Source organism: Notamacropus eugenii, chromosome X (assembly GCF_028372415.1).
Source record: "Notamacropus eugenii isolate mMacEug1 chromosome X, mMacEug1.pri_v2, whole genome shotgun sequence".
Taxonomy (NCBI): Eukaryota; Metazoa; Chordata; class Mammalia; order Diprotodontia; family Macropodidae; genus Notamacropus; species Notamacropus eugenii.
Window position 1 is genome coordinate 65,561,298 of NC_092879.1, and position 144,179 is coordinate 65,705,476.

At 41.1% G+C, this 144,179-nt stretch overlaps 1 pseudogene; it reads left to right on the top strand.

The window, feature by feature from the left end:
- The first annotated feature begins 92,941 nt into the window (after positions 1-92,941).
- Positions 92,942-93,710, top strand: LOC140516197 (ferritin heavy chain-like; annotated as a pseudogene).
- The last annotated feature ends 50,469 nt before the right edge of the window (positions 93,711-144,179 follow it).

Genomic DNA, 144,179 nt, shown 5'->3' on the forward strand with positions numbered 1-144,179 from the left:
TTGGAAAGCCTTGATATTTGTAATCCTAAGACATGGCTAGTGACCTTCAACTTGGCTCTCAGCATTCTTGGACTCAGTTTCCTTTCAGTCACATAAAGGGTTTGGATTCTGAGGAATCTAAGAGACTTATAACTTCTTGTGCTTGGACATTTGTGGGTTCTCATACAGTGGTCACTCAGCACCCCTAGGCCTCAGTTTCAGGCACAGTGCATGGAGGGGCCTTTAGTGTAACATACCCTTAAGGTTCTCTTTTTCTCTAGGCTTACAGACTTCTAGGGGATCACAGTCAGGGCCCTCAAGCTCCCTTTTCTCCATTTTACCTTACGTTCACAGCAGGGGGTACCTGAAAAGCTTTGGAAAGCCTTGACATTTTTAATCTTAGGACATTGCTTGTGATCTACATCTTGGCTATCCAACATTCTAAGAAACAGTTTCCTTTCAGTCACGTAATGGGTTTGGATTCTGAGGACACCAAAATACTTGTCACTCTTTGCCCTTGGACACTTGTGGGTATACACACAATGGGCATTCAGCTCCATAAGCCTCAGTTTCAGGCAGAATGCATGGAGGAGCTTCTAGTGTAAATGCCCTTCGGGTCCTCTTTCCTCTAGGCCTACCAACGTCTAGGTGGTCACTCAGGTCCCTCAAGATCTCTTTTCTACATTTTACCCTGAATTCAAAGCGTGGGGCTGACTCGATAGCTTTGGAAAGCTTTGAAGTATTTAATCCTAGGATCTCATTAGTGATCTTACACTTGTTTATGCAGCCCTCTAGACCTTAGTTTCATTTAGAGGCACATGAATCGCTCAGACTCAAATGCCTCTGAAGGACTAGTCCTGTCTGTTCCTTGGACTCTTCTGACCGCTCTTACAACGGTCATTTGGTTCTCTAGGCCTCACTTTGAGGTAGACACCTGAGAGTGCTTTTAGTGTAAGTGGTCTTAGGCCATTCTGACGTCGTCTAGGTTCTAGAAAATTGTCAGTGATCACAAACAGGTCCCTGAAGCTCCCTGGGCCTCTGTTTCCTGGATGCACAGCAGGGGGCTGGTTCAACTTCTTTGGAAAGCCTTGACATTTTTAAACCTAGGATCTCCTTAGTGATCTTGTACTGGGTTGTCAAGATTTCCAGGACTCTGTTTTCTTTAGAGATCATAGAAAGGTTTTGGATTCTGAAAATTCCAAAAGCCTTGCCGGGTTTTGTCCTTGGACACTTGTGGGTGAAACGTAATGGTCATTCAGCTCTCTAAGACTCAGTTTCAGGCAGAATGCATGGAGGGACTTCTCCTGTAACTACCCTTAAGGTCCTCTTTTCTCTAGGCCTAAAAACCTCTAAGTGATGACAGGTTGATCCTTCAACCTCTCTTTTCTACCTTTTAACTCTAATTTCACAGCAGGGGGCTGGCTCAAAAGCTTTGAAAAGCATTAACATTTTAAAATTTATGATATGGTTAGTGATCTTAAACTTGGCTATCCGGTATTCTAGGACTCAGTTTCCTTTCAGTCACATAAAGTGTTTGGATTCTGAGGACTCTAATACACTTGCAACTTTTTGTCCTTGGACACTTATGGCTTCTAATACAATGGTCATTCAGCACACTAGGCCTCAGTTTCAGGCAGAATGCATGGAGGGGCCTCTAGCGTAAATACCCTTAAAGTCATCTTTTCTCTATGCCTTCAGATTTCTAGGTGATCACAGTCAGATCCCCCAAGCTCCCTTTTCTGCATTTTACTCTACTTTTACAGCAGGGAACTGGCTCAAAATCTTTGGAAAGCCTTGATATTTGTAATCCTAAGACATGGCTAGTGACCTTCAACTTGGCTCTTCAGCATTCTTGGACTCAGTTTCCTTTCAGTCACATAAAGGGTTTGGATTCTGAGGAATCTAAGAGACTTATAACTTCTTGTGCTTGGACATTTGTGGGTTCTCATACAGTGGTCACTCAGCACCCTAGGCCTCAGTTTCAGGCACAGTGCATGGAGGGGCCTTTAGTGTAAATACCCTTAAGGTTCTCTTTTTCTCTAGGCTTACAGACTTCTAGGGGATCACAGTCAGGGCCCTCAAGCTCCCTTTTCTCCATTTTACCTTACGTTCACAGCAGGGGGTACCTGAAAAGCTTTGGAAAGCCTTGACATTTTTAATCTTAGGACATTGCTTGTGATCTACATCTTGGCTATCCAACATTCTAAGAAACAGTTTCCTTTCAGTCACGTAATGGGTTTGGATTCTGAGGACACCAAAATACTTGTCACTCTTTGCCCTTGGACACTTGTGGGTATACACACAATGGGCATTCAGCTCCATAAGCCTCAGTTTCAGGCAGAATGCATGGAGGAGCTTCTAGTGTAAATGCCCTTCGGGTCCTCTTTCCTCTAGGCCTACCAACGTCTAGGTGGTCACTCAGGTCCCTCAAGATCTCTTTTCTACATTTTACCCTGAATTCAAAGCGTGGGGCTGACTCGATAGCTTTGGAAAGCTTTGAAGTATTTAATCCTAGGATCTCATTAGTGATCTTACACTTGTTTATGCAGCCCTCTAGACCTTAGTTTCATTTAGAGGCACATGAATCGCTCAGACTCAAATGCCTCTGAAGGACTAGTCCTGTCTGTTCCTTGGACTCTTCTGACCGCTCTTACAACGGTCATTTGGTTCTCTAGGCCTCACTTTGAGGTAGACACCTGAGAGTGCTTTTAGTGTAAGTGGTCTTAGGCCATTCTGACGTCGTCTAGGTTCTAGAAAATTGTCAGTGATCACAAACAGGTCCCTGAAGCTCCCTGGGCCTCTGTTTCCTGGATGCACAGCAGGGGGCTGGTTCAACTTCTTTGGAAAGCCTTGACATTTTTAAACCTAGGATCTCCTTAGTGATCTTGTACTGGGTTGTCAAGATTTCCAGGACTCTGTTTTCTTTAGAGATCATAGAAAGGTTTTGGATTCTGAAAATTCCAAAAGCCTTGCCGGGTTTTGTCCTTGGACACTTGTGGGTGAAACGTAATGGTCATTCAGCTCTCTAAGACTCAGTTTCAGGCAGAATGCATGGAGGGACTTCTCCTGTAACTACCCTTAAGGTCCTCTTTTCTCTAGGCCTAAAAACCTCTAAGTGATGACAGGTTGATCCTTCAACCTCTCTTTTCTACCTTTTAACTCTAATTTCACAGCAGGGGGCTGGCTCAAAAGCTTTGAAAAGCATTAACATTTTAAAATTTATGATATGGTTAGTGATCTTAAACTTGGCTATCCGGTATTCTAGGACTCAGTTTCCTTTCAGTCACATAAAGTGTTTGGATTCTGAGGACTCTAATACACTTGCAACTTTTTGTCCTTGGACACTTATGGCTTCTAATACAATGGTCATTCCAGCACACTAGGCCTCAGTTTCAGGCAGAATGCATGGAGGGGCCTCTAGCGTAAATACCCTTAAAGTCATCTTTTCTCTATGCCTTCAGATTTCTAGGTGATCACAGTCAGATCCCCCAAGCTCCCTTTTCTGCATTTTACTCTACTTTTACAGCAGGGAACTGGCTCAAAATCTTTGGAAAGCCTTGATATTTGTAATCCTAAGACATGGCTAGTGACCTTCAACTTGGCTCTTCAGCATTCTTGGACTCAGTTTCCTTTCAGTCACATAAAGGGTTTGGATTCTGAGGAATCTAAGAGACTTATAACTTCTTGTGCTTGGACATTTGTGGGTTCTCATACAGTGGTCACTCAGCACCCTAGGCCTCAGTTTCAGGCACAGTGCATGGAGGGGCCTTTAGTGTAAATACCCTTAAGGTTCTCTTTTTCTCTAGGCTTACAGACTTCTAGGGGATCACAGTCAGGGCCCTCAAGCTCCCTTTTCTCCATTTTACCTTACGTTCACAGCAGGGGGTACCTGAAAAGCTTTGGAAAGCCTTGACATTTTTAATCTTAGGACATTGCTTGTGATCTACATCTTGGCTATCCAACATTCTAAGAAACAGTTTCCTTTCAGTCACATAATGGGTTTGGATTCTGAGGACACCAAAATACTTGTCACTCTTTGCCCTTGGACACTTGTGGGTATACACACAATGGGCATTCAGCTCCATAAGCCTCAGTTTCAGGCAGAATGCATGGAGGAGCTTCTAGTGTAAATGCCCTTCGGGTCCTCTTTCCTCTAGGCCTACCAACGTCTAGGTGGTCACTCAGGTCCCTCAAGATCTCTTTTCTACATTTTACCCTGAATTCAAAGCGTGGGGCTGACTCGATAGCTTTGGAAAGCTTTGACGTATTTAATCCTAGGATCTCATTAGTGATCTTACACTTGTTTATGCAGCCCTCTAGACCTTAGTTTCATTTAGAGGCACATGAATCGCTCAGACTCAAATGCCTCTGAAGGACTAGTCCTGTCTGTTCCTTGGACTCTTCTGACCGCTCTTACAACGGTCATTTGGTTCTCTAGGCCTCACTTTGAGGTAGACACCTGAGAGTGCTTTTAGTGTAAGTGGTCTTAGGCCATTCTGACGTCGTCTAGGTTCTAGAAAATTGTCAGTGATCACAAACAGGTCCCTGAAGCTCCCTGGGCCTCTGTTTCCTGGATGCACAGCAGGGGGCTGGTTCAACTTCTTTGGAAAGCCTTGACATTTTTAAACCTAGGATCTCCTTAGTGATCTTGTACTGGGTTGTCAAGATTTCCAGGACTCTGTTTTCTTTAGAGATCATAGAAAGGTTTTGGATTCTGAAAATTCCAAAAGCCTTGCCGGGTTTTGTCCTTGGACACTTGTGGGTGAAACGTAATGGTCATTCAGCTCTCTAAGACTCAGTTTCAGGCAGAATGCATGGAGGGACTTCTCCTGTAACTACCCTTAAGGTCCTCTTTTCTCTAGGCCTACAAACCTCTAAGTGATGACAGGTTGATCCTTCAACCTCTCTTTTCTACCTTTTAACTCTAATTTCACAGCAGGGGGCTGGTTCAAAAGCTTTGAAAAGCATTAACATTTTAAAATTTATGATATGGTTAGTGATCTTAAACTTGGCTATCCGGTATTCTAGGACTCAGTTTCCTTTCAGTCACATAAAGTGTTTGGATTCTGAGGACTCTAATACACTTGCAACTTTTTGTCCTTGGACACTTATGGCTTCTAATACAATGGTCATTCAGCACACTAGGCCTCAGTTTCAGGCAGAATGCATGGAGGGGCCTCTAGCGTAAATACCCTTAAAGTCATCTTTTCTCTATGCCTTCAGATTTCTAGGTGATCACAGTCAGATCCCCCAAGCTCCCTTTTCTGCATTTTACTCTACTTTTACAGCAGGGAACTGGCTCAAAATCTTTGGAAAGCCTTGATATTTGTAATCCTAAGACATGGCTAGTGACCTTCAACTTGGCTCTTCAGCATTCTTGGACTCAGTTTCCTTTCAGTCACATAAAGGGTTTGGATTCTGAGGAATCTAAGAGACTTATAACTTCTTGTGCTTGGACATTTGTGGGTTCTCATACAGTGGTCACTCAGCACCCTAGGCCTCAGTTTCAGGCACAGTGCATGGAGGGGCCTTTAGTGTAAATACCCTTAAGGTTCTCTTTTTCTCTAGGCTTACAGACTTCTAGGGGATCACAGTCAGGGCCCTCAAGCTCCCTTTTCTCCATTTTACCTTACGTTCACAGCAGGGGGTACCTGAAAAGCTTTGGAAAGCCTTGACATTTTTAATCTTAGGACATTGCTTGTGATCTACATCTTGGCTATCCAACATTCTAAGAAACAGTTTCCTTTCAGTCACGTAATGGGTTTGGATTCTGAGGACACCAAAATACTTGTCACTCTTTGCCCTTGGACACTTGTGGGTATACACACAATGGGCATTCAGCTCCATAAGCCTCAGTTTCAGGCAGAATGCATGGAGGAGCTTCTAGTGTAAATGCCCTTCGGGTCCTCTTTCCTCTAGGCCTACCAACGTCTAGGTGGTCACTCAGGTCCCTCAAGATCTCTTTTCTACATTTTACCCTGAATTCAAAGCGTGGGGCTGACTCGATAGCTTTGGAAAGCTTTGAAGTATTTAATCCTAGGATCTCATTAGTGATCTTACACTTGTTTATGCAGCCCTCTAGACCTTAGTTTCATTTAGAGGCACATGAATCGCTCAGACTCAAATGCCTCTGAAGGACTAGTCCTGTCTGTTCCTTGGACTCTTCTGACCGCTCTTACAACGGTCATTTGGTTCTCTAGGCCTCACTTTGAGGTAGACACCTGAGAGTGCTTTTAGTGTAAGTGGTCTTAGGCCATTCTGACGTCGTCTAGGTTCTAGAAAATTGTCGGTGATCACAAACAGGTCCCTGAAGCTCCCTGGGCCTCTGTTTCCTGGATGCACAGCAGGGGGCTGGTTCAACTTCTTTGGAAAGCCTTGACATTTTTAAACCTAGGATCTCCTTAGTGATCTTGTACTGGGTTGTCAAGATTTCCAGGACTCTGTTTTCTTTAGAGATCATAGAAAGGTTTTGGATTCTGAAAATTCCAAAAGCCTTGCCGGGTTTTGTCCTTGGACACTTGTGGGTGAAACGTAATGGTCATTCAGCTCTCTAAGACTCAGTTTCAGGCAGAATGCATGGAGGGACTTCTCCTGTAACTACCCTTAAGGTCCTCTTTTCTCTAGGCCTAAAAACCTCTAAGTGATGACAGGTTGATCCTTCAACCTCTCTTTTCTACCTTTTAACTCTAATTTCACAGCAGGGGGCTGGCTCAAAAGCTTTGAAAAGCATTAACATTTTAAAATTTATGATATGGTTAGTGATCTTAAACTTGGCTATCCGGTATTCTAGGACTCAGTTTCCTTTCAGTCACATAAAGTGTTTGGATTCTGAGGACTCTAATACACTTGCAACTTTTTGTCCTTGGACACTTATGGCTTCTAATACAATGGTCATTCAGCACACTAGGCCTCAGTTTCAGGCAGAATGCATGGAGGGGCCTCTAGCGTAAATACCCTTAAAGTCATCTTTTCTCTATGCCTTCAGATTTCTAGGTGATCACAGTCAGATCCCCCAAGCTCCCTTTTCTGCATTTTACTCTACTTTTACAGCAGGGAACTGGCTCAAAATCTTTGGAAAGCCTTGATATTTGTAATCCTAAGACATGGCTAGTGACCTTCAACTTGGCTCTTCAGCATTCTTGGACTCAGTTTCCTTTCAGTCACATAAAGGGTTTGGATTCTGAGGAATCTAAGAGACTTATAACTTCTTGTGCTTGGACATTTGTGGGTTCTCATACAGTGGTCACTCAGCACCCTAGGCCTCAGTTTCAGGCACAGTGCATGGAGGGGCCTTTAGTGTAAATACCCTTAAGGTTCTCTTTTTCTCTAGGCTTACAGACTTCTAGGGGATCACAGTCAGGGCCCTCAAGCTCCCTTTTCTCCATTTTACCTTACGTTCACAGCAGGGGGTACCTGAAAAGCTTTGGAAAGCCTTGACATTTTTAATCTTAGGACATTGCTTGTGATCTACATCTTGGCTATCCAACATTCTAAGAAACAGTTTCCTTTCAGTCACGTAATGGGTTTGGATTCTGAGGACACCAAAATACTTGTCACTCTTTGCCCTTGGACACTTGTGGGTATACACACAATGGGCATTCAGCTCCATAAGCCTCAGTTTCAGGCAGAATGCATGGAGGAGCTTCTAGTGTAAATGCCCTTCGGGTCCTCTTTCCTCTAGGCCTACCAACGTCTAGGTGGTCACTCAGGTCCCTCAAGATCTCTTTTCTACATTTTACCCTGAATTCAAAGCGTGGGGCTGACTCGATAGCTTTGGAAAGCTTTGACGTATTTAATCCTAGGATCTCATTAGTGATCTTACACTTGTTTATGCAGCCCTCTAGACCTTAGTTTCATTTAGAGGCACATGAATCGCTCAGACTCAAATGCCTCTGAAGGACTAGTCCTGTCTGTTCCTTGGACTCTTCTGACCGCTCTTACAACGGTCATTTGGTTCTCTAGGCCTCACTTTGAGGTAGACACCTGAGAGTGCTTTTAGTGTAAGTGGTCTTAGGCCATTCTGACGTCGTCTAGGTTCTAGAAAATTGTCAGTGATCACAAACAGGTCCCTGAAGCTCCCTGGGCCTCTGTTTCCTGGATGCACAGCAGGGGGCTGGTTCAACTTCTTTGGAAAGCCTTGACATTTTTAAACCTAGGATCTCCTTAGTGATCTTGTACTGGGTTGTCAAGATTTCCAGGACTCTGTTTTCTTTAGAGATCATAGAAAGGTTTTGGATTCTGAAAATTCCAAAAGCCTTGCCGGGTTTTGTCCTTGGACACTTGTGGGTGAAACGTAATGGTCATTCAGCTCTCTAAGACTCAGTTTCAGGCAGAATGCATGGAGGGACTTCTCCTGTAACTACCCTTAAGGTCCTCTTTTCTCTAGGCCTACAAACCTCTAAGTGATGACAGGTTGATCCTTCAACCTCTCTTTTCTACCTTTTAACTCTAATTTCACAGCAGGGGGCTGGTTCAAAAGCTTTGAAAAGCATTAACATTTTAAAATTTATGATATGGTTAGTGATCTTAAACTTGGCTATCCGGTATTCTAGGACTCAGTTTCCTTTCAGTCACATAAAGTGTTTGGATTCTGAGGACTCTAATACACTTGCAACTTTTTGTCCTTGGACACTTATGGCTTCTAATACAATGGTCATTCAGCACACTAGGCCTCAGTTTCAGGCAGAATGCATGGAGGGGCCTCTAGCGTAAATACCCTTAAAGTCATCTTTTCTCTATGCCTTCAGATTTCTAGGTGATCACAGTCAGATCCCCCAAGCTCCCTTTTCTGCATTTTACTCTACTTTTACAGCAGGGAACTGGCTCAAAATCTTTGGAAAGCCTTGATATTTGTAATCCTAAGACATGGCTAGTGACCTTCAACTTGGCTCTTCAGCATTCTTGGACTCAGTTTCCTTTCAGTCACATAAAGGGTTTGGATTCTGAGGAATCTAAGAGACTTATAACTTCTTGTGCTTGGACATTTGTGGGTTCTCATACAGTGGTCACTCAGCACCCTAGGCCTCAGTTTCAGGCACAGTGCATGGAGGGGCCTTTAGTGTAAATACCCTTAAGGTTCTCTTTTTCTCTAGGCTTACAGACTTCTAGGGGATCACAGTCAGGGCCCTCAAGCTCCCTTTTCTCCATTTTACCTTACGTTCACAGCAGGGGGTACCTGAAAAGCTTTGGAAAGCCTTGACATTTTTAATCTTAGGACATTGCTTGTGATCTACATCTTGGCTATCCAACATTCTAAGAAACAGTTTCCTTTCAGTCACGTAATGGGTTTGGATTCTGAGGACACCAAAATACTTGTCACTCTTTGCCCTTGGACACTTGTGGGTATACACACAATGGGCATTCAGCTCCATAAGCCTCAGTTTCAGGCAGAATGCATGGAGGAGCTTCTAGTGTAAATGCCCTTCGGGTCCTCTTTCCTCTAGGCCTACCAACGTCTAGGTGGTCACTCAGGTCCCTCAAGATCTCTTTTCTACATTTTACCCTGAATTCAAAGCGTGGGGCTGACTCGATAGCTTTGGAAAGCTTTGAAGTATTTAATCCTAGGATCTCATTAGTGATCTTACACTTGTTTATGCAGCCCTCTAGACCTTAGTTTCATTTAGAGGCACATGAATCGCTCAGACTCAAATGCCTCTGAAGGACTAGTCCTGTCTGTTCCTTGGACTCTTCTGACCGCTCTTACAACGGTCATTTGGTTCTCTAGGCCTCACTTTGAGGTAGACACCTGAGAGTGCTTTTAGTGTAAGTGGTCTTAGGCCATTCTGACGTCGTCTAGGTTCTAGAAAATTGTCGGTGATCACAAACAGGTCCCTGAAGCTCCCTGGGCCTCTGTTTCCTGGATGCACAGCAGGGGGCTGGTTCAACTTCTTTGGAAAGCCTTGACATTTTTAAACCTAGGATCTCCTTAGTGATCTTGTACTGGGTTGTCAAGATTTCCAGGACTCTGTTTTCTTTAGAGATCATAGAAAGGTTTTGGATTCTGAAAATTCCAAAAGCCTTGGCGGGTTTTGTCCTTGGACACTTGTGGGTGAAAGGTAATGGTCATTCAGCTCTCTAAGACTCAGTTTCAGGCAGAATGCATGGAGGGACTTCTCCTGTAACTACCCTTAAGGTCCTCTTTTCTCTAGGCCTAAAACCCTCTAAGTGATGACAGGTTGATCCTTCAACCTCTCTTTTCTACCTTTTAACTCTAATTTCACAGCAGGGGGCTGGCTCAAAAGCTTTGAAAAGCATTAACATTTTAAAATTTATGATATGGTTAGTGATCTTAAACTTGGCTATCCGGTATTCTAGGACTCAGTTTCCTTTCAGTCACATAAAGTGTTTGGATTCTGAGGACTCTAATACACTTGCAACTTTTTGTCCTTGGACACTTATGGCTTCTAATACAATGGTCATTCCAGCACACTAGGCCTCAGTTTCAGGCAGAATGCATGGAGGGGCCTCTAGCGTAAATACCCTTAAAGTCATCTTTTCTCTATGCCTTCAGATTTCTAGGTGATCACAGTCAGATCCCCCAAGCTCCCTTTTCTGCATTTTACTCTACTTTTACAGCAGGGAACTGGCTCAAAATCTTTGGAAAGCCTTGATATTTGTAATCCTAAGACATGGCTAGTGACCTTCAACTTGGCTCTTCAGCATTCTTGGACTCAGTTTCCTTTCAGTCACATAAAGGGTTTGGATTCTGAGGAATCTAAGAGACTTATAACTTCTTGTGCTTGGACATTTGTGGGTTCTCATACAGTGGTCACTCAGCACCCTAGGCCTCAGTTTCAGGCACAGTGCATGGAGGGGCCTTTAGTGTAAATACCCTTAAGGTTCTCTTTTTCTCTAGGCTTACAGACTTCTAGGGGATCACAGTCAGGGCCCTCAAGCTCCCTTTTCTCCATTTTACCTTACGTTCACAGCAGGGGGTACCTGAAAAGCTTTGGAAAGCCTTGACATTTTTAATCTTAGGACATTGCTTGTGATCTACATCTTGGCTATCCAACATTCTAAGAAACAGTTTCCTTTCAGTCACGTAATGGGTTTGGATTCTGAGGACACCAAAATACTTGTCACTCTTTGCCCTTGGACACTTGTGGGTATACACACAATGGGCATTCAGCTCCATAAGCTTCAGTTTCAGGCAGAATGCATGGAGGAGCTTCTAGTGTAAATGCCCTTCGGGTCCTCTTTCCTCTAGGCCTACCAACGTCTAGGTGGTCACTCAGGTCCCTCAAGATCTCTTTTCTACATTTTACCCTGAATTCAAAGCGTGGGGCTGACTCGATAGCTTTGGAAAGCTTTGAAGTATTTAATCCTAGGATCTCATTAGTGATCTTACACTTGTTTATGCAGCCCTCTAGACCTTAGTTTCATTTAGAGGCACATGAATCGCTCAGACTCAAATGCCTCTGAAGGACTAGTCCTGTCTGTTCCTTGGACTCTTCTGACCGCTCTTACAACGGTCATTTGGTTCTCTAGGCCTCACTTTGAGGTAGACACCTGAGAGTGCTTTTAGTGTAAGTGGTCTTAGGCCATTCTGACGTCGTCTAGGTTCTAGAAAATTGTCAGTGATCACAAACAGGTCCCTGAAGCTCCCTGGGCCTCTGTTTCCTGGATGCACAGCACGGGGCTGGTTCAACTTCTTTGGAAAGCCTTGACATTTTTAAACCTAGGATCTCCTTAGTGATCTTGTACTGGGTTGTCAAGATTTCCAGGACTCTGTTTTCTTTAGAGATCATAGAAAGGTTTTGGATTCTGAAAATTCCAAAAGCCTTGCCGGGTTTTGTCCTTGGACACTTGTGGGTGAAACGTAATGGTCATTCAGCTCTCTAAGACTCAGTTTCAGGCAGAATGCATGGAGGGACTTCTCCTGTAACTACCCTTAAGGTCCTCTTTTCTCTAGGCCTAAAAACCTCTAAGTGATGACAGGTTGATCCTTCAACCTCTCTTTTCTACCTTTTAACTCTAATTTCACAGCAGGGGGCTGGCTCAAAAGCTTTGAAAAGCATTAACATTTTAAAATTTATGATATGGTTAGTGATCTTAAACTTGGCTATCCGGTATTCTAGGACTCAGTTTCCTTTCAGTCACATAAAGTGTTTGGATTCTGAGGACTCTAATACACTTGCAACTTTTTGTCCTTGGACACTTATGGCTTCTAATACAATGGTCATTCAGCACACTAGGCCTCAGTTTCAGGCAGAATGCATGGAGGGGCCTCTAGCGTAAATACCCTTAAAGTCATCTTTTCTCTATGCCTTCAGATTTCTAGGTGATCACAGTCAGATCCCCCAAGCTCCCTTTTCTGCATTTTACTCTACTTTTACAGCAGGGAACTGGCTCAAAATCTTTGGAAAGCCTTGATATTTGTAATCCTAAGACATGGCTAGTGACCTTCAACTTGGCTCTTCAGCATTCTTGGACTCAGTTTCCTTTCAGTCACATAAAGGGTTTGGATTCTGAGGAATCTAAGAGACTTATAACTTCTTGTGCTTGGACATTTGTGGGTTCTCATACAGTGGTCACTCAGCACCCTAGGCCTCAGTTTCAGGCACAGTGCATGGAGGGGCCTTTAGTGTAAATACCCTTAAGGTTCTCTTTTTCTCTAGGCTTACAGACTTCTAGGGGATCACAGTCAGGGCCCTCAAGCTCCCTTTTCTCCATTTTACCTTACGTTCACAGCAGGGGGTACCTGAAAAGCTTTGGAAAGCCTTGACATTTTTAATTTTAGGACATTGCTTGTGATCTACATCTTGGCTATCCAACATTCTAAGAAACAGTTTCCTTTCAGTCACGTAATGGGTTTGGATTCTGAGGACACCAAAATACTTGTCACTCTTTGCCCTTGGACACTTGTGGGTATACACACAATGGGCATTCAGCTCCATAAGCCTCAGTTTCAGGCAGAATGCATGGAGGAGCTTCTAGTGTAAATGCCCTTCGGGTCCTCTTTCCTCTAGGCCTACCAACGTCTAGGTGGTCACTCAGGTCCCTCAAGATCTCTTTTCTACATTTTACCCTGAATTCAAAGCGTGGGGCTGACTCGATAGCTTTGGAAAGCTTTGAAGTATTTAATCCTAGGATCTCATTAGTGATCTTACACTTGTTTATGCAGCCCTCTAGACCTTAGTTTCATTTAGAGGCACATGAATCGCTCAGACTCAAATGCCTCTGAAGGACTAGTCCTGTCTGTTCCTTGGACTCTTCTGACCGCTCTTACAACGGTCATTTGGTTCTCTAGGCCTCACTTTGAGGTAGACACCTGAGAGTGCTTTTAGTGTAAGTGGTCTTAGGCCATTCTGACGTCGTCTAGGTTCTAGAAAATTGTCAGTGATCACAAACAGGTCCCTGAAGCTCCCTGGGCCTCTGTTTCCTGGATGCACAGCAGGGGGCTGGTTCAACTTCTTTGGAAAGCCTTGACATTTTTAAACCTAGGATCTCCTTAGTGATCTTGTACTGGGTTGTCAAGATTTCCAGGACTCTGTTTTCTTTAGAGATCATAGAAAGGTTTTGGATTCTGAAAATTCCAAAAGCCTTGCCGGGTTTTGTCCTTGGACACTTGTGGGTGAAACGTAATGGTCATTCAGCTCTCTAAGACTCAGTTTCAGGCAGAATGCATGGAGGGACTTCTCCTGTAACTACCCTTAAGGTCCTCTTTTCTCTAGGCCTAAAAACCTCTAAGTGATGACAGGTTGATCCTTCAACCTCTCTTTTCTACCTTTTAACTCTAATTTCACAGCAGGGGGCTGGCTCAAAAGCTTTGAAAAGCATTAACATTTTAAAATTTATGATATGGTTAGTGATCTTAAACTTGGCTATCCGGTATTCTAGGACTCAGTTTCCTTTCAGTCACATAAAGTGTTTGGATTCTGAGGACTCTAATACACTTGCAACTTTTTGTCCTTGGACACTTATGGCTTCTAATACAATGGTCATTCCAGCACACTAGGCCTCAGTTTCAGGCAGAATGCATGGAGGGGCCTCTAGCGTAAATACCCTTAAAGTCATCTTTTCTCTATGCCTTCAGATTTCTAGGTGATCACAGTCAGATCCCCCAAGCTCCCTTTTCTGCATTTTACTCTACTTTTACAGCAGGGAACTGGCTCAAAATCTTTGGAAAGCCTTGATATTTGTAATCCTAAGACATGGCTAGTGACCTTCAACTTGGCTCTTCAGCATTCTTGGACTCAGTTTCCTTTCAGTCACATAAAGGGTTTGGATTCTGAGGAATCTAAGAGACTTATAACTTCTTGTGCTTGGACATTTGTGGGTTCTCATACAGTGGTCACTCAGCACCCTAGGCCTCAGTTTCAGGCACAGTGCATGGAGGGGCCTTTAGTGTAAATACCCTTAAGGTTCTCTTTTTCTCTAGGCTTACAGACTTCTAGGGGATCACAGTCAGGGCCCTCAAGCTCCCTTTTCTCCATTTTACCTTACGTTCACAGCAGGGGGTACCTGAAAAGCTTTGGAAAGCCTTGACATTTTTAATCTTAGGACATTGCTTGTGATCTACATCTTGGCTATCCAACATTCTAAGAAACAGTTTCCTTTCAGTCACATAATGGGTTTGGATTCTGAGGACACCAAAATACTTGTCACTCTTTGCCCTTGGACACTTGTGGGTATACACACAATGGGCATTCAGCTCCATAAGCCTCAGTTTCAGGCAGAATGCATGGAGGAGCTTCTAGTGTAAATGCCCTTCGGGTCCTCTTTCCTCTAGGCCTACCAACGTCTAGGTGGTCACTCAGGTCCCTCAAGATCTCTTTTCTACATTTTACCCTGAATTCAAAGCGTGGGGCTGACTCGATAGCTTTGGAAAGCTTTGACGTATTTAATCCTAGGATCTCATTAGTGATCTTACACTTGTTTATGCAGCCCTCTAGACCTTAGTTTCATTTAGAGGCACATGAATCGCTCAGACTCAAATGCCTCTGAAGGACTAGTCCTGTCTGTTCCTTGGACTCTTCTGACCGCTCTTACAACGGTCATTTGGTTCTCTAGGCCTCACTTTGAGGTAGACACCTGAGAGTGCTTTTAGTGTAAGTGGTCTTAGGCCATTCTGACGTCGTCTAGGTTCTAGAAAATTGTCAGTGATCACAAACAGGTCCCTGAAGCTCCCTGGGCCTCTGTTTCCTGGATGCACAGCAGGGGGCTGGTTCAACTTCTTTGGAAAGCCTTGACATTTTTAAACCTAGGATCTCCTTAGTGATCTTGTACTGGGTTGTCAAGATTTCCAGGACTCTGTTTTCTTTAGAGATCATAGAAAGGTTTTGGATTCTGAAAATTCCAAAAGCCTTGCCGGGTTTTGTCCTTGGACACTTGTGGGTGAAACGTAATGGTCATTCAGCTCTCTAAGACTCAGTTTCAGGCAGAATGCATGGAGGGACTTCTCCTGTAACTACCCTTAAGGTCCTCTTTTCTCTAGGCCTACAAACCTCTAAGTGATGACAGGTTGATCCTTCAACCTCTCTTTTCTACCTTTTAACTCTAATTTCACAGCAGGGGGCTGGTTCAAAAGCTTTGAAAAGCATTAACATTTTAAAATTTATGATATGGTTAGTGATCTTAAACTTGGCTATCCGGTATTCTAGGACTCAGTTTCCTTTCAGTCACATAAAGTGTTTGGATTCTGAGGACTCTAATACACTTGCAACTTTTTGTCCTTGGACACTTATGGCTTCTAATACAATGGTCATTCAGCACACTAGGCCTCAGTTTCAGGCAGAATGCATGGAGGGGCCTCTAGCGTAAATACCCTTAAAGTCATCTTTTCTCTATGCCTTCAGATTTCTAGGTGATCACAGTCAGATCCCCCAAGCTCCCTTTTCTGCATTTTACTCTACTTTTACAGCAGGGAACTGGCTCAAAATCTTTGGAAAGCCTTGATATTTGTAATCCTAAGACATGGCTAGTGACCTTCAACTTGGCTCTTCAGCATTCTTGGACTCAGTTTCCTTTCAGTCACATAAAGGGTTTGGATTCTGAGGAATCTAAGAGACTTATAACTTCTTGTGCTTGGACATTTGTGGGTTCTCATACAGTGGTCACTCAGCACCCTAGGCCTCAGTTTCAGGCACAGTGCATGGAGGGGCCTTTAGTGTAAATACCCTTAAGGTTCTCTTTTTCTCTAGGCTTACAGACTTCTAGGGGATCACAGTCAGGGCCCTCAAGCTCCCTTTTCTCCATTTTACCTTACGTTCACAGCAGGGGGTACCTGAAAAGCTTTGGAAAGCCTTGACATTTTTAATCTTAGGACATTGCTTGTGATCTACATCTTGGCTATCCAACATTCTAAGAAACAGTTTCCTTTCAGTCACGTAATGGGTTTGGATTCTGAGGACACCAAAATACTTGTCACTCTTTGCCCTTGGACACTTGTGGGTATACACACAATGGGCATTCAGCTCCATAAGCCTCAGTTTCAGGCAGAATGCATGGAGGAGCTTCTAGTGTAAATGCCCTTCGGGTCCTCTTTCCTCTAGGCCTACCAACGTCTAGGTGGTCACTCAGGTCCCTCAAGATCTCTTTTCTACATTTTACCCTGAATTCAAAGCGTGGGGCTGACTCGATAGCTTTGGAAAGCTTTGAAGTATTTAATCCTAGGATCTCATTAGTGATCTTACACTTGTTTATGCAGCCCTCTAGACCTTAGTTTCATTTAGAGGCACATGAATCGCTCAGACTCAAATGCCTCTGAAGGACTAGTCCTGTCTGTTCCTTGGACTCTTCTGACCGCTCTTACAACGGTCATTTGGTTCTCTAGGCCTCACTTTGAGGTAGACACCTGAGAGTGCTTTTAGTGTAAGTGGTCTTAGGCCATTCTGACGTCGTCTAGGTTCTAGAAAATTGTCAGTGATCACAAACAGGTCCCTGAAGCTCCCTGGGCCTCTGTTTCCTGGATGCACAGCACGGGGCTGGTTCAACTTCTTTGGAAAGCCTTGACATTTTTAAACCTAGGATCTCCTTAGTGATCTTGTACTGGGTTGTCAAGATTTCCAGGACTCTGTTTTCTTTAGAGATCATAGAAAGGTTTTGGATTCTGAAAATTCCAAAAGCCTTGCCGGGTTTTGTCCTTGGACACTTGTGGGTGAAACGTAATGGTCATTCAGCTCTCTAAGACTCAGTTTCAGGCAGAATGCATGGAGGGACTTCTCCTGTAACTACCCTTAAGGTCCTCTTTTCTCTAGGCCTAAAAACCTCTAAGTGATGACAGGTTGATCCTTCAACCTCTCTTTTCTACCTTTTAACTCTAATTTCACAGCAGGGGGCTGGCTCAAAAGCTTTGAAAAGCATTAACATTTTAAAATTTATGATATGGTTAGTGATCTTAAACTTGGCTATCCGGTATTCTAGGACTCAGTTTCCTTTCAGTCACATAAAGTGTTTGGATTCTGAGGACTCTAATACACTTGCAACTTTTTGTCCTTGGACACTTATGGCTTCTAATACAATGGTCATTCAGCACACTAGGCCTCAGTTTCAGGCAGAATGCATGGAGGGGCCTCTAGCGTAAATACCCTTAAAGTCATCTTTTCTCTATGCCTTCAGATTTCTAGGTGATCACAGTCAGATCCCCCAAGCTCCCTTTTCTGCATTTTACTCTACTTTTACAGCAGGGAACTGGCTCAAAATCTTTGGAAAGCCTTGATATTTGTAATCCTAAGACATGGCTAGTGACCTTCAACTTGGCTCTTCAGCATTCTTGGACTCAGTTTCCTTTCAGTCACATAAAGGGTTTGGATTCTGAGGAATCTAAGAGACTTATAACTTCTTGTGCTTGGACATTTGTGGGTTCTCATACAGTGGTCACTCAGCACCCTAGGCCTCAGTTTCAGGCACAGTGCATGGAGGGGCCTTTAGTGTAAATACCCTTAAGGTTCTCTTTTTCTCTAGGCTTACAGACTTCTAGGGGATCACAGTCAGGGCCCTCAAGCTCCCTTTTCTCCATTTTACCTTACGTTCACAGCAGGGGGTACCTGAAAAGCTTTGGAAAGCCTTGACATTTTTAATCTTAGGACATTGCTTGTGATCTACATCTTGGCTATCCAACATTCTAAGAAACAGTTTCCTTTCAGTCACGTAATGGGTTTGGATTCTGAGGACACCAAAATACTTGTCACTCTTTGCCCTTGGACACTTGTGGGTATACACACAATGGGCATTCAGCTCCATAAGCCTCAGTTTCAGGCAGAATGCATGGAGGAGCTTCTAGTGTAAATGCCCTTCGGGTCCTCTTTCCTCTAGGCCTACCAACGTCTAGGTGGTCACTCAGGTCCCTCAAGATCTCTTTTCTACATTTTACCCTGAATTCAAAGCGTGGGGCTGACTCGATAGCTTTGGAAAGCTTTGACGTATTTAATCCTAGGATCTCATTAGTGATCTTACACTTGTTTATGCAGCCCTCTAGACCTTAGTTTCATTTAGAGGCACATGAATCGCTCAGACTCAAATGCCTCTGAAGGACTAGTCCTGTCTGTTCCTTGGACTCTTCTGACCGCTCTTACAACGGTCATTTGGTTCTCTAGGCCTCACTTTGAGGTAGACACCTGAGAGTGCTTTTAGTGTAAGTGGTCTTAGGCCATTCTGACGTCGTCTAGGTTCTAGAAAATTGTCAGTGATCACAAACAGGTCCCTGAAGCTCCCTGGGCCTCTGTTTCCTGGATGCACAGCAGGGGGCTGGTTCAACTTCTTTGGAAAGCCTTGACATTTTTAAACCTAGGATCTCCTTAGTGATCTTGTACTGGGTTGTCAAGATTTCCAGGACTCTGTTTTCTTTAGAGATCATAGAAAGGTTTTGGATTCTGAAAATTCCAAAAGCCTTGCCGGGTTTTGTCCTTGGACACTTGTGGGTGAAACGTAATGGTCATTCAGCTCTCTAAGACTCAGTTTCAGGCAGAATGCATGGAGGGACTTCTCCTGTAACTACCCTTAAGGTCCTCTTTTCTCTAGGCCTACAAACCTCTAAGTGATGACAGGTTGATCCTTCAACCTCTCTTTTCTACCTTTTAACTCTAATTTCACAGCAGGGGGCTGGCTCAAAAGCTTTGAAAAGCATTAACATTTTAAAATTTATGATATGGTTAGTGATCTTAAACTTGGCTATCCGGTATTCTAGGACTCAGTTTCCTTTCAGTCACATAAAGTGTTTGGATTCTGAGGACTCTAATACACTTGCAACTTTTTGTCCTTGGACACTTATGGCTTCTAATACAATGGTCATTCCAGCACACTAGGCCTCAGTTTCAGGCAGAATGCATGGAGGGGCCTCTAGCGTAAATACCCTTAAAGTCATCTTTTCTCTATGCCTTCAGATTTCTAGGTGATCACAGTCAGATCCCCCAAGCTCCCTTTTCTGCATTTTACTCTACTTTTACAGCAGGGAACTGGCTCAAAATCTTTGGAAAGCCTTGATATTTGTAATCCTAAGACATGGCTAGTGACCTTCAACTTGGCTCTTCAGCCTTCTTGGACTCAGTTTCCTTTCAGTCACATAAAGGGTTTGGATTCTGAGGAATCTAAGAGACTTATAACTTCTTGTGCTTGGACATTTGTGGGTTCTCATACAGTGGTCACTCAGCACCCTAGGCCTCAGTTTCAGGCACAGTGCATGGAGGGGCCTTTAGTGTAAATACCCTTAAGGTTCTCTTTTTCTCTAGGCTTACAGACTTCTAGGGGATCACAGTCAGGGCCCTCAAGCTCCCTTTTCTCCATTTTACCTTACGTTCACAGCAGGGGGTACCTGAAAAGCTTTGGAAAGCCTTGACATTTTTAATCTTAGGACATTGCTTGTGATCTACATCTTGGCTATCCAACATTCTAAGAAACAGTTTCCTTTCAGTCACGTAATGGGTTTGGATTCTGAGGACACCAAAATACTTGTCACTCTTTGCCCTTGGACACTTGTGGGTATACACACAATGGGCATTCAGCTCCATAAGCCTCAGTTTCAGGCAGAATGCATGGAGGAGCTTCTAGTGTAAATGCCCTTCGGGTCCTCTTTCCTCTAGGCCTACCAACGTCTAGGTGGTCACTCAGGTCCCTCAAGATCTCTTTTCTACATTTTACCCTGAATTCAAAGCGTGGGGCTGACTCGATAGCTTTGGAAAGCTTTGACGTATTTAATCCTAGGATCTCATTAGTGATCTTACACTTGTTTATGCAGCCCTCTAGACCTTAGTTTCATTTAGAGGCACATGAATCCCTCAGACTCAAATGCCTCTGAAGGACTAGTCCTGTCTGTTCCTTGGACTCTTCTGACCGCTCTTACAACGGTCATTTGGTTCTCTAGGCCTCACTTTGAGGTAGACACCTGAGAGTGCTTTTAGTGTAAGTGGTCTTAGGCCATTCTGACGTCGTCTAGGTTCTAGAAAATTGTCAGTGATCACAAACAGGTCCCTGAAGCTCCCTGGGCCTCTGTTTCCTGGATGCACAGCAGGGGGCTGGTTCAACTTCTTTGGAAAGCCTTGACATTTTTAAACCTAGGATCTCCTTAGTGATCTTGTACTGGGTTGTCAAGATTTCCAGGACTCTGTTTTCTTTAGAGATCATAGAAAGGTTTTGGATTCTGAAAATTCCAAAAGCCTTGCCGGGTTTTGTCCTTGGACACTTGTGGGTGAAACGTAATGGTCATTCAGCTCTCTAAGACTCAGTTTCAGGCAGAATGCATGGAGGGACTTCTCCTGTAACTACCCTTAAGGTCCTCTTTTCTCTAGGCCTACAAACCTCTAAGTGATGACAGGTTGATCCTTCAACCTCTCTTTTCTACCTTTTAACTCTAATTTCACAGCAGGGGGCTGGTTCAAAAGCTTTGAAAAGCATTAACATTTTAAAATTTATGATATGGTTAGTGATCTTAAACTTGGCTATCCGGTATTCTAGGACTCAGTTTCCTTTCAGTCACATAAAGTGTTTGGATTCTGAGGACTCTAATACACTTGCAACTTTTTGTCCTTGGACACTTATGGCTTCTAATACAATGGTCATTCAGCACACTAGGCCTCAGTTTCAGGCAGAATGCATGGAGGGGCCTCTAGCGTAAATACCCTTAAAGTCATCTTTTCTCTATGCCTTCAGATTTCTAGGTGATCACAGTCAGATCCCCCAAGCTCCCTTTTCTGCATTTTACTCTACTTTTACAGCAGGGAACTGGCTCAAAATCTTTGGAAAGCCTTGATATTTGTAATCCTAAGACATGGCTAGTGACCTTCAACTTGGCTCTTCAGCATTCTTGGACTCAGTTTCCTTTCAGTCGCATAAAGGGTTTGGATTCTGAGGAATCTAAGAGACTTATAACTTCTTGTGCTTGGACATTTGTGGGTTCTCATACAGTGGTCACTCAGCACCCTAGGCCTCAGTTTCAGGCACAGTGCATGGAGGGGCCTTTAGTGTAAATACCCTTAAGGTTCTCTTTTTCTCTAGGCTTACAGACTTCTAGGGGATCACAGTCAGGGCCCTCAAGCTCCCTTTTCTCCATTTTACCTTACGTTCACAGCAGGGGGTACCTGAAAAGCTTTGGAAAGCCTTGACATTTTTAATCTTAGGACATTGCTTGTGATCTACATCTTGGCTATCCAACATTCTAAGAAACAGTTTCCTTTCAGTCACGTAATGGGTTTGGATTCTGAGGACACCAAAATACTTGTCACTCTTTGCCCTTGGACACTTGTGGGTATACACACAATGGGCATTCAGCTCCATAAGCCTCAGTTTCAGGCAGAATGCATGGAGGAGCTTCTAGTGTAAATGCCCTTCGGGTCCTCTTTCCTCTAGGCCTACCAACGTCTAGGTGGTCACTCAGGTCCCTCAAGATCTCTTTTCTACATTTTACCCTGAATTCAAAGCGTGGGGCTGACTCGATAGCTTTGGAAAGCTTTGACGTATTTAATCCTAGGATCTCATTAGTGATCTTACACTTGTTTATGCAGCCCTCTAGACCTTAGTTTCATTTAGAGGCACATGAATCGCTCAGACTCAAATGCCTCTGAAGGACTAGTCCTGTCTGTTCCTTGGACTCTTCTGACCGCTCTTACAACGGTCATTTGGTTCTCTAGGCCTCACTTTGAGGTAGACACCTGAGAGTGCTTTTAGTGTAAGTGGTCTTAGGCCATTCTGACGTCGTCTAGGTTCTAGAAAATTGTCAGTGATCACAAACAGGTCCCTGAAGCTCCCTGGGCCTCTGTTTCCTGGATGCACAGCAGGGGGCTGGTTCAACTTCTTTGGAAAGCCTTGACATTTTTAAACCTAGGATCTCCTTAGTGATCTTGTACTGGGTTGTCAAGATTTCCAGGACTCTGTTTTCTTTAGAGATCATAGAAAGGTTTTGGATTCTGAAAATTCCAAAAGCCTTGCCGGGTTTTGTCCTTGGACACTTGTGGGTGAAACGTAATGGTCATTCAGCTCTCTAAGACTCAGTTTCAGGCAGAATGCATGGAGGGACTTCTCCTGTAACTACCCTTAAGGTCCTCTTTTCTCTAGGCCTACAAACCTCTAAGTGATGACAGGTTGATCCTTCAACCTCTCTTTTCTACCTTTTAACTCTAATTTCACAGCAGGGGGCTGGCTCAAAAGCTTTGAAAAGCATTAACATTTTAAAATTTATGATATGGTTAGTGATCTTAAACTTGGCTATCCGGTATTCTAGGACTCAGTTTCCTTTCAGTCACATAAAGTGTTTGGATTCTGAGGACTCTAATACACTTGCAACTTTTTGTCCTTGGACACTTATGGCTTCTAATACAATGGTCATTCAGCACACTAGGCCTCAGTTTCAGGCAGAATGCATGGAGGGGCCTCTAGCGTAAATACCCTTAAAGTCATCTTTTCTCTATGCCTTCAGATTTCTAGGTGATCACAGTCAGATCCCCCAAGCTCCCTTTTCTGCATTTTACTCTACTTTTACAGCAGGGAACTGGCTCAAAATCTTTGGAAAGCCTTGATATTTGTAATCCTAAGACATGGCTAGTGACCTTCAACTTGGCTCTTCAGCATTCTTGGACTCAGTTTCCTTTCAGTCACATAAAGGGTTTGGATTCTGAGGAATCTAAGAGACTTATAACTTCTTGTGCTTGGACATTTGTGGGTTCTCATACAGTGGTCACTCAGCACCCTAGGCCTCAGTTTCAGGCACAGTGCATGGAGGGGCCTTTAGTGTAAATACCCTTAAGGTTCTCTTTTTCTCTAGGCTTACAGACTTCTAGGGGATCACAGTCAGGGCCCTCAAGCTCCCTTTTCTCCATTTTACCTTACGTTCACAGCAGGGGGTACCTGAAAAGCTTTGGAAAGCCTTGACATTTTTAATCTTAGGACATTGCTTGTGATCTACATCTTGGCTATCCAACATTCTAAGAAACAGTTTCCTTTCAGTCACGTAATGGGTTTGGATTCTGAGGACACCAAAATACTTGTCACTCTTTGCCCTTGGACACTTGTGGGTATACACACAATGGGCATTCAGCTCCATAAGCCTCAGTTTCAGGCAGAATGCATGGAGGAGCTTCTAGTGTAAATGCCCTTCGGGTCCTCTTTCCTCTAGGCCTACCAACGTCTAGGTGGTCACTCAGGTCCCTCAAGATCTCTTTTCTACATTTTACCCTGAATTCAAAGCGTGGGGCTGACTCGATAGCTTTGGAAAGCTTTGAAGTATTTAATCCTAGGATCTCATTAGTGATCTTACACTTGTTTATGCAGCCCTCTAGACCTTAGTTTCATTTAGAGGCACATGAATCGCTCAGACTCAAATGCCTCTGAAGGACTAGTCCTGTCTGTTCCTTGGACTCTTCTGACCGCTCTTACAACGGTCATTTGGTTCTCTAGGCCTCACTTTGAGGTAGACACCTGAGAGTGCTTTTAGTGTAAGTGGTCTTAGGCCATTCTGACGTCGTCTAGGTTCTAGAAAATTGTCAGTGATCACAAACAGGTCCCTGAAGCTCCCTGGGCCTCTGTTTCCTGGATGCACAGCAGGGGGCTGGTTCAACTTCTTTGGAAAGCCTTGACATTTTTAAACCTAGGATCTCCTTAGTGATCTTGTACTGGGTTGTCAAGATTTCCAGGACTCTGTTTTCTTTAGAGATCATAGAAAGGTTTTGGATTCTGAAAATTCCAAAAGCCTTGCCGGGTTTTGTCCTTGGACACTTGTGGGTGAAACGTAATGGTCATTCAGCTCTCTAAGACTCAGTTTCAGGCAGAATGCATGGAGGGACTTCTCCTGTAACTACCCTTAAGGTCCTCTTTTCTCTAGGCCTACAAACCTCTAAGTGATGACAGGTTGATCCTTCAACCTCTCTTTTCTACCTTTTAACTCTAATTTCACAGCAGGGGGCTGGCTCAAAAGCTTTGAAAAGCATTAACATTTTAAAATTTATGATATGGTTAGTGATCTTAAACTTGGCTATCCGGTATTCTAGGACTCAGTTTCCTTTCAGTCACATAAAGTGTTTGGATTCTGAGGACTCTAATACACTTGCAACTTTTTGTCCTTGGACACTTATGGCTTCTAATACAATGGTCATTCCAGCACACTAGGCCTCAGTTTCAGGCAGAATGCATGGAGGGGCCTCTAGCGTAAATACCCTTAAAGTCATCTTTTCTCTATGCCTTCAGATTTCCAGGTGATCACAGTCAGATCCCCCAAGCTCCCTTTTCTGCATTTTACTCTACTTTTACAGCAGGGAACTGGCTCAAAATCTTTGGAAAGCCTTGATATTTGTAATCCTAAGACATGGCTAGTGACCTTCAACTTGGCTCTTCAGCATTCTTGGACTCAGTTTCCTTTCAGTCACATAAAGGGTTTGGATTCTGAGGAATCTAAGAGACTTATAACTTCTTGTGCTTGGACATTTGTGGGTTCTCATACAGTGGTCACTCAGCACCCTAGGCCTCAGTTTCAGGCACAGTGCATGGAGGGGCCTTTAGTGTAAATACCCTTAAGGTTCTCTTTTTCTCTAGGCTTACAGACTTCTAGGGGATCACAGTCAGGGCCCTCAAGCTCCCTTTTCTCCATTTTACCTTACGTTCACAGCAGGGGGTACCTGAAAAGCTTTGGAAAGCCTTGACATTTTTAATCTTAGGACATTGCTTGTGATCTACATCTTGGCTATCCAACATTCTAAGAAACAGTTTCCTTTCAGTCACGTAATGGGTTTGGATTCTGAGGACACCAAAATACTTGTCACTCTTTGCCCTTGGACACTTGTGGGTATACACACAATGGGCATTCAGCTCCATAAGCCTCAGTTTCAGGCAGAATGCATGGAGGAGCTTCTAGTGTAAATGCCCTTCGGGTCCTCTTTCCTCTAGGCCTACCAACGTCTAGGTGGTCACTCAGGTCCCTCAAGATCTCTTTTCTACATTTTACCCTGAATTCAAAGCGTGGGGCTGACTCGATAGCTTTGGAAAGCTTTGACGTATTTAATCCTAGGATCTCATTAGTGATCTTACACTTGTTTATGCAGCCCTCTAGACCTTAGTTTCATTTAGAGGCACATGAATCGCTCAGACTCAAATGCCTCTGAAGGACTAGTCCTGTCTGTTCCTTGGACTCTTCTGACCGCTCTTACAACGGTCATTTGGTTCTCTAGGCCTCACTTTGAGGTAGACACCTGAGAGTGCTTTTAGTGTAAGTGGTCTTAGGCCATTCTGACGTCGTCTAGGTTCTAGAAAATTGTCAGTGATCACAAACAGGTCCCTGAAGCTCCCTGGGCCTCTGTTTCCTGGATGCACAGCAGGGGGCTGGTTCAACTTCTTTGGAAAGCCTTGACATTTTTAAACCTAGGATCTCCTTAGTGATCTTGTACTGGGTTGTCAAGATTTCCAGGACTCTGTTTTCTTTAGAGATCATAGAAAGGTTTTGGATTCTGAAAATTCCAAAAGCCTTGCCGGGTTTTGTCCTTGGACACTTGTGGGTGAAACGTAATGGTCATTCAGCTCTCTAAGACTCAGTTTCAGGCAGAATGCATGGAGGGACTTCTCCTGTAACTACCCTTAAGGTCCTCTTTTCTCTAGGCCTACAAACCTCTAAGTGATGACAGGTTGATCCTTCAACCTCTCTTTTCTACCTTTTAACTCTAATTTCACAGCAGGGGGCTGGTTCAAAAGCTTTGAAAAGCATTAACATTTTAAAATTTATGATATGGTTAGTGATCTTAAACTTGGCTATCCGGTATTCTAGGACTCAGTTTCCTTTCAGTCACATAAAGTGTTTGGATTCTGAGGACTCTAATACACTTGCAACTTTTTGTCCTTGGACACTTATGGCTTCTAATACAATGGTCATTCAGCACACTAGGCCTCAGTTTCAGGCAGAATGCATGGAGGGGCCTCTAGCGTAAATACCCTTAAAGTCATCTTTTCTCTATGCCTTCAGATTTCTAGGTGATCACAGTCAGATCCCCCAAGCTCCCTTTTCTGCATTTTACTCTACTTTTACAGCAGGGAACTGGCTCAAAATCTTTGGAAAGCCTTGATATTTGTAATCCTAAGACATGGCTAGTGACCTTCAACTTGGCTCTTCAGCATTCTTGGACTCAGTTTCCTTTCAGTCGCATAAAGGGTTTGGATTCTGAGGAATCTAAGAGACTTATAACTTCTTGTGCTTGGACATTTGTGGGTTCTCATACAGTGGTCACTCAGCACCCTAGGCCTCAGTTTCAGGCACAGTGCATGGAGGGGCCTTTAGTGTAAATACCCTTAAGGTTCTCTTTTTCTCTAGGCTTACAGACTTCTAGGGGATCACAGTCAGGGCCCTCAAGCTCCCTTTTCTCCATTTTACCTTACGTTCACAGCAGGGGGTACCTGAAAAGCTTTGGAAAGCCTTGACATTTTTAATCTTAGGACATTGCTTGTGATCTACATCTTGGCTATCCAACATTCTAAGAAACAGTTTCCTTTCAGTCACGTAATGGGTTTGGATTCTGAGGACACCAAAATACTTGTCACTCTTTGCCCTTGGACACTTGTGGGTATACACACAATGGGCATTCAGCTCCATAAGCCTCAGTTTCAGGCAGAATGCATGGAGGAGCTTCTAGTGTAAATGCCCTTCGGGTCCTCTTTCCTCTAGGCCTACCAACGTCTAGGTGGTCACTCAGGTCCCTCAAGATCTCTTTTCTACATTTTACCCTGAATTCAAAGCGTGGGGCTGACTCGATAGCTTTGGAAAGCTTTGACGTATTTAATCCTAGGATCTCATTAGTGATCTTACACTTGTTTATGCAGCCCTCTAGACCTTAGTTTCATTTAGAGGCACATGAATCGCTCAGACTCAAATGCCTCTGAAGGACTAGTCCTGTCTGTTCCTTGGACTCTTCTGACCGCTCTTACAACGGTCATTTGGTTCTCTAGGCCTCACTTTGAGGTAGACACCTGAGAGTGCTTTTAGTGTAAGTGGTCTTAGGCCATTCTGACGTCGTCTAGGTTCTAGAAAATTGTCAGTGATCACAAACAGGTCCCTGAAGCTCCCTGGGCCTCTGTTTCCTGGATGCACAGCAGGGGGCTGGTTCAACTTCTTTGGAAAGCCTTGACATTTTTAAACCTAGGATCTCCTTAGTGATCTTGTACTGGGTTGTCAAGATTTCCAGGACTCTGTTTTCTTTAGAGATCATAGAAAGGTTTTGGATTCTGAAAATTCCAAAAGCCTTGCCGGGTTTTGTCCTTGGACACTTGTGGGTGAAACGTAATGGTCATTCAGCTCTCTAAGACTCAGTTTCAGGCAGAATGCATGGAGGGACTTCTCCTGTAACTACCCTTAAGGTCCTCTTTTCTCTAGGCCTACAAACCTCTAAGTGATGACAGGTTGATCCTTCAACCTCTCTTTTCTACCTTTTAACTCTAATTTCACAGCAGGGGGCTGGCTCAAAAGCTTTGAAAAGCATTAACATTTTAAAATTTATGATATGGTTAGTGATCTTAAACTTGGCTATCCGGTATTCTAGGACTCAGTTTCCTTTCAGTCACATAAAGTGTTTGGATTCTGAGGACTCCAATACACTTGCAACTTTTTGTCCTTGGACACTTATGGCTTCTAATACAATGGTCATTCAGCACACTAGGCCTCAGTTTCAGGCAGAATGCATGGAGGGGCCTCTAGCGTAAATACCCTTAAAGTCATCTTTTCTCTATGCCTTCAGATTTCTAGGTGATCACAGTCAGATCCCCCAAGCTCCCTTTTCTGCATTTTACTCTACTTTTACAGCAGGGAACTGGCTCAAAATCTTTGGAAAGCCTTGATATTTGTAATCCTAAGACATGGCTAGTGACCTTCAACTTGGCTCTTCAGCATTCTTGGACTCAGTTTCCTTTCAGTCGCATAAAGGGTTTGGATTCTGAGGAATCTAAGAGACTTATAACTTCTTGTGCTTGGACATTTGTGGGTTCTCATACAGTGGTCACTCAGCACCCTAGGCCTCAGTTTCAGGCACAGTGCATGGAGGGGCCTTTAGTGTAAATACCCTTAAGGTTCTCTTTTTCTCTAGGCTTACAGACTTCTAGGGGATCACAGTCAGGGCCCTCAAGCTCCCTTTTCTCCATTTTACCTTACGTTCACAGCAGGGGGTACCTGAAAAGCTTTGGAAAGCCTTGACATTTTTAATCTTAGGACATTGCTTGTGATCTACATCTTGGCTATCCAACATTCTAAGAAACAGTTTCCTTTCAGTCACGTAATGGGTTTGGATTCTGAGGACACCAAAATACTTATCACTCTTTGCCCTTGGACACTTGTGGGTATACACACAATGGGCATTCAGCTCCATAAGCCTCAGTTTCAGGCAGAATGCATGGAGGAGCTTCTAGTGTAAATGCCCTTCGGGTCCTCTTTCCTCTAGGCCTACCAACGTCTAGGTGGTCACTCAGGTCCCTCAAGATCTCTTTTCTACATTTTACCCTGAATTCAAAGCGTGGGGCTGACTCGATAGCTTTGGAAAGCTTTGACGTATTTAATCCTAGGATCTCATTAGTGATCTTACACTTGTTTATGCAGCCCTCTAGACCTTAGTTTCATTTAGAGGCACATGAATCGCTCAGACTCAAATGCCTCTGAAGGACTAGTCCTGTCTGTTCCTTGGACTCTTCTGACCGCTCTTACAACGGTCATTTGGTTCTCTAGGCCTCACTTTGAGGTAGACACCTGAGAGTGCTTTTAGTGTAAGTGGTCTTAGGCCATTCTGACGTCGTCTAGGTTCTAGAAAATTGTCAGTGATCACAAACAGGTCCCTGAAGCTCCCTGGGCCTCTGTTTCCTGGATGCACAGCAGGGGGCTGGTTCAACTTCTTTGGAAAGCCTTGACATTTTTAAACCTAGGATCTCCTTAGTGATCTTGTACTGGGTTGTCAAGATTTCCAGGACTCTGTTTTCTTTAGAGATCATAGAAAGGTTTTGGATTCTGAAAATTCCAAAAGCCTTGCCGGGTTTTGTCCTTGGACACTTGTGGGTGAAACGTAATGGTCATTCAGCTCTCTAAGACTCAGTTTCAGGCAGAATGCATGGAGGGACTTCTCCTGTAACTACCCTTAAGGTCCTCTTTTCTCTAGGCCTACAAACCTCTAAGTGATGACAGGTTGATCCTTCAACCTCTCTTTTCTACCTTTTAACTCTAATTTCACAGCAGGGGGCTGGCTCAAAAGCTTTGAAAAGCATTAACATTTTAAAATTTATGATATGGTTAGTGATCTTAAACTTGGCTATCCGGTATTCTAGGACTCAGTTTCCTTTCAGTCACATAAAGTGTTTGGATTCTGAGGACTCTAATACACTTGCAACTTTTTGTCCTTGGACACTTATGGCTTCTAATACAATGGTCATTCAGCACACTAGGCCTCAGTTTCAGGCAGAATGCATGGAGGGGCCTCTAGCGTAAATACCCTTAAAGTCATCTTTTCTCTATGCCTTCAGATTTCTAGGTGATCACAGTCAGATCCCCCAAGCTCCCTTTTCTGCATTTTACTCTACTTTTACAGCAGGGAACTGGCTCAAAATCTTTGGAAAGCCTTGATATTTGTAATCCTAAGACATGGCTAGTGACCTTCAACTTGGCTCTTCAGCATTCTTGGACTCAGTTTCCTTTCAGTCGCATAAAGGGTTTGGATTCTGAGGAATCTAAGAGACTTATAACTTCTTGTGCTTGGACATTTGTGGGTTCTCATACAGTGGTCACTCAGCACCCTAGGCCTCAGTTTCAGGCACAGTGCATGGAGGGGCCTTTAGTGTAAATACCCTCAAGGTTCTCTTTTTCTCTAGGCTTACAGACTTCTAGGGGATCACAGTCAGGGCCCTCAAGCTCCCTTTTCTCCATTTTACCTTACGTTCACAGCAGGGGGTACCTGAAAAGCTTTGGAAAGCCTTGACATTTTTAATCTTAGGACATTGCTTGTGATCTACATCTTGGCTATCCAACATTCTAAGAAACAGTTTCCTTTCAGTCACGTAATGGGTTTGGATTCTGAGGACACCAAAATACTTATCACTCTTTGCCCTTGGACACTTGTGGGTATACACACAATGGGCATTCAGCTCCATAAGCCTCAGTTTCAGGCAGAATGCATGGAGGAGCTTCTAGTGTAAATGCCCTTCGGGTCCTCTTTCCTCTAGGCCTACCAACGTCTAGGTGGTCACTCAGGTCCCTCAAGATCTCTTTTCTACATTTTACCCTGAATTCAAAGCGTGGGGCTGACTAGATAGCTTTGGAAAGCTTTGACGTATTTAATCCTAGGATCTCATTAGTGATCTTACACTTGTTTATGCAGCCCTCTAGACCTTAGTTTCATTTAGAGGCACATGAATCGCTCAGACTCAAATGCCTCTGAAGGACTAGTCCTGTCTGTTCCTTGGACTCTTCTGACCGCTCTTACAACGGTCATTTGGTTCTCTAGGCCTCACTTTGAGGTAGACACCTGAGAGTGCTTTTAGTGTAAGTGGTCTTAGGCCATTCTGACGTCGTCTAGGTTCTAGAAAATTGTCAGTGATCACAAACAGGTCCCTGAAGCTCCCTGGGCCTCTGTTTCCTGGATGCACAGCACGGGGCTGGTTCAACTTCTTTGGAAAGCCTTGACATTTTTAAACCTAGGATCTCCTTAGTGATCTTGTACTGGGTTGTCAAGATTTCCAGGACTCTGTTTTCTTTAGAGATCATAGAAAGGTTTTGGATTCTGAAAATTCCAAAAGCCTTGCCGGGTTTTGTCCTTGGACACTTGTGGGTGAAACGTAATGGTCATTCAGCTCTCTAAGACTCAGTTTCAGGCAGAATGCATGGAGGGACTTCTCCTGTAACTACCCTTAAGGTCCTCTTTTCTCTAGGCCTACAAACCTCTAAGTGATGACAGGTTGATCCTTCAACCTCTCTTTTCTACCTTTTAACTCTAATTTCACAGCAGGGGGCTGGCTCAAAAGCTTTGAAAAGCATTAACATTTTAAAATTTATGATATGGTTAGTGATCTTAAACTTGGCTATCCGGTATTCTAGGACTCAGTTTCCTTTCAGTCACATAAAGTGTTTGGATTCTGAGGACTCTAATACACTTGCAACTTTTTGTCCTTGGACACTTATGGCTTCTAATACAATGGTCATTCAGCACACTAGGCCTCAGTTTCAGGCAGAATGCATGGAGGGGCCTCTAGCGTAAATACCCTTAAAGTCATCTTTTCTCTATGCCTTCAGATTTCTAGGTGATCACAGTCAGATCCCCCAAGCTCCCTTTTCTGCATTTTACTCTACTTTTACAGCAGGGAACTGGCTCAAAATCTTTGGAAAGCCTTGATATTTGTAATCCTAAGACATGGCTAGTGACCTTCAACTTGGCTCTTCAGCATTCTTGGACTCAGTTTCCTTTCAGTCGCATAAAGGGTTTGGATTCTGAGGAATCTAAGAGACTTATAACTTCTTGTGCTTGGACATTTGTGGGTTCTCATACAGTGGTCACTCAGCACCCTAGGCCTCAGTTTCAGGCACAGTGCATGGAGGGGCCTTTAGTGTAAATACCCTCAAGGTTCTCTTTTTCTCTAGGCTTACAGACTTCTAGGGGATCACAGTCAGGGCCCTCAAGCTCCCTTTTCTCCATTTTACCTTACGTTCACAGCAGGGGGTACCTGAAAAGCTTTGGAAAGCCTTGACATTTTTAATCTTAGGACATTGCTTGTGATCTACATCTTGGCTATCCAACATTCTAAGAAACAGTTTCCTTTCAGTCACGTAATGGGTTTGGATTCTGAGGACACCAAAATACTTATCACTCTTTGCCCTTGGACACTTGTGGGTATACACACAATGGGCATTCAGCTCCATAAGCCTCAGTTTCAGGCAGAATGCATGGAGGAGCTTCTAGTGTAAATGCCCTTCGGGTCCTCTTTCCTCTAGGCCTACCAACGTCTAGGTGGTCACTCAGGTCCCTCAAGATCTCTTTTCTACATTTTACCCTGAATTCAAAGCGTGGGGCTGACTCGATAGCTTTGGAAAGCTTTGACGTATTTAATCCTAGGATCTCATTAGTGATCTTACACTTGTTTATGCAGCCCTCTAGACCTTAGTTTCATTTAGAGGCACATGAATCGCTCAGACTCAAATGCCTCTGAAGGACTAGTCCTGTCTGTTCCTTGGACTCTTCTGACCGCTCTTACAACGGTCATTTGGTTCTCTAGGCCTCACTTTGAGGTAGACACCTGAGAGTGCTTTTAGTGTAAGTGGTCTTAGGCCATTCTGACGTCGTCTAGGTTCTAGAAAATTGTCAGTGATCACAAACAGGTCCCTGAAGCTCCCTGGGCCTCTGTTTCCTGGATGCACAGCACGGGGCTGGTTCAACTTCTTTGGAAAGCCTTGACATTTTTAAACCTAGGATCTCCTTAGTGATCTTGTACTGGGTTGTCAAGATTTCCAGGACTCTGTTTTCTTTAGAGATCATAGAAAGGTTTTGGATTCTGAAAATTCCAAAAGCCTTGCCGGGTTTTGTCCTTGGACACTTGTGGGTGAAACGTAATGGTCATTCAGCTCTCTAAGACTCAGTTTCAGGCAGAATGCATGGAGGGACTTCTCCTGTAACTACCCTTAAGGTCCTCTTTTCTCTAGGCCTACAAACCTCTAAGTGATGACAGGTTGATCCTTCAACCTCTCTTTTCTACCTTTTAACTCTAATTTCACAGCAGGGGGCTGGCTCAAAAGCTTTGAAAAGCATTAACATTTTAAAATTTATGATATGGTTAGTGATCTTAAACTTGGCTATCCGGTATTCTAGGACTCAGTTTCCTTTCAGTCACATAAAGTGTTTGGATTCTGAGGACTCTAATACACTTGCAACTTTTTGTCCTTGGACACTTATGGCTTCTAATACAATGGTCATTCAGCACACTAGGCCTCAGTTTCAGGCAGAATGCATGGAGGGGCCTCTAGCGTAAATACCCTTAAAGTCATCTTTTCTCTATGCCTTCAGATTTCTAGGTGATCACAGTCAGATCCCCCAAGCTCCCTTTTCTGCATTTTACTCTACTTTTACAGCAGGGAACTGGCTCAAAATCTTTGGAAAGCCTTGATATTTGTAATCCTAAGACATGGCTAGTGACCTTCAACTTGGCTCTTCAGCATTCTTGGACTCAGTTTCCTTTCAGTCGCATAAAGGGTTTGGATTCTGAGGAATCTAAGAGACTTATAACTTCTTGTGCTTGGACATTTGTGGGTTCTCATACAGTGGTCACTCAGCACCCTAGGCCTCAGTTTCAGGCACAGTGCATGGAGGGGCCTTTAGTGTAAATACCCTTAAGGTTCTCTTTTTCTCTAGGCTTACAGACTTCTAGGGGATCACAGTCAGGGCCCTCAAGCTCCCTTTTCTCCATTTTACCTTACGTTCACAGCAGGGGGTACCTGAAAAGCTTTGGAAAGCCTTGACATTTTTAATCTTAGGACATTGCTTGTGATCTACATCTTGGCTATCCAACATTCTAAGAAACAGTTTCCTTTCAGTCACGTAATGGGTTTGGATTCTGAGGACACCAAAATACTTATCACTCTTTGCCCTTGGACACTTGTGGGTATACACACAATGGGCATTCAGCTCCATAAGCCTCAGTTTCAGGCAGAATGCATGGAGGAGCTTCTAGTGTAAATGCCCTTCGGGTCCTCTTTCCTCTAGGCCTACCAACGTCTAGGTGGTCACTCAGGTCCCTCAAGATCTCTTTTCTACATTTTACCCTGAATTCAAAGCGTGGGGCTGACTCGATAGCTTTGGAAAGCTTTGACGTATTTAATCCTAGGATCTCATTAGTGATCTTACACTTGTTTATGCAGCCCTCTAGACCTTAGTTTCATTTAGAGGCACATGAATCGCTCAGACTCAAATGCCTCTGAAGGACTAGTCCTGTCTGTTCCTTGGACTCTTCTGACTGCTCTTACAACGGTCATTTGGTTCTCTAGGCCTCACTTTGAGGTAGACACCTGAGAGTGCTTTTAGTGTAAGTGGTCTTAGGCCATTCTGACGTCGTCTAGGTTCTAGAAAATTGTCAGTGATCACAAACAGGTCCCTGAAGCTCCCTGGGCCTCTGTTTCCTGGATGCACAGCAGGGGGCTGGTTCAACTTCTTTGGAAAGCCTTGACATTTTTAAACCTAGGATCTCCTTAGTGATCTTGTACTGGGTTGTCAAGATTTCCAGGACTCTGTTTTCTTTAGAGATCATAGAAAGGTTTTGGATTCTGAAAATTCCAAAAGCCTTGCCGGGTTTTGTCCTTGGACACTTGTGGGTGAAACGTAATGGTCATTCAGCTCTCTAAGACTCAGTTTCAGGCAGAATGCATGGAGGGACTTCTCCTGTAACTACCCTTAAGGTCCTCTTTTCTCTAGGCCTAAAAACCTCTAAGTGATGACAGGTTGATCCTTCAACCTCTCTTTTCTACCTTTTAACTCTAATTTCACAGCAGGGGGCTGGCTCAAAAGCTTTGAAAAGCATTAACATTTTAAAATTTATGATATGGTTAGTGATCTTAAACTTGGCTATCCGGTATTCTAGGACTCAGTTTCCTTTCAGTCACATAAAGTGTTTGGATTCTGAGGACTCCAATACACTTGCAACTTTTTGTCCTTGGACACTTATGGCTTCTAATACAATGGTCATTCAGCACACTAGGCCTCAGTTTCAGGCAGAATGCATGGAGGGGCCTCTAGCGTAAATACCCTTAAAGTCATCTTTTCTCTATGCCTTCAGATTTCTAGGTGATCACAGTCAGATCCCCCAAGCTCCCTTTTCTGCATTTTACTCTACTTTTACAGCAGGGAACTGGCTCAAAATCTTTGGAAAGCCTTGATATTTGTAATCCTAAGACATGGCTAGTGACCTTCAACTTGGCTCTTCAGCATTCTTGGACTCAGTTTCCTTTCAGTCACATAAAGGGTTTGGATTCTGAGGAATCTAAGAGACTTATAACTTCTTGTGCTTGGACATTTGTGGGTTCTCATACAGTGGTCACTCAGCACCCTAGGCCTCAGTTTCAGGCACAGTGCATGGAGGGGCCTTTAGTGTAAATACCCTTAAGGTTCTCTTTTTCTCTAGGCTTACAGACTTCTAGGGGATCACAGTCAGGGCCCTCAAGCTTTTCTCCATTTTACCTTACCTTCACAGCAGGGGGTACCTGAAAAGCTTTGGAAAGCCTTGACATTTTTAATCTTAGGACATTGCTTGTGATCTACATCTTGGCTATCCAACATTCTAAGAAACAGTTTCCTTTCAGTCACGTAATGGGTTTGGATTCTGAGGACACCAAAATACTTATCACTCTTTGCCCTTGGACACTTGTGGGTATACACACAATGGGCATTCAGCTCCATAAGCCTCAGTTTCAGGCAGAATGCATGGAGGAGCTTCTAGTGTAAATGCCCTTCGGGTCCTCTTTCCTCTAGGCCTACCAACGTCTAGGTGGTCACTCAGGTCCCTCAAGATCTCTTTTCTACATTTTACCCTGAATTCAAAGCGTGGGGCTGACTCGATAGCTTTGGAAAGCTTTGACGTATTTAATCCTAGGATCTCATTAGTGATCTTACACTTGTTTATGCAGCCCTCTAGACCTTAGTTTCATTTAGAGGCACATGAATCGCTCAGACTCAAATGCCTCTGAAGGACTAGTCCTGTCTGTTCCTTGGACTCTTCTGACCGCTCTTACAACGGTCATTTGGTTCTCTAGGCCTCACTTTGAGGTAGACACCTGAGAGTGCTTTTAGTGTAAGTGGTCTTAGGCCATTCTGACGTCGTCTAGGTTCTAGAAAATTGTCAGTGATCACAAACAGGTCCCTGAAGCTCCCTGGGCCTCTGTTTCCTGGATGCACAGCAGGGGGCTGGTTCAACTTCTTTGGAAAGCCTTGACATTTTTAAACCTAGGATCTCCTTAGTGATCTTGTACTGGGTTGTCAAGATTTCCAGGACTCTGTTTTCTTTAGAGATCATAGAAAGGTTTTGGATTCTGAAAATTCCAAAAGCCTTGCCGGGTTTTGTCCTTGGACACTTGTGGGTGAAACGTAATGGTCATTCAGCTCTCTAAGACTCAGTTTCAGGCAGAATGCATGGAGGGACTTCTCCTGTAACTACCCTTAAGGTCCTCTTTTCTCTAGGCCTAAAAACCTCTAAGTGATGACAGGTTGATCCTTCAACCTCTCTTTTCTACCTTTTAACTCTAATTTCACAGCAGGGGGCTGGCTCAAAAGCTTTGAAAAGCATTAACATTTTAAAATTTATGATATGGTTAGTGATCTTAAACTTGGCTATCCGGTATTCTAGGACTCAGTTTCCTTTCAGTCACATAAAGTGTTTGGATTCTGAGGACTCCAATACACTTGCAACTTTTTGTCCTTGGACACTTATGGCTTCTAATACAATGGTCATTCAGCACACTAGGCCTCAGTTTCAGGCAGAATGCATGGAGGGGCCTCTAGCGTAAATACCCTTAAAGTCATCTTTTCTCTATGCCTTCAGATTTCTAGGTGATCACAGTCAGATCCCCCAAGCTCCCTTTTCTGCATTTTACTCTACTTTTACAGCAGGGAACTGGCTCAAAATCTTTGGAAAGCCTTGATATTTGTAATCCTAAGACATGGCTAGTGACCTTCAACTTGGCTCTTCAGCATTCTTGGACTCAGTTTCCTTTCAGTCACATAAAGGGTTTGGATTCTGAGGAATCTAAGAGACTTATAACTTCTTGTGCTTGGACATTTGTGGGTTCTCATACAGTGGTCACTCAGCACCCTAGGCCTCAGTTTCAGGCACAGTGCATGGAGGGGCCTTTAGTGTAAATACCCTTAAGGTTCTCTTTTTCTCTAGGCTTACAGACTTCTAGGGGATCACAGTCAGGGCCCTCAAGCTTTTCTCCATTTTACCTTACCTTCACAGCAGGGGGTACCTGAAAAGCTTTGGAAAGCCTTGACATTTTTAATCTTAGGACATTGCTTGTGATCTACATCTTGGCTATCCAACATTCTAAGAAACAGTTTCCTTTCAGTCACGTAATGGGTTTGGATTCTGAGGACACCAAAATACTTATCACTCTTTGCCCTTGGACACTTGTGGGTATACACACAATGGGCATTCAGCTCCATAAGCCTCAGTTTCAGGCAGAATGCATGGAGGAGCTTCTAGTGTAAATGCCCTTCGGGTCCTCTTTCCTCTAGGCCTACCAACGTCTAGGTGGTCACTCAGGTCCCTCAAGATCTCTTTTCTACATTTTACCCTGAATTCAAAGCGTGGGGCTGACTCGATAGCTTTGGAAAGCTTTGACGTATTTAATCCTAGGATCTCATTAGTGATCTTACACTTGTTTATGCAGCCCTCTAGACCTTAGTTTCATTTAGAGGCACATGAATCGCTCAGACTCAAATGCCTCTGAAGGACTAGTCCTGTCTGTTCCTTGGACTCTTCTGACCGCTCTTACAACGGTCATTTGGTTCTCTAGGCCTCACTTTGAGGTAGACACCTGAGAGTGCTTTTAGTGTAAGTGGTCTTAGGCCATTCTGACGTCGTCTAGGTTCTAGAAAATTGTCAGTGATCACAAACAGGTCCCTGAAGCTCCCTGGGCCTCTGTTTCCTGGATGCACAGCAGGGGGCTGGTTCAACTTCTTTGGAAAGCCTTGACATTTTTAAACCTAGGATCTCCTTAGTGATCTTGTACTGGGTTGTCAAGATTTCCAGGACTCTGTTTTCTTTAGAGATCATAGAAAGGTTTTGGATTCTGAAAATTCCAAAAGCCTTGCCGGGTTTTGTCCTTGGACACTTGTGGGTGAAACGTAATGGTCATTCAGCTCTCTAAGACTCAGTTTCAGGCAGAATGCATGGAGGGACTTCTCCTGTAACTACCCTTAAGGTCCTCTTTTCTCTAGGCCTAAAAACCTCTAAGTGATGACAGGTTGATCCTTCAACCTCTCTTTTCTACCTTTTAACTCTAATTTCACAGCAGGGGGCTGGCTCAAAAGCTTTGAAAAGCATTAACATTTTAAAATTTATGATATGGTTAGTGATCTTAAACTTGGCTATCCGGTATTCTAGGACTCAGTTTCCTTTCAGTCACATAAAGTGTTTGGATTCTGAGGACTCTAATACACTTGCAACTTTTTGTCCTTGGACACTTATGGCTTCTAATACAATGGTCATTCAGCACACTAGGCCTCAGTTTCAGGCAGAATGCATGGAGGGGCCTCTAGCGTAAATACCCTTAAAGTCATCTTTTCTCTATGCCTTCAGATTTCTAGGTGATCACAGTCAGATCCCCCAAGCTCCCTTTTCTGCATTTTACTCTACTTTTACAGCAGGGAACTGGCTCAAAATCTTTGGAAAGCCTTGATATTTGTAATCCTAAGACATGGCTAGTGACCTTCAACTTGGCTCTTCAGCATTCTTGGACTCAGTTTCCTTTCAGTCGCATAAAGGGTTTGGATTCTGAGGAATCTAAGAGACTTATAACTTCTTGTGCTTGGACATTTGTGGGTTCTCATACAGTGGTCACTCAGCACCCTAGGCCTCAGTTTCAGGCACAGTGCATGGAGGGGCCTTTAGTGTAAATACCCTTAAGGTTCTCTTTTTCTCTAGGCTTACAGACTTCTAGGGGATCACAGTCAGGGCCCTCAAGCTCCCTTTTCTCCATTTTACCTTACGTTCACAGCAGGGGGTACCTGAAAAGCTTTGGAAAGCCTTGACATTTTTAATCTTAGGACATTGCTTGTGATCTACATCTTGGCTATCCAACATTCTAAGAAACAGTTTCCTTTCAGTCACGTAATGGGTTTGGATTCTGAGGACACCAAAATACTTGTCACTCTTTGCCCTTGGACACTTGTGGGTATACACACAATGGGCATTCAGCTCCATAAGCCTCAGTTTCAGGCAGAATGCATGGAGGAGCTTCTAGTGTAAATGCCCTTCGGGTCCTCTTTCCTCTAGGCCTACCAACGTCTAGGTGGTCACTCAGGTCCCTCAAGATCTCTTTTCTACATTTTACCCTGAATTCAAAGCGTGGGGCTGACTCGATAGCTTTGGAAAGCTTTGACGTGTTTAATCCTAGGATCTCATTAGTGATCTTACACTTGTTTATGCAGCCCTCTAGACCTTAGTTTCATTTAGAGGCACATGAATCGCTCAGACTCAAATGCCTCTGAAGGACTAGTCCTGTCTGTTCCTTGGACTCTTCTGACCGCTCTTACAACGGTCATTTGGTTCTCTAGGCCTCACTTTGAGGTAGACACCTGAGAGTGCTTTTAGTGTAAGTGGTCTTAGGCCATTCTGACGTCGTCTAGGTTCTAGAAAATTGTCAGTGATCACAAACAGGTCCCTGAAGCTCCCTGGGCCTCTGTTTCCTGGATGCACAGCACGGGGCTGGTTCAACTTCTTTGGAAAGCCTTGACATTTTTAAACCTAGGATCTCCTTAGTGATCTTGTACTGGGTTGTCAAGATTTCCAGGACTCTGTTTTCTTTAGAGATCATAGAAAGGTTTTGGATTCTGAAAATTCCAAAAGCCTTGCCGGGTTTTGTCCTTGGACACTTGTGGGTGAAACGTAATGGTCATTCAGCTCTCTAAGACTCAGTTTCAGGCAGAATGCATGGAGGGACTTCTCCTGTAACTACCCTTAAGGTCCTCTTTTCTCTAGGCCTACAAACCTCTAAGTGATGACAGGTTGATCCTTCAACCTCTCTTTTCTACCTTTTAACTCTAATTTCACAGCAGGGGGCTGGCTCAAAAGCTTTGAAAAGCATTAACATTTTAAAATTTATGATATGGTTAGTGATCTTAAACTTGGCTATCCGGTATTCTAGGACTCAGTTTCCTTTCAGTCACATAAAGTGTTTGGATTCTGAGGACTCTAATACACTTGCAACTTTTTGTCCTTGGACACTTATGGCTTCTAATACAATGGTCATTCAGCACACTAGGCCTCAGTTTCAGGCAGAATGCATGGAGGGGCCTCTAGCGTAAATACCCTTAAAGTCATCTTTTCTCTATGCCTTCAGATTTCTAGGTGATCACAGTCAGATCCCCCAAGCTCCCTTTTCTGCATTTTACTCTACTTTTACAGCAGGGAACTGGCTCAAAATCTTTGGAAAGCCTTGATATTTGTAATCCTAAGACATGGCTAGTGACCTTCAACTTGGCTCTTCAGCATTCTTGGACTCAGTTTCCTTTCAGTCGCATAAAGGGTTTGGATTCTGAGGAATCTAAGAGACTTATAACTTCTTGTGCTTGGACATTTGTGGGTTCTCATACAGTGGTCACTCAGCACCCTAGGCCTCAGTTTCAGGCACAGTGCATGGAGGGGCCTTTAGTGTAAATACCCTCAAGGTTCTCTTTTTCTCTAGGCTTACAGACTTCTAGGGGATCACAGTCAGGGCCCTCAAGCTCCCTTTTCTCCATTTTACCTTACGTTCACAGCAGGGGGTACCTGAAAAGCTTTGGAAAGCCTTGACATTTTTAATCTTAGGACATTGCTTGTGATCTACATCTTGGCTATCCAACATTCTAAGAAACAGTTTCCTTTCAGTCACATAATGGGTTTGGATTCTGAGGACACCAAAATACTTATCACTCTTTGCCCTTGGACACTTGTGGGTATACACACAATGGGCATTCAGCTCCATAAGCCTCAGTTTCAGGCAGAATGCATGGAGGAGCTTCTAGTGTAAATGCCCTTCGGGTCCTCTTTCCTCTAGGCCTACCAACGTCTAGGTGGTCACTCAGGTCCCTCAAGATCTCTTTTCTACATTTTACCCTGAATTCAAAGCGTGGGGCTGACTCGATAGCTTTGGAAAGCTTTGACGTATTTAATCCTAGGATCTCATTAGTGATCTTACACTTGTTTATGCAGCCCTCTAGACCTTAGTTTCATTTAGAGGCACATGAATCGCTCAGACTCAAATGCCTCTGAAGGACTAGTCCTGTCTGTTCCTTGGACTCTTCTGACCGCTCTTACAACGGTCATTTGGTTCTCTAGGCCTCACTTTGAGGTAGACACCTGAGAGTGCTTTTAGTGTAAGTGGTCTTAGGCCATTCTGACGTCGTCTAGGTTCTAGAAAATTGTCAGTGATCACAAACAGGTCCCTGAAGCTCCCTGGGCCTCTGTTTCCTGGATGCACAGCAGGGGGCTGGTTCAACTTCTTTGGAAAGCCTTGACATTTTTAAACCTAGGATCTCCTTAGTGATCTTGTACTGGGTTGTCAAGATTTCCAGGACTCTGTTTTCTTTAGAGATCATAGAAAGGTTTTGGATTCTGAAAATTCCAAAAGCCTTGCCGGGTTTTGTCCTTGGACACTTGTGGGTGAAACGTAATGGTCATTCAGCTCTCTAAGACTCAGTTTCAGGCAGAATGCATGGAGGGACTTCTCCTGTAACTACCCTTAAGGTCCTCTTTTCTCTAGGCCTACAAACCTCTAAGTGATGACAGGTTGATCCTTCAACCTCTCTTTTCTACCTTTTAACTCTAATTTCACAGCAGGGGGCTGGCTCAAAAGCTTTGAAAAGCATTAACATTTTAAAATTTATGATATGGTTAGTGATCTTAAACTTGGCTATCCGGTATTCTAGGACTCAGTTTCCTTTCAGTCACATAAAGTGTTTGGATTCTGAGGACTCTAATACACTTGCAACTTTTTGTCCTTGGACACTTATGGCTTCTAATACAATGGTCATTCAGCACACTAGGCCTCAGTTTCAGGCAGAATGCATGGAGGGGCCTCTAGCGTAAATACCCTTAAAGTCATCTTTTCTCTATGCCTTCAGATTTCTAGGTGATCACAGTCAGATCCCCCAAGCTCCCTTTTCTGCATTTTACTCTACTTTTACAGCAGGGAACTGGCTCAAAATCTTTGGAAAGCCTTGATATTTGTAATCCTAAGACATGGCTAGTGACCTTCAACTTGGCTCTTCAGCATTCTTGGACTCAGTTTCCTTTCAGTCGCATAAAGGGTTTGGATTCTGAGGAATCTAAGAGACTTATAACTTCTTGTGCTTGGACATTTGTGGGTTCTCATACAGTGGTCACTCAGCACCCTAGGCCTCAGTTTCAGGCACAGTGCATGGAGGGGCCTTTAGTGTAAATACCCTCAAGGTTCTCTTTTTCTCTAGGCTTACAGACTTCTAGGGGATCACAGTCAGGGCCCTCAAGCTCCCTTTTCTCCATTTTACCTTACGTTCACAGCAGGGGGTACCTGAAAAGCTTTGGAAAGCCTTGACATTTTTAATCTTAGGACATTGCTTGTGATCTACATCTTGGCTATCCAACATTCTAAGAAACAGTTTCCTTTCAGTCACGTAATGGGTTTGGATTCTGAGGACACCAAAATACTTGTCACTCTTTGCCCTTGGACACTTGTGGGTATACACACAATGGGCATTCAGCTCCATAAGCCTCAGTTTCAGGCAGAATGCATGGAGGAGCTTCTAGTGTAAATGCCCTTCGGGTCCTCTTTCCTCTAGGCCTACCAACGTCTAGGTGGTCACTCAGGTCCCTCAAGATCTCTTTTCTACATTTTACCCTGAATTCAAAGCGTGGGGCTGACTCGATAGCTTTGGAAAGCTTTGACGTATTTAATCCTAGGATCTCATTAGTGATCTTACACTTGTTTATGCAGCCCTCTAGACCTTAGTTTCATTTAGAGGCACATGAATCGCTCAGACTCAAATGCCTCTGAAGGACTAGTCCTGTCTGTTCCTTGGACTCTTCTGACCGCTCTTACAACGGTCATTTGGTTCTCTAGGCCTCACTTTGAGGTAGACACCTGAGAGTGCTTTTAGTGTAAGTGGTCTTAGGCCATTCTGACGTCGTCTAGGTTCTAGAAAATTGTCAGTGATCACAAACAGGTCCCTGAAGCTCCCTGGGCCTCTGTTTCCTGGATGCACAGCACGGGGCTGGTTCAACTTCTTTGGAAAGCCTTGACATTTTTAAACCTAGGATCTCCTTAGTGATCTTGTACTGGGTTGTCAAGATTTCCAGGACTCTGTTTTCTTTAGAGATCATAGAAAGGTTTTGGATTCTGAAAATTCCAAAAGCCTTGCCGGGTTTTGTCCTTGGACACTTGTGGGTGAAACGTAATGGTCATTCAGCTCTCTAAGACTCAGTTTCAGGCAGAATGCATGGAGGGACTTCTCCTGTAACTACCCTTAAGGTCCTCTTTTCTCTAGGCCTACAAACCTCTAAGTGATGACAGGTTGATCCTTCAACCTCTCTTTTCTACCTTTTAACTCTAATTTCACAGCAGGGGGCTGGCTCAAAAGCTTTGAAAAGCATTAACATTTTAAAATTTATGATATGGTTAGTGATCTTAAACTTGGCTATCCGGTATTCTAGGACTCAGTTTCCTTTCAGTCACATAAAGTGTTTGGATTCTGAGGACTCTAATACACTTGCAACTTTTTGTCCTTGGACACTTATGGCTTCTAATACAATGGTCATTCAGCACACTAGGCCTCAGTTTCAGGCAGAATGCATGGAGGGGCCTCTAGCGTAAATCCCCTTAAAGTCATCTTTTCTCTATGCCTTCAGATTTCTAGGTGATCACAGTCAGATCCCCCAAGCTCCCTTTTCTGCATTTTACTCTACTTTTACAGCAGGGAACTGGCTCAAAATCTTTGGAAAGCCTTGATATTTGTAATCCTAAGACATGGCTAGTGACCTTCAACTTGGCTCTTCAGCATTCTTGGACTCAGTTTCCTTTCAGTCACATAAAGGGTTTGGATTCTGAGGAATCTAAGAGACTTATAACTTCTTGTGCTTGGACATTTGTGGGTTCTCATACAGTGGTCACTCAGCACCCTAGGCCTCAGTTTCAGGCACAGTGCATGGAGGGGCCTTTAGTGTAAATACCCTCAAGGTTCTCTTTTTCTCTAGGCTTACAGACTTCTAGGGGATCACAGTCAGGGCCCTCAAGCTCCCTTTTCTCCATTTTACCTTACGTTCACAGCAGGGGGTACCTGAAAAGCTTTGGAAAGCCTTGACATTTTTAATCTTAGGACATTGCTTGTGATCTACATCTTGGCTATCCAACATTCTAAGAAACAGTTTCCTTTCAGTCACATAATGGGTTTGGATTCTGAGGACACCAAAATACTTATCACTCTTTGCCCTTGGACACTTGTGGGTATACACACAATGGGCATTCAGCTCCATAAGCCTCAGTTTCAGGCAGAATGCATGGAGGAGCTTCTAGTGTAAATGCCCTTCGGGTCCTCTTTCCTCTAGGCCTACCAACGTCTAGGTGGTCACTCAGGTCCCTCAAGATCTCTTTTCTACATTTTACCCTGAATTCAAAGCGTGGGGCTGACTCGATAGCTTTGGAAAGCTTTGACGTATTTAATCCTAGGATCTCATTAGTGATCTTACACTTGTTTATGCAGCCCTCTAGACCTTAGTTTCATTTAGAGGCACATGAATCGCTCAGACTCAAATGCCTCTGAAGGACTAGTCCTGTCTGTTCCTTGGACTCTTCTGACCGCTCTTACAACGGTCATTTGGTTCTCTAGGCCTCACTTTGAGGTAGACACCTGAGAGTGCTTTTAGTGTAAGTGGTCTTAGGCCATTCTGACGTCGTCTAGGTTCTAGAAAATTGTCAGTGATCACAAACAGGTCCCTGAAGCTCCCTGGGCCTCTGTTTCCTGGATGCACAGCAGGGGGCTGGTTCAACTTCTTTGGAAAGCCTTGACATTTTTAAACCTAGGATCTCCTTAGTGATCTTGTACTGGGTTGTCAAGATTTCCAGGACTCTGTTTTCTTTAGAGATCATAGAAAGGTTTTGGATTCTGAAAATTCCAAAAGCCTTGCCGGGTTTTGTCCTTGGACACTTGTGGGTGAAACGTAATGGTCATTCAGCTCTCTAAGACTCAGTTTCAGGCAGAATGCATGGAGGGACTTCTCCTGTAACTACCCTTAAGGTCCTCTTTTCTCTAGGCCTACAAACCTCTAAGTGATGACAGGTTGATCCTTCAACCTCTCTTTTCTACCTTTTAACTCTAATTTCACAGCAGGGGGCTGGCTCAAAAGCTTTGAAAAGCATTAACATTTTAAAATTTATGATATGGTTAGTGATCTTAAACTTGGCTATCCGGTATTCTAGGACTCAGTTTCCTTTCAGTCACATAAAGTGTTTGGATTCTGAGGACTCTAATACACTTGCAACTTTTTGTCCTTGGACACTTATGGCTTCTAATACAATGGTCATTCAGCACACTAGGCCTCAGTTTCAGGCAGAATGCATGGAGGGGCCTCTAGCGTAAATACCCTTAAAGTCATCTTTTCTCTATGCCTTCAGATTTCTAGGTGATCACAGTCAGATCCCCCAAGCTCCCTTTTCTGCATTTTACTCTACTTTTACAGCAGGGAACTGGCTCAAAATCTTTGGAAAGCCTTGATATTTGTAATCCTAAGACATGGCTAGTGACCTTCAACTTGGCTCTTCAGCATTCTTGGACTCAGTTTCCTTTCAGTCGCATAAAGGGTTTGGATTCTGAGGAATCTAAGAGACTTATAACTTCTTGTGCTTGGACATTTGTGGGTTCTCATACAGTGGTCACTCAGCACCCTAGGCCTCAGTTTCAGGCACAGTGCATGGAGGGGCCTTTAGTGTAAATACCCTTAAGGTTCTCTTTTTCTCTAGGCTTACAGACTTCTAGGGGATCACAGTCAGGGCCCTCAAGCTCCCTTTTCTCCATTTTACCTTACGTTCACAGCAGGGGGTACCTGAAAAGCTTTGGAAAGCCTTGACATTTTTAATCTTAGGACATTGCTTGTGATCTACATCTTGGCTATCCAACATTCTAAGAAACAGTTTCCTTTCAGTCACGTAATGGGTTTGGATTCTGAGGACACCAAAATACTTGTCACTCTTTGCCCTTGGACACTTGTGGGTATACACACAATGGGCATTCAGCTCCATAAGCCTCAGTTTCAGGCAGAATGCATGGAGGAGCTTCTAGTGTAAATGCCCTTCGGGTCCTCTTTCCTCTAGGCCTACCAACGTCTAGGTGGTCACTCAGGTCCCTCAAGATCTCTTTTCTACATTTTACCCTGAATTCAAAGCGTGGGGCTGACTCGATAGCTTTGGAAAGCTTTGACGTATTTAATCCTAGGATCTCATTAGTGATCTTACACTTGTTTATGCAGCCCTCTAGACCTTAGTTTCATTTAGAGGCACATGAATCGCTCAGACTCAAATGCCTCTGAAGGACTAGTCCTGTCTGTTCCTTGGACTCTTCTGACCGCTCTTACAACGGTCATTTGGTTCTCTAGGCCTCACTTTGAGGTAGACACCTGAGAGTGCTTTTAGTGTAAGTGGTCTTAGGCCATTCTGACGTCATCTAGGTTCTAGAAAATTGTCAGTGATCACAAACAGGTCCCTGAAGCTCCCTGGGCCTCTGTTTCCTGGATGCACAGCAGGGGGCTGGTTCAACTTCTTTGGAAAGCCTTGACATTTTTAAACCTAGGATCTCCTTAGTGATCTTGTACTGGGTTGTCAAGATTTCCAGGACTCTGTTTTCTTTAGAGATCATAGAAAGGTTTTGGATTCTGAAAATTCCAAAAGCCTTGCCGGGTTTTGTCCTTGGACACTTGTGGGTGAAACGTAATGGTCATTCAGCTCTCTAAGACTCAGTTTCAGGCAGAATGCATGGAGGGACTTCTCCTGTAACTACCCTTAAGGTCCTCTTTTCTCTAGGCCTACAAACCTCTAAGTGATGACAGGTTGATCCTTCAACCTCTCTTTTCTACCTTTTAACTCTAATTTCACAGCAGGGGGCTGGCTCAAAAGCTTTGAAAAGCATTAACATTTTAAAATTTATGATATGGTTAGTGATCTTAAACTTGGCTATCCGGTATTCTAGGACTCAGTTTCCTTTCAGTCACATAAAGTGTTTGGATTCTGAGGACTCCAATACACTTGCAACTTTTTGTCCTTGGACACTTATGGCTTCTAATACAATGGTCATTCAGCACACTAGGCCTCAGTTTCAGGCAGAATGCATGGAGGGGCCTCTAGCGTAAATACCCTTAAAGTCATCTTTTCTCTATGCCTTCAGATTTCTAGGTGATCACAGTCAGATCCCCCAAGCTCCCTTTTCTGCATTTTACTCTACTTTTACAGCAGGGAACTGGCTCAAAATCTTTGGAAATCCTTGATATTTGTAATCCTAAGACATGGCTAGTGACCTTCAACTTGGCTCTTCAGCATTCTTGGACTCAGTTTCCTTTCAGTCACATAAAGGGTTTGGATTCTGAGGAATCTAAGAGACTTATAACTTCTTGTGCTTGGACATTTGTGGGTTCTCATACAGTGGTCACTCAGCACCCTAGGCCTCAGTTTCAGGCACAGTGCATGGAGGGGCCTTTAGTGTAAATACCCTTAAGGTTCTCTTTTTCTCTAGGCTTACAGACTTCTAGGGGATCACAGTCAGGGCCCTCAAGCTCCCTTTTCTCCATTTTACCTTACGTTCACAGCAGGGGGTACCTGAAAAGCTTTGGAAAGCCTTGACATTTTTAATCTTAGGACATTGCTTGTGATCTACATCTTGGCTATCCAACATTCTAAGAAACAGTTTCCTTTCAGTCACGTAATGGGTTTGGATTCTGAGGACACCAAAATACTTATCACTCTTTGCCCTTGGACACTTGTGGGTATACACACAATGGGCATTCAGCTCCATAAGCCTCAGTTTCAGGCAGAATGCATGGAGGAGCTTCTAGTGTAAATGCCCTTCGGGTCCTCTTTCCTCTAGGCCTACCAACGTCTAGGTGGTCACTCAGGTCCCTCAAGATCTCTTTTCTACATTTTACCCTGAATTCAAAGCGTGGGGCTGACTCGATAGCTTTGGAAAGCTTTGACGTATTTAATCCTAGGATCTCATTAGTGATCTTACACTTGTTTATGCAGCCCTCTAGACCTTAGTTTCATTTAGAGGCACATGAATCGCTCAGACTCAAATGCCTCTGAAGGACTAGTCCTGTCTGTTCCTTGGACTCTTCTGACCGCTCTTACAACGGTCATTTGGTTCTCTAGGCCTCACTTTGAGGTAGACACCTGAGAGTGCTTTTAGTGTAAGTGGTCTTAGGCCATTCTGACGTCGTCTAGGTTCTAGAAAATTGTCAGTGATCACAAACAGGTCCCTGAAGCTCCCTGGGCCTCTGTTTCCTGGATGCACAGCACGGGGCTGGTTCAACTTCTTTGGAAAGCCTTGACATTTTTAAACCTAGGATCTCCTTAGTGATCTTGTACTGGGTTGTCAAGATTTCCAGGACTCTGTTTTCTTTAGAGATCATAGAAAGGTTTTGGATTCTGAAAATTCCAAAAGCCTTGCCGGGTTTTGTCCTTGGACACTTGTGGGTGAAACGTAATGGTCATTCAGCTCTCTAAGACTCAGTTTCAGGCAGAATGCATGGAGGGACTTCTCCTGTAACTACCCTTAAGGTCCTCTTTTCTCTAGGCCTACAAACCTCTAAGTGATGACAGGTTGATCCTTCAACCTCTCTTTTCTACCTTTTAACTCTAATTTCACAGCAGGGGGCTGGCTCAAAAGCTTTGAAAAGCATTAACATTTTAAAATTTATGATATGGTTAGTGATCTTAAACTTGGCTATCCGGTATTCTAGGACTCAGTTTCCTTTCAGTCACATAAAGTGTTTGGATTCTGAGGACTCTAATACACTTGCAACTTTTTGTCCTTGGACACTTATGGCTTCTAATACAATGGTCATTCAGCACACTAGGCCTCAGTTTCAGGCAGAATGCATGGAGGGGCCTCTAGCGTAAATACCCTTAAAGTCATCTTTTCTCTATGCCTTCAGATTTCTAGGTGATCACAGTCAGATCCCCCAAGCTCCCTTTTCTGCATTTTACTCTACTTTTACAGCAGGGAACTGGCTCAAAATCTTTGGAAAGCCTTGATATTTGTAATCCTAAGACATGGCTAGTGACCTTCAACTTGGCTCTTCAGCATTCTTGGACTCAGTTTCCTTTCAGTCACATAAAGGGTTTGGATTCTGAGGAATCTAAGAGACTTATAACTTCTTGTGCTTGGACATTTGTGGGTTCTCATACAGTGGTCACTCAGCACCCTAGGCCTCAGTTTCAGGCACAGTGCATGGAGGGGCCTTTAGTGTAAATACCCTTAAGGTTCTCTTTTTCTCTAGGCTTACAGACTTCTAGGGGATCACAGTCAGGGCCCTCAAGCTCCCTTTTCTCCATTTTACCTTACGTTCACAGCAGGGGGTACCTGAAAAGCTTTGGAAAGCCTTGACATTTTTAATCTTAGGACATTGCTTGTGATCTACATCTTGGCTATCCAACATTCTAAGAAACAGTTTCCTTTCAGTCACGTAATGGGTTTGGATTCTGAGGACACCAAAATACTTATCACTCTTTGCCCTTGGACACTTGTGGGTATACACACAATGGGCATTCAGCTCCATAAGCCTCAGTTTCAGGCAGAATGCATGGAGGAGCTTCTAGTGTAAATGCCCTTCGGGTCCTCTTTCCTCTAGGCCTACCAACGTCTAGGTGGTCACTCAGGTCCCTCAAGATCTCTTTTCTACATTTTACCCTGAATTCAAAGCGTGGGGCTGACTCGATAGCTTTGGAAAGCTTTGACGTATTTAATCCTAGGATCTCATTAGTGATCTTACACTTGTTTATGCAGCCCTCTAGACCTTAGTTTCATTTAGAGGCACATGAATCGCTCAGACTCAAATGCCTCTGAAGGACTAGTCCTGTCTGTTCCTTGGACTCTTCTGACCGCTCTTACAACGGTCATTTGGTTCTCTAGGCCTCACTTTGAGGTAGACACCTGAGAGTGCTTTTAGTGTAAGTGGTCTTAGGCCATTCTGACGTCGTCTAGGTTCTAGAAAATTGTCAGTGATCACAAACAGGTCCCTGAAGCTCCCTGGGCCTCTGTTTCCTGGATGCACAGCAGGGGGCTGGTTCAACTTCTTTGGAAAGCCTTGACATTTTTAAACCTAGGATCTCCTTAGTGATCTTGTACTGGGTTGTCAAGATTTCCAGGACTCTGTTTTCTTTAGAGATCATAGAAAGGTTTTGGATTCTGAAAATTCCAAAAGCCTTGCCGGGTTTTGTCCTTGGACACTTGTGGGTGAAACGTAATGGTCATTCAGCTCTCTAAGACTCAGTTTCAGGCAGAATGCATGGAGGGACTTCTCCTGTAACTACCCTTAAGGTCCTCTTTTCTCTAGGCCTACAAACCTCTAAGTGATGACAGGTTGATCCTTCAACCTCTCTTTTCTACCTTTTAACTCTAATTTCACAGCAGGGGGCTGGCTCAAAAGCTTTGAAAAGCATTAACATTTTAAAATTTATGATATGGTTAGTGATCTTAAACTTGGCTATCCGGTATTCTAGGACTCAGTTTCCTTTCAGTCACATAAAGTGTTTGGATTCTGAGGACTCCAATACACTTGCAACTTTTTGTCCTTGGACACTTATGGCTTCTAATACAATGGTCATTCAGCACACTAGGCCTCAGTTTCAGGCAGAATGCATGGAGGGGCCTCTAGCGTAAATACCCTTAAAGTCATCTTTTCTCTATGCCTTCAGATTTCTAGGTGATCACAGTCAGATCCCCCAAGCTCCCTTTTCTGCATTTTACTCTACTTTTACAGCAGGGAACTGGCTCAAAATCTTTGGAAAGCCTTGATATTTGTAATCCTAAGACATGGCTAGTGACCTTCAACTTGGCTCTTCAGCATTCTTGGACTCAGTTTCCTTTCAGTCGCATAAAGTGTTTGGATTCTGAGGAATCTAAGAGACTTATAACTTCTTGTGCTTGGACATTTGTGGGTTCTCATACAGTGGTCACTCAGCACCCTAGGCCTCAGTTTCAGGCACAGTGCATGGAGGGGCCTTTAGTGTAAATACCCTCAAGGTTCTCTTTTTCTCTAGGCTTACAGACTTCTAGGGGATCACAGTCAGGGCCCTCAAGCTCCCTTTTCTCCATTTTACCTTACGTTCACAGCAGGGGGTACCTGAAAAGCTTTGGAAAGCCTTGACATTTTTAATCTTAGGACATTGCTTGTGATCTACATCTTGGCTATCCAACATTCTAAGAAACAGTTTCCTTTCAGTCACGTAATGGGTTTGGATTCTGAGGACACCAAAATACTTATCACTCTTTGCCCTTGGACACTTGTGGGTATACACACAATGGGCATTCAGCTCCATAAGCCTCAGTTTCAGGCAGAATGCATGGAGGAGCTTCTAGTGTAAATGCCCTTCGGGTCCTCTTTCCTCTAGGCCTACCAACGTCTAGGTGGTCACTCAGGTCCCTCAAGATCTCTTTTCTACATTTTACCCTGAATTCAAAGCGTGGGGCTGACTCGATAGCTTTGGAAAGCTTTGACGTATTTAATCCTAGGATCTCATTAGTGATCTTACACTTGTTTATGCAGCCCTCTAGACCTTAGTTTCATTTAGAGGCACATGAATCGCTCAGACTCAAATGCCTCTGAAGGACTAGTCCTGTCTGTTCCTTGGACTCTTCTGACCGCTCTTACAACGGTCATTTGGTTCTCTAGGCCTCACTTTGAGGTAGACACCTGAGAGTGCTTTTAGTGTAAGTGGTCTTAGGCCATTCTGACGTCGTCTAGGTTCTAGAAAATTGTCAGTGATCACAAACAGGTCCCTGAAGCTCCCTGGGCCTCTGTTTCCTGGATGCACAGCACGGGGCTGGTTCAACTTCTTTGGAAAGCCTTGACATTTTTAAACCTAGGATCTCCTTAGTGATCTTGTACTGGGTTGTCAAGATTTCCAGGACTCTGTTTTCTTTAGAGATCATAGAAAGGTTTTGGATTCTGAAAATTCCAAAAGCCTTGCCGGGTTTTGTCCTTGGACACTTGTGGGTGAAACGTAATGGTCATTCAGCTCTCTAAGACTCAGTTTCAGGCAGAATGCATGGAGGGACTTCTCCTGTAACTACCCTTAAGGTCCTCTTTTCTCTAGGCCTACAAACCTCTAAGTGATGACAGGTTGATCCTTCAACCTCTCTTTTCTACCTTTTAACTCTAATTTCACAGCAGGGGGCTGGCTCAAAAGCTTTGAAAAGCATTAACATTTTAAAATTTATGATATGGTTAGTGATCTTAAACTTGGCTATCCGGTATTCTAGGACTCAGTTTCCTTTCAGTCACATAAAGTGTTTGGATTCTGAGGACTCCAATACACTTGCAACTTTTTGTCCTTGGACACTTATGGCTTCTAATACAATGGTCATTCAGCACACTAGGCCTCAGTTTCAGGCAGAATGCATGGAGGGGCCTCTAGCGTAAATACCCTTAAAGTCATCTTTTCTCTATGCCTTCAGATTTCTAGGTGATCACAGTCAGATCCCCCAAGCTCCCTTTTCTGCATTTTACTCTACTTTTACAGCAGGGAACTGGCTCAAAATCTTTGGAAAGCCTTGATATTTGTAATCCTAAGACATGGCTAGTGACCTTCAACTTGGCTCTTCAGCATTCTTGGACTCAGTTTCCTTTCAGTCGCATAAAGGGTTTGGATTCTGAGGAATCTAAGAGACTTATAACTTCTTGTGCTTGGACATTTGTGGGTTCTCATACAGTGGTCACTCAGCACCCTAGGCCTCAGTTTCAGGCACAGTGCATGGAGGGGCCTTTAGTGTAAATACCCTCAAGGTTCTCTTTTTCTCTAGGCTTACAGACTTCTAGGGGATCACAGTCAGGGCCCTCAAGCTCCCTTTTCTCCATTTTACCTTACGTTCACAGCAGGGGGTACCTGAAAAGCTTTGGAAAGCCTTGACATTTTTAATCTTAGGACATTGCTTGTGATCTACATCTTGGCTATCCAACATTCTAAGAAACAGTTTCCTTTCAGTCACATAATGGGTTTGGATTCTGAGGACACCAAAATACTTATCACTCTTTGCCCTTGGACACTTGTGGGTATACACACAATGGGCATTCAGCTCCATAAGCCTCAGTTTCAGGCAGAATGCATGGAGGAGCTTCTAGTGTAAATGCCCTTCGGGTCCTCTTTCCTCTAGGCCTACCAACGTCTAGGTGGTCACTCAGGTCCCTCAAGATCTCTTTTCTACATTTTACCCTGAATTCAAAGCGTGGGGCTGACTCGATAGCTTTGGAAAGCTTTGACGTATTTAATCCTAGGATCTCATTAGTGATCTTACACTTGTTTATGCAGCCCTCTAGACCTTAGTTTCATTTAGAGGCACATGAATCGCTCAGACTCAAATGCCTCTGAAGGACTAGTCCTGTCTGTTCCTTGGACTCTTCTGACCGCTCTTACAACGGTCATTTGGTTCTCTAGGCCTCACTTTGAGGTAGACACCTGAGAGTGCTTTTAGTGTAAGTGGTCTTAGGCCATTCTGACGTCGTCTAGGTTCTAGAAAATTGTCAGTGATCACAAACAGGTCCCTGAAGCTCCCTGGGCCTCTGTTTCCTGGATGCACAGCACGGGGCTGGTTCAACTTCTTTGGAAAGCCTTGACATTTTTAAACCTAGGATCTCCTTAGTGATCTTGTACTGGGTTGTCAAGATTTCCAGGACTCTGTTTTCTTTAGAGATCATAGAAAGGTTTTGGATTCTGAAAATTCCAAAAGCCTTGCCGGGTTTTGTCCTTGGACACTTGTGGGTGAAACGTAATGGTCATTCAGCTCTCTAAGACTCAGTTTCAGGCAGAATGCATGGAGGGACTTCTCCTGTAACTACCCTTAAGGTCCTCTTTTCTCTAGGCCTAAAAACCTCTAAGTGATGACAGGTTGATCCTTCAACCTCTCTTTTCTACCTTTTAACTCTAATTTCACAGCAGGGGGCTGGCTCAAAAGCTTTGAAAAGCATTAACATTTTAAAATTTATGATATGGTTAGTGATCTTAAACTTGGCTATCCGGTATTCTAGGACTCAGTTTCCTTTCAGTCACATAAAGTGTTTGGATTCTGAGGACTCTAATACACTTGCAACTTTTTGTCCTTGGACACTTATGGCTTCTAATACAATGGTCATTCAGCACACTAGGCCTCAGTTTCAGGCAGAATGCATGGAGGGGCCTCTAGCGTAAATACCCTTAAAGTCATCTTTTCTCTATGCCTTCAGATTTCTAGGTGATCACAGTCAGATCCCCCAAGCTCCCTTTTCTGCATTTTACTCTACTTTTACAGCAGGGAACTGGCTCAAAATCTTTGGAAAGCCTTGATATTTGTAATCCTAAGACATGGCTAGTGACCTTCAACTTGGCTCTTCAGCATTCTTGGACTCAGTTTCCTTTCAGTCACATAAAGGGTTTGGATTCTGAGGAATCTAAGAGACTTATAACTTCTTGTGCTTGGACATTTGTGGGTTCTCATACAGTGGTCACTCAGCACCCTAGGCCTCAGTTTCAGGCACAGTGCATGGAGGGGCCTTTAGTGTAAATACCCTTAAGGTTCTCTTTTTCTCTAGGCTTACAAACTTCTAGGGGATCACAGTCAGGGCCCTCAAGCTCCCTTTTCTCCATTTTACCTTACGTTCACAGCAGGGGGTACCTGAAAAGCTTTGGAAAGCCTTGACATTTTTAATCTTAGGACATTGCTTGTGATCTACATCTTGGCTATCCAACTTTCTAAGAAACAGTTTCCTTTCAGTCACGTAATGGGTTTGGATTCTGAGGACACCAAAATATTTCTCACTTTTTGTCCTTGGACCCTTGTCATTATACACACAATGGGCAATCAGCTTCATAGGCCTCAGTTTCAGGCAGAATGCCTGGATGGGCCTTTAGTGTAAATGCCCTCCAAATCAACTTTTCTTTATGCCTTTAAAGTTCAAGGCTATCATAGTCAGGTCCCTCAAGTTTCCTTGTCCTCATTTTCCCCTACATTCACAGTAGGGGATCTTGCTCTATAAGACATTGAATGCCATGCTCTTTTTCAACCTAAAAGCTAGGCAATGACCTTATGCTTGCTTATCCAGCAATCAAAGACTCAGTTTCCTTTGGAGGCACATGTACTCCTTGGACATGGAGGACTCTGAAGGAGCAGTGTCATTTATTGCTTGGGCATTCTGGGTGATCACGAAATGGTCATTTCGTTCACTAGGCCTCATTTTCAGATAGATAATACCTCCTAACCTGTTGTTCCAGAAAATTGTCAGTAATCACATACATCTACCTGAAGCTTTCTGGGCCTCTGATTCCCCTTCCCTTATAGCAGGGGTCTGGCTCAACCCTTTTGGAAAACTTTGACATTTTTAATCCTAGGATCTCATTCGTGATCTTGCGCTGGGCTATGTAGATTTCCAGGACTCTCTTTCCTTTACATTCATCAAAAGGTTTTGAATTCTGAAGACTAGAAGACTTGTCACTTTTTGTCCTTGGAGTATTGTGGGTGCACCAATAGTGGTCATTAAGCTTTCTAGGCCTCAGTTCCAGGTACAAGGTCTGGATGGTCCTCCCATGAAATTGCCCTTAAAGTCTTCTTTGCTCTAGGCCTACAAACTTCTAGGTGATCACAGTCAGATTCTTCATGGTCCCTGGGCCTCTGCTTCTCCTTCACTCCAAGCAGGGCGCTGGCTCAACTGCTTTGGAAAGCCTTGACATTTGTAATCATAGGATCTCATTTGTGATTTTGAACTGGCCTATCCAGCTTTCCATGAGTCTATTTCCTTTAGAGTCCTAGAAAGCTTTTGGATTATGAAGACTGTAGAAGACTTGCCACCTTTTGTCCTTGGACGCTGGTGGGTGCAAATACAATGGCTGTTCATCTCTCAACATCAAGTGCCCTTAAGGTCCTCTTTGCTCTAGGCCTAGTACAGTGTAGCTGATCATAGTCAGGTCCCTGAAGTTCCCTTTTCTACACTTTACCCTAAATTCACAGCAGAGGCCTGGCTCAGAAGCTATGAAAACCTAGACATTTTTAATCCTAGAATGTGACTAGTGATCTGAAACTTGGATATCCAGCATTCTAGGACTCAGTTTCCTTTCAGTCATAAAGTGTTTGAATTCTGAGGACTCTAAAAGACTTGTCACTTTTTATCCTTGGACATTTGTGGGCACACACACAGTGGTCATTCAGCTCCATAGGCCTCATTTTCTGGCAGAATTCATGGAGGAGCCTCTAGTGTAAATGCCCATAAGGATCTCTTTTTCTAGTTCTACAAATCTCTAGGTGATCAGACTCAGGTCGCTCAAGCAGCCTTGTCCTCTTTTTCCTTTGCCGTCACAGTAGGAAGTCTGGTTCCACAGCCATTGAATGCCTTGATATTTTTCTTCTCTTTTTTCTTTATTTATTTTTAATTTTCAACATTCATTTACACAAGATTTTGAGTTCCAAATTTTCTCCCCATCTCTCCCCTCCTCCTACCCCAAATCACTGTGCATTCTGATTGCCCCTTCCCCCAATCTGCCCTCCCTTCTATCACACCCCTCCCTTCCCTTATCCCCATCTCTCTTTTCTTATAGGGCAAGATGGATTTCTATATCCTATTAACTGTTTCTTATTTCCCACCTGCATGCAAAAACAATTCTGAACATTCGTTCCTCAAAGTTTAAGTTCCAACTTCTCTCCCTTCCTCCCTCCCTCCCTCCCCATTCCCACAGAGAAGGCAACTAATCCAATATAGGCTATATATGTGTAGTTTTGCAATAGACTTCCATAATAGTCATATTGTAAAACACTAACTATATCTCCCTCCATCCTATCCTGCCCCCCATTTCTTCTATTCTCTCTTTTGACCTTGTCCCTCCCCTAAAGTGTTTACTTCTCATTGATTCCTCCTCCCATTTGCCCTCCCTTCTGTCATTCCCCCCACTTATCCCCTTCTCCCCTACTTTCTTCTACTGTAAGATAGATTTTCATGCCAGACTGAGTGTGCATGTTTTTCCCTCCTTAAGCAGATGTGATGAGAGTAAGCTTCACTTTTCCCCTCTCACTTCACCTCTTGTCTCCTCTATTGAAAAAGGTTTTTCTTTCCTCTTTTATGACAGATAATTTGTACCATTTCATATCTCCCTTTCTCCTCCCAATATATTCCTGTCTCATTCTTTAATTATATATATATATTTGATATCATCCCTTCTTATTCCACACACCCTGTGCCCTCTGTCTATGTGTGTGTGTGTGTGTGTGTGTGTGTGTGTATAGAATCCTTCCAACTACCCAAATACTCAGAAAAGTTTCAAGAGTTATAAATATTATCTTTTCGTGTAGAAATATAAACAGTTCAACTTTAGTAAGTCCCTTAGGATTCCTCTTTCCTGTTTACCTTTTCATGCTTCTCTTGATTCTTGTGTTTGAAAGTCAAATTGTCCATTCACCTATGGTCTTTTCATCAACAATGCTTGGAAGTCCTCTATTTCATTGAATGACTATATTTTTCCCCTGAAGTATTAAACTCAGTTTTGCTGGGTAGGTGATTCTTGGTTGTAATCCTAGCTCCTTTGACTTCTGGAATATCATATTCCAAGCCCTTTGGCCCCTTAATGTAGGTGTTGCTGGATCTTGTGTTATCCTGATTGTATTTCCACAATACGAGAATCATTTCTTTCTGGCTGCAATATTTTCTCCTAGACCTCAGAACTCTGGAATTTTGCTACAAAATTCCTAGGAGTTTTTCTTTTTGGATCTCTTTCAGGAGGTGATCAGTGGATTCTTTCAATATTTATTTTACCCTTTTGTTCTAGAATATCAGGGCAGTTTTCCTTGATACTTTCATGAAAGATGATGTCTAGGCTCTTTTTTTTGATCAAGGCTTTCAGGTAGTCCCATAATTTTTGAATTATCTCTCCTGGATCTATTTTCCAGGTCAGTTGTTTTTCCAATGAGATATTTCACATTATCTTCTATTTTTTTAATTCTTTTGGTTTTGTTTTGTAATTTCTTGGTTTCTCATAAAGTCATTAGCTTCCATCTGCTCCATTCTAATTTTTAAAGAACTATTTTCATCAGGAGCTTTTGAACCTCCTCTTCCATTTGGCTGATTCTGCTCTTTAAAGCATTTTTCTCCTCATTGGCTTTTTAGACCTCTTTTGCCATTTAAGTTAGTCTTTTTGTAAAGGTGTTATTTTCTTCAACATTTTTTGGGTCTTCATTAGCAAGCTGCTGACTTCCTTTCATGATTTTCTTACATCTCTCTCATTTCTCTTCCCAATTTTTCCTCCATCTCTCTTACTTGATTTTCAAAATCCTTTTTGAGCTCTTCCACGGCCTGAGACCATTGCATATTTATTTTGGGGGTTCTAGATGCAGATGCTTTGATTTTTATGTCTTCCTTTAATGGAATGCATTTTTCTTCCTCGTTGGAAAGGATGGAAGAAAATACATGTTCACCAAGAAAGTAACCTTCTATAGTCTTAGTTTCTTCCTTTTTTGGGAATTTACCTGTCCAGCTACTTTACTTTTGAGTCCTTTGTCAAGTGGATGGTATACTCTAGGGACATGTGAGTTATCAGTTCCACCAAGGCAGCATAATCAAGGGAAAGGAGCTTACTCTTCTCCCAGCCTGCACTCTGGTCTGGGAGCCATCACAAGCTTTTCTCTCTAGGATCCTCTCCAAAGCCTCTACCAACTCCACCATGCCAGTGCTCCTCCTTACCCCAGGGATGCCACTCAGGGCTGAGACGCAGATCAGCTGCTAGTTTCCCCCAGGATCTTTAGGCTGAGGGCTTCAAAAACAGATGGTGCTATCACTGCTGCCCTGGGCCCAGGACTAGGACCAGACCCTTCTCTCTTCTCACCTAGGTGAAAAAGCTTTCTGGTTTACCTTTGAAGTTGTCTTTGGCATTTGTGGGGTGAGAAATCTTGGAACTGCAGCTGCTACCTGTGGTTCTGCCACTCTGAAGCCTACTCCAGTCCTTGCCATGCTTATAATGACATCACAAATGTGTAGATTCTTAAAATCTTGCCCACCCCAGCCAATGTTTCAATGAACCTCATCTCTAACTGAAAGAAGACTTGAGGGGGCAGAGCCAAGATGGTGGAGTAGAAGGATGGACCTGAAGAAACTCTCCCTCCACAGCCCATAAAATACCTGTAAAAAAAAAAACTCAACAAATTATTGAGCAACAGAAATCACAAAATGACAGGGTGAAAGAGATTTCCAGCCCAAGACATCCTGGAAGGCCAAGAGGAAAGGTCTATCACATCAGGCTCAGTGTGGAGTGCAGCCCACAGAGCCCAGTCCAGCTTTGGCCCTGCCTTGATATTTTTCATCCTAAAAGCTTGGGAGTGATCTTATGCTTCTTTATCCTCCTCTCTAGGACTCAGTTTCCTTTAGAGGCATATGTAATGCTTGGATACTATGGAGTCTGAAAGACTAGAATTGTTTATTCCTTGGACCCTTCTTGCTGATCATGCAATGGTGATTTGGCTCACTAGGTCTCACTTTCAGTTATATAACTGTGAGAGACTTTTACTGTAAATGGCCTTAAGGCCTCCTAACCCCTAGATCCAGAAAATTGTTGGTGATCACATACAGGTCCCTGAAGCTCCCTGGCTCTCTGTTTCTCCTTCACTTAAAACAGGGGCTGGCTCAACTGTTTTGGAAAGCCTTCACATTTTTAATCCTAGGATCTTGGTAGTGATCTTACACTGGGATATGCAGCTTTCCAGGATTCTGTTTCCTTTAGAGTCATAGAAAGGTTTTGAATTTTGAAGACTCTAAAAGACTTGTCAGTATTTGTCCTTGCACACTTGTGGGTGCACATATAGTGGTCATTCAGTTCTCTAGGACTCCGTTTCAGGCACAATGCATGGAGGGGCCTCAAGTATAAATGGCCTTAAGGTCCTCTTTGCTCTAGGTCTAGGTAACTGTTGGTGATCAGAGTCAAGTCCCTCAGGCTCCCTTTTCTACATTTTACCCTAAATTCACAGCAGGGGGCTGACTCAAACACTTTGAAAATCTTTGACATTTTAAAATGTAAGATATTGTTAGTGATCTTAAACTTGACTATCCAGCATTCTAGGACTCAGTTTCCTTTCAGTCACATACATTTTGGATTGAGAGGACTCTAAAAGACTTGTCACTTTTTGCCCTTGGACACTTATGGGTGCACAGACAACCATTGTTCAATTCTCTAGGTGTCAGTTTCAGGCACAATGCATGCAGGGGCCTCACATGCAAATGCCCTTATGGTCTTCTTTGGTTTAGGTCTGCAAACCTCTAGGTCATCACAATCAGATTCCTCAAGCTGCTTTGTCATCATTTTCCCCTACCTTCACAGTAGGAGGTCTGGTTCTACAGTCATTGAATGCTTGATATTTTTCATGCTAAGAGCTTGAGAGTGATCTTACACTTCTTTATCCAGCTCTCTAGGACTCAGTTTCCTTTAGAGGCACAGAAGTTCTTAGACTCTGAGGCCTCTGAAGGACTAGTCACGTTCATTCCTTGGACCCTTCTGACTGATGATACAGTGGTCATTTGATTCACTAGGCCTAATTTTCAGGTAGGTACCTCAGAGGGGCTTTTAATGTAAATGGTCTTCAGGCTGTCTGACCTCTAGGTGGAAATTGTTGGTGATCACGTCCAGGGCCCTGTAGCTCCTTAGCCCTCTGTTTCTCCTTCAGTCACAGCAGGGAGCTCCCTCTCAAGCTTTGGACAACCTGGAGACTTTTAATCCTAGGATCTTTTTAGTGATTTCACACTGGGATATCCAGTTTGCTAGGACTCTGTTTCCTTTAGAGTCACATAAATTGGATCCTGAAGACTGAAAAGCCCTTGTCACTCTCTTTTCCTGGACACTTGTTGGTCCTCACACAATGGTCATTCAGCCCTGTAGGCATCATTTTCAGACAAAAAGCATGGAGCGGCCTCAAGTGCAAATGCCCTTAAGGTCCTCTTTGCTCTGGTCCTCTAAACCTCTAGGTGATCACAGTCAGGTCCCTCAAGCTGCCTTGTCCTTATTTTCCTCCTACTTTCACAGTAGGGGTTATAGCTCTAAAGCTATGGAATGCTTTGGTATTTTTTATCCTCAGAGATTGGGAATGATCTTACACTTCCTTATCCAGAAATTTAGGTCTCAGTTTCCTTTAGAGGCACATGAAGTCCTTAGACACTAAGGCCTCTGAAGGACTAGTCACGTTTATTCCTTGGACTTTCTGGTTGATCATACAATGGTCATTCAGCTCTCTCCACCTTAGTTTCAGGCAGAATGTGTGGTAAATGCAGTGTAAGTCCCCTCAGGGTCCTCTTTGTTCTAGGTCCAGGAACCTGTTGGCTATCACAGTCAGGTCCCTCAAGATCTCTTTTCTTCATTTTACCCTACATTCACAGTAGATGGTCTGGCTCTAAAGCCATTGAATACCTTGATATTTTTCATCCAAAGGGCTTGAGGGTGATCTTAGACCTGTTTATCCAGCTCTCTAGGACTCAATTTACTTTAGAGGCATATGAAGTGCTTGGACTCTAAGGCTTCTGAAGGCCTAGTCCTATTTATTCCTTGGACCCTTCTGCCTTATCATACAATGGTCATTTGGCTCACTAGACCTCACTTTCAGGTAGATACCTGGGAGGGTCTTGTAGTGTAATGGTCTTAAAGCCTCCTCTAGGTCAAGGAAATTGTGGGTGATCACAAACAAGTGCCTGAAGTTCCCTAGGCCTCTGTTTCTCTTTCACTCACAGCAGGGGCCTGGATTTTTCTTTCTTTCCAAAAGATTTGGAAAGCCTTGCCATTTTTAATCCTAGGATCTAGTTAGTGATGTTAAACTTATCTGTTCAGCTTTCTAGGACTTAGTTTCCTTTAGAGTCTCATGAATGATTTGGATTCTGAGGACTATTAGAGCCTTGTCATGTTTTGTCCTTGGACGTATGTGGGTCCATGTACACTGGCCATTGAGTTCTCTAGGCCTCAATTTCAGGCAGAATGCATAGAGGGGCCTCTAGTGTAAATGCCCTTTGGGTCCTCTTTGCTCTTGGCCTAGGAACCTGTAGGTGATCACAGTCAGGTCCCTCCAGCTCCCTTGTCTTCATTTTACCCTATATTTGCTGTAGGGGGTCTGGCTCTAAAGCCATTGACTACCTTAATGTTTTTTCATTCAAGGAGTTTGGGAGTTATCTTACACCTGTGTATCCAGCTCTCTCAGACTTAGTTTGCTTTAGAGGCACATGAATTGTTTGGACTCTAAGTGCTCTAAAGAACTAGTCATATTTATTTCCTCTACCCTTCTTGCTGATCATACAATGGTCATTTTGCTCACTAGATCTCACTTTCAGGTAGATACCTGGGATGGGCTTTTATTGTAAAGGGTCTTAAGGCCTCCTAACCTATAAGTTAAGGAAATTGTGAGTGATCACATACAGGTCCCTGAAGGTCCACAGGCCTCTGTTTCTCCTTCCTTCCCACAGGGGGTCTGGCTTTATAGCCTTTGAAGGCCTTTCCATTTTCAAATCCTAGGACTTTCTTAGGGATCATGTTGTTTTAGAGTCACATGAAGTGCTTGGACTCCAAGTTCTCTCAAAGACTTCTCATTTTTAGTCCTTGGACCCTTGTGAGTGATCAAATAATGATCCCCACACCTCTCTAGGCCCCAGCTTCATGCAGTATCCAATGTGTGCCCTCAAGTATAAATACTTTTAAGAACTGGTTACCTCTAGACCTTGGTGAAGATGATCTCATAGAGGTGCCTGTATCTTCCTAGGCTTATGTTTCTCCTATACCCACAAAAGGTATCTGGCTCAAAGGCTTTTGAAAGCCTTTTAATCCTAGGATCTTGTTTAGTGATCTTATACTGGGCTATCCAGCTTTCTAGGACTTAGTTTCTTTTAGAGTCACATAAAGCGTTTGGATTTTGAAGCATCTGGAGGACTTTTCACTTTTTGTCCTTTGACACTTGTGGGTTCACATACAATGTTCATTACATACTCTAGGCCTCAGTTTCAGGCAGATTCCATGGAGTGCCCTATTGTGTAAATGAATTTCATTTTCAATGTCCAAGCTCCACTTAATGGCTGGTTTAGAGTGATTATCAATAGTAATAGTTTCTATTTCCCTCCCAGTGTCATTTAGTTTTTTTTTTCTTTTGCTTGTTAAAAGAACCATTCCCTGATTACTCCTTAAAGAGGCCTATTCACTCAATGGGTGTTACCTCCCTCTAAGTGAAGACCTGGAAATGTCACTGTCTCCCATTGCACCCTGGGTCATCTCCAGTCATCCTGATAAATATCTGGTCACTGGATGCAGATGGTTCAGGAGGAGAAGTGAGGCTGGTGACTTGCACAGCCCTCTGTCACTCAAAACAAAGTCAAGTGCAAGTCATGTCATCATTTCTCTGATGGCATGGTCTTCTTAGAAAATGAAGGATGAACACAACAACAACCTGATCAAGGTACTGTTTCCCCAGTTCCATGAATATCAAATGTATCACTTGGAGGAACTGAGAATATTTATCTTGGAGAAGAGAAGACTTAGTGAGGACACAATAGCTGTCTATTGTGAGAGGGGACCTGAGTTCAAATTCCAGTTCTGTAACTTGCTATCAGTATTTCCTTAGGCAAACAATTTAATTTCTTTCTCAATTTACTCATTTATAAAATTGGACTATGTGACCTCTAAAGTACCACTCACTTCTAAATCTGGGATAATTTTGTGATCTTAATGACATAAAGAACATGTTGTCAAGCCACTAAGGTACCAGTGAGCATAGATGTACTGTGTTGGTAGTGGCTATATAGCCCCATGGTGGGTTACATTAACACTGAAAAGGCAAATTGGAAGCCATTCCCCAATTGATAAATGCTCAAAGGACGTGAACAGGCAGTTTTCAAAAGAAGAAATCAAGCTATTAAATAACCATATGAAAAAATTCTCCAAATCACTAATAAATGAATGCAAATTAAAGTATCTCTGAGGTTATACCTCACACCTTCCAGACTGAAAAAGAAAAATCATAAACTTTGGAAAAGCCATGGGAAAATAGATATATTCATGCACTATTCATGTAGCTGTGAATTGGTGTCGACATTCTGGGAAACAATTTGGAATCATTTTTAAGGAGTTACCAAACTAGGCCTATACCCCAAAGATATAAAAGAAAGAAGAAAAGAACCCAAATGAACACAAATATTTATAGCCACTCTTTTTGTGGTAGCAAAGAACTGGAAACTAAGTGGATACCCATCAATTGGGAATGGCTGGACCAATTATGATAAATGATTTTAATGGAATACTATTGTGCTATAAGAAATGATTAAAGGGATGGTTTGAGAGAAACCTGAGTTGACTTGTATGAATTGATACAAAGTTAAGCAATAAAAATCATGAAGAACAATTTATAAAAAAAAATAACATTATAAAGAAAAATGACTTTGAAAGACTTAAGAACTCTGATAAATGACATGGCCAACCAGGATTCCAGAGGACCAGTGGTATACTGTGCTATCCAAATTCTAAAAGAGAGCTAAATGTACTTAAGATGTAGAATGACACACACATTTTTGGACATGACCAATACAGGAATTCATTTTCCTTGACTATAGAGATTAGTTATAAGCATTTTTTTTTCCTTTGGATGGAGAGAGGGTGAGAGAAAAATAAAATAAATATTAATTTGAAAATGAAAATAAAATACATTATAAATAAAATGCATTTTAAAAAGCATCTGTTACATCATAGGCTGTGTTCCCTCTGTTCAATTTGGTCATCTATCTGATGATGGAAATATAATCCATTCTTTCCAAAAATTCAATAGTAAATGAAGTCCTAAAACTGATTGTATTATTAGAAGGAACTTTCATCTCATTTAGCTCTGTTCATGAAACTAAGAACACAGAGGGAAATGGAAGTTTAACCAGAATAACTCTTGTCCAGCCTTGCTATTGACCTCTGACACCACTTTCTCAGCTCTCCCTCTCATGTGAATCATCATAACAGCTTCTTTCACAAAGACATTGGGATGTTTAGTTGAGGTGGTAGAATCAAAATGCTAAACATCTGAGCCATGAGGATAACACAGAGAGATGAGTGCTTTAGCAATCAAGGAGGCAAAACTCCCATCTTTCAATTTAGCATCTTCCCTCAAACTGAATTTCACTATTTTCATGACCTTTGAACTCACAGAAGAAAGTGAGCATCATCTTGTTTCCATTCGTCACATGGAAAGTTAAACCAGATTTGAATGAATTCAAAATTATGAAATAGAGCTATCATTAAATGTGTACCCTGGGGTCCTAGATGACATGAATCTCTCTGCAAGTGTTTACATACTGCATTTGACCTCATTTTCTGGTTTAAAGCTATGACTAACTGGGAAAAGGAGAATGCCAGAATAGGTTGTGGGCTGTGGGTCACTTGGGGGACCTCCCAGTTATTGTAAGGGGGTTTGTGAGCTTTTATGTGCCCTAACCAGTGGCATTTTTTACTAACAGAATACGAAGCATAACTCATAAAAATAAATACCCAAACATACCTTCTGTAAAAGGATAAATATGGATCTCCCCTGTTTGTGTTTCTATATCTGTTACCAGTTTCCAAATGGATAGAGATGCTAATATGATTAATAAAATATACATTTATTTGAAACTATTACTATTAGCTTTTTGTCATCATTTCTTTTCTCAGTAAAGGGTTAGCAGTAGTGGAGTTACTATCATATGGGAATCCGTGAAATTGTTTATATTAAAAAGAGGTCCTTACGCTTGAAAGATTAGAAACCAACTTAAATAGGGTTCTAAATAAACTCCTGAGGAGGGTGTGGTGTAAGGAGGAGGGAGGTTTGGTTTGGCCTCATGACATCATTGATATATGCAAATGAATGGCACCAGGACAAATGAATAATTCATTAATAATGCACAGTTATGCCTAAGGCACTGAGAAATTAAACTATTTGCTCCTGCTAATGTAGCAAGTATGAGTCAGAGGCAGGAAATAAACTCAAGCCTTCCTGTCTCTAAGACTGGCCCTCTCATCACTTCACCATGTTGCTTTTCCCACTAGATCTCTAATAAGTATATTCCATCTTTAAAATAATGTACATCACTGTTTCCACACGTTACTGCCCAGCCATTGTGCATCCTTTACCCCTCCACATCACACTTTTCTCCATATGTAATTTACCAGTATCAGAACCATCAAAAGAACATCTGCCATAGCTCAGAGTGAGTGGTAGGGGTGGTCTGGAACAAAGCTATGTTTCCGAAGGCAAATATCCAGGTCAAAAAGCTTGGGGATATTTTTGCGAGTAACCACAATGAATTGTGGCCTAGGATGCCAGGGCAGAGGCATCTCTCCTCCAAGTGGATATTCTCTAATACTATCTACTCTCTTAGAGAAATTCCTTATTGGGCCCGAAAACTGCAGTGATTATTTATTGATTTTTTTAAGTCCTCAGTATTTACCAGAAAGTAGTTGCAGTTACCTAGAAAACTTGTGAAGGGGAGTAGCAGGCATCCTTCTTTGAACACTGGATATAGAGTGGTTACTTTGATTAAGGGGATCTATTTGCCTTTTTACCTACTTACATCTCCCAGGAATGAATATAATCCCCTTTATACCATTCTGAGCTTGGAAGAAAATGGGGGCCACCTATATGAGTTTTTAGCTTCAAGGGTAAATGAAAGTTTCAGTTTCAATAGTCTTTCCAACAAATAGTTAAAGTGAAATAGGCAAGGCCTAGGGAAAAGGCTCAGTTCAGGTAGAATTTCAGTTTCTCAAACTGTCCATCAAACACTGATCCCAGGCACGGAAATTGACTTGGAAATTGGAAAATGGGACTCATAAGAGACTCCACAGTTATCCACTTGTTCTTTGGAAGAAAAAAATAGTATTTTCCAATGTGATCATCCTGTATTTGAAAGCCTCAAGAGACATATTGTCTAGAGAACTGTTAAGAATGGATTTCCAGGGCTAAACTAAGAAATAAGAGATGGGGGTGGGGAACATTCAAAATGCAGTTGAGGGTTTTTTTTGGAGTTCTCCAAACAAGTCACTGTAGGGACACCCCATCCTTTAACTAGAGTCACACTGAACATCTGGTCAGTCGTTGAAGGGCAGTGGTCTTACTTCAAAGGCAAGATTCTAAGGACAGAGCATCTTAATAACATCTCAAAGTGCCAATGGATGTCTGATTGGAATTCAAATAATTCACTTCACTCATCCTGCCCCCACACAACTCCCTTTTCTTGACTTGATTCCTTTTAACCTTTTTTCCTTTTAAAAGAGTTTCTTCTTCTAACTGCCTGAACTGATATTTGTATTATGCCTAAAAATTATTGTGGAAAATCACCTCTTAATGAACACATTTCCTAGAAGAATTATTTACATTATAACCAATTCCTAGATAGACGAAAATCTTCTAAGGTATATCATTAATCATCTAATTTATTATCATTCCTAGTAGAATACCTTAGCCCCTTGGGAAAATGTTGCTGTATTAAAGAATCAAAAGTAAATAATTTTAAGATAGATTCAATTTAGAGTCACCAGGGGCTAAATAGTAAAAAAAAAATGGTCAATTTTATCTGTGATCAAAGAATCCATGTCTACACTTAACACAATTTGAAATGCATAAATTTAGAGAAACATATTTCATTAATTCCTTTAACATTCATTCAAAACACATTTATTAAGCATCAACTGCATGTAGAACAAATATCCTAATTGGAATGGGTTATAAATAGGGATAAAAACCATTTCAGTCCAACTACATTCCCATAGATTTTATTATTACGTTCCAACTCTGGCATAAGCACAAATTCCATAAATGAAGATCTAATATGACTTTGGATTCGATTTTATATTATTTTCAGTTCCAGATTCTCTGTCTCTCCCTGCCCCCTCATCTACCCATTGAAAAGGGAAGAAATACAAAACCCATTACAATTACGAAGTCATGAAAAACAAATTTCCACATTAGCTTTATTTCATCAACAATAACAACAACCAAAAAATCCAGGAAAAACAGAGGAAAAAATGTTATATGATTTTAAAAAATCACAGCAAAATGGTACTCGGTGCAAATGAGCGATGTGTTGGCACTAAATTAGTTTGGTTTCCCCATTTTAATTTGAACTTCTTTCTTTCTTCTCCTATCCCAGAGTATAGAGTCACAGAATCTCGGAGGTGGGAGAGACCACCAAGTGATGTCAGATCAAAAACATCCTTAGTAAGTGATTGTCTTGATAGAATTCACATCTAGACCATCTTATGCAACTCCATCTTTTCCACAAAGGTAGTGGGAGAGAATTTGTTAAATATGTTGTCGACATCTAAGTGTATGGTAATTATATCATTCACTTGAGCTTAGGAACCCTTTCCAAAAGGAAAAAGAGCATAGTCTGGCATGATCTACTCTTCATCAAGACATGGTGACTTTGTGATCACTGTTCTGCTGTCAAAGAATTCTCAACCCTCCCTAAAAACATACATTAGAATTTTTCCGGGAATCAGTGTTAAGTTTACTGACTTACTCTTTGCACATACTTCCCTCTTCTTTCCTTCTTTCCTTCCTCCCTCCCTTCCTTCCTTCCTTCCTTCCTTTTTTCTTTATTTCCTGCAGCATCCTTCCTTTTCTGTGAGGATCATTGATAAACAGTGACAGTGTCTCCATATCTGCCAGTTTTTTCAGTACTTTGAGTTATTGTTCATCTAAGCCTGGTAATTTCAACTCATTGAAGGTAGCTACCAGGATCTACCATGTCCATACTTAACTTTGTTTTCTGTTCTTACTTTGCTCATCCAAAGATATTTCAACTTGGCAGGGAAAATAGATACAACATTAGATTTGGGCCTTAATACTAGTAGGCCTTACCTACCCTGAGCAGAGATCTTGTCCTTTTCTTGAGCCTCCTCTTATATCCAGTATAGTTAAAGAATTCCCTGGAGCAGCTAGGTGGCGCTGTAGTGGATAGAGTGCTGCGCAGGGAGTTAGGAGTCTTCCTGAGTTCAATTCTGACCTCAGACACTTACTATCTGGGTGACCCTGGGCAAGTCATTTCACCTGATTTTCCTCAGTTTTCTCATCTATAAAATGAGCTGGAGAAGGAAATGATGAACCACTTCACTATCTTTGTCAAGAAAACCCCAAATGGGATCACAAAAAGTCAGATGTGACTGAAATGATTGAATAACAACAACAAAGAGTCCATTTTAAGATGAATAGAAAAGTCTCTGTAGATTCACCCCATTCTTTCTCTCTCTGGAGGAGGTGCTGCACTTATTGGTCGAGAAGCATTTACAAAACACCAACTATGTGTGCCAGGCCCTATGCAAGGCTCTGGGGATACAAAGACAAAATGTGTGTGTGTGTGTGTGTGTGTGTGTGTGTGTGTGTGTGTGTGTGAAGGCTGTACTTGTGATTTCATTGCTAATAAGGAATGTGTGAGAAAAATTCAACCAATGCTGATTATCTAGAGCCCTGAGAGGTTAAGCAACTTATAAAATGTCACCCTGTCAATATGTGTTTGTGGCAGGATTTGAACTGAAATCTTCCTGTTTTTGAGGCTGGCTTTCTATCTACTATGTCATGCTGCCTCTTGTGTATGTATGTGTATATGTGTGTGTGTGTGAAAAGTGTACGTGTGTGTGTATAAATTACTTATATATGAATATACATACACCCAAAATAGAAGGTGAAAATTAGAGATAGGAATAAGATTGGGTGATATGCTGGAGGGGGAAAGAGGGAGGAATTAAGATGATGCCAAAGTTGCAAAAATGGATATCTAGAAGGATGGTGGAACCTTTAAGTGAAAAGGAAGTCTAGAATATGGATGTTGCAGGGGAAAGAAGAATGAGTGCTCTTTCAGATAAGTTGGTTTGGAGCTATCTATGGCATATTGAGTTAGAAATGTACATACAATAGGTGTATAATATAATTGGCGGTTGGTGCCATGTGGCTAAAGTTCAAGGGTGAGACTAGGGCTATTATTGATAAATGGAAATTTTAGTCATCTACAGAGATGAAAAGGAAACCCATTGAAGCTGCTATGTCTTCCTTTTCTATCTAAATTTGTATTGAAATTTGGAAGTGAAAAGAAAATAAAAATGATTTGTTTAAAAAATAAATTCATCTCTTTGAGGAAAAGTTTCCTGATTGTGTCTGTGAAAAGTCTTCAACTTATACCTGAAAGACCTTGGGCAAGTCACTTACTCCATCTAGGTTTCAGTTTACTCCTCTGTCTAATGAGGGAATTGGACTAGATATGTTTGAAGGTTCCTTCCAGATCTAAAATGCATGACACAGTATTTCTTTTGGCTTCAAAAAAATGTGCTCCTTTTGGTATTCAATAGAATGCAAGTTTCTTGACACAGTCAAATTTTCTATTTTGGCCTTTGTATCCCTATAACATAATACATTGAATGCTTTACACATAGTAATAATAAATACTTATTGCACTGGATAATTGAATTCATGTAGTTGGTTTGCACTGTGACCTTTTATTCATTTATACTTTGTTTTATCAGGTGTTCTGAGATAGATGGGTATGTTGTGTATATCCCTTCTAGGGGAGAGGCCACTTCTTTTGTGATAATATCTTTCAAAGAGCTATCCTCCTATCACGAAAATGTTGGCAAAGCTTTCCTCTAAGCCCTCATATACAAAGAGTAAGCATTCCTTCCTTGTCTGTGTGCCTCTGAATTTCTGGACTTCAATACCATGCATCAGCTGCAGTTTTCCTTTGGAACCTCCCTAAGAGCCCTGGGACTCTTCCCCTTGGAACATCCATTGGCTCTTATAACCTTTCTTCATTTCCACTTTTTTCATTATTTCCCTTATGGAATTCTTGACATTTGTTCCTCCAGATAAATTGTTTCATTGTTTTTTTTTTTTCTTGTTCTCTAAAATAATCCAGTGGTATTGTAGAAGTAAATTAATTTAGGTAGTATTTACACTTTATTATATTGGCATGACCCATCCCAAGAGCAGTTGATGTTTCCACTTATATAGGTCTGCTTTTATTATTGAAAGAATTGTGGCTATACATTCTTGTATGAGCCTTGCTGGGTAGGCTCTTCAATACTGTATAGATTCTGTAGTTATTTAAATTTAATTTCTCTTAGAAAGGCTAATGATTTGTGTAGGTTTGTTTTACATCCTACTACTTTGATGAATTTATTGCTTAAATTATTTCTTTTTTTACTTGACTCTCTAGGATTACCTCTATAGACCATCATATCATCTATTAAAAAGATTAATTTTTTCCTTCTTTGATTTTTAATTTTTGTTGCTATATGTTATATTTTTATCATTATATTAAATAATAATATTGATAATTAACATCTTTGCTTTGCCCCTGACCATATTGGAAAGACCTCTAGTCTCTCACAATTACACAAAATGCTGGATCTTGGTTTTATATTGAATGCTATTTATGTTATGTTATGTTAAGGAAAGGGACATTTATTACTCTGGTTTCTAGTATTAACACAAATTGATACTGCATTTTGTCAAATATTTTTCTGCATCTGGTATGTAATCATGCAATTTTGATTATTTTGTTATTAATATGGTATACTTATACTTTTTCCTAATACGAAATCAACCTTGTATTTTTGGTATAAATCCTATTTGTCATAATGTGTAATTTCTTTGTTTAAGCCTCTTTGTTAGCATCTTATTTAAGATATTTGCAACAATATTTCTTACGGACATTGGTCTATAGTTTTCTTTGACTAATTTGTCTTCCTCTAGTTTTAGGTAACAAAACCCTAGTACCTCATATTTTCCTATTTTTGCCAAACAGTTCTTGTAATACTAGAATTAATCATTCTTAAATGTTTTGCTTATAAAGTCAACTGGTCTAGGGAGTTTGTCTGTGGTTTATTCAGTTTTTTTGCTGATATTGGTTTATTTAAATCCTCTACCTCTGTTAGCTTGAATATTTTATGCTTTGCAGATATTAATCTTTTTCATCTTAATTGTCCAGTTTTGGAATATTATTGGGGAAAAGTTTCTACTAAGTTTCTTTATTCCTTCCTCATTTCTTTTATTTTCTGCTTTTTCTTGTTGTTTCTATGTCTGTAACACTTCTGGCATCTGATCCCTTCACTCCAATCAAAGCTACCATCTTTGATCAAGAACTCATTACCTCTCATCTAGATTATTGCAATATAACTTATTGATTGATTCAGTCAGAACAAGTGTGAACAGGTCTTCTCTGTGTCTTAAATAAATTAGAGTCATTTAATGAGATCACTATCTAATGAACTTATGTAAAAGAGAAGATCCATCTCAAAACCAGATGGAGGTTTCTATTCTGGCTATATCTTGGTGGAAAGTGCTCACTTCTTGGTCCAGTGAACTATTTTTTTAAAACAAACTTAGTGGAGAAGTGTGGGAGACAGAATATTATACTTCTACCGATTCAGCCATTTTAAGGAGGGTCCAAAAGTTTCTTTTTTTTCATGAACCAGTCTATAGCATAGATATTTTGAAATGAATCCTCTTTGCTATCATCTTAGAGATGAAGTTAGAAATATACTTTTGTTATTAGCATCAGACTGTTTCCTTCAGCTCTGTCACTGCCATTCCTGAACTCTGGGCATGCCTTGGTGAATTCTGTATCATCGCTGAGCTATTACAATAATATTTAATATTCATGTGTTTTGAAGACAATGTGCAGTGACTTTAACTACCTTCCAAATGGACAAATTTGTGCACATATTGAATATAAATAAAAGATTTGTCACATCCTTAATCAAGAGTAAAAAAGATGCATTTTGTGATATGAATCAATGGTACAAGTGTGCTAAAGAAAATTATTGACAGAAAAATATAAATATGCATTTTAGTTTCATTATTTACAATAGATAAGTGAAAAAATATTTTTTTTAAAACTTAGAGGTATGATGAAATAAGGGATGATTTAAACTTTAATTTGATTTTAGCAACATATTTCAGATGCCAGAATCTGAAACTGAGAAATAGTGTAGTACAGTGATGGATAGGAAGGGTGAAAGACTTCATGCCATTCTTTCCTCTGTTAGCTAGGTGTTAGCTAGGTTGTCTTCAGTAAACCACTTGACCACTATGAATCTCAGTTATATCTGTAAAATGGGTATAATACTTGAACCAAGTACCTTACTGGGTTATGAGTAGCAATTATCAGTTGAATGAAAGCTTCTTAAGGCAGGGGATAGTTATTTTTATCTTTGTATACCCACCACTTGACACAATGTGTGACTCATAGTAGATACATGATAAATGTTTGTTAAAGGGCGAATATTAATTTAGACCATAGGGTCATCGCTTTAGAGTTGGATGAGAACTTAGAAGTGGTCTCTAAGTCTCTAATTTTACAAATGAAGAAGTAAGACTTAGAGACATGAAATTATTTCCTCAATGTCATACAGAGAGTGAAAGAGCCAGAAGTAGAACTCAGGTTCTCTGACTCCAAATCCAGTAAACACACACACACACAATACATATATACATACGTATATGCATATACCTATTTATCTATATACATACACACATAAATACACACACATACAGACATATATACACACAATATATATAGCATATAGTGTGCACATATATATGTATATGTATGTAGATAGTGAGATTGATATTGCTTCAGCTGGAAGTATAGCCACTTATAGGCCAAATTCCATTACTGATTGGCACAGGAGCTTTGAGCTCTCTATTTTCTGACCTTGGCTAGTTGGCCCCTCTTTAGGCAGCCTGGGGGTTCCCTGCTCCCAGGGACTCACCATTTTGTTACTAGATTTAGTTCTGACACCCACTTGGCTTCATCCACTACAAATCAGAACTGTTGAGCTCAAGCGATCCACTAGACTCAGCTGCTCCAGTACCAGAAACTGCAGGTCTGTACCACCATACCAGGTTCCAGCGGGTTTTTTACTGAGCCCATTGGCTTCCTGGATGCAGAGTCACTGAGTCATAGAATAGCTGAAAGGGAATGCAAACCAATAATATATGTCAAGTATTTTATAAACCATAAAGGCAAATTATTATTCATTTATTAAGCCTTGTCTATGTGCTTGGCACTCTTTTAAATACTAGGGATACAAACGTGGCAAACGAATCCCTGCCCTCAGAGAGCTTACATTCTCATAGGGGAAGGTAACATGCATATCGGAGTGGTGGTCAAAAAAGGAGTGTCATAAGGGTACTTTCTAGTATCAATGGTACTATCATCTGATTATTGAGCCTAGAGCAAGAGGTAGAAAGGAAGGTTGTGGACAAGGTCATGAATGTTCCTTGGGATGGGGAACTTGGTCTTTTGTTGGCTAGTGCTAGTAAACTAATTGAGTTTGCACTACCTGGTTAATAAATAAGCCAGCCTATTCCCAGGAATGGAGCTCCAAAGCTGAGTAAGTTCATTCTTCCAGGCATGAAAGGCATTTGGTGGGCAGTCTAGTCTGCTACTACTGCTCCAGGTAAGGAGAAGTGGGGACAGCACCAGGGCTGTTGGCAAAATGGCCAGGTGGGCAGTTAGATTGGATGTAAAATATGGTCTGGCCTGGTAATCTTGGGCCAGCTAGACATAGTGGGCTAGCTGAACAAAAATAATTTTTATTCCAAGTCCATCTTCTCACAATACATTAGTGTGTCTTCTAATCATGTCCCTATCAGACTTTGGCTGCTAAGGGAGGTTTACTTTAAGTTTCAGAATCTGCTTTGTCTCATTCCCTCAATGCGTTATGGTTGTTTAGCATGACAGATTCCATTGACATTTTGGTATACAGACAAAATCATTTGTTTGGGGAGAAACAATACATGTGGAGGGAACACATGCTGAAATTTAGAAAAATGAGGATCCTAAAAGAGATGTGAGAGTTATATAGTCAGCATGACAAGCAGAAACAAGAAAAATGAGGATTCTTTTATGATAAAAATATCTGAAATCAGAATGATCAAATTTTCTTTATTAGTTATTTAACATGAATTTTCAAACGGCCAAATTCACAATATGTTGAACATAAATAATGTCATTATCTTTAAAATATAAATAATCATTACCACAAGTAGAGGGTTTTGTGCCTCAGGCAGAAATCACAAGATGCCACACAGTAATGAGGGGTTGAGGAGCTTGGTTCATGGAACATCATGCTGTAGATGGGGGAGAAAGCACTCAGGGACACTAGATCAAGGGCACTGCTCAAGGCTGTCGCTTGGGGGTAGAAAGGAAAAGAACTCACTGAAGCCCATCATATAGTGGATTCCTATTTTTAACTCCATATCTTTGCTAACTAGGTGCTAACATTTTTCTTTTCTGCTGAAGAACTCTAAGTGCTGACAGAGCCTTCTAAATTGTGTGCCCTGGCACAAATTCCCCATTGCCCAACCCCGGTAATGTCCCTGTAAATCATATTTATACTGTCTTTAAAAGCTATCCACTTTTCAAATATTATTGGGAATGCCCTTCCTAAGTTAGCCCCTACACACCTCTGAAAGACAAAATGAAAAGTGCAGTAGATAGCAAACTATAGTTTGGGGTTAAAGAGATTAAAACAAATCATTTTTTAAATGTTTAATATGACTAGTTCTCCAGCTTTTTAATCGCTTAGTCTTCTTGATTCTCTTTTAATTTCTCCCCCTTGTGATCCTTTCATCATTTAATTATAATTCATCATTAACACATCACTCACGCCCCTACCTCTGACACATACTGGCTATGTGACCCTAGACAAGCCATTTTAGCTCTGACTAATCTATGTAACTCACTAAGACTCCAAGTTGTCAGGAAGGAGTTGGCCTGAATTGGTAGAGGGAATTTCCTCATCCTTGAGATCTGTATATTTATGAAATCACAGGGCAAGCCTTTCTAATGCAGCACACTGCAGTGAATGCTTGAAAGAGAAGATATTAAGGAAAAAAAAAAAACAACCCAGAATCACAGACATTTTCTTTCCACAGTAATTTTTAGAGCACCCACCATAGGCTAAATAGTATGGGGAACTGGAGGAAGTAGAACATCTGGGCATTCAAAGAGCCTGTAATCAGTTGGAGAAAGGTACAAATCCAAAGCTTAGATTTTAATTAAACATTTATTAAGGCCCTTCTGCACTACTGAGGTAGGGGCAAGGCATGCAAACATAAAAAGAAGCAGTGTTTGCTCTTAAGCAGCTTGAGTTCTAGCAAGAGGGTGGGGCAGGAAATGGAAAATAGCTTGTTTATCAGTGATGAAATGCAGATATATGCAAATAAACACAAAATGGGGGAGAGGTAAGTGGAACAACGACTCTTGTAGAAATCGGACCTTTTGTAGGAGGTACTACTTGAGATGAGATAGGGGTACCTAGAGGCAGAGCTGAGGAAGCATATCCTGTGGGCTGTTCTGTACAAAGACCTGGAGAAAAGAGATGGGATGTCATTTAGAGGACATTTCAAGCAGGCCAATTTGGCTGGAATATCAAATGTGTGAAGGCTGCTTGAATGTGAAATCATCCTAGAAAGATAAATTGGAGCCAGACTGGGAAGGGCTTTAAATGCCAAGCAAAAGAGTTTTTATTTTATCCTAGAAATAATAGGGAGTCACCAAAACTTCTTGAGGGAGGGATGTGACCAGATCTGGACTTTAGAAATATCATTTTAGCAACTGTGTCTAGGATGGATGGTAGACAGAAGAGGCTGAAAGTATTATCACCAGATAGGAAGTTATTGCAATAGTCAGAGTAAAAGGTGACTCATGATCTGAATTAGGGTGGTTGTTTAAATAGAGAAAAGAAGAAAGATGTGAGAGATGTGGAGGCAGATTCTACAAGCTTTGGCAGTTAATTGGATATGGGGAGGGGAAGCGAAGGAAGAGAGAAGAGTAGTTGGATTAATTCTAGGCTGCAAACCTGAGTGACTGGGAGAATGGTGATACCCTCCACAGAAATAGGGAAGAGAAGTGAGTTCCAGATTAGACATATTGATTTTGAGATGCCTAAGGAACATCCAGAGGAGCTGTCCAACAGCCAACTGGAGATGTGGGACTGGGGCTCAGTAGGAAGATAAATGTTTCATGAATTGCCAATCCCTAGACTAACTAGGTATCTTTCTTGAGCTAACCAGTGTTTGTCATGTAAACAAAGCTATGAATTTATAGATTGCCTAGTTTTGCCACCTTTTTTGGAGCGACATTCTGGCCAAGGGAGGCAGTTGACTGATTCAGCACAGAGGTTGGAGTGGAGAGTGGGCTAACCAACCAACAGGGAAAATAGAGTTCCTCTGTATTGAACCATTGGTACAGCAGCAGGCCAGGGTAGTTAGTTAGTAGCATTACTAGGGATTTGTAAGAAAGCTGAGTGCATATTAGCAGGTGCTGATGGATTGAATTAGTTTGGTCTCATTTCTTGACTTTTAGAAGGCACTGTATTTGCACAATGAGAATTGGACACCCTGAGCTTCTAGGCATTTGGAAAGGCATCATTATATTGTGTGAGTTTCCTGAAGAGAGAATGCCTAGTAAGAGAAAGGGAGAAGGAGGGAAGAGAGAAGGTGAGAGGGCAAGAGGAGGATGGCCATTAAAAAGGCTAAAGAGACATGGTTTCAGGGTAATCTAATCATTTTGTTAATAAGGCAAGCACTTCTTAATAAAAAAGATAGTCATTTGACCATCTCTCTCTTAGACCAAAGACAATCATGGTGGTGGGCTCAGGACATATGTGGTTCTTTTGGAAGAGGAGTGACAATCAGCTCTAACTGGTTAACCCAATAGGAAGGGAGCTATATGAAAATGAAGGACTGAGAGGGACATGATGTCACTCTTAGAGAGTCAGTATTGTCTCTGTACCCAAATCACTCCCAGCTTTGGGCATTCTAATCAAATAATTTATCCCTACCCAAGCCTGAGTAGAACAGAATAGGCTTCTCCACCTTAGATTAAATTCCTTGTAAGGTTGGATGGGGTCTGACCAAGATCTAGGAGAATTAATTCCATCTCATTGTCATTAATGTCTTTCTAAAGACTGAACTTTTTACTTTTTAAAATCAGGACTTTAGAAGAACAGAACTCTGGACCTGCCCAAATTATTGGCTATTAATAATCATTTCTCTCTGGGGGGAGGGAAGGAATGAGAGAGGAAGGGAAGGAGAAAGGGAGAGAGAGGAGAGAGAGAGAGAGAGAGAGAAGGAGAGGGAGAGGATGGATGGATGGATGAATGGACACTTGCTTACTGTGCAACCTTGGTCATATCATTTAACCTTTCTGGGTTTAAACTTTCTGGGATCAGTTTCCTCTTCTATAAAGGGAGGTAGGTGCAGATTAGATGGCAGCATAGTACAGGGGAAAGAGACCTCGGGGATCAGATAAACCTAGGTCTAAATTTTGCCCCTGTCATTTGCTACCTGTATGACCTTGGGCAAGTCATTTAATTTTCTTAGGCTGCGGTTTCCTCCTCTGTACATTGAGGGGCTTGGATGAGACCTCTGAGGCCCCTTCTAACTCTACATCTAGGTTTTCCTATGAATTTAGGACTTCTAAGATGACTTCTAATTCCACATATGCAACACTCCATCCTGAGTTCAACTTTATTTAACAAAAATAAATAAATACAATGGAACATGAATAATGTTACTATGTGGTTTTCTAAGTCAATTTTCAGCTGGCAGGGATCCTTATTTGTTGTATTAGTGGCCTCCTTTCACAACACTCCACCTTCCACATCTTGAACCTAATTTTAATACTTTCAATGTGCTTTTATTAAATTTCATCATATTAGATTCAACCTAACATTCTAGTCTGTCAGGATCTTTTTGTTTCTTGACTCAGTCATCCATGGTGTTAGCTATCCCTTTCAGCTTTGTATCATCTACAGATCTGATGTGTATACCATGTATGCTTTATCCAGTTAATTGATAAAAATGTAAAGCGGAACAGGAAAAAACGGGACACTCCACTTCTATGTTGAAAAGAAACTATTTCTGGATGAATGAATGAATGAATGGATGGATGAAAATGCAAAGTACTATACTAAGCTCTGGAAATACAAAGAGATAGTATGAGGGCCAATACCCTCAAGGAGTTCACGTTCTAACAGAAGAAATTGCACACAGAAGCTTCCAGGGGCAAGTCAGATGAAAAAGCCCTACGCCCTTTAGGGCTGCAGCAGCAGAGCAAATGGTAAGGCCTCTTCTTTCGTATCACTTCTGCTGATAAAATAATATCAGTTTCTGATGTTGAAGCAAAGAGTGTCTTTGCTGCTGTTATATGGAAGAGAGAAGATTTGGAAAACAAGTAACCTGTTAGAAGCAATTTGGTTTTTAACTTCCTGCATGATGCGAGCAGTGTTTCAGGGTTTGGTGAAAGACTAGTTATTTTTGGTAAAGGACAAAGAAAAATCAGAGATGACCCCAAATCAAGGTCTGGGATGGTGTCAGCACCACTGGAGTTGGCATGGTCTGAAAGCTTGGGAGAAAAACTTTAGACCGATTGAGTCTGGAATAATGACAAGATTTTACAGGCCCCTTCCTCCTGAGATTGTCATGGGAGGAAAACCAGAGCAGGGATACAGCTATACAGGCTTGTTATAGTGTTTCAAACATCATTACTGCACACTATTATATAGTAAGGAAACTATTATCTCAGCACCAAACTTTGGCATATTTATACTAGGTGCTCACTTTTAGGTTGAGAGAGTAAGACCTTCTACCCTCCTTTGTGATTTATCTTCCTACTGGACTGGGAACTCTCTGAAGTTGTCTAAACTTTTTATTTTCCCCAGAATCTAGCACATTTCTCTGTACACAGTAGTTATTTAACAAGTGTTGATTATTTGAATGAATTGAAATTAATGATTGTTAAAGATAATATTTATTAAAATTATATTTTATTGTTTTGGAGATCTTTGTGTCTCCTTATTGTGGCAACTATTTTATATTAAACTTTGTCAAGAAATGGGAATAGTAGAGGCAATGATAACCTTTGCCCTTTTTCCATGTCACATTTTTGGACAGCGCCTTCTTCTTACATTTCCTGGTTTTAATTTGATCTTTGCCCTAGCTAATCTGTGGTCAGACTGCACATAAATAGCTGATTCTGATATGATACACACTAATAACCAGTGGTTTTCCTGGCTGAAAGAGCTCAGAAATTTCCTTAGCCGGTAAGCAATCGATCTCCTTGACAAGCAGAGAGAGAGAGAGAGAGATGGCAGCCAAGGGCAAAGCTGGTTTAGAATACAAAGTATTTCTTAGATTCTTACATGGGATGGTGGATACAGTAAAAAACAATGGAAGCAAAAACAAGTCTACAGAAATCTTGGTGTGATATTTGGCAGAGCCAAGATAAAATTTCATAAAAAAAACGGGGAAAGTGAGAGAAAGTAGAAGGAAAAGAGAACAGATTTGTCAATGTTTCTATACCAATCTATTTTCCATCATCACTTACACAGTAACTGCCACATTTAACCCAAACACTTCAGTCTAAGATGGTAGTGAAAATGGCCATTAAGAGGAAGAAATTGAGAAAAATGACTAGACCAGACCAAGTACACCCCAAAGAAATTTCTGCTGGAGGAGACATAGTTTTGAAAACATTAAAGGCTTAAAGGGGAAGATATTCAAAGTAGGGAGGAAGAAAAAAGGAAAAAAAAGAGAGAACACAAATAATCATTGACTCATGCCTGCTTTCTCATCTCTAGAGTATCTTTATGGAAAGGTACTATACACATATCTAGGTTATCTTTAGAGAAATGGGGAGAAGACAGTAGAAAAAAGCCTTTCATCAACAAACAATTCTGTATAGCAAACCATATAGTCCTAAGTCAGACAATTCACTGAAATAGAGAAAGCAAAATCCCACTTTATCAATTATTTGTGGATTACAAAAAGATGTTTTACTTGGCACTTGACTCCAAAAAGGAGAAACAGCATACCTATGCTAATGTGGTGGTTTTGGGACTCACTGATCTGGTTAAGTATCTCTTGCCTGGGGTTTGTGTATTTCACTTATTGATTCAGGCAACAAATGATTCATGTGTGTCTGCTATGGGCATAGCACTCTGCTAAGAGTTATGGGGGCTCTGCCATCTTGACTAGTCTCCTCACTATGCATATATGCACAAAGGTTGCAATTTTGGTTTTGTTTTTTTAAAGGATAAAAGAAGTGGAAGGGAAAGAATTTTTTTTCCACTTTTTTAGCTTTTTGAAGAAGCATAAGGCATGTTACTCATATTTAGGGATGTGGCACCATGCAGCACTGGTGGGGATGCTGCTGGTATCAGATCTGTGGTACACAGGGAAACTTCCAGAAACAAGAGTACAGTCTGACCAAAGGGAAATCTTACCATGTTAGGGCTTAATACATGACATGTTGGGCTGATATCCTACATGACTAACTGTTTTTACCCACCTTATCATTCATCATCCAACTTAGCCATATCTCTGCTTTTCAGCCAACCATGGGTTTTGTCCACTAGTTTTGAAATGAATAAGACCAAATCTCATACAATTGAGGTATGCTTGTGAGCCTGTGCTCACAAATAATAGAGGTACTAGAGAATTACCATGAATACTTTTTTCCTTATCCTTTAATAGCATAACAATAATTAAAAATAATAGTAACAACTAGGGAGGACTTTTTATGTTTCTCAGGTTTATTGAACACTGGGTTGTTAAGTTCAGTTATTTCTGATTTCTCCTTGTCTAGCTTGTTCCATTCATCTAGGTTTTTTAAAATAAATAAATAAATAAATAATTTGATTTTCTTTTTAAATTGAGTTCCAAATTATCTTCCTCCCTCCCGTACCCACTGAGAAGGCAAGAAAATAATATCAATTAGATATTTGAAATTGTATAAAGCATATTTCCATATTAGCCATATCTCAAAAAAAGTGAGGAAATTGTACTTCGATTTTCACTCTGAGTTCATCAGTTCTCTCTTTTTTCATCATGAGTCCTTTGGAATTGTCTTGGACCTTTCATAAATGACCATCATTACAACATTGCTGGTACTGTGCACAATGATCTCCCAGGTCTTCTCACTTTACTTTGCATCAAGTTCATATAGTTCTTCCCATGTTTTTTTTTTTTCTGAAACCATCCCCCTTGTATTCAGTCACAATCGTATGCCACAACTTTTTCAGCTACTCCCCAATTGATAAGCATCCCCTCAGTTTCCAAGTGTCTGCCACCACAAAATTCTCATGACCAAGGCTGTCCCTAGAGAAGATATGAGATAAATCATCCCATTCTTTTCTTTGTACCACACCATTAGAGTTGCTTGGTTAATTTTACTGAATTGCCTTTTTCTCTCTTATATTCTTTATTTTAGAGGGTTAAGAGGGGACAGATTTGGAAATGAAAGTGAAGTAAAGACTAAATATGTCAATACAATATTTAAATGGAAAAGGTATGCAAGGGTCTTACTTTATCTGGCAGGTTCTGTCAAACTAGATGACTTTAAGTATGGGCGCATGAAGAAACTATGCTTCTACTCTTGCAGAAGTGCCAGGAGGCTTACTGCTAGATGGTCTGATAGAAGGCAACCAGCATTTATTAGGTACTTACTATATGCCAGGCAGGCAGCTAGATAGTGCTGCAGTGGATAGAGTGCTGGGCCTGGAGTCAGGAAGATCCAGCTTCCTGAGTTCATATCTGGCTTCAGACACTTACTAGACAGGTGATGCTGGGAAAGTCACTTAACCCTGGTTGACTTAGTTTCCTCATCTGTAAAATGAGCTAGAGAAGGAAATGGCAAACCACTCCAGAATCTTTGCCAAAAAATCCCCAAATGACTGAACCACAAAATGTGCCTAGGGATACAAAGACAAACAAAAAGAAAGATTGGCCCCTGCCTGCCCTCAAGGAGCTTACATTCTAATGGTGATAGACAACACAAACGAGGGTAAGCCAGCATGGTTTTAAAGTCTAGATGTAAGGGGTAGAACTGGGAAGGGAATCTAGTTTGACATGAGATTCTTTCGTGAAAGTTCTTCCTCCAGTTTGCAGGGCCTATGCTCCGCATCATCATAGCATTTTCCACACTGAGTTTATTATGGACCTTTGGACGTGTTGAAAACACAGTATTACCATAACATGACCCACTGAGATAGTTTCTTGATAGTTTATTGCTAGAAGTGTCTCGATATCATATTAAGAGTTTCGCTAATTACATGGTTCTCTCCCTACTCCAATACATCCTCCATTTAGCCACTAAAGTTGTTTTCCTAAAGCACAGGTCTGACCATGTCACCTCCCGTTCAATAAACTCCAGTGACTTCTTGTCACTTCCAGGATGAGAAGCAAAGTACTCTCTTTGGCATTCAAAGCCTTTCATAACCTAGCCTCCTCTTACCTTTCCTGTCTTCTTATACCTTACTCCCGAACACGCACTCTTCAATCCAGAGTTCCACAAACAAGACACTTTGCTTCTTTGCTCTGAGAATTTTGTCTGTCTCCCATTCCTGGGATGCTCTCCCTCCTCCTCTTCACCTACTGACTTCCCCTAAGTCCTGAGTAAAATTCTATTTTCCATAGGAAGCTTTCCCCAACTCTTCTTAATTCTAGTTCTTTATTTTAAATATTTCTCATCTATCCTGCACATATCCTTGTGTGTATGTGTTTGTTGTCTACCCCATTAGATTGTGAGCTCCTAGAGGGCAAGGACTGTTTTTTTTTTTGCCACTTTTCGTGTCCGTAATGCCTAGCACATAATAGGTACTTAATAAATTTTTGAATGACATGGTTCTCTGACATAGAGCCCAACATATTGAGATGGCCTTTTATTTTGATTTGATTTGGAAAGGAATTAGGATCATATTTTTCCCTTAATTACTCTCATAGATTTATGTCTGACCAAATTCTGACGTAGTTGTCTTCACCTCCCAAGTGGTTTCATTCAATCAACATCCAAGATACTGAAATAAAAAATTCTGATGAAATCCTGTAATCTTCAAGTTTACTTGTGTGTGACTGAAGCTTCCCAGGTCCAGGGTTTATTTTCTAGGGCAAATTCTGGGACTCTTGAAGCCCAGACATCTATCTGATGACCATAAGGGACAAATTGACTGAGCTATGACAAAGCTTGTGGTCTTTTGGTATACCTGATTTCATTTTCCCTTTCCTAGGCAAAGTCAAGGGGGTCAGGGTTGAACTAAAGTGGCACAGTTCTCAGGAAATGAAAATGGATCAACTGTTTGCCTCATTCATAATGGAATTTTTTGGGTGGTAGCCAAAAGTAGTCTTAGTCTTCCAATTGAAATGGGAATTTTGAAGGAAATTAGATATAGAGGATTAGTCCATGGTGCTGAAAGACATGAGACTCCAGAGCTAGCTGTACTGGAAAAAAGAGAAAAAAATGTGCTCAGCACCCAAGTATGTTTATCCCATGAATGACTAGATACTTGAGACTTTACAACAAGAGACAGTAGACAAAGGGGTCTGGACTATAGAGAGTTAGCGATGGAGTCAATGAAAAGAATGCAAAGAAACTGCTTAGTGACTCACCCAGGGGTGGGGGAACCTGTGATCTTGAGGCCACATGTGGCCCTCTAGGTCTGAATCCAATTTTTGGATTTGTACTTGAGGACCTAGAGGACCACATGTGGCCTTGAGACAACAGATTCCTCACCCCTGGACTACCCATTTCTTGGTTTTCCTTTGTATGCTTCTATTGGCACTCTCAAAGCAGAAGTTACCAACTGTCCATACTACGGACTAGAATAGTCTTTAATAATCCTGGATTTCCTGCATGCTGCAGGAGGAGGGCCTCAGTAGAAGGTTCCCTCCCTCCTCACCAAAAATGGAGAGGAAGACATGAAGAACTCTCACAGAGATGACAGACAAATGGGATCAGTGGTTCAATTCTAAGCTTTTCTGAATACACTCACTTAAGAAAGACTTGGGGTTGAAATTAAGGAGAGGATGTTGGAAAACAGAGGCTAAAGTCACTGCAGCAAGGCCCCTCCAACCCTCTGGGCCTCCTGCAGCTGTCCAATCAGTGAAGAGAAGCGATGTCTGCAGCAGTGAACAGTTCTAAGGCATAGGCTGGCAGAGGGTCTCCCCCTTCCCTGGCCCCCTTCCCCTCCTTGGGTTCCTTGTCACCCTGTTCAAAAACTAAAGGGTGGACAAAGGGGTAGCATGGCTATGGTGGCAGTGCAGAGATCCAGTGCTCTGGCCTGAACATGTCCACTAAATGCTGGCTGCAGAGAGCCATTGCCAGTTCGTGTGAATTGACTAGGGTGGCCCATTTAGGAACAATTTTTTCTCTTTGTTTCGTTCGAGTGTGTGTGTGTGTGTGTGTGTGTGTGTGTGTGTGTGTGTGTATGCACGTGCACAAGTATATATAGAAGAACTTATATTGAGTGATGCTTTTAATATAAATCAGAGGTTTTGTGTACCTCCATGGAATGTAGAGATAGATTTTCAGCAAGCTTATTTTTAAAAAAATATTTTGATATTTGTATTTCAATATAATTGATTTCCTGTATAACTCTGTGTGTTTTATTGCATGCATTATAAAAACAACAACAACAAGAAGTTGAATCCCTTGGCTTCTAGACTGCCAAGATACAATAAAGAGGCAGCCAAGATATAGACAGTCGCCTTCATTCGGTTTAGTTCTACCTTTTACCTTACTTTTTCTTCTTGGAATAATGATTATTGAGCAGAAGCTGGTGGTTGTTAGGTATAAGAAGTGGAAAAAGTAAGGTGAAGTTGTTCATGTGCCAGGAGCACTGACCTTCAAGTCAGAACACTTGGGTTTGAGTCCTGAGTCTACTATCCACTACCAGGAATGGGGAACCTGCGGCCTGGAGACCACACCTAGCCCTCTTGGTCCTCAAGTGCAGCTCTTTGACTGAATCCAAAAGGATTGGTTCTGTTAAACTTGGATTCTATCAAAAGGCCACACTCAAGGACCTAGAAGACCACACGTGGCCTCCATCCCCACCTCTGCAGTAGGTGTTTGAAATTTCCTTCTGTCCCACTTCTGTGTCTCAGTCTCTCCATCAAAAAAGGATTCTGTTATATCAGTTAACCTCCGAGGCCCCTTCTGAATGCAATGGTGTATTTTATTTGTCATTGTTTTGGGAGAGGGGAAGGGCATGAAGAGATTTGGACCTGTGATTTTGTAGAGCTGTGATCTTCTAGAGTAGAAAGGCTCCTCCACTAATACAGGTCAGTAACTCTTGTAATGCCAAGTCTTCAGGAGCTGCCTGGGCCATTGAGAACTGGACTGATCTGCCCAGGGCCACACAGTCAGTATTTGTCAAAGTGAGAATTTGGGCCCAGGGCTTCTTGCCTCTTATTTAGGCTTGTCTGCTGGCCAGCTATCCTCTCCACCACACCTCCTCATACAGAACAATGATTCCTGAACTTTTTGACTTGTAAACAAAAGACTAGGCTTAAGTCCAGGAAGCTCCACTAAACAGCTATGTGACCTTGGATAAAGTCAAATTACCTGCTTGAACCTTTGCAAAATGGGGATACTAATCTATCCATTGTCTTGTTTCATGGATTCAATGACTGAATGGCCACGAAAGAGCTTTGTTGCTCCTTCAAGGCCTGGCCAAGTGTAGTAACTCCCTGCAGCAATAATCAAATGCCAGAGTCTTAGAGAAGCTCATCTGAGGGCCTTGCCCAGTCTCGCATGGTTAGTAATAGCTCACATTTAGAAAGCACTTGAAAGTTTCCTAAAACACTAGATATACACGATCTCATGGTATCAGGTAAACCCAGGTGTCCCTGACTTGGACTCCAACACCACCAGAAAAAGCAATAGTCTTTCCAAAAAGTATATTGCCTATTGTGGTGCAAGAATTGATTTTTAAGGTAACCAAGAAAAAATTCTTTCCCTCCAATTGGGACTGTCCTCAATAGTCTCTATAGTATTAATGTTAGGACTTTTATCTCCAATCTCTCAGACAATGTGCTCAGGTTGCCCCCAGGCCCTTCCCTTGCTGGTTCCTGTTGCTTAAGCAGCTGGAGATCTGTGGGTCTTCTCCCTACTCTATCAGCAGCATGTGCTTTTGTATAGCTTGACCTCTATGGCCAGGCTGGGTCAAACTCCTACTCAGGTTGAGCTTGAGTACCAAGTTACAGTGATGAGGACTGTGAAAATTCTGTACCAGAGGAAGCTGCACCCTTTCAAAGGTTTCATGTTGCTCATTTAATTGTAGTGTTCCTATAACTGTAATCTCTTCTGCGATATAGCTAAAATTTAGCAAACTTGCCTACTCTGCATAGTAGCCAAACAGTCCCTGGGATAGGGGAGTCTAGGCCTTTCCTGCCTGGAAAGAGTCTCTTTGATTGAGATGTAAGAATTCATCCTTCATGGTGAGTAACCCTCAGGGCAAAGCTATAGAGCAAGAGCTCTCATTAAACTTAGGACATTAAAATGAGGACAGTCATTGGAATGGAGGTAGACAATATTTCAAAGTAGCTGCTACAAGATGTCCTGCTGCGAGGCCAGTGCAAGCAGTGGCATTTTTCTTGTTACCTGGGAAGCGTACTACGAGTCATAAAGCCTTGGCAAAATGGTATCATCTAATGGTAGCCATTACAAAGTTACTGGTTTAGGGAATTTTTTTTTGTGGTTTAGTCTCTTAAGGGGCTTAACCAGGGCTTTAGTAACTTTGCCTGAAATTACAGTAGTCTGCCACAGTGTGGCGTTAGAGAATCACACTTTCACTGAGTTGAAATTGGAGCATATGCGAGCTGGAGACATTAGAATACTGCCTCACAATGGAAAGGCGCTATATATTGAGTCAGATGACTTGGGTTTAAATCTTGGCTCTCCTACTTAACTACCTCTACGATCTGGAGCTTCTCTTAGAGAAGAAGGGAGAACTACACGATTTCGAATGTTCTTCCCAGCTCCAGGTCACACCATTGAAGCCCAACCCTCTCATTTTATAGAGGAGGGATGAAATGGAGACACAAAAAGAGAAGTCACAAGTAATAAGCATGGGCTTATTAGGAACAGATCATGCCAGATTAACCTCCTTTTGTTCCCGGTTGAAGAGAGGTGTTTGTATCCAATTTTACCTGGTCTTATTACACAAGTGAAACAGCTAGGTGGTGCTGTAGTGGATAGAGCTTTGGGGCTGAAGTCAGGAAGACTTGTTTTCATGAGTTTAAATGCCCCTGGGTAAGTCACTTCACCCTGTATGACTCAGTTTCCCCATCTGTAAAATGAATTGGAGAAGGAAATGGCAAACCATTCTAGTACCTTTGCAATAAAACCCCAAATGATGTCACAGAATGCTCGTGACTGAAAAATGACTCAACCATAACAAAATTACATAACTGCCCAATTTGGTAGCAGCACACCACTGCCAGTTGTGACCCTGATTGCACTGAAATCTGTTCTCCTTTCTAAGGCAGTTGTGAGTTAACCCTTTGAGGTTCCTTATCAGAGTGCAGCCCAGCTTTTTCTCCTCCCTCCCTTTGCTAAAGTCCATGCCAGCTCTAAGAGTCTTTCATTCTGGGGCCACCTGAGACAAGCTCTAAAATATAGGTGAGAGTTCACAGTTCCCAATCTTAATGGTAAGAGAGAATGCCTCACTTGGTCAGCAAACTTTTAGGTAAATAGCACCCAAAACCAGCTAGTATGTATCCCACATGAAACAGCTGACTAGTTACATCTCCTGGGCATTCCTTGGGTGACAGTAAATTTTCTCAATTAAAAAATGGACAGACAAAAATCGGAATATCTAGTCAGAGGCACCATGCCTTGGTCCCTTACCTTTGCGGCTAGCATTAAATCTGATTGCTCAACATTTCTATCAGTGATTCTTAGTCAGAACATCTAATAGTTATTTTTAACATGGTTTTTTTTAAGCTGTATTTCAAGCTAAAATGGAATTCATGGAAAGGTTTCAGTTTGATAATGTCCTAGGACTGGGAATAATGAACATTTACAATGAATAAAAGCAATTACCACCATTTCCTGGAATTCTGAAAGTACTGAAACAATCTAATAATGGGTCTTATTCAATGCATTACTTGAATGATAATTAAATCACATACTGTAATTGGCAGCAATGAATCTCAGCTTTTGATTGATGACTTTTGATGGGGAGAGGAGGAAATCTTTTTACCCTGTCCTTATTGGAAATGTTGACTTTTCGATTATCAAAAAGGTCTAGAATCACAAAACCTCAGAATTAGAAGGGACCTTCTATACCAAGATTGTTTTGAGGTAAATTTCTGTATAGCCACACCTCCCCTACTTGGTGATTGTGAAATTTATCTATCATACCCATGGGCAAGACTTTGTTTATCCTTGTCAAATTTTATGCCATTAGATACAATCCATTTTTTTAGCTTCCCATGATGTCCATGGATCGTAACTCACTCCTCATTTAGTGTATTCTGCAAATTTGATAACATGTCATCTATACCTTTAGCTAAGCCATTACTAAAAATTTTGTAGAAAGGTGAGTAGCATAGCACCAAGCATAGATCACTGGGGCACACCACTGAAGACTTTTGCAAGTTGATATCTAGTCATTAATATGTACTCTTTGCATCTGATCATTTAATCATTAGGAAGGAAGGAAGGAAGGAAGAAAGGAAGGAAGGAAGGAAGGAAGAGAAGAAGGGAAGAAGGGAGGGAGGGAAGGAGAAAAGGAGAGGGGAAAGAAGGGAAGGAAGAAGGGGAAAAAGGAAGAAGGAAAGGAGGGAGGGAGAAAGGAAGGGGAAAAGGGAGAGAAAGAGGAAGGAGGTGAGAAGGGAGGGGGGGAGAAAGGAAGGGAGGGAGGAAAGAAGCATATATTAAGTACCTACTATATTCCAGACACTGCTAAGTGCTTTACAAATATTATGTCATTTGACTCTCTCAACAATCCTGGGAGTTAGGTGTTATTATGATCCCCATTTACAGATGAGGAAACTGAGGCAAGCAACAGTGAAGTGATTTGCCCAGGGTCACCCAGCTAGTTTCAAATTAGGTCTTCTGACTCCAGGCACGGTGCTCTAGCCACTGCAGCGCCACCTAGTTGCTTTTAGATAGCAATCCACCTTAGGCATATAATTGTCCTCTAAACTGCATTTTGTACCCAACCCCCCCCCAAAAAGGAGGAAGGTGGGGGATGGGAGGCAGTTTGATAAACTTTGTCAAGGGCTTTGTTAAAATCTTGTTAAGCTTTATGTACAAATTTTCATTGTTCTATTAGTCTAGTAACCTTGTTAATATAGTTAGTGTGGTTCCTCTGTAGTTGATTGAGAGTCAGCCCTCAAGTCAGAAAGACCTGAGCTCTGATGTCTGCTGGTTGTATGGTCTTAGATAAGTCAATTCACCTCTCCAGACAGTTTTATGTGGCTGGAAGTTGTGAAAAAGAGGCTGAGCTCAATTGGTAAAGGATGTTTCCACACCCTGACCATTCCCTATTCCAATGAAATCAGCAGCTCCTGTCCTTGTCCCTGCACTGGACTTACTTGTTTTTGTCAAAAATATGGAGAGATGAGGACTGAGAAAATAGAACTGGTGGAATGCTGGGTCTTAAATAATAGTCATTCTTGCCTTCTTTTTCTAGCTGTTCAGTAATTTTCCCCTTAATGTTGTATTCTAGAATTTTGCCAGACCTGGAAGTCAAACTCATTGGCCTATGGTTTTCAGATTTCATTTACCATTTGGAATTTTGATTGCATGCGTTTTGAGAAAACAGCATTTATTGATTATTTCTCAAAGGGTTTCTCATTTTATCACTAAATCGAATTTTGATAATCCAGTTATCCTAAAACATTCGTTTAAATCTCACTTTCTGATAACCTCCTAGTAGTAATCTGGCATTCAGGAAATATTACCAAAATGTCCGTGGGTTGGCAACATTTTCCCTACTCTTGTTTTTGTTTTTTTTTAAGTTCTTTGGTCTTTGTTGTGAGAAATTCCTGGATTTTAGTGAGAACTGGGTTTGAATTCTTGTTCGGCAATTTATAGTCTGTGTGCCCTTGGATAAGGGACTTCTCTGGGCCTCAGTTTCTTCTTTTGTGAAATGGGCTAGATGGTCTCTAAGGTCCCTCCCAGTTCTGAAACATGAAACCATGAAAGACTGTAATGACACTGAAGCCTTTTTTCCTTTCTAGAAATATCCTTCTCTGTAAGGTCCAAGTGTTTGAGAAAAAGCAGCCCTGCCAGCCCTGGTGGTGGCTTGGGCATGGCTGAGAGCCCAAGTTGAAAGACCTCCTCAGTGATGTTTAGATGAAATCTCAGGCCAGGCCACTACTGAGCTGAGCTTTCAGGGATGGGAAGGCATAACTTTCCAAAGTACCTGTCAGAGGGTTGAATAGGGACAGAGATGGTAGATAGTGGGGACTGATCCATGGTTGGGTGAGTGATGATAAGCAAATGGGTCTGAGGAAACAGGAAAGTGTAAAACTGGACCTGTTCATTATGTTGTCAGAATTTTGAAGGGAAGAAAGTGAGGCCACAGGGGCTGGGGAAAGAGATTAGGAAAGCAGAACAGGGGTCAAGTGCCCAGAGATCAGTTCAAGGACAAAAAAAATGAGCTTGAGTGAGGCACAGGCTGAAATGGATTGAAAAAAGTCATAAAAGAATCTCTGAATTCTGAATTGTGGAGGCAGAACATGTATGGGTGATGATGAGCTCACCATGAACAGTTGCAGCTTGTATGATGACATCTGTTGTAGAGGATGAGGGGAAATTCTGTGGAGAACTCATGGAGACCCTAGCAATGAAATCAGTATCAACTTTCCTAGGGAAGTGATAAATGGGGCCGGAGAGAGGCCTGGCCTTGGAGTCAGGAAGGGTTCAGTTCCTGACTCTGGCATGTACTCTGTGACCACTGGGAAGCCACATAATCTCTCAGTGCCCACGCAGCACTCTTCCAAACAGAACTGACAGTTAAGTGGCTAATATTCATCAGTGGTAGGAGGTTTCCACACCATAATTTCCTTATACCACTGAAATCACAGGTCTGAATCTTACACAGATCAGTGTCTATGTAAGTATAGATATCCTTGAATATTTGGTGATGTCAGTGAAAAGGTGGTCATAGGAGAGCATGGCAAAATATGGTGGAAAATAGTGGAAACTAAAGCAGAGGTCGTTAGCCTGGGAGCCATGAACTTATTTATTAATTATTAAGACTTGCATTTCAGTATAACTGATTTCCTTTGTAATTCCATATATTTTATTTTATCTATTAAAAAATATGATTCAGAGGAGGAATCCTAGGTTTCACCAGACTTTCCAGGGGGTCCAGGACACAACAAAGGTTAAGAGTCCCCTTGCTAAAGGTTCACCACACCACAGAAACCTCATGCTTGCGTAGCCTCAATATTCCCTTCAGGAAGGGTCTAGGGAGGAGCTGGATAGGGCCAGCATCAAAATGCTCATGAGAATGAAGCTGGCTTTGTATTACTAGGCAGAAAATGACTAGTCACCTGTGTGGGATCCATTTATTAATTACCTATGTCCCTATGTCATGCCATCAGCTCATTAGAGCAAAGATCAACATACCAAGAGGCAAGGAATGAGAAGCAAGGCAGGGCAGGTTGTCAGGAGGTACTGGGGTCAGGAGGTGGGCCTAGGAATCCCCTCTGTTATCCAATGCACACTAAAGGATGAGCAGAACCCACCAATATTCTGTTTGCTGCCTGGAATATGGCATCCCTCTACTTTTTCCATCTGTAGTGAAAGATAAAATAGGCCCCTGGCTCTGCTTCTTAGAAACTGCAAGTTTGGCCAGAAGCGCAGGGAAGGGGAGTCGCTGCGGTTTCCTGCTTCAACAGTGCTTGAACGGAACCCGCCGCTGGATTCCCGGCCGGAGCCGCCCTTAGCCACCTGTCCACCTTCACCTCCACTAACCAACACTTCGTCCGTCCTCCCGTTCGCGCAGCAGCCGCCCCCGGCCCCCGCCGCCCCAGCCCAGCCTCCGCCGCCGCCATGACCACCTCGTCCCCCTCTCAGGTGCGGCAGAACTACCACCAGGACTCGAAGGCCGCCATGAACCGCCAGATCAACCTGGAGCTCTACGCCTCCTACGCCTACCTGTCCACGTCGTACTACTTTGACCGCGATGACGTAGCGCTGAAGAACTTCGCCAAGTACTTCCTCCTCCAGTCCCACGAGGAGAGGGAGCACGCTGAGAAGCTGATGAAGCTCCAGAACCAGCGCGGCGGCCCATCTTCCTGCAGGACATCAGGAAACCCGACCGAGATGACTGGGAGAGTGGGCTGAATGCAATGGAGTGCGCTCTGCACCTGGAAAAAAATGTCAATCAGTCGTTACTGGAACTGCACAAGCTGGCAACTGACAAGAATGACCCCCATTCATGTGATTTCATCGAAACCCACTATCTGGACGAACAGGTAAAGTCCATCAAACAACTGGGTGATCACGTCACCCACCTGCGCAAAATGGGGGCCCCCGATTCTGGCATGGCGGAACATCTTTTTGACAAGCACACCCTTGGAGACAGTGACAGCAACAGCTAAGCCACACCTGGCTTCCCCCACACCTGGGAACTGTGGGCGTGACTCCTACTGTCAGTGCATGCATATTTTGGTTATCTGACCTCTTCATAATCTGTACCAAAAAACTACCACCATTTACATCCCAATAAAGTGACTTGCCACTGATGGAAAAAAAAAAAAGAAATTGCAAGTTTAAGAAGGACATTCTCAACTTGGGGAGATCACAGCACCTGAGAAATGAATTAAAAAGACCAGGACTGATGCATTCATATTACCGCTCCCACGACCTGGTGACCTGAGCCAGTTTTTTTTTTCTCCCTTGATGGAAGAAAAGGTATTTTTAATTTAAAATGGAATTATTGTAGACTTTGATATATCTGCCTCATAAGAAGTTTTAAATTAAACTAAAGTAAAATGGAGCCCTCTAATGGCATATTGTTGAGAAAAACATTGGCATTCAATGTGAATTATAATTACCACTTTAGGATTCACTATAATACCCCCAAATCATCACTTGACCTGATTTCTTGATGCAGAGAGTAGAGGGGAGGAACCCTGCAGAAGGCACCTCTTCCCAACTTGACACAGACAGGAAAGTGACCTTCCCTCTACACTCTGAAATCACACCATCCATTAGGCAGATTTAAGTCTGGGATAAAGAAGAGTTTCCTTACAATCAAAGCTATAGAATAATAATTGATTTGTAAGGTAGTGAGCTCTTTGTAACTGAGGATACACAAGCAGAGGTTGGATGACCACATGTGGCAGATGCAGCTTCTAATTGGACTCCATAATCTCTGAGGTCACCAATCCAATGTGAGTTTCTTTCTTCTTTGCCTTACACAGGTATATAGGCCACAAATCTAGAGCCCCTTGAGCTGTAAATACATAAATTCTGAGAAACTGAGAAAGGCAATCCCTTCTTGGGACCTCAGTTTCCACTTCTGTAGAATGAAGCTCTTAAAGTCCTCTAAAGTCATGTTGAGCTGTATGTCTGTCTGATCCTCTGAAGCCCAGTGCTGAGTCGGGGTGAAGGGCTCTGGATGTCTCCAACTTCCCAAGGCAGCCTATTCCACTGGTGGATAGTTTGAATCCTTACTAAATGTTTTGGGTTTTTTTTTTCCTTCAACTGAACAGAAATCTGCTTCTCTATAACTTACCTTAGTTAGTTCTAGTGCTGCCCTCTAGAGCCAGGCAGAGGAAGGCCAGGCCCTCCTTCACATGGCATTCTTTCAAACACTTGAAAAGGCTGTCTCAGTTCCCCTACGTCTTCTCCTTATTAAGCTAAATGTTCTCAGATCCTTCAGCTTATCCTCAGATAGCATGTTCTCCAAGCCTCTCACCATAGAGGTAGATAGATTGTTGGACCTGGAGTCAGGAAGACACATCTTAGCTCTGTGACCCTAGCAAGTCACCTAACTTCTGCCTGTCTCAGTTTTTAATCTACAAAATGAGGATAATAATAGCACCTGTCTGCCAGGGGGATGAAGATCAAATGAAATAATGTTGCCAAAGAACTTTGTGAAACTTAAAGCACTATACAATTGCTAGCTATTTTACTAGCTATAATCCTGGTTACCTCTTCTAAATGCATTCTAGTTTGTGTCTTTAAAATGAGGGCACTTAAGACTGAACCTAGAAGTCCTGACGTGGTCTGTCCAGAGAAAAATACACTGGACAATCTAATTACAAGAGCAGCATATATTTAAGGCGGGCAGGCCCATCAGTTATCATTTAGTCCCTCTCCCTCAGTTTCCAAATGTGAAAACTGAAACTCAGAGAAGTTAAGGCATGACCTTGCTTTTCCTAGAATCCATTCCTCTCTATGTAGCCCAGGATACCTTTAGCTTTTGGACTGTCCTGTTACAATTCATTCCTTCAGCATCTATGTCACTAAAAGCCTCTAGATGTTTCTGTGAACTATTTTCTCACCGACATTTACCTTTCTCCATTGTGGCACTAAATCTCATTTTCTAGGAGCTTCCAAAGATGACTGACAGTCTCTCAGCCATTATGTGTTCCAATTTTTTCTGTGCCTTGGAATGTAGTTTGTTGGGGCCTATGGATTTGAATTCATTGAGTCTCTAGGTGTTCCCTTATCACTTCTTCACCATTAGGGAGTGAAAAAAGAAAAAAGAGGGAATAGACAAGAAAGGTATTGTAGAAATTGGATAGGAGAAGTAAAGAAAACGAAGAAAAACAGTGACCTACAAGATTACACATGGGGTTTTTTTTGGCTACCATATTCACTGTTGACTCATTTCTCTCTCATTTTGTACTTTTTTAAAATTTAATTTGTTTTTTGCTATATTTTAAGTTCTGAACTTTCTCCCTCCCTTCCCACTCCACAACAGAGAAGACTACCATGTGACACAGATACATGTATATCTCTTCTGTAAGAACAGTATTTTTTTCATGCGCTTTGTTAAAATCTAGGTAAATTCTATCCATAGTATTCCTTTGTTCTGCCAGTATCATTCCTTATGAAATAATGAAAACTTCTTCTAGGAGACGAGTTTTTGTGATCAACTCTTTCTTTCCCAGATTCAGACTAACCATCCTTTTAACAATATACTGTAATGCTGAAAGAAACCATAGGAAACAAGCCTTTATCAGTAATAAATGTAAATTCTCCAAATGTATTAGCATCCAAATTAATAAGGTAAGCATTAACCAAGATACAAGAAGATATAAACAGTAACACAATAGTGACAGGAGGCTTCAATGTCCCTTTCTCACTTTTGTATGTCTAATAGAAAGATATATAAAAGGGAAAACACAGAACTAAACAAATTGCTGGAGAAAGTAGAGTCAAAAGATTTATGACATCTCCTAAATGGGACTGCAAAAGAATATATGTATTTCCCAGTACCATATGGAACCACTACAAAAATTGACCATATATCTGGGCACAGAAATATTGCAAACAAATATCAAAAGACAGAAATAATAAATACATACTTTATAGATCATAACATAGGAAAATAGCTATCAGTTTATGGACTATAAACAAAAGACACATACCAAAGTAGATACTTAACAATGAAATCTTAACTAATGAGTGCATCAGAGAATAAATCATAGAAACAATGAAAAATTCTGTGAAAGAAAATGATACGATGATACAACTTATCCAAATTTCTGGGATGCAGATAAAACAGTCCTCGGAGGAAATTTATGTTCCTATAAACATGAAATATCAAATAGTAAAAGAGAGTATTAATGGACTGAATATGTTAAAAATTAGAAAGTCAAGAAATAAATCGAAATAAGCACAAAAGAAGAAATGTTAACTATTAGAGAAGTAGATAAACAGTAAACACAAAAATCCATAGAAATGATAGATAAAAAAAGCTGGTTCTTTGAAAAGACTAATAAAATTGATAAACTTTTAGCTAATCTGAATAGAAAGAAGGCATAAATAGAAAATGAGAAAGGTGAAAACACAGCGAAAACAAGAAGAAATAAAAAAGAATAATTAGAACACATTATGCATAGATATATGCTAACAAGACTGAGTTCCCAAAATAATGTGGAATATTTTCAAATACATAAAATACCCAAACAATCAGTAGACCAGATAGAGATATTAAATAACCCAACCTCTGTAAAGAAAATAGACCTAGGTATAAAAGAACTACCAAAGGAAGAAAAAAAAACAAAACTCCTTGTCCTGTTGGATTCATAGAATTCTATCAAACTTTTTTTTCAGTTCTTAACATGCACTTCCACAAGAATTTGAATTCAAAATTTTCTCCCCATCTCTCCCCAGTCCCCACCCCAGGACAGCATGTACCCCATCCATCCCTTCGTCCATTCTTTTCTTCCTTCTATTAACCATCCTCCTTCCACCCCCCCTTTCCCTCTATTTTTCTGTAAGGCAAAATAGATTTCTATACTCCATTACCTGTATAGTTTAATTTCCAGGTGCATACTAAAACTATTTTTAATATTCATTCTTAAAGTTTTGAGTTCCACATTCTCTCCCTCCCAGAGAAAACAAGTAATTCAATATAGATCATACATGTGTAACAATTCAAACACTTCCATAAGAGTTATATTGCAAAAGACTAACCACATTTCCCTCTGTCCTATCCTGCCCTTCATTTATTCCATTTTCTCCCTTGACCTGTCCTCCCACAATAGTGTTTGCTTCTGGTTATCCCTTTCCCCTATTTGCCTTCCCTTCTATTATCTTCCCTCTCCTATCCCCTTCCCCCTTGCCTTCCTGCAGGGTAAAATAGATTTCCATATCCAGTTGAGTGTGTGTTATTCCCTCCTTAAGCCAAATCTCATGAGAATAAGGTTCAATTATTTCCTTTCATCCCCCCCTCTTCCCCTCCATTATAAAACCTCTTTCTTCCCTTTTTTATGTGAGGTGATTTCCTACATTCTACCTCTACCTTTCTCTTACTGGTTGTACATTCCCTTCAACAGTAATTTTTTTTTTATAGGTATTCTCCCTTCATATTCAGCTCACCTTGTGTCCTCTATGTGTTTATATATATATATGTATGTATGTATGTATATATGTACATATACATACCCACACATATATAATATACACATACGTACATACCCATATGCACCTACATATGTATTCCCTCTAACTACCCTAATACTGAAAAAGGTCTCATGAGTTACCAATAACATCTTTCCATGTAGGTATGTAGACAGTTCAACTTTAATGAGTTGCTTAAGACTTCTCTTTCCTGTTTACCTTTTCATGTTTCTCTTGATTCTTGTATTTGAAAGTCAAATTTTCAATTCAGCTCTGGCTGCCAGGCCACCAAGTCTGGACCGTGCTTCACTCTGAGCCTGGTGTGATAGACCTTTTCTGTTGGCCTTCCAGGCTGTCTTGGGCTAGAAATCTCTTTCACTCTGTCGTTTTGTGGCTTCTGCTACTCTAGAATTTGTTTAGAGTCATTTTACAAGTATTTTACGGGCTATGGGGGGAGAGCTAGAGCAGGTCCATCTTTCTGCTCTGTCATATTGGCTCTGCCCTTTCAAACTTTTAAAGAACAATTAGTACCCATACTTCATAAATTAGTCTAAACAATTGAAAAAGTAAGCACTCTACCAAAACTCTTTAAGAGACAAATATAGTTCCTAATACATATACGAGAGAAAGGTAAAACAGAAGGAAAACTATTGGCTAATAAAATTATTGAATATTGATTTAAAACTGTTTAGATAAAAATTCTGTCAAGCAGACTACAGTGATTTACCCAAGAAATCATTCATTATGACCAAGTAAGATATATACATACATATATATATATAATATATATATATACACAAGAATGGTGCAACATTAGGAAAGCCAATCAAGATAACTCATCTTATTATAAAACCAAAGTGTCCAAAAATCACGTGATTATCTCAATAGATGCAAGAATCAGTCTTTGACAAAATATTTTTTGTTGTTGCTCAGTCGTTTCAGTTGTATCTGACTCTTCATGACCTCATTTGGGGTTTTCTTGGCAAAGATAAAGGAGTGGTTTGTCATTTCCTTCTCCAGCTCATTTTACTGTTCTCCATCCATTGTGCTACCTAGTTGCCCACTGACAAAAGATAGCTCTCTTTTATGCTAAAAGCTCTACATAGTATAGGCATAGAAGGACTTTTTTAAATATCATAAAGAGCACCTGTCAAAAAACAAAAACAAGCTGTCATATGCAATGGGGATACAGTAGTATCTCATCCTGTAAATATAGGATTAAAGCAAGGATGTTCTCCCTATTATTATTTGACATAGTTTGGAAATGCTAGCAACAGTACTAAGATAAGAAAAAGAAATTAAAGGTATAAAGATAGGCAAAGAGGAGACTTACTGATGGTACACTTGGAAAATTCCAGGGAATCAAAAATGATACTAATTGAGACAATAACTTAACAGAGTTGCCGGCTATGAAACAAACCTTCAAAAATCAATAGCATTTCTATTTAATTATAAATGCCAAGAAGTTGAGTCTCAATTGTTGAGACTAATTTATGAAGTATGGGTACTAACTGTTCTTTAAAACTTTTATAGAATTCTTCTGTGAATCCAACAGGACCAGGAACTTTTTTTTTCCTTTTGTAGTTCTTTTACAGCTAGGTTTATTTTCTTTTCAGAGATTGGATTTTTTATGATCTCTCTCTGGTCTTCTGATTGGGTATTTTATAATAGAAGGGGAAATTCCATTCTAAATAATTTCAAAATACATAAAATGTCTGGGGATTGATACACCTAAGTACACAAAAGACCATTACAGAATGGTCCTTAAATACTTAGAATAATATGCAGTTTTCATGGTTCAGTTTTGCCAATATAATAAAAACAATACTGCCAAAATTAATTTGCACTTTAAATGATCTACCAATCAAATTATTTAAATGATCTATCAATCAATAATTTATAAAAATAATAATGCCAAATAATAAAATAATACCAAAATTCATTAAAAAACAAAAGACCTATAATGTTAAGGTAAATGATGAAAAGAAGTAGGAATGAAGAGGAGTAGCACTTCTAAACATCCAACTACATTATAAAGCAACAGTCATCACGAAACCATTTGGTATTGGTTTAAAAATAGAAATAGATCGATGGAACACATTAGGTGAGGAAGAATCAGAAAAAATAGAACTCAATAAGCCAATGATAAAGCAAGAAAACTTAAATTACCTATAAGAAAGCCTCCTTATTTTTAATAAAAACTGCTGGGAAAACTGGAAGGCCGACTGGCAGAAATTAGGCTTAGACCAACACCTTACACCACATTCCATAATATAGTCTAATGACCTTAATATTAAAGATCATACTATTAAAAAATAGAAGAGAAGCAAGTCATATACCCTTCACAATTTGGGGGAGGAGATTTAGGGTCAGAGTAATATAACTGAACAAGAGTTAGTGGCAATTATAAAAGGTAAAATAGGTAACTGATTACGAGACTGAAAATCTTCTATGCAGATAAAATTAAAATACTTAGCAATTAGTAAATATTCATATAAGACTAATGACCATTCCCCAATAGATAAGTAGTCAAAAGATATGAACAGAAAATTTTCAAAAGAATTGAAAAGTTTTCACAACCACATGAAAGAATGTTTCAAATCACCAATTATAAAAGAAATGCAAATGAAAACAACCCTGAAGTTTTACCTCCCATCTTGCAAGTTGGCAAAGATCATCAAAAATGAAATAGTTAATGTTGGAGAGATAATGGAATGATAGTCACACTAATTCATTGTTGGTAAAGCTGTGAAATGGCATAACGGTTCTGTAAAATAATTTTGAATTATGCAAATAAAATAAATAAAATGCCCATACCCTTTGAACGAGAGATTCCATTATTGGATTTTATTCCAAAGAAGCCATCAATACAATGAAAGTCCACATATAACGCCAAAATACTTATAGCCAATCTTTTTGTGATAGCTAAGAATTAGAAAAAAAATCTAGATCCCTTTCAACTGGAGAGTGGCTAAACAAATTGTGGTGCATAAATGTATGGAACATTGCTGTGCTATAAGAAATGATGTGTGTGATGAATACAGAAAAGTGCGGAAAGGTCTGCATGAACTGATGCAGAGTGAAATAAGCAGAGTGAAGAACATCATATATATATGTATGTATGTATGTATGTATGTATGTATACAGGCATGTCACACTACATCTGGTCTCTTTTTAAAAAATCTAACTTGAAAAACAGGTACCTAATGGGTAGCATCATTTGTACCCAAAAGATATAACTTAGGTTAAAGCCCTCGTTTCAAACCACTACAGAGCCACAACAGAGGGCCAATTTTCTTCAGTAAACTGAGAGTCTTTTGACATGCTACTGCACTGTTGGTAGAGCATTGAACTAGCCCAGTCTTCTTAGAATATAATATGGAATGGTTAAAAAAAACAAAAACAAAACTCTTCATACCTTGGACTCAATGCTATGAGTGGGATTCTATCCTAAGGATGTTATTAATAGGGGAGGAAAGCTCTATTTGTCCCCCTCCCCTTCTCCCAGTTAGTAGCAGCATTAACCCAGGTGTCCTGTGGCATATGAATACAATGTAAGATTGTTAGGTTGTATGTCATTACAAACATAAAAAATATGAATAAATTTAGAAAGCTATGGAATGATGTAGAGTATTGAAAGTGGAATCAAAAGAATATCCTACATGCTGATTACAACTGTGGAAATAATGAAAATAACAACCAACGTTCTACAAAATGAAAAAAATGATCAAGCTGGATACATATTAACAAATGAGACTATTTGATAATTGTGTTAAATCAATTCCTATGTTTTTGTCAAACTGTAAATGAGCAAAGTTTATGATTTCAAACATAGTCTTTTTTCTTTTAGTACATTTGGAGGTTTGCATTAATTGATTACCCTTGAAGGCTTTGATCAAGCTTGTGTTGTGTCAGTTTTACATTTTTTAAAAGTATTTAATATGCTAGGCATGGTGGTGAATGCAGGTAATCCCTGCTGCTGAGGAGGCTGGGCTGGCAGATTTCTCAAGCTCTGGAGTTCTGAGCTGCAGTGGGCTAAGCTCTTTGGGTATTTTCATGAAATTAGGTACCACTATAATGAGATGAGGGATGGAGAGCAAGTAGGGATGGAAACCAGGCTGCCTAAGGAGTAGGAAATAAAGTAGATTGAAGCTCTTGTGTTTTCAGAGGTGTGATTGGGCTTTTGCATGACCTCCTGCCCCTCCATCCTGGACGAGATGAGGAGATCAAGACTTAAAAATTGTTAAAATAACATATTTAATAAAACTTTATCATGGCCCACTTCTGAGAGTAGGAAACTGGCTTCTGATACTTTAGGAATGAAAAGAAAACATTTAACAACAAGTTCTGTCACTGTTCACACTTTTTTTTTTAATTTAGAGGGTTGTATTATCTTTTTGTAAAAAGATCAACATTAGTAGAAGAGCTAGCTCTCTGCTTCCCATGCTGCCTCCCTCTCCATCCCTCTCCTCCATCTCTACCTCTCCTTCTTCCGTGTGTGTCTGTAGCTGACTGTGACTATCTTTTCTTTTGTGTCTATCTTTCCTGGTGCTTTTCTGTCTCTGGACTTCTCTCTCCATTTTCCCCACCTTTTCCCCTTCTTCCCTTTGTTTTCCTTATCCCATTTCCTCTCCCTCCTTTTTCCCAGTCTGTCTCCATCAGCTAGTCATAATATACGGCAGATTACAGATTATGTGTCTACGTGTTTTCATGTGATGTATTTATAGAGCAACGGTTTTCAGAGACTGTTAGAGATGAAGGAGTGACATCTTTCACCTGTGCCTGGTACACAGGAGGCATTTACTAACTCCTTGTGCAATGAATGAATAAACCACTCGATCTTTCACAGTTTAAAAAGTCAGAAGAAACAATGAAGTTGTTTTGTTTCACCTCAGCACTCCTCTGGTGGTTTCCACACTCTCCTTGCCATCCACCACCACCACAGACAGAGCTTGTCTTACTATCCCATGGAAAATCTCCTATCTGTGTTTTCCATTTCCTAATGGTAGTGTTTCAGTTGGCTTCTGTTTTTCTCCCAAGTACCTTTCTAATACCTGGGAATAAGACTCCTTTCATCTAACCTTAAAACTCTGTAGTGTCTAAGTTAGATGGAAAAAAAGTTAGGAGTTATTGGAAAAAATAGTAAATACAGCATCTTGGCCATTTTTCATAAGCAGTGCTCTAAGTGGTTATGTAAATTTAATGTAAAAAATGTGTCTTTGGACTTAACATACACAGCCACAATTTTCTGAGACTATTAAAGTAGGAATGGAAATGCATTGAAGCACAGACAAAAGTTAAATGATTGCTGGGAGATTTGACGCTTTTTCAACATTCAGTTTGCTCTGTTTAATACAGATATACTTTTTTTTAATTCAAGAGGAAGCATATTCATTCCATTTTCAAACCCTTTTGAAAGTGTACACCACTAAAAACTGCTGTCTTATATTTGAGGAAATATTCTTTTACATGGACTAGGGTAGATTAATATGCTTCAGCAAATGAATGCTTTGGGTACTTATGGGACCCTAGATATTATTTATTACTTGAAGAATTATTCTATCACTCCTTGGGGGAATCTGATGTAATTACTTAGTCACTCAGTTTAGGAAGATGCTTGAAAAACCTTCAAGCATATTTACGATCCAATTCCTTTCATTTTTCTCTGTGCCCTGACCACTTCTGTGATCTGCCTCTCCAAACCAACAGAGCAGATCTGGAGTCCATTTGAATGTACCACTCACATAGTTCATGAAGTGGGCCCATATGTCTGTCTACTTGTGAGTTTTCATCACTGGAAAATTTTATGTTCTTTTTTGCTTATTTTCTATTTCGTAATATTCCTGAAGAAAGGCAGACCTTTAAATAGGCCTATCATCACAGGATGTTAGAAGCTTCTTCTTTGGGATGGCAGGGCCTCACTCAGATCATGAATAATTCCCCTTCTCCATTTTTTTCGATCCTAAGAAGTTTGGGAACAGAAATACATTCAACACTGTCATTAGGGGAAAAGACATGGCATTCTATTGTCCTATGGCTATATCTGCCATTCTTGTGACTTTCCTGACCAAAGTATCCCTTCTTGGCCACCATGTCCAGTATGTGTGGTCTTCATCTACTAGAATGTAAGGTCCTTGAAGGCAGGGACTATCTTTTTTATATTTATATTGCTAATGCTTAGCATAGTGCTTTGCACATAGTAATGATTTAAATAAATGCTTTTAGTTCATTCATTCACACCCTCATTTTACCATGGAGGGAAATGAGTCCTAAAGAGACACAAATTACACAAGATCACAGAGCTATTAAATAGCAGTCAGGATTCGGACTCATGTTTCCCAAATTTCAGTTAGCTTCTTTCTCCTTCCCTAAACATTAGCTTCAATTTATAAATAATATCATTGGCTTTAGAGGTGGAAAGAACCTTAAATACCATCTAGTCTAAATTCCATCTTTCCAGATGAGGAAACTGAGGCCCACAGAGGTAGGAAATGGTGGCACTAGGATCTTAATCCTGGCCATGGACTCTATATCCAATGAGTGTCTTTTCTACCACACCATAGTACTTGGATGACTTAGAGATTTCCTTTGGCCATCAAGGAAAGTGTTCATTTTTTGCTGTAAGCACTGACTATTCCTGAAATACTTGGACTCTGATGCTGCAAGACTCTGTCCAGGTCAAATGCCCAGCCAATAATTCCAACGTATGGGCAGCAAGACAAAAGATGGAAGAAGATGCTGATGCCAACTTTCACCTACTGAATAGTTTCCATCATTCGTGGATCCCTAGCACTATAATGGCCTCCATGATATATTACGAGAGTAAGGTGAGGGTTGTGATCTGTTTCAATGGAAGGAGCTCCCACAGTTATGAGATCATGGGCTCATCAAAGCTGTGATTTGTAACTTGTCTAAGTTGATGCCTGCTGCACATTGTCTTGTAACAGTTGGAGTAGTAGACACCATTTAGATAGCCCTTTAAAGTTTACAAAGTGATATTTACAAAGTGCTTTACACACGTTATCACTGATATTGTTCTTTGGTATTTGAGCACCATTTGCTTTCTGTCCATTGACTTGGCTATATTTCATAAGTAGCTTATTAACTATAAATAAAGAGCATGATGGGATTAAGGAGTCTGCATAATGTTCCCTAGGTGACTTAGCGGCAAGAAGGTTCGGTCCTAGCACTTTAACTAATAGGCCACACAATTTAACACAAAACCCCCTCCAGGACCACTGAAGCCCTTTGGGATCTTAATCATTCTTGACGATCCAAATGAATCTGATAATTGAGCAGCCTGACCAACCTAGGGCAACTCTAATGGAGCCATTTCACTATTGTTGGCTAAGGCTAACAATGGCCAACAATTAGGCAGACTAATTTTTTAATGGAAACTAAGATCTCAATTGTGCTCATTTTCTCTGAGAATTTGAATCATCCTTTTTGCATTATTCCAGCAGCAAAATAGAAATAGATTTATTAGAAGCAGCACATTGCTTCCCAGATCAAAATTGCCTTTGGCTTTTAGAATCGATTATAATCTCCTATTATGAATAATGTATGAAGCCTGTGCTTCCTTCTACTAACATATGAGAAGGGCAGAAAGCTAATTAGTATCTTCAGTATGGGGGTGAGATGACACAAAACATCCAATCAGTTTTCAGATTTTCCGGAAGGATAACACAGTTGAACCCAGGCTCCACTGACACATGTACTAGTAGCTATGTACCTTTAGTTCTTTGTCTAATACCTCGATGGATCTCACCTAACTTGCTGACATCACACCATAGTTGTGGGCATGGCCAAGGCCATCAGGTGGGAGGAAGGGGAAATGTGAGTGGCAGCTGCAGGAATAGCTCAGAGATTTTGGACAGGTAAGAGAACATCAAAGGAACAAAATTACTAGAGGCAACAGATTAGGGGTTCTAGGAGGAAATTCAAGTGCTCAAGGCCTATGCTATTCCCAGAGGTCAGAGTCAATATAAGTCAGATTCTGACCTGGCTTCCAGGATCCAGTAGTTACTTATATGTAGCCTGTTACGGCAGGAAGCCATAGCAAAATATGCCGACCGGAGCATTAAAGAGACAGGACTTGGGTAGGATAAGAGATAGGGGCTGAAGGGATGGCAAATGCAAAGTAGAGACATAGTATGGTGTAAGAGAGACCAGTAGAGAGTAGAGAGACCAGAATGGAATGAGAAGAGCTAGATTCAAATTCATACCTTATTCATTATGTGACCCAGGGGAATTTTGTTAATCTTTCTGAACTTGAGTTTCCTTTTCTTTACAATGGGGAATACTTGTGCTACCTCCTTATCATCATTGTGTTTATCCAATGAGAGAATCCTATAAAGTACATTTTAACTTGAACGCACTGCACAGATGTGCTTTCATTATCATTATTTTTTTATATATTTTTGTACATATAGGTCTTCTTCTTCTTTTTTTGATTTCTTTTGGGTCAAAGCCTAGTGATAAGATCACAGGGGACAGCAAGGTGGCACAGTGGATAGAGTGCCAGACCTGGGGTAAGAAAGACTCATTTCCTTGCATTCATATCTGGTCTCAGACACTGATTAGTTGTGTGACCTTGGGCAAGTCACTTCACCCTGTTGGTCTCAGTTTCCTCATCTGTAAAATGACCTGGAGATGGAAGTGGCAAACCATTCCAGTATCTCTGCCAAGAAAACCCCAAATGGAGTGTGTGTGTTCTTCCTTCGTTGCTGAAGAAGACCATGCCATCAGAGAAGTAATGACATGACTTGCACTTGGCTTTGTTTTGAGTGAGGGAGAGCTGTGCACCTCACCAGCCTCACTTCTCCTCCAGAGATATCTGAATGACTGGAGATGACCCAGGATGAGGCAATTGGGGTTAAGTGACTTGCCCAAGGTCCCACAGCTATTGAGTATCCGAGGTGAGATTTGAACTCAGGTCCTCCTGACTCCTGCATTGGTGCTCTATCCACTGCACCACCTAGCTGCTCAAAAAATGGAGTCATTAAGAGTTGGAGATGACTAAAAATGACTGAACAGCAGTAACATGATCATCATTGGTCCAAAAGGGATGCACAATTTAATGACTTTTTATATACACTTCCAAATTGCTTGCTAAGACATCTGAACCATTTCACAGCTCAGCTAACAGTTTAGCATCATTTCTGAGTCATTATTATTGCTATTATTATATTTTAATAATCATCTGTACTATGAGTATTTCAACTTCTCATACATTGATGGACTCTGCCACTGGTCTGTAAGCTAGTAATGATAATAAAACTTAACTGAGGTTTCCCCTAATAATGGGGAAGATCTAGAGGAATACAGAAAAGAATCCACCCATGGATCTGAATTCTGCCAACAGGTACTACAGCTATCTAGAGTCCACTGAAGCAGAAAGATTTGATAAATACAACATATATTTCAACTGACTAAATTTAGTATTATGAAAGAGAGAATCACAGCAGGCAGACTCACCAGGGCTGTTTTTTTTTTAATTGAATGAAAAAAAAATCCTGATGGATTTTCCCTGTCTTCATGATTCTGCTGGATTCCCATGGATGACAGCTCATGCTATTGTACAAGCATATTTCAGTACGCCCATGGATTTGTGACATCACCAGTGTGGATACTCTCTCCTTTAATGGGATATAAATTCCTATATTCTTGTCCATCCCTGTAGAACTCTTGCTTATGTCCTCACACAAATCCTCCATAGAAATATTGGTTGTATTTCAAGGGCCTTCCTTACATTCTCTTTCTCCAGAAATTTCATGAATACCAATGGAGCCTATAGGCTGTTCATTGGTTATCCATGACTCTTGCCCATGACGCTAGTCTACCTTATTTTTCAATTAACGAATTATTTGAAAACATCCTTTAAATTGCTTCTCCTGTGCACTATTCATTTGTAATATGTTACAACATACTCATACCCTCCTTGAACTTCTCTTTTACCCTGTGGCCAACCCTCACCTTGCATTCTTCAGAGACTACAGTATTCCATGTCTTAGTCATACAGTGGTAGTTGAAAAATATTGATATGAATAAGATGGGCTTTTGTTTCAGGGAGAAATTTGGCCTCATTAAAATAACTCCAAAGCAATTGAGCCCACTTTCATCCTCCTGTTCAATTCCAGATACAGTTTATTGTCCTTTTTAGCATCTTTCTAAGATATGCATACTGACAAATAAGTTTTATAGGTTGTCAATTCAACACATGATAGTCTAAATCAGCGCTTCTTAAAGTGTGGGTTGTTGATTGTGCTATGACCCACAGTTCAAGAAGTGCTGAAGGGGATGCAAGTAGAAAACATTTAAGGAACCCTGGTCTAGACAACAGGCATTCTTCATCCACTTGTTCTTTCCTATGTGGATAGTTAGGCCAAACTCTTTTGAAAAAGTTATATATCCCATTTCTTAGGCCCATGAATTACATGGATGACTATTCTATTGTGTGTATGTATTATTTATGAATACTTTCAGGAATGTTAGGTTTCTTTTTTTTCCCAAGTTGCGTTGAGGTCAAAGTGGAAAATCAGCATCCTTTTTTCCTGAATTCTTGGAAACTCTAGGATCCAGCACATGTGAGTCCCAATGATTTGTCTGCAGAAATATAAAGGTCCAAGTCTGATCCTCACTTGGCTATAGCCCTCCAAAAACTAATATTTGCCATTCTGAGAAGTCTTCCTTGGATTAAGATCAGGGGTAATCTATAAATGATTACTGAGGAGGGATCACAGTGAAGACAGCCCTATCCAAATGCTGTCACTATTTGAATGTTAAAGTATCCAAACTATGGATTTTGGATAGCAAGAAGCAGATTACTCATTAGTGTTAGATAGCAGAACTCATGTCATTAGGAAATATTACTATTCTGTATGCAGCAACTACATATAGATCTGAAAGAATCCAGCTCAATCAGAGGCTCATACAGTGTATTGAGAATATTGCTGTCACTGCAGGTTAGAGTAGGTACATTCATCATTAAGCTATGGAATAGCTGTAATGTCAGAAAGTTCGGGGACAAGATTATGAAAAGAGTCGATAGCATTCTTAGTATCGATTTACCTACAAAACCAAATTATGCATATTTGGGCATATCAATATAATTAAAAATAGACCCAAGTCTGCAGAAAATATTGATATCTATATTATATATTACAAACTAGAAATCCATCTTTCTTTTGAATGACAAAATGGCATTGTACACAGAATTCAAGTATACCATTCCCCATGGCATACTCTGAGAGATGATAGCTTGCTGTGTAGAGTCTATACTGGTCATTAATGTATTCCAGAAATATTTATTACATTATCTGTAAGGCCCTGGACTAGGCACTATAGGGGGTATAAAGATGAAGACCATATGGTCCTAACCCTCAAGGAACTTATAGTCTAGTGGGGACAGATGAGGATCAATGCGAAATGTGACTCTCTATATACATACACACATATACACATATGTACATACATACACATATATGTATACATACACATATATATTACATATGCACGCATACATATACATATAACAAGGGAATGAGGTCATAGTGTTTGCACGGATTTTTGTTCTATAAGACCTGGAGAAAGATAATAGGAATCTACTTCTTGTTCTAGCTTCCAGTCCAGACCATGTCAGTCCAGGTGAGAAAGCCACTTCCAAGGTGGTTTGTGGCAATTTTAAGAGTTGCTTAATTCTTTCAGTTCAGATGTGAGTCATTTAAAGTATGAAAGCTGGGACTGCATTTCCCATAAGCCCCAAACATCATTTCCCTGATGGTACGTGACCTTATGAAGTCTATAATTTTCATTCGGAACCTGCACAGACATATTGGAATTGAGCTCCCAAGATCCTTGAAAACATTCTTTAGCAACACTGAGCACAGCACAGACCTGTTTGCTTGGGGAGTTTTGGGCCCTTATCAAGTATTTCAGAACTTCCATATATTGTGTTGAAAATTCTTTCCCTATAACTTCTATCCACTTGTCTTAGTTGTTTTGTGGATGAAAAAAAGAACAGGTCTGACTTCTCTTCCATGTGGCATGTAGCAGTCCATTCAAGGAATGGGAGATGGTAGAAGAAAAGTCATGGGGACAAGAGAGAGCATAGGTCAAAGAATAGCCCAGTTTAGTATGTAAAGGCTGTGAAAGGGAATGGTTTGAAATAAGGCTTGAAAAGTCGATTGAAACTATGTGGTGGATAGCCATGAATGCCAAGATCTGGAATTCATACTTTATTTGGTAGGCAATTAGAAGTCCGTAAAGGTTGTTGATGTTTTGGGAAATGATGTTGTAAAAAGTGTGCATTAAGAAGATTATTTGGACAGTGGTAGGTTTTAAAGGAGAATGTAAAGGAGGAAACAGATATGATAGATTCCTGAGGTACAATCAATTGTACTTAGATACCAATTAGATGTGAAGGATAACAGAGAAGGAAGACTCAGAAATGATCCTAAAGTGTTGGTTGAGCTGTGAAATGGTCCAGATATTCTGGAAAGCAATTTGGAGTTGTACATAAAAAGTCATTAAACTGTGCATACCCTTTGGACCAAAGGGCTCACCACTAGACTGTGGCTCTAAAAAGGGATCAAAAAGAAGAAGAAATCTTACAAACATTATTTTGTTCAGACATGAGTTGTACTATGGTGTCTAAAACCCTGAAATTCTGTGATTTTATGCAATCCAGAAGCCAATTGCTGAGCTGAGAGAATGGAACCAGAGAGAATGAGGGTCATAACAAGAGTGACAATGTTTCAGGGAGAAATGAAAAAGTGAGAGAGGTGGAAGTCAGGTTTGGAGGGTGCAATTGGAGAAAGGAATAGGAGCATCCCAGATCTTGGAAATAGAGAGCCCTTTTGAGTCATAATGAGGTCAGTGTATGACCATCCTGCAAGGGGGGTAAAACAAAGATGGGATGAAGGCCAGAGGGGTTTTCAAGGGGCTGCTTGTTTCTAGGATCCTACAAAACTTGCAGTCTTCAATACGTGCATGTGTATGTATGATATATACATATATATACATATGTACACATACACACATATCTGTATGTATATATGTGTGTCCATAATATGCACATATGTATACACATGACACATAGATACATATATCACATATGTGTACATATGTAGGGGGTCTGGGTATGTGTATCATAAGGCTACCATTTATAACAACAAGTATTATAAAAGCTAAAAGTTGTAGCCATGAACTTGTCCAGCCATTCTCATTTATGGGGACTTGGGAAACCTCAAAGACTACCCATTCCAGCTCACACCTCAACAAGAAATCACTCTGCAGTATATTCAATAAATGGTCACTGTCTTGTGAGGGAGACCCCACTAGGATACCCCATTCTATTTGGAAAGAACTCCGATTTTGTGAAAACACAGCACATGAGAGGATAAAAGTAGGGATTCTTCAGTTTTGATGTAGCCTGGAGTCCTTTGACACTCAAGGCTGGTAAGGTTCCTGCACCATCTTTCAGCATCATGTTTTTAGATGCTAACATAAAATACACAGGATCATGAAGGAAACCGATTATATTGAAACAAATTATCAAAAATACATATTTTTTTTAAAAACAGCAATTCCATAGACCCCCCAAGTTAAAAATCTCTGGGATAAAGGAGGTCAGTAACTTGGGAGTAAAGATAAAGATTTGGAAGGAGTTCTCTAAAAAGGCAAGGGTTTTGTCCATGGAAGGAAAAGTAGAATAAATTAAGGCAAAGGAGAAAGAAAAAATGTACTGCAGGTATTGAAAATTGAGATAATTTGGGATAATGCTATAAATAAACAAACAAAAATAAGCCAATCCCCAAAGTTTGTGTTTATCTGTGATCAGAGATCTTACACAAAACAGTTTGGGAAACCCTGCATTAAACCATGATTTCCCTTTGAATTAACAAAGAAATACTACTCATTTATGACCCTTATTCTTTTTTTCCTTTTAAACCAATATTTACTTTAATAAAACTAATGAGACACCAAATGAGAGATACTAATGAATTAGAAAAGGCACATTACAGTGACCTGATGTAGGAAGAAGGGTGGCAGACCCATAGATTTCCATATGTCGAGCAGTTGATTGGTAACCAGAAAAGTTCTTCCCTCTAACTCTTCTGATAAACAAGCTGTGTCCAAATCACTTAGGGTTAAGTTGTTACTTAACATCTTTACTACCCTCAGATTGTTATCTGGAGTTATACTGAGTTTTTATTTCCATGAACAGGAAATTATGAACATGTTGGTCAAGATACAAGCAATTCCAAAAGACAAGATTCCTACTGAAATACAGTCTGATAAAATGAAACTGACTTGGTGAGATGCTGAAGACTGCTCACCTGCAGAATGATAGAGGGACTTTGGGAAGGTTGATTAGAATAAAATAATGGTGAAATATGCTAAACTTGTTAAACATCTGGAGATCAGGATTGTGTGATTCAGAGCACAGCTGATGGACTCATTTCAGCCATCCCTCATAATCAATACGAATTACCACAATTGGAATTGCCCTAAGGCACATGAGAATGCTTATTTCCATGGCCAGATATGTCTCTCTTTGTCTATCTTCATATCTGTCTATCTAGTCAATCCTCTAGCTACCTTTCTTTAGCCTTTCTCTGTCTCTTTCATCTAGAGAAGTAGCTACTCCACTAGCATTTCAATATCCAGATATGCATATTCATATTTTCTGAAGCAAAGCATTTGTTTTAATATTTGATGCATCTAATTTGATTATCAAAAGCTTTGCCTAAAAATCTCCTTGGCATCTTTATAGGACTATGTAAACCTGTTTTAGTCTAAATAGAATTTCCCCTTTTTTCGAGGCAAGGGAATTGCTATGAAATTTTCAATCCATTCAACTAATTCTAAGATGGCAGAGCTATAGGACTAGACAGTGATACCTGATTGCTGTTTTAGCAAGTGGAAAGTTTATGCCTCAGGAAGACATGTGTCCAGCTGTCATCCTGAAGAGTAACTCTGCTTGTCAACTGGGCTAACTAGTGATGACTGCCCTGCCAAGTCATGATTGCAAGTGGGAGCTCCCCTGAACATTCTTTACATCTGCCTTTTAGGGTGAAGCAGCTGACATAGGAAATTGATTCACTCATATGCTAGCAGATCTAGAAATATCTATGATATACCATCTCCAAATTGGAGCCCTCATCCAGAAGACACATCAGTTCTGTATATGTGTGTATACATATATATGTATGTATGTATATTTATACACATATATGTGTGTGTATGTATATCTCCTCTTGGCCTGAAGATATGATTGAATGTTAATACACAGTAACACTTGTTCTCTTCCAGTTTATCTATTAGACTGAACTAATTAAACTTTAGGATAATCCAAGATGGGAGAAAAATTCAAATTCATTTTCGTAGTCCATTTTACTTTACTAAAAAAAAAAAATTAAACCCCATGATCTTTCTGTTAGATCATGCATTCCAAAGGAAGAAAACTGGTACCAAAAGAGGATGCATTGATTGTAACAGAGAGAGCCATGTGGAATATGTTCACAATGTTTCTTATGAGAAAATAGTCTCCTAGCATGTTCCCTTAATATAAATACTAATTAAAGGAGAGAAAACCTACTGAATAAAGTAAGTAGCCAAAACCTACCAGAAAACTTTCCTTATTTGACAACTTTAATTTCTGTCAACTTTTTCTTTTGATTTTTCTGCCTTGAAATAGCCCATATCTCAATTACTAAAGAGAGGGTGAGGAGCTGCCCTAAATATTCTTTTCATACTGATGAATGATAATTTCACACATTCTCCATTATTTCTCTGCTCTTTATTGTGCAGATTATAATCCTGATCACAGAATTTTAAAGTGGGAAGAGTCCTCAGCAGTTATCTCACACAGGCCATCAAGTCCAAGCAATGAAAAGGAATTCCTCTACCATATCTCTGACAAGGCATCATGCTGCCTCTACTTGAAGACCTCCAGGAAGGAGAGTCCCTCTCTAGGCATCCCATTCCACTTTTGGGTAGCTCTAATTAGTTCCTATATCTAGTCCTAGATTTGTCTCTTTGTCACACCTCCCTCTTCACCACTATTAATTTTGCATTCTAAGGATAGTGAAAACAATTCCAATCCCTCTTTCACCTATCAGCTCTTCATATACTTGAAGAGCTGTCATGTGCTCTTCTACAGGCTAACTTACCCAGTTCTTCCAACTGATCCTTTCTATTAAAGGGTCCATCCCCCTGACCACTATTGAAAGAGGCCCATTCACTGAATGGGCATTACCTCACTTTAAGTGAGTACCTGAAAAGGTCTTAGCCAAAAAGGCCAAAGTCTCACACTGAGTCATCTCCAGTCATCCTGATGAATATCTGGTCACTGTATCCAGATGGCTCAGGAGGAGGTCCTTACTCAAAACAAAGTCAAGTGCAAGTCATGCCATCATTTCTCTGATGTCATGGTCTTCTTTGAAAATGAAGGATGAACACAACAACAACAACAACATAAAATATTAGAACTGTAGGATGTCCAAGCAGAAATAGACCTTAGAGATCAGTGTATCCAGGCCTGGCCCACAGAGGGAAAGTCTTGCCTAATACCGCCCAGCAGATTAATTGACAAAACCAAGGCAAGAGACAGGGTCTTCTTATCCCTAGTCAAGGAATGAACATTAAACACTTAATGTATGCAGATCATCATGCTAGAAAATAGGAGCGATATCAAGATTCATGTAAACAAACTATAGTCCTTGCTCTCATGGAGCTCATAATCTGGTGTTCTTTCTACTGAATCACAATGGGGACCCCAAAATGGTGCTCACAACTATCACTAAAATTCAACATGGTCACACTTTGAACATGTCAGGTTAGCCTAACTTTAATTCCTTATTTTTACGAAGTTGGCAGATCAGCCTTTGTATATGGGGCTTTCAACAAAGCTTTGATGAAGTTTCATAGTTATACTTCTAGACCGATATGAAGAGGCATGGACTGGGTGAGAGCACAGATAATGATGCAGAATTGGCTGAATGACTGATCCTGGAGACTGGTGATTAATGAATCAGTGTCAGCCTGAAGGAAAGTTTCCAAAGGAGTGATACAGGGTTCTGTCACTTGCTGCATTCTGTTCAACAACATTTTATCAATGAAGAGTTGCTGGCAGAGTTGTTATGCTTATCATATGTACAGATGACACAAAGCCTGGATGGATAGTGAACACGTTGGATTATAGACTTGGCATCCAGAAAGATGCCTGTAGGGTGAAACAAAGGATCTAGCATCATAAGATGAAATTTAATAGGAAAAAAAGAGAAAAGGCCTACCATGAGGTTAAAGAAATGCCAATTTCTCAAATAAAGCATGAGGAAACATGGCTCAAAAACTGTTCAACTAAGAAGACTTGGAGGAAGATTGGGCGATAGTGGATAGCGGACTATAAGCTTGATATGAGTTAACAGTGTAACACTGCAGCCAAATAAAATTTATATAATCAGAGAGACATAGTTTCCAGAACAGAGGGAAGTGACATTTCCACTGTCCTCTATCCTGGCCATGCCACTCAGTATGGAACCCAGAGATAAACTGGATTTTGGAGAGAACAATCTGGATTGTGTCAGGATGAAGATAAATAAGATGGCAAGGGAACTAGAGAGGACTGGTATGTTTGAGATTCGGTTGTATGAGGATTGGTGGAAATAACTGGGGATATTTACCCTAGAAAACAGAAGACATAGGGAAGGTATGTTTGTAGTCTTTCAGTCTTTGAAAGTCTGGTATATTGGAAAGGGATTAGACTTATTCTGCTCAACCTGAAAGGACAGAACTTGGAATGATCATGGAAAGTTTCAGAAGGGAAGATTTAAGCTCACCAAAAGGAAAAGCTTTATAATCATTGTTGCTGTTGTTTAGTCATTTCAGTCCTGTCCAACTCTTCATGACCCCATTTGGGGGTTTTCTTGGCAAAGGCACTGGAGTGGTTTGCCATTTCCTTCTCTAGCTCATTTTACAGATAAGAAAACTGAGGCAAAGAGGGTGAAATGCATTGCCCAGAGTTATCCAATTAGTAAGTGTCTGAGGCTGGATTTGAACTCAGGTCTTCCTCATTTCAGGCCCAGTACTCTATCCATTACAATCTGCCAAGCTGCTTGTAAGAATTAGAGTTATCCAAATATAGAATCACTTGCATCTTGAGAGATCTTCAAGCATTTTTCACGAACATTATCTAAAGGACTGATCAGGTAGGTACCAGCTGAACTAGACCATGCTGTCTGAAACTTTGTGGTGCCTTGGACCCCTTGGGCAGTCTGGTGAAGCCTATGAAATTCATTTCAGAATCGTGCATTTAAATGCATAAAATAAAATACCTTAGATTACAAAGGAACCCAGTTATATTGAAATACAGTTATGAAAAGATTTTACAATAGAAGAGCGGGGATGCCAGGTTCAGGACTCCTAGACTAGATGATTAGATCCTGTGAATGCATATTTAAATCCTGCTTCCTAACATATCTTGTGTCTTTGAAAGCATCTTCTTTCTCTTGGCCTCAGTGGGTGGCCCTCAATGTGGGTCCTAGAACTCCTCTCTTTCTATCACTGCAGTAAGCCACCCTTTATGCCAGTGGGCTGTGTTGATGTGCGTGTCTGCTGTTATCAGTCATTCTAAAACCATCCACAATCATTCCAAGCAGCCAAAGCACAGTCTATATGGCTTCATTCATAGGGAAGCATCTGCAATTGACTATTGTCATTGCATAGCTTTTCCTCAAAGCACCATGCAGACGTTTAAGCCCCTGTGGGAAGGAGGGGGCAGTGGAGTAGGCTGGCTTTCCTCCCACTGTGCTATTTAATGTGCCATCTGCTAAGATGCCACACTTAAAATCCAAACCAAGGAGCATGGTAATAAGATCCAGAATGCATGTGAGCCACGAACAACTCCTTATTAATTGATGCAAATGTAAAGGCTGTTAATCCTGGAAATGCAAAATAGCTGCTCCAAAATGAAAATGCCTCATAACCAAAGTTGGAGAAAGCATTATTTAATGTGCTGGCTCAGTCACATTTCTGGTAGCGATGCTCATTCCTTCTAGAGCTCTTGGGTCTGAGGCCTTATTTGGGCATATAGATTATGATAGCTGATGACGATCTTTGCAAAATAACTTTGGTTAAAGAACAACCATACAATGAGAAATCAATTGGTAGGTTCTCTTCCCATTTGTCTGACGATCCTGGGAATTTTCCCTGGGTTTGTCAGTGGGCCTTGCTCATGTTTTGGGAAGGAGACTTCAAGTACAATTTCCTTGTATGTTCCTAGAAGTATCCTATGTGGCTGCATCCTCTTGGCATGGACTGTGCCTGTGGCCAAGGTGGGTCTACGATGAATGGATGCCACAGGGCCAAGGAAAGTTGCATCCTTGAGAATATCTTCCTATAGTCTGTCTACGGCAGGACTTAAAAGCCTCACAATAGGAAGCAAGGGTACCATAGGATTTATATCGAGAAGGGATCCTAGAGCTCACTGAGGTCAGGGGCTGTTAACCTTTATTTGGATCATGGATTGATTTGCTCACAGTCTAGGAAAGTCAAGGAAAAAGTTAAGGTCCTTTTTCAAAACCATGTTTTAAAATGCTTAGAATCAAATGCATAGAATTACAAAGGAAACTAATTACATTGAGATACAATTGCCAACCTGTTATTTTTTTTTTTTAAATCATAGACCCCCAGTTAAAGGACCCCTGATCGAATCTGACTCCTTCATTTTGCAGAGAAGGAAACTGAGGCTCAGAGAGGGAAAGGAACTTACCTAAGGTCAGAGAAATAGCCAAACCTGGATTCCAGCCCAGGTCTTTTGGCTCCCAAACCAGTAGTTCTTCTACTTCTCTGGACCAAAAAGATGCACATATGGAAAACAAGTCTAATGACAAGGTGACTCAATTTGACTCCTTTACCCACACCTTTTGAAAACTTTGGGCATGGGGATTGCTCTGCTCTACTGATCACTTTCCCTAACAGCTGTGTGCCTTCCCAACTATAATAAATCCTTATGAAGAATCACATTTTTACTGCTGGCTCTGATATCCACACCTAGTGTTATTCCAGACATTTGGATGGAAGCGTCTAAAAACAACAAAATGTGCAACTGCAAGTCTCGTTGTGTGTGCGTGAGCACGCGTGCGTGTGTGTGTGTTGGGGGTCAGCTTTTGTTTTGAAATAGGACATTTAGGCAAAAGCACGTTAGGAAAACAGCCTAGTGGGTGTCGCAAAATTCCCATTAGCATGTTTTGCTGAGAATGCAAATATTCATGCAGAACTTTTCCTGGTTCCACCTTCAGCAAAGTGCTTTACTTTACTTTACTAGACAGATAAAGAACTCTGTACACAGAGACCTTAATGCCCCTGCACTGAATTTCTACCTGTAGTAAAATGGGATATTTCCCCAAAGTGCATTTTGAAAATACAGCCCATCCCCACTTGGCACTCTTAGTAGAGCTTTGCAAATGTGCGCTGGGATGATTTTCTTAGAGAGAATCCTAAAAGTAAATGTCTTTTTTGTCCTTTGACATATAGATTAATTTTCATTATTTTGAAACATTCAACCAATGCTAACAAGGAGTTATTAATTCAGGATTAGGCTTACCTCACAATCAAGTCAGGTCTTGATACTGCATCCCTGTAGAAGAACCAGAGTATTTTCTGTGGCCTGATAAGAATGTTGACAATACATTGGATTCAGTTGCATTAGAGCTCTCAGTTTCAGGGAGGTCTGTGCCACCTACTAGACATTACTGGTCATTTCCTGGCACCCAGTATCATTTTCTTGGAATCTCTCATCATTAGGCTGTAGGCAGGTTCTATGCACATGGAGCAGATCAGCTTATACTTGTGTTCCCTGTAGGCCTCTTCTGGGCAGGCAAATATGGCAGGGAAACAGATCCAAAGTTTGTCTACTTTGGGCTGCAAGTCTCTGTGGTGCAGCAGAAAGAGGACTGGGCTGTGAGTCAAGAGAATAAGGCTCCAGTCCGACTAACCTCACTTCCTCATCAGTGGAGAATGCAAAAGGAGATGGATGATCTCTCTCATGCCCTATCCAGCTCTGCCTTTGTATAATAGTAACAGTATTAATGACCGACACTTACATAGTCTTTGAAAGTCTGCCAAGCACTTCCTATCCATTGCTTCACTGGGGCCTCACAACATCATAGTGGGGATATAAGCATTATGATCCCCATTTTACAAGTGAGAAAACTGAGGCTTAGAGAGCCCAGTTGAGTCTGAGGTGAGATTGTCTTCAAGATTCACAGTATCATAGATTTTCTGCTGGAAGGGAGGGACCTTAACAATATTCTCATTTAATCCCTTTGTTTTATAATGAGGAGAATGAGGCCTAGATACTTACCTGAAGTCACACAGGTAGAAAGAAGCAGAGACATGAATCATAGGCTTCTGACTATGAATGTCAAGCTCTTGCCACTGAAGCATGATGCCTACCTAGGTCCTCTCTAGCTCTCATATTCTATGCTCTAAGGTCCCTTTGAGCTCAAACACTCTATGAATCTAAAACATAACTAGGCCCGAGAAATTTCATGGTCCCAGTCCAACTTGCCTCTTGCTTAAGACATAATCCTGCTGTCAGATTGTTAGGTGAAAATCATGTCAAGAAATTCCACATTCACTTGTCAGACTATGATTTAATTGACCAGCTAATGTGCCAAATAATGAGGCTAAGTTCTTTGACCAGAAAAAAGTGGAAGGCCAAAATAGAAACATTGGCTCCACATCTTTTTTTCCAATATGGTGACCCAGAGACTGACTATACAACACCCAGCTGAAAAGCAGAAAGGGGAACGAGACAAGCATTTAATAAGTGCCTACTATGCACTAGGCACTTATGCTAAGCCCTTTACAACTATTATCTCAATCTTTACAACAATTCTGGCAGGTAGATGCTTTAACTATTCACATTTTACAGTTGAGGAAACTGAGGCAGGTGGAAGTTAAGTGACTTGCCCGGGGTCTCACAGTTAGTAAATGTCTGAGGTCAAATTTGAACTTAGGTCTTCCTAATGGCAGGCCCAGCACTCTGGGCACTACAGAGCCACGTAGCTGAGAAGGATTACCCCAGCCTAGTTATTTGACATATTGACAGAAAACTAAAACTCGCTCTTTGACTAAATATGTGGGAGACAAAAGTAAAGGCTGGACACGCTGAGTTGCCTCCGTAACGTGAAAGGACCTAGCATAAGGTCCCTAACAGTGGAGATGAACATCTGTGGAAGTTTCTAGGGACCTCAGTTTACCTCATTAACTATTCTCTCCATAACATGCTTAGCAAATGGTCATCCAGCCTTTCCTTTAAATCCTTTCGCAAAGTGGGGGTGGGGGGGAGGCGCTGCTCTTCTGCAGAACATTTTGGGAAGGACAGTCCTTTGGGGACTGGGCTCAGAGCCTGCCGCTCCTCCTGGATGGTGGAAAATCACCCTCCCTTTGGGAAGTCTTTTATATATGGAGGCAGGCAGGGTAACTTGAGGCCAGGGTGAATGGAGAAAGCTGGTGAGCGAGCTGAGTGGAGAGTCCATGGGGTCAAAAAGAAGGTAACTAATGAGATGCTGCACTTCACAGCTCAGAAAGCAATCCCCACCCCGGGGCCCAGAAATGATTTCTTGGAGGAATCAGTGCACAGCAGTCTCCCAGGGGGTCTCCTTTGAAAGGGACAACAATCATTTGAATGTACAAATTCTGGTCTGTTTGTAAAAAAAAATAGCTTATGCAATTATTTTATAGTAACACATTGTGTGCGTGTGTGTGTTTGTGTGTGTGTGTGTGTGTGTGTGTGAGAGAGAGAGAGAGAGAGAGAGAGAGAGACAGAGAGAGACAGAGAGAGACAAAGAGAGAGAGAGACAGAGAGAGAGAGGTATAGGGGAGAGAAGGAGAGGAAGAAGAAGAGGGAGAGGGAGAAGAGAGACAGAAGAGAGGGTAGAGGAAGAGGGAAGAAAGAGGCAGCCATGGCACAGGGCTGGGAGACGGGAATGCCTGTATTCAAACCCTACCAATGACACTTGCTAGCTCTATGCGCCTCAAGCAAGTGCTTTAAGTGTAGTCTACTAAATTCACTGACTCATAAAATTAGAGGTAGAGAGAGGTTAGAAATTATCTAGTTTATCCCCTCCATTTTAAAAGGGAAGGAAAAAATTTTTCTGAGATCATACAATTATGTAAATGACAGAGTTGAGATTCAAACCTAGGTCTTCTGGTTCCAAGTTCTATCCTCTTCCCACAGATGGGTAGCCATCTGTATTAGGGGAAGGAGACTCCCCACACTGGAAGTTCTTCCACACTGATGAAATCTCAGATTTCACCCTTCCCTATCTACGTATGTGTTAGAATTTTTCTCTCACTCTGGCCCCTGATTACATTGTAAAATGTTAATTTGCTTCCTAAACCATACAACTGTGTCTTGTATTTATACTGTGCATCCTACTCAGCATTCAGTTTGGGGCCAATACTTTTTTTTAAAGAAATAGAAAAAAAATGGTCAAAGAGCAGCAACACAATACAATGGAAAGTCCCCAAGAAGCACTGCAATTAGAGTCACGAAGACTTGTATTCAAATCTGGCCATAGATGTTGACTATTACATGATCTTGGGGACAATGTTTAACCTCTATCAATGAAGCTCATGATGGTGCCTACCTCCCAGGGTTGTCAGCTAACCTCCTGGCTCATAGTAAGCCCTGAGCACTTAATAAGTGCTTGGGTTTTTTTTCCTTCCTTTGCCAAGTGTCATATGACCTAGATTTGAATCCTGATTCTGTCTCTTTCTGACTGTGTGACTTGGGCCAAATGATCCCCCTTCCTTACATTTCAGTTTCCTCATTTTAGTTTTCAAGATGAGGAGGTCGAACTAGATCATTTGAGATGTTTTCCAGCTCTGATATTCAGTGCTTCTTTGGAGGGTGAAGAGTATAAAGAAAGCAAACTTTTTGCTGTCCTTCCCAAAATGTTCTGCAGAAGAGCAACACCTCCCCTCCCCCACTTCATGAAAGGATTTAAAGGAAAGGCTGGATGACCATTTGCTAAGCATGTTATGGAGAGAATAGTTAATGAGGTAAACTGAGGTCCCTAGAAACTTCCACAGATGTTCATCTCCACTGTTAGGGACCTTATGCTGGTCCTTTCACCTTACGGAGGCAACTCAGCATGTCCAGCCTTTACTTTTGTCTCCCACAAATTTAGTCAAAGAGCGAGTTTTAGTTTTCTGTCAATATGTGAAATAACTAGACTGTGGTAATCTTTCTCAGCTATGTGGCTTTGTAGTGCCTGGAGTGCTGGAAAAAGCTAGAGAGCATTGGATTTGGACACCAAAGGCCAGGGTTCAAATCTCCATTATGCTACTTCTTGGCTTTTGCTACGTTGGCCACATTCCTTCTGTCCTCTGGACCTCCAGTATCTCACCTATAAAATGTGATGATTGGAACAGATGACCACTAAGATCCCTTCCAACTCCGAATCCTCCCCTTCAATGGCTTCTTTGCTTTTTCTGTTCTAGAAGAGGCTCTCTCCACTACATTAAGGATATGACCAAGCCCAGATCAAAGCATCTTACTTAGTGGAGCTGAGGAATCACCCATTTTCCTTCCACACCTTTGGCTTTGTCTTGACATCACAGCCCAAACTAGAACACACTGCTTTCTTGCTGGGGCTGCCCCCTAATTTGTGGCTGAATTGTTTTATGCTGAATACCTCCACTACAACATGGGCGTTAATTCTCTTTGCAAAAGCAAATCATGTGCACATTCTATTCTCCTATGAGCAGCTGAAAGATGTAATTTGGTTGCCTTTGATTATATTATTATTTTCCACGTATCCAATCATTTGTCAATATGTCAACACTAAAATGATTAATGCTATTTGTTGGTACATCAGGAGTATTAATAACCCCATTAAAATGAAGTAGGTCATAAATATTCTCTGAGCTGATCAATGCAGCATATCATTATGGCAAGAACCCCAGTGGACTGAAAAGAGAACAAATCCATTTCCCTTGCCCTGAGTGGGGCACAAGGATAAGGCTTCTATCACTCAAACTCAAGAGATCAACATCACCCACTGACACAGGAAAGTGAGTCATTGGAAAAGTTCCTACAGAGTGGGGAACCTAGAACCCTGGGGAGAAAATGGCAGGTGGGTTGTACTTGGCTGTCTTAGTAAAGTACGTCATTTATCAACATGACCCTGTAGATATCCCAGCCTTTCCTAGAAAGTATTTCACAGACCAGAGATAGGAAGCAACATGAGCTGAAAAGACAGAAACTCTTCGAACCACTCTAATCTTTCTGGTGTGGATTCTAAAATACAATAAACTTCCTTATTTGGGATTACTTTGTTTTCATTTTTTTTCACTTTGGGCCTGGGATTTCAGTCAATAGTCAATAAACATTTATGGAGTGCCTATAGCCTGATATATGCCAGGCTTTGTGCTAAGTGCTGGGGATACAAAGAGAGGCAAAAGACAGTCCCTGCCTTCAAGGAGCTCACAGTCTAATGGGGGAGACAACATATGAACAAATATATGTGTGTATACATAAATATGTATATGTATATATCAAGCTATATTCAGGATAAATAGAAAATAATTAACAGGGAAGGAATTGGAATTACGAGAGGTTGGAGAAGGCTTCCTGTAAAAGGTGGGATTTTAGTTGGGACATAAAGGAAGCCAGGGAGATCAGTAGCTGGAGCAGAGGAGGGAGAGCAGCCCAGGCATGGGGAACAGCCAGAGAAAATTCCCAGGGAAAAGAGATGGATTCTTGTTTGATGGACTGCCAGGAGGCCATTGTCATGGGACTGAAGAGTATGTGTTAGGAAATAAAGTGTAGAAAGACTAGAAAGGTAGAAGGGGGTGTGTTACGAAAGACTTTGAGTGCCAAACAAAGCATTTTATATTTGATCCTGGAGGCAGTAGGGAGCCACTGGAGTTTAATGGGGGCGGAGGGGGTGGTGGTGACATGATCAGACTTGTGCTTTAAGAAAATGATTTTAGTGACTGAATGGAAGGTGGACTGGAGTGGGGAGAGACTTGGGGCAGCTATTGCAGTAATCTAAGCATGAGGTGATGAGGACCTGTACTAGACTGGGAGCGGTGTCAGAAGAGAGAAATGGGTGTGTTTGAGAGATGTGGCAAAGGTGGCAGGGGTGCATTTCTGGTGCAGAACTTCCCTACACCACCGCGGATAAACAAATCCTCTGTACGTGCCTTATAGTCTTACAAAGTTGTCTGGGGGCATTGCAGGCCTAAGCAACTGCCCAGAGACCAGTATGCTGGCTAGTGCACATCAAAGGTGGGACACTAAGTCCCTGTCCACTATGCCATACTACTTCTTGCAATAATAATAAAATCCCTCATATTTATTTGGTACTCTCTGGTTCTCAAAGTGTCATCCTATCTGGTCCGTCCAACAATCTGCTGAGGTAAGTTATGTGAGTATCATTAAATGTTACTACCCTTGTGTTATAGGTGAGGGTACAGAGGCTCAACCAGGTTAAGAGATTTGACTAAGGACACACAGCTGCTAAGTGATGGAGTTATGCTACCTCATACCTAGGCCTTTTGACTCTCAAGCCAATACTCCTTTCTTGATACCCAACTGACCCAATGGTCATTCTTCCTCTCTTGACTAGCAATGGATAATGTCCCTCCTTTTATTTCTTCAGGGTCTGATGTAGACCTCTCAAAGAGAGACCTTTGAAGTAACTAAAAGTAGATTCAAACTATAAATTTGTAAATGTAAAACATCTTCAAAGTTTGGGTAACATACTTTCACATGTGAAGAAATTGCATTTTATTAAGAATAACAGTACCATGTGCCTCTGGGCAAGTCACCAAAGCTTTCAGTGACCCAGGGGACTCTCTACAACCCCCTACATTGCAAATCAAGTGTAAATATGCAATGGTAGAGGAACTTCCTTCCTCAGCACTCCCTACGCAGATGAAATCAAAGGATCTAGTCACTCCCTACCCCATCCCACCCCCACCAAGAACAAAAGAATGGTGCCAGCTCTGAAATCCAGGTTCATGGATGACTAAAGCTCCCGAGAATCTTTGGGGGGTTGGCCTGGAGGACTGTCCATCGATACCCGTGGTGAGAAAACAACTTACTATGACAGATGGTTCCCTGTTTGTAAAGAGTAAATTAGAGAAGAACTAGGGGTCAAAGGAGAATGATAAAGATCTGGACTTCCTGAAAGTGCAAGGGATTAACCAAGTGGACAATTAGGAAAGAGAACCAGGAGAATGCCTTTGGATCTTGTGCGGAGAAAACATTCCCAGTCTGTCTCAGTGTGGCAATCAAGTGCATGGCACTGGGTGGAGCTGCATTTTAGCATGTGACCTTCTGCTCTGGTGGTGTCTCTTGGCATGGGGCTGGCTGGTCACACAAAAGCCCAATCTTGCAGCAGAGAACAGAAGTGGGCAGGTCCTACCAGGCAGGGAAAGCTTTGAGGAGAGGCCAGGGAATGACCTGGGTAGCCGGTGGCCAAAGAACAGCTTAGCTAGTGGGAAGAGACTCATTGCCAAAAGGTTGGCCACCAGGTGGTGTGAAGTCATTGACAAGTGAGCAATGGAGGGAGCCTAACTGCCAAGGAAATTTCAGATTCTGCGAGCATTGAAATCTCCGTGTTTACTGTTATTAAGTGACAGGCATGCAGTATGCAAGCATTGCTGAAACCCCTATATCTTGCCAGGCTCCAAGCTGAGTGCTACAGGGGTAGTAACAAGAAACCAGACAGTCCCTGTCTTCAAGGAGATTACATACTATGGGGGGGACATTGCATACACATGGAAGTAGAGATCAGATACCCATGAAGAAAATGATGAGTCTTCCACCATATTCCTTTTCAAGTTGACGGCAGCTCCTGAAGGTTATCTGTTTGGGCCTGGGAGCCAGTGGGTAGGACTAGGGAGCTGCAATCTGCACTAGTGAAGGGGGCATTGACACAGCACCATGCACTCATGGTTCCCTGGAAATACTGAAATAGAACCATCAGCACAGGGAGTTATCACCCTCTGAGAGTAGCATTAGTGACCAACTGTAGTCAGGAACTTGGTTCTTAAATCCAAATTCTTTAATTTAAAGAAAAAAGTTTCCATCTTATGTTCCAGGCATAGCCTTTGGCATCGGGCTCATTTACAAATGGTTCTTTTCAGAGCATGTGCAGCTTAAATATTCTTTAACCCCATTTTACAGATGAGAGAATGGAGACTTATGGAAGTGAAATATTGTGCTACGGCCACCTAGCCAGCACATGCTGAATCTGGGGCCTCAAGTTCATCTCTCCAAGGGACCTCACATGCCATGTATTTCAGCTCATGTCTGAATAATTCCCTCTACATTACACCTAATGTACAGTTCTCAAGTCTGTTTGAAGACCTCATGTGAGGGGGAGCTCACTACCTCCTAAGGCAGCTACTCCACTTAGGGGCAGCTCCCATTGTTAGAACATTTTATGTTACCTGGAGTCTAAATTTGCCTCTTCTTCTGCCCTGTGAGGCCAAGCAGAATGGGCACATTCCCTTCGCCACCAGCATCCCAGCCTTCTTTTCTTGACTTCCTTCAAGTGATCCCCATATGGCATCCACTTCTGGAGATTCATCAATCTCTCCTCTGGCTCCTCACCACCATAGAAGCTTCCTTCCCAAGATGCAGCCCCCAGAACTGAACACAGTACCCTAGACAGGGTCTGACTGTGCAGGGCAAGGTACAATGGGATTAGCTCCTCTGTACTCATGGACAGGGGTGCTAACTTTCCACCAGCCTTTTCTAGCTATCATGAAGAGATGTAAGAAGGTACCTCTCCCACTTTTCTTGCAGAGTTGGAAGCCTATGGGTGTAGGACGCTGCATCTGATGGCAGATTTTTTCCCCAATATGGTGGCTAATTTTGCTGAACTTTTTTCCACATCTTTTAAACTCTTTATTAATAAAGGATGTGTCTTGGCAAAGAGAGAGATGCAGTGGAAATTAGGTGATGTAAAAACAAAAACAAATTGTGGTTGTCATAGCATACTGTTGATACATTTAGCTTGCAATTCTCAAAAACCTGTGGGTATTTCTTTCAGATAAATGACAATTTAATCAGTTAGAGATTCTTGAATTCAGTAATGACTATTTATTCCTATGAAATTTCCTCTTAGATTTAACCCACTGTTCTTGCCTGCCAAGATCTTTGGGAATCCCGAGTTGTCCTCCATGTTCTTCTGTCATCTGAAAATCTGGCAAGCTGGCATCTATTACCATTATCCATACTATCGCTCAAAATTTTAATAGCACAAGACCAAAGACAGATCCCTGAGGTACTGCCTTGGAGACCTCATCCTGGGCTGAGAGCAAAACTATTCATTAATATATGGGTCCAGCAATTCATGAATTTCCAAATCTACCTCATTGAACTTTCATCTATTCCACATTTCCTTCTGTGTTTTCCCAAAGAATACCATTAGAGATTTTGTCAAAAGCTTTGCTAAAATCTAAGAAAATTATAATATCTCCAGTATTCTCCCAATTACCTGAGTTAGTAGCCTGTCAAAAAGGGAAAGAGGTTATTTGGGCATGGTTTGTTTTGGATCACACTTTGAGGTTTTATCAGGACTTGTTGCTACTGACTTTCATTTCCTTCTGTTGCCCCTACATTCCCCACTCTTACAATCCTTTGCTCTGCTTTTCTATTTACCCTTTCACCTGCCTTGCGTTCATCTCCTTTACATGTCTTTGCTAAAGAAAATTGAAGTTGGCTTATGGGCTCCCTGTGCATCCACATTCGTCTCTACAGATAACACCTTACCCCAGAATTTCATTCCCGAAAGCTCTGCATCCATGCTGGGCTGGTGATAGCACTTTTGTTCCTATCTTTTATCTCAGGTCTTTGAATTCTGCTCTCTCTAAGTGAAATGGCAAGCTTTCCACTCCTCTGTATTACACATCTGAAGACAGAGTTATCACTTGCTACTGTCATTTCCATCCTAGCAGCCAGTTTCTCTTTGTTGGTTAGAATTGGATCAAGGATATAATTCACTAATATTTTTCCTCCACCTTGGGGAGGATGCAATTAATATTAAGACAAGTCAAGAAATTATTAATCATTCTGTTTTCAGTACAGAGAAAGCTTTGGCAGATATCTGGACAATTGAAGTCTCCCATCACTGTTATAACATAATTCTCTGCCAGATTTGGGATCTGTTCCCCAGACTCCTTATCACTTTTCCCTTTCTTTCCATTTATTCTGTGGCATCCTGTGATGAGATCAAGTCTGTGCCTTTTTCTTAACTCAGATACTCTCCAACCTGCTTCTCCTTCTGGTTCCTGGATTCTCTCACATGAGAGAATGGCATACTGTGCTACCCCACCTGGTCCCCCTTTCACCCATCCAGTTTCTTTTCAAGAAAATATCCTTTGCCTTATTCAGATAAGCACACATTTACTCATCTGTCTCCATAATATGGACCCAAGTGGAATGCATGCTCCCTGAGTACAAGGACTGCTTATCTTTCGGGTCTTTCCCCCCTTACTCTTAGCACAGTAACCCCCGCCCCCTCCAGGCAGACACTTAAATCATTCCTGAATCAGATATGCCAGTCTTGAGCCTCAGACCACTAAGTCTCAGTGACACCTGGGAGTCAAATTTACCTCCTTGTATTGTGCTTTCTAGTTTAGAGCCTTGCCGTTTAAGATTCACCCCAGCCACCAAAGTGATCCTTCTAGAATGCAGGCCTGACCATGTCAGCCTCCTACTCATAACAACCAGTGGCTTTCTATTGCCTTCAGGCTCGATGTAAAAACATCTATTTGACATTCGAAGCCTTTCATAACTACCCCCTCATCTTCCCAGGCTTCTTACATCTTACTCCTTACAGCATACTCTTCAATCCAGTGATAATGGCATCTCTGTTCTCTTAACAAGGTGCTCCACCTCTTTCCAGACATTTTAACTGGTAGTCCCTCATGCCTGGAATGCTCTCCTTCATTTCTGACTCCTTCCTTCCTTCTTCCCTCCCTCCCTTTCTTGTTCCCTTCCTTCCTTCCATCCTTCTTTCCTTCCTTCCATTCATCCTTCCTTCCTTCCTGTCTTTCTTTCCTTCCTTCTTTCTTTCTCTTTCCTTCCTTCTTTCCTTTCTCCTCCCTTCTTTCTTTCTTTCCTTCCTTCTCCCCCCTTCCTTTCTTCTTTTTTCATACATCACTTCCTTTCTTTGTATGATCATCTAGTAGGTGACTCTTACATGTCAGTGGGGGATGGGAAGAACATGATGCACTGTCCTGTCCTCAAGAAGCTTACAATTTTAAATGAGCATGTGTATATGTGAAACAAATAGAGGTTGGCCCCAATATGACAGCTATATAAGGGTGACATATAACACCATAGGAACTGAAAGAATTCAGAATTAAGGGAAAATTGAACTCTGTAGCTTACAGCCAAAGGCAGAGAAAACAGATGGTAAGACAGGTTTGGGACTTCAGATGCCAAGTTTAATAGAAGACTGGCAGAATGAGGGTATCTTAAACACTGAAGAAGGCAATTTTGTAGGAATTGACTAAGATCGGGAGGGAATTCAGCAAAGTTTAAAGTAAAGAGATGGGGTTGATTGATGAGAAGCCAGGAATTTGGCCGTATTCATTTCTGTATTCAGCACAGAGCAGTGCACACAGTCCTATACATAGGATATGTGTTGAATGAGTAAAAAAAAATCATGTTCCATGACAGAAGAGACATGTTAGGAAGCTATTTTTACATCAGAGGAATACTGAATAGGAGAACTCAAAAGTGGCCTTGTGTGGTCAAGGCTATGATGATGTTGGAGAGCAGCTGAGATAAATAAGGAATCATCAGCATAAACGTGGCCAGCAGACTATGGGGAGACATATTGAAGTCACCTGGAAAAAGTGAATGTGGACCCAGTTGGATGGTGTAGGTTCTTAGGAACCTGCTGGTTCATGGTAATGCTCAGTGGCTTCCATCCCATAGCAAGGCTGATGGTATTATGTGCATAAAGGAAAAGGGACCTCAGTTGCCCACAACAACAGGCTTGAAGACAGAGTAAAAGCAACAGAAGATCTATGAATGATAGAGCATAAAATCTACAAATGATATACTGGCAGATTCAGCTAGACAGACAGGGAGACAACAGGAAGAGAGGAAGACAGGAAGACAGGGAGAGCGGCACCATTTCTATCTACCAGGCAACTTTTAGAGCCAAAGCCAGCTCTCCCTGTGGCTCAAGTGATAAGGGAAAGGGTTTGTTGGCAGTGATTCCAGACTATTTTCACTCTGACCAACTCTACCTTCATGTAAACTCCAAAATCATCTTTCAGACTCAGGAAAACTGTTTTTCATTTTTTTAAAGGCTTAAAGCATAGTTATGAGCAACATTTAAGATGCAGAACATTCCAGGAAGAATGACATCAAACTGAGAATTGTGCAGGAGAAATCATTTGCCTCCTAGTCACAATGATAGATGATCATTGAAGCAGTAAGGAAGCCAGAAAGAGAACCCAGGAAGCCTGACTCATGATGCTCTTCCTTTAGTTTTATAGGGAGAGTTATTTGAAATGGGTAGGTCTGGGTCACTTAGTTCGCTTGGTTAAATCAAGGTGCCAATGATGCCAAGCCTGTGATTTTTTTTTTTACCATATGAGTCAGTTTCAAAAGCCAACTGACTTCCCCAGCTACAGGCTAAATGGGCCAGCTGCCTCACCAATGCATGCCATTGGCCTTGGGAGGAGGGAAAGAGAAGGCCCACAAGCCCATTACTAGTACTGAAATAACAGCTCCAAGTGCCTGGCCTAACTGGCAGTCATCTGTTCCTGTGGTTTTTGAGTAAGAAAGACAGCAAGCCCACAAGTATACAAGCAAAGCTCATTAGAGACCCACCAGAAAAGAAAATGAAGAACAGGAATGTTCCAATAGCTCTTCATAGAAGGAGTTATAGAAGAGTAGGCACTTTTTTTTTCAAGATGCAGAGCCTGAGATTTCATCTTGATTTTGAATGCACGTAAAATGCCTACTTGAATTTACATTCCTATGGAATATTTGCATTTTCTTTTATCTAGAATTTCGTTATCACGTTAGAATTTGCAAAGTAAGTGTCTGAGGCAGAATTTGAATTCAAGTTTTCCTGATGCCAAGTCCTACAATATTTATCCACCATCAACATGACTTAGTGGATAGGTGGCATAGGGAAGTCATGTCAGCGACCTCTGTAATGAAGCAAGTTCGAATTAAAGCTCCATGAGGGCAGGACCCATTTTTGTTTTTGTTTTTTCCAGAACCTGGTACAGTGCCTGTCACACAGTAGGGGCTTAATAGATGCTTTGATGAATGAAAGAATGAAAAACTTAGAGGCGACTTGCCAATATGCATTGAGGAAGGTAATATCTACACCAAGAGCTGCCTAAGCAGATGAAATCATAACTCCAGACAGCCTCTCCACCCCACACCCCCACCAAAAAAAAAAGAATTTCAGAAATGTAAAGACTCATATGCTCTCTCGCTAAAAAAAATGGTATGGTCATCTGAATGAAATGTGAAAATATGCTAAATGTTTTAGGATAAAACCCAACAAAGTCCTCTTCCTATCTTCCAAAGGCTATGCTTTGAAATCTTAGGTTCTGAGTATTCCTATGTTGCAGGAGTATGAAAAACACAAATGGTGAAATTGATGAGTTATGAGAAAGTCTGTCCTCCCCTCAAAGTGACAGTAGATAATTAACAGATTAAATGTAAACTCACATACATGACTGATGTTGGCTCTCCAGAGAGAGTTTGGCAGAGCAGCTTGAATTCTTGGCTGGATGTATGCTCACTGTCAGATACTTTAGGCAGAATAATGGCACCTGCTTTCTCGACTTTATCTCTGATAATACCTCTGCTTCAAGGACTTTTTTGTGTCTTGGTTACAGAAACAGTTGCTGATGACAGTTGCAAGATTGCCAATAAGTTAGGGTCCAGCTTAAAAGGAACATTTTTTACAAAGTTATAAAACTGGGGTTCAGGACCTTTAGGAAAACAGATATTCTCTCCAAAGATATAACCACCATGCACAAGCTAGAAGAGTGCCAAAGCAGTATACCTGGGTTATTTGACAACACAGCATTTTGTTTTGAAGATTCAGACATACCCTAGAGGTCAGGCCATGCCCTTGAAGCAGTAAATACATGCAGAGAAAGCCTCATACAATATAACACAGGTGGGCATTAGGCTGATCTCCAAGCCTGAGCTTAGTTAATGGGGCTCTCTGCATCAGCACTACATGTTAATGTTCCAGCAGTAACAATTGCTTTCAGAAAGATTTGCCAATGGCTCTGAGAGTCTAGGGGAAAAGTTGGTGGGGCCCTGTGAGAATTAGAGGCTGAAGGTTTTGACATGTCTAACTCCCTGCATTAGGAAAATAATGAGCTGCTTACCAGCTTTAAAGACATTCATCCATGTTTTCCAAATCTCATCTCCAGTCGAACCCTCACCCAGATCACAATGGTAACAGCCTGGTTAGAAAGTGTGTTGATACATTTCCCATTTCCACCTGTCAATTAAAGAGAAAGCTGTGATTTGGAAACTCTATGGAGGTTTGTGAAGCAATTTTAGGTCATGTGGGTTGCAGATCTTTCTGGCGGAAACCTATCCAGGAATCTAGATTCCAGAAATCACTCTAGTCACTTGAAAATGTTTTGTAAAATGCTCAGTAAAATAAGGCTTACCTAAACTCTTGGGGTTGGGGGGAGAATGGTTCATTGATGCTTTTTATTTTTGCATGGCAATCATTTCGAGATAAATCCCTCAGATGCTGCACCCTTCTCCCCTAAACCCCCCACCTCTCCAGCTAAAATGTCCCTTTCTAACAAACAAAAAACCAGTGAAACAAAAACCACTGACAAAAACGACAACATTCTGCCCTAACCGTCCCTGTATCTCAGCTGAGAGGAGGGAGGTTTCGCTCTCTCCTTTGGGATCATTATTGGTTTTTCAATTACTCAGGATTTAGTTTTTTTTGTTGTCGTTTTCCCGTACATTCCTGTCATCATGGTTTACATTAGTTTCTTTCTCTTACTCATTTTGCAGTTCATTCAATATTTCTTTAACTTCCTCATATTTGTCATCTTACTGCACAGTAGTATTCCATTACATTCATGTACCATGACTCGTTCAGCCATTCCCCACTCGATGGACATCTGCTTTGTTTCCAGTCCTTTGCTATCACAGAAAAAAAAGTGCTGCTATGACTATGAGTAAATGAGACTTTTCTTTCTCTTTTGACTTTGTGAACCATCTCAAAATCTTTTGGGGAGCAGAAGTGTAGGATTATCAGTCCAATAAATAAAAAAATTTTTGCCTGAACAAATTCAGGTTATTCATTAGATAAAGTACTGGATTTATTTATTTTTAAATGTTGCACGACGCCTTCCAGTTCTATGGCATAGTCATTTTCAGATATACCCCACCCCCACCTTGGAATCAAAACCTTCCTTGTAACAAAGAAAACAGGAGTTACTAATATAGTGAGCACCTCAGAAAATGCATGCAGCATCCTGCCTCTTGTCTTCTACCTCTGCTAAGAAGAAGGAGATAAATTGTATTATCTATTCTCTGGGATATGGAGTTGGTTTGAAATTTGTTCTTCACTTGTGATTTGCTTTGTTATAACTACAATGGTAATTGATATTCTAGTTTCCAAAGCACTTTACATATATTAACCCCATGAGGTAGATTGTACTAGTGCTATTCTCACCTAATTTTTTTATTTATTTTTTTTATTTAACTTTTAACATTTATTTTCACAAAATTTTGGGTTACAAATTTTCTCCCCTTTTCTCCCCTCCCCCCCCCAAACCCAAGCATTCTAATTGGCCCTGTGACCAATCTGCTCTCTCTTCTATCCTCCCTCTCTGCCCTTGTCTCCATCTTCTCTTTTGTCCTGTAGGGCCAGATAGCTTTCTTTACCCCTTAACCTGTATTTCTTATTTCCTAGTGGTAACAACATTACAGTTGATCCTAACACTTTGAGTTCCAACTTTTTTAGCTCCCTCCCTCTCCACCCCTTCCCTTTGGAAGACAGGCAATTCAATATAGGCCAAATCTGTGTAGTTTTGCAAATGATTTCCATACTAGTTGTGTTGTATAGGACTAACTATATTTCCCTCCATCCTATCCTGTCCCCCATTACTTCTATTCTCTTATGATCCTTTTCCTCCCCATGAGTGTCGACCTCGGATTGCATTCTCCTCCCCGTGCCCTCCCCTCTATCCTCCCCCCAACCCTGGTTGTGCCCTTGTCCCCCACTCTCCTGTATTGTGAGATAGGTCTTCCTATCAAAATGAGTATGCATTTTATTCTTTCCTTTAGTGGAATGTGATGAGAGTAGACCTCATGTTTTTCTCTCGCCTCCCCTCTTTATCCCTCCACTAATAAGTCTTATGCTTGCCTCTTTTATGAGAGATAATTTGCCCCATTCAATTTCCCCCTTTCTCCTCCCAATATTTCTCTCTCACTGCTTGATTTCATTTTTTTTTTACGATATGATCCCATCCTCTTCAGTTCACTCTGTGCACTCTGTCTCTATGTATGTGTGCATGTGTGCATGTGTGTGTGTGTGTACTTCCACCCAGTACCCAGATACTGAAATGTTTCAAGAGTTACAAATATTGTCTTTCCATGTAGGAATGTAAACAGTTCAACTTTAGTAAGTCCCTTATGACTTCTCTTTGCTGTTCACCTTTTCATGGTTCTCTTCATTCTTGTGTTTGAAAGTCAAATTTTCTTTTCAGCTCTGGTCTTTTCATCAAGAAAATTTGAAAATCCTCTATTTCATTGAAAGACCATTTTTTCTCCTGAAGTATTATACTCAGTTTTGCTGGGTAGGTGATTCTTGGTTTTAGTCCTAGTTCCTTGACTTCTGGAATATCCTATTCCATTCCCTTCGATCCCTTAATGTAGAGGCTGCTAGATCTTGTGTTATCCTGATTGTATTTCCACAATATTTGAATTGTTTCTTTCTAGCTGCTTGCAATATTTTCTCTTTCACCTGGGAATTCTGGAATTTGGCCACAATGTTCCTAGGAGTTTCTCTTTTTGGATCTCTTTCATGCGGTGTTCTGTGGATTCCTTGAATATTTATTTTGCCCTCTGGTTCTAGAATGTCAGGGCAGTTTTCCTTGATAATTTCATGGAAGATGATGTCTAGGCTCTTCTTCTGATGATGGTTTTCAGGTAGTCCCAGAATTTTTACATTGTCTCTCCTGAATCTCTTTTCCAGGTCAGTTGTTTTTCCAATAAGATATTTCACATTATCTTCCATTTTTCCAATCTTCTCGCTATGTTCTGTGATATCTATCTTTCTCATAAAGTCCTTAGCGTCCATCTGTGCCATTCTAGTTTTGAAAGAACTATTTTCTTCAGTGAGCTTTCGAATCTCCTTTTCCATTTGGCTAATTCTGCTTTTGAAAGCATTCTTCTCCTCATTGGCTTTTTGAACCTCTTTTGCCAATTGAGTTAGGCTAGTTTTCAAGGTGTTAATTTCTTCAACATTTTTTTGGTTCTCCTTTAGCAGGGAGCTGATCTGCTTTTCATGCTTCTCTTTCATCCCTCTCATTTCTCTTCCCAGTTTTTCCTTCACCTCTCTAACTTGATTTTCAAAATTCTTTTTGAGCTCTTCCATGGCCTGAGCCCATTGGGTGGGCTGGGACACAGAAGCCTTGATTTCTGTGTCTTTGTCTGATGGTAAGCATTGTTCTTCCTCATCAGAAAGGAAGGGAGGAAATGTCTGTTCTCCAAGAAAGTAGCCTTCAATAGTTTTATTTCTTTTCCCTTTTCTGGGCATTCTCCCCAGCCAGTGACTTGACCTCTGAATATTCTCCTCACACCCACCTCGCCTCCTGGTCCTCCCAGGCAGCATTTGGGGACTGGGATTCAAATGCTCCTTCCAGCCTTAGGGCTTTTGGCGGGGGCAGGGCTGCTATTCAGTGTGAGAATTAAGTTCAGGTGGTCAGGTCGGGGCAGGGCCGCCTCTCAGGCTCAGTTCCCTCAGGGGGTTTATGTACAGACCTTCCACAATGGATCCAGGCTCCTGCCCGCTTGGGGAGCCCCTGTCTGCAGCCACCTCTCAGCTTCTATCTCCTGGGGCGGCCTGAGTATTCTCACCTATTTTACAGATGAGTAAATTAAGTCTCAGAAAGAGAATGTGACTTGCTCAAGGTTACACAGATAGTAAGAGTTAAAGCTAGGACTACAGCCCAGGTCTCATGCTACACCCAGCATTTTTTTCCCTGCACCATGGCTGCCTTCATAATTATTATTGTCTGCTTCCAAAATAGTCCTGAGCGATTCTCAGGATGAGACTTACACTAACTCTTAAAATGTCATGTTGGAGTGAATGTTTGTAACTGAATAATATATTTCCAATAGAGGCAAATGAATGCATCTTTATCATATGGCATTGACTTAAATGTCAAGCAAATGATAGGTTATACATTCTACAGAAGACAAGTAGGTAAATTTCATTGCCTTTGGTCAACATTTTTATTATAATTCACATTCTTGTCTTTCAAAAATGAATCTGTGATCTCAATTCCACTGTTCCGTCCAACAATGTATATCACAACTCATCTACCTACCCATCCTTCATGACTGTGGTCTATGTCCTCACAAAAATCACCACCCCTCAATACCAGCACCTTGCTTTCTCCTGATACCATGAGGGTACCAGTGGAGCCCTCTGCCTGTCTCCTTGCCATTCTTCATTCTTACCAGGAGCCCAGCTCATCTTCCTTTCCTTGATGATATCCTTTACTTCTTTCTTCTTGGACTTCATTGTTGGCTAGAAGTCATAATTTGCTTATACCTACTGTGCACCTCTCCATTGATTTGGGAGTAATAACCATTCTTCGTTGTTTGGAGCCAGTTAATTAATTTATTAATGTTCAGTTTTCAACATTCTCATAATAAATTAATTAAAAAATGAAATTCACAATGAAAACAGCTATTTATGAATCCAGGGCTGTCCATTCCAGCCCCAACTTTCCCTGCTCCTGAGCTCTCTTGGTCTTTTAGGCAAGGACTAGTTTGGGTAGTCCTGTCAAGTGAGGAGGAGGAAGAAAGTGTAGAGAGGAAGTCAGAAAGTGGATACTTGGGGGATGTTTGGGGGCATGTCTTGGTGGAGAGGTCAAAACAATTCCCTGACTTCTTTTAATAGTGATGTTTTAATGTTATAAAAGTTTAGAAAAATATGTTTATAGAGTAATTTTTCAAGTCCTTGTTAGAAGCTTCAGCAAAAAAAAAAAATAGGCAGAACAAATATTTCAAAACCCAACCCTTCATCAAAAATATGAGTGCACACAACAGTCATCCTTCAAAATGCTCTCTGCACTTATTACCTCCCCAGTAACAATTCCTGGACTGATTGCTGACATTGAGATGTTAAAACACTTCAATAGATTGGATAAAAAAAAAAAAAAACAATCAGAGTAATGACATTCTGGAAAGGACTTGTTACCTTCTTTGCCGATTGCATTAAATAGAAACCAAAAGGTTATAATTTTGTGTGCCTGTACTACAACCAAATCATCTTAGATCTTCTCAGTAAGGAAGACCTTAATTTTTCTTTTATAAATTAGTGTTTTAAGAACAGAAAATAGTCATAGGTTGGATTTCACTTAACGTATTATACCTTCACTTGGAATTGATCACAAAATAAAAATTCAAATAACCTAAAATATGATCTACCTTGGGAAAACCTTCCTTGCATCCTGCTAACCCACACTACCATCCCGTCATCTCCTCTTCACTGCCAAATCCCTCAAAAGAGTAGCTAGTGATTAGTCCTAGTAAAAGTCTTAATTGCTAAGTCTAAGGTTCATTCCAGCTCTAGGTCTATGATTCTATAAGCCTGTGATTTAAGTGACCTTTTCCAGATCCTTGTTCAATTGTTTTAATCATGGGGCAATTGATTGACTTGTCCAAAACCACTTTGGTAATTGTGTGGAGGATGGATTGAGGTGGGGAGAGACTTGAGGCCCTCTCAAGTCCTTTCTTAGTCTTGCTTCACAAGGTCTCTTTGGTTGGACCTTTCTTTTATATCCTTATTCTCACCACTGGTTTCCAGGCCTCAATCATATTTCACCTGAACAATTACACTCATTTAAAAAATAGAAACAGTGCTTTTATTCTTACCTGTCTCACTACACTCCAGTAGCTACACCAATGAATGTCTTTCAGACAACATTTGACACTTGCCTTGCCTCCCTGCCCTGATAGGGAATAGGGTTATCCAGAAGGAGCCAAGACTGGAAGTCCAGCCAAATGGGATGATTCTGGGAAAGTGAGATGTAAAGTCCAAAGAACTTAGCTAAAGGATGGTTTAGAAAGGAGACGTAGGTATGCAGGATCTGGAGTTGAGGAATGAATAGCACTAGGGAGCAACGTTGGGGAACAGGGATCTTAAGGTAATAACCATTTGTCCTTTGCCTTCTAGATTTTCCAGTTGTAATCAGAAGGAACCTTTGAGGGTAGGGACCATGAATTATAACTTTTTTGTATTCTTCACAGAGCTAGGCACATAGTAGTTGCTCAAATGCTCAGTCCTTTAGAATTTACTTTAGTGTTAACTATATGTAAGACTTTACAGTGTGATTACACTGATATAATTATGGTTCTAGATCTCTCTCTCTCTCTCTCTCTCTGTCTCACACACACACACACACACACACACACACACACACACACACCAAAAATAAGAGGATCATAGGTGAATCCTACATCTAATTGTGGCTTTATTCATTGGCTAGGGTCAAGCTTTACACAGTTAATAATATTAAAGGATAATGACATTGAGCACTTACTAAGTGCCTATCAGGGGTAGGAAACCAAAGGATTCAGTCAAAAGACTTCACTTAAGGATTTAGAAGGCCACATGTGGCTTCAAAGTTGCAGGTTCCCCACCTCTGGCCTAATTCTTTGGAGAATACATACATTCATACATATATGTATATGTGCATACATACACACACACGTGTGTATATACAAATATGTACATATTTGCATATATGTGTGCATGTGTGTATGTATATACATACATACATACATATATATTATATATATATACACACTGATCTTACAAGCTAGTTTCAGATATAAGGAATACCTATATAAAACATTTAAACAACCGTTCAACGCATTATATTAATTGCTAAGATGAGTGGAAAGTGAAGTAATGCAATTGGAAGATTTCCAAGCCAAAGATACTGGCCAAATGAAATGGATTTCAGTCAGACATGCCCATGGCTCCATCCATTGGAAAGTGAGCAGGGTCACATTCTTTCTGCTCACAGTGTGCCTGTATCTGAGGACAATAGTATTTGTCTGTACATTTAGATGGAAAAAATGGGGAAAATAGAGCCTGGTTGAGACAGAAAACTTCTAAACAAAAGAGCCGTTGTCTTCCTTATAGTGGTGGGGGGAGAGAATTAAAAATTCACAGCATGAACATTTTGGGTTCCAGCAAGATGTGAAAGGTGACATTTGTGTCACTTGGTATGAAAGTTTGAATCTTAGATTTCTTATTGATAAGATGGGGATCATAGTAACTGCCCTGCATATTTTGCAGAATCTCAGAATTTCAAGCAACATTACAGGGCATCTAGTTCAACACTTTCCTAAACATGAATCCCCAACAAGTGGACATTCATCCAGCTTCTACTTGAAGACTTCTGGGGAGAGATCCAATGGCTCAGTTTCCTCTCTCCTCTGTTAAATGCCCTCAGATTCTTTCTAGCTCTTAAATCAATGGTTTTCTGATCCTAAGTCCTTCTGCAGCAGTCAATTTGACTTTGGACAGCTCTGATTGTTAGGAGATATTCCTAAAGCATAGAACTTACCATGCCACTCCCCATTCAAAAATTGTCAGTGACTCCTTATTCTTGCTAATAGAAAATAAAAAATCTTCGACTTGACATTTAAATCCTTCCACAATCTAGTTCCCACTCATCTTTTTAGTCTTATTTTCTATCAGTCCCCTTCACTCACTCTTTAGTCTAGATGCTAGCCATTTCATATACGTGGCTGTCCATTTCTTGTTATCTACCATTGCACCAGTGTTCCTGCCCTCCCTCTGAATCTTTGCCTCCTAGGATTCTCACAGTTTTTTAAAGTATAGTCCAAGTCTCACTTACTGCACCAGATCCTTCAGTTATTAATTCCCTCTTCTTGAAATTACTTGGCAATTAATTAAGTACCTGTGAACATGTGATTTCTTCCTTATAGAATATCCATTCCTTGAAAGCAGGGGCTGTTTTTGGTCTTGGGATTGTACCTGCAGAGTTGGGCATAATATATCTAAGACTAGCTATCTAACAAATGTTTGTGGACTTGGATGAAAAACCATAGAGATGCCTCCTGCCAGAATGCTTTGGTGAAAAATAAACACAATTGGCTAAGCAAAATACCTTTTCAAAAATTAGATTTTTATTAGTATCTTTTGTTTTTACAAGGCCTTGCTATCCCCCTGAAAGTCTTTCCAGAGAACCATCTATTTTGATGAAGAATTTTTGGGAAAAAAGGAAAAAAACTCAACAAAACTGATTGATACATCAAAAAAGTTCAGTACCCAATGACTACCTCCCACTCACCACCTACATCTTTAAGGAGTACAGATGAGGATGAGGTATATTCTCATATCTCTTCTTTCGGGTTGTTTGTTCTTTATAATTTCATTGCATTCATTTTCAACTTTTGCAAGTGTTGTTTCCATTTATGTTGTTATTAAGTATATTGTTTTCCTGGCTCTGATTACTTCATTCTATATCAGTTCATATAAACCTTACCATGCTTCTCTGTATTCATCATATTTATAATTTTTTATAATAATATATTCCAGCAATATATTCCATTACATTCACATAACACATTCTATTTGACCATTCCCTATTCAATGAGATCTACTCTGTTTCTATTTCTTTGCTACTATAAAAATGCTACTTTGGTGTATATCGAGTAATTCTTTTTGTCATTGACCTTCTTGGGATTTACGCCTACCAATAGAATCTCTGGATCAAAGGGCATAGACATTTTAGTCACTTTCTGTGTAGAATTCCAAATTGCTTTCCTGAATGGTTGTTGTAATTCACTGCTCACTCAATAAAAGTGAATTAGTGTGACTGTCTTTCCAGAACCTCTCCAACATGGACAATTTTCGGTTTTTTTGTCACGTTTGCCAAGTTGCTGAATGTGAAGTGAAACCTCAGGATTTTTAATTTATATCTCTTTTATTAATGATTTGAAACATTATTTTATGTGGTTGTTAACAGTTTGAAATTCTTTTTTGAAAACTCATATCCTTTTGCCACTTATCTATTGGAGAATGACTTTTAGTCTTAAATATTACTGTCTGTATATCTGAGATAGCAAATCTTATCAGAGATATTTGATAACAAAGATATCTTCTCAATAGGTCTCTTCCCTTCTTAGCCTAGATGCATTACTTTTTTGTATAAAAGCTTTTCAATCTCAGGTAGTCCCAATTATCTATTTTATCTTTCATAAATGTCCCTGTCCCTTTAAAAGCTCATCTCCTGCCTGTACCTATGAAAGGTATGTGATCTGTTTCTCTTACTTTTTTTTATGGCATGGCCTTTAATATTCACATCACTTCTTTATTTTGAATACGTTACAAAACATGGTGTAAATGCTGGGCGAAACCTACTTTCTACCAGACTGATTTTCAGTTTTCCCAGAAGTTCTAATCAAATAGAGAGTTCTTTCCTAAGTAATTTATATATTAGAGCTTATGAAACACTGGTTGTCATTGAGTTACAAAATAATTCTTTTGAACAAGAGATCTCAAGAACTATGCCCCACTAAGATTTCCATTATAAATCACATGCAGTACTGAGGCTGCCGTCTTTCTGTTGTAAGGAAGAAAGAAGATATTTATCTTTCCTACATGCATGAGCCAGAGATTTCTTTTCTCTAAGTCTAGACCAAATGGCTCTCAGCACTGAGTCTCCCATTTGGGGCTAAAGGTCTTCCATCTCACTTTGGAGCTTCCATACTTGCCCTGAGAATTGCCCCCTTGGTGTGTGTAGAAGGTATGCTGTCTCTGCTGTTTCCAGGGCAGGATTTCTCCCCATTCTGAATCAGCTGATCATGCATTGTGTGTGTTTTCCACCTCAGTGTGTGCTATCATCCTGCAACAGTCACACGCTCCCACCTTCAGCAGTTGAGCTACTTTAAAGGTTTTTTGTTTTTTGTTTTTTTCCCTTAGAATATTCAGCATTTTTGTTCCGTCAGTTTTTACATGATCCCAGCTTGGGTTCCCTTGCTAACTGGACCTGATTTTTAAAGGTGTCAAACCTCTTTGGTCTCATTTGAGATTTAATTTAAGCATAGCAAAACATGACATTTTTTGATTAGTTAAATAGACTTCATGTGATTTAAGTGAGAAATGACCTGAAGTCCATATTTTCCCTGAGCTTTTGCTCAGGGATCCCTGAAGAATATTGGACAGTTTGTTTTGATATTATTTGTTTAAATAGAGTTTGATTTTTAATATTCATTGAACAGCTTAACTTCTTAAAGGGGAGACTTGCAAACTTTAAGTTCTTGTCTAACTTTATTTTATTTTTAATCTTTATAAGGCTTAGGAGTCGGTTATTTGACTCACACCTAAGTAGCTGAGGTTTGTAATAAAAAGTTTGAATATCAAGGCTTTAACAAGTTTCGAAACAAGTTTAAGGTTCAGAGACAGACCAGCATTTTGACATGCTCTCTGCCTTCAGCTGTTCGTGAAGGTTGAATACCAATGAGGAACATTTATAGCATCCCATTTTTTACCCTCTACCAATGGAAAAAAAAGAAAAACCCCGTTGCATTGTTTTGACCCCTGGTCCTGCTCCATAGCCTTCATTCCATGAGTCAGTGATTGCGAAATAATTTATATTCTGCATAATGACTTATTCATTGAGGAATGTGTGGAGTGGAGGAGGGAAAACGGTACAATTTACATACTCTTTGGCTTTTTCAGCAGTGGGCTTGAAGTCCCTTTCTCTAGATTCCACCCTGGGAATAAATGATGGCTTTGTCAGTATTTGATATCATTTCAAAATTCTGAAACATAGTTATGCTTTAATACTTCAGTGGAGGTGGGATATTGTTGATGCAGATGGCCCTTCCCCCAGAATAGCCCCTCTGCACTTTCTAATTCTTTGAGACTTTTGTCCAAATTTTCCCATAAATTTCCCATCAAGGAGGCACCCAGTGGGCCACAAGTCTTCCTCTAGAATATGAGCTCTGAACCTGGGGTCTGTGAACTTCTTCTTCTTGTTTTTTTTTTTTTTAAATAACTGTGTTTCAGCATAATTGGCTTCTTTTGTAACCCTATATATTTTATTTTAAGTATTTAAAAAACCTTATTCTGAGAAGTCCAAAGGCTGAACAAAACTACCAAAAAGGACTATGACATCAATGAAGAACCCCTACTTTAGGTTGAGTTGGAGTGTGGGGGTGCCTAGCTGGTACCCTACCTTAGGTAAACTCTATGGAGAAAGGATGGACGACAGGCAGACTTCTAGTCCCCTTTCCGTTCTACCTGGAAGCCTCATATCTATCTTTCATCAACTTACCCATCATATCACTACCCACAAGTTCACAATGGTTGGACAGGATCAGTGTTTTCTAAGCAAGTGCAAAGCCTTGAACAGAGGCTCTGTCATATTGTATGGCCTGGAAGTGGGGCTGATGAGAGGAAGCTTTATGTATTTAGATTTTCTTTTTTTTTTACAGTCTTTTTTTTATTTATTTAACTTTTAACATTTATTTTCACAAAGTTTTGGGTTACAAATTTTCTCCCCTTTTATCCCCTCCCCCCCCCAAACACAAGCATTCTAATTGCCCCTGTGACCAATCTGCTCTCTCTTCTATCCTCCCTCTCTGCCCTTGTCTCCATCTTCTCTTTTGTCCTGTAGGGCCAGATAGCTTTCTTTACCCCTTAACCTGTATTTCTTATTTC